Raw genomic sequence first — 144,179 nt, 5'->3', positions numbered from 1 at the left:
GGCGGGCGCCAGCCTACGCAGTGTCCTTGTTTCCCCTACGGTGCAAAGGGGGCAAGCACAGGCCAAGTCATCGGGCAACGGTTACCGTTTCGGTGCAACAAGACCAAGACCAGCGGAACGGCATGATGGAGGTCACCGTGGAGCCCAGGACGGCGTCACCGTCAGAGTCTTTGGCAGTCGAAGACCAACTTTGGTAAAGATAAGTGTACTAGATGTTCCCCTTCAAAACGGCCAATTGTTGGCGCCCTTCCCGCTCATTATTTGGGAAGAGGACTAGGGCCTCTATAAATAGGACTAGCCACCATCGTGGGAAAGGGTGGACCGGACCCAGAACCAACAGAGATGGAGCAATTCCTGTCCAAGCTCACCACCACAAGAGCTCCTCCGCTCGCAAGCCAGTTCTTCCTTTGTATCGTTCATCATCATCAGCCCTCGAGGCAATCCACACACCACAAACTAGAGTAGGGTATTACACCACAACGCTGGCCCGAACTAGTATAAACCTCGCGTCCCTTGTGTTGTTCATCTGGCTTGCCTAGATTGCTTGCGAGGCTTCGAGACGTGAGTTGGTAGGGGAGAGATCTTCGCGCGCACCCCAGAGTTCGAACCTCAAGGGTTTTCCGGAACCCGAAATCCAACATTTGGCACGCCAGGTAGGGGTGCGCTAGAGCTCTTCCTTCCGTCGACCCGTTTCCCGCCGACACCGCGCTTTGCCCTCATGGCGGCCAGTGCACCGCCCCCTCCCGCCATCGGCGCCGGTGCGGAGACCAGGGGGCTCCAAGCCCTGGTCCCTGCCTTACGACAGGTGCAGTGGCTGCACAAGTTCAAGCCGGACATGCCGCCGCGCTACGACGGCATGGCCGACCCACATGCCTTCCTGCTGGCGTATGAAGAAGCCGTCCTCAAGGCCGGGGGCGACAACAAGGTCATGGCGAATTGGCTGCCCATGGCTCTCATTAGCGTCTCGCACCTGGGGCTGCTTCACCTGCCAGCGGCTTCTGTGGCCTCTTGGGAGGAGTTGCGCGACCTCTTCCTTGCCCATCACGCTGCGCCGGCACCCCCGGTTGTCGCGGCCATCCTGGGCGGATCGCAGGCACCACCTTCGAGCCGCCACGTCAAGCCGTTCGCCCGCCAGATCAGCGCCGCCCTCAAGCGCCGAGAAGCACCCCCGGGCTGGGTGGCACCCAAGGCCGATCTGACCTTCAGCTCGGATGATCACCCCTCCAACCCCGCCTGTTCGGGCGCTCTCCCGATGCTATGCACCCCCACCATCTGCCCAGTGGCCATCACCAGGACCCTCATTGACGATGGTGCCAGCCTCATAGTGCTCTCGGTGGAGGCCTTCAGCCTCCTCCATGTAACACTGGAACGACTTCAGCCCAGCAGGCCCTTCTCGGTCGTAGAAGGCAGTTCCACCGGCTCCTTGGGGCAAATCCGCCTCCCGGTGACCTTCGGCACTCACGGCAACTTTTGCACGGAGCTGATCGACTTTGACATCGCCCCCATCGGCCTCCCGTACAACGCCATCCTCGGCCACCCAGCCTTGGCCCAGTTCATGGCAGCGACCCACCCGGCGTACAACCTCATGAATTTGCCCGGGAGCAAAGGCTTTCTCACCGTGTCCGGAGACACAGGGGATGCGTTGCAGGTGCTCAAGCTTGCTTTCAAGATGGCCGCGGTGGCACAGCCCGCCAGCACAGATGTACTCGAGCCTAAGGGGGCTGCGCCAGCTAAGAAGAAACAGCTATTCAGCCGAGACAAGGCGGAGACCAAGCAGGTACCGGTCGACAAGGATGGATCTGCTGGCGCCGCCTTCACCATAGGCGCCAACCTCGAGCCTGCGCAGGAGGAGGCCTTGGTCAGGTTCCTGCGCACTAACAAGGAGGTGTTTGTGCGGGAGCCTGATCAGCTGGCAGGGGTCCCAAGGGATGTGATTCAAAACCATCTCAATGTGTGCCCAAACGTGCGCCTCGTGAAGCAGAAGGCAAGGCGGCAGTCCACTGAGAAGCAAGCTTTCATCGTCCAAGAGACCCACAAATTAGAGCCAGCAGGGGTTATTCACGAGGTTCGCTACCCAGATTGGTTGGCCAACCCGGTTGTCGTGCCAAAAAAAGGGGGGAAAGGAATGCATGTGTGTCGACTTCACCAACCTTAACAAGGCCTGCCCGCAAGATCGATTTCCGCTTGCTCGCATCGACCAGATCGTCGACTCTACCGCTGAGTGTGACCTATTATGCTTCCTGGATGCCTTCTCGGGCTATCACCAGATCAAGATGGCAGTAGAAGACGTGGAGAAAACGGCTTTCCTGACCCCACGCGGAGTGTACTGTTACACCTGCATGCCATTTGGGCTACGCAACACAGGAGCGACCTTTCAGCGGCTGATGCACATTGCTTTGGGTCGGCAGCTCGGGAGAAACGCTGAAGCTTATATCGATGACATTGTGGTGAAGTCTCGGGAGGCGAAAACCCTGATACAGGACCTGGAAGAAACCTTCGCGAGGCTCCGTGAGGTAGATCTGCGGCTCAATCCAGAGAAGTGCGTATTTGGGGTCCCTTCGGGCAAGCTCTTGGGCTTCCTGGTGTCCCACAGGGGCATCAAAGCCAACCTGGAGAAGGTCAAGGAAGTTGAAGACATGAGCCCGCCGAAGAACCCTCAGGGAAATGCAGAAGCTCGCCGGGCGCGTAACCGCGCTAGGACGCTTCATCTCCAGGTTGGGGGAGCGAGAACTGCCTTTCTTCAAGCTGATGAAGAACAAGGGCCCGTTCGAGTGGACTGAAGAGGCCGACAGGGCATTCCAAGATCTCAAGAAGTACCTTACCAGCCCTCCGGTGATGGTGGCTCCGCGGCCTCGGGAGCCCCTGGTGCTTTACCTTGCAGCCACTTCCTATTCCGCCAGCGCAGCCCCTGTGGCGGTTAGAGAGGAGCGTCGGGCCAAGGCCGCAGCCGTCGTCCCATCCAAAGCAGAGCAAGGCCAGGAAGGTCTCGCGGAGACCATGACCTCGACCGAAAGGAATCAACCTCAGCAGGGGAGCGCGCTCAGAGCGGAAGAGGACTCTCCGGGTGACCAAGCGCTGGGGGCTCCGTTGCCTCAGAAGGCAACCCAACCCCCGAAGGATGGGGGCGGCGCCAGCACCCTCAACCCCGTCGAGCACCCTGTGTACTTTATCAGCATGGTGCTACGGAACGCAAGGGCATGGTACCCCATGCCCCAAAATCTCCTCCTCCCGCTGTTAGTGGCCTCGCGCAAACTGCGGCACTACTTTCAGGGCCATCCGATCAAGGTCGTCTCAGCATACCCCTTGGAAAGTGTACTCAGGAGCCCCAACTCAGCTGGGAGGGTCGCTGAATGGAACATCGAACTACAAGCGTTTCAGCTAGAATTCAGCACGACCAGGGTCATCAAGGGAGCCGCACTTGCGGATTTCGTGGCAGAGTGGACAGAGGCACCAGGGCTCAAAATGGGCGAGGACCGGTCGCTCTCCCTAGGAAGTGAAGCGCCAGACGGCTGGGTCATCTACTTCGATGGAGCATTCTCACAACAGGGCGTAGGGGTTGGCGCAGTGCTCATATCCCCCACTCAGGACAAGCTCTACTATGTTGTGCAGCTCTGCTTCCAGCATGGAGAGAAGGTCTCCAACAACATAGCGAAGTACGAAGGCCTGATAGCGGGCTTCAAAGTTGTGGTCGCCTTGGGAGTAAAGCGCCTCATCATCAAGGGCGATTCACAACTCCTCGTCAACTTTTCCAACAAAGTATACGAGCCAAAGGATGAGCACATGGAAGCATATCTCGCTGAGGTCTGTAGGATGGAGAAACAGTTTTGGGGGTTGGAGTTGCAACACGTGCCTCGCGGAACCAATCAAGAGGCTGATGACATTGCCAAGAGGGCGTCCAGGCGGCTGCCTCAGGAGCCTGGTGTCTTTGAGGAGTGAATCTTCAAACCCTCAGCGGCGCCATCACTATCAAGCACGGCACAGCCTAGGGAGGAGCTCCCTCAACCGCCTGCCTCGGGAGCCCCGGCCTATGGCCCAACCTCTGGGGCACGCTTGCTTCTGGCGCTGGAACCTCAGGAGGGATGTTGGACCACAGAGTTCCATGACTACTTGATGCAAGGGACCCTGCCGGAGAAAGAGGAGGATGCGAAGCGTGTGGCGCGGCAGGCCACGGCCTACTGCATCCAACATGGAGAGCTCTACCGGAAGTGACCAAATGACATGTCCCTGCATTGCATGTCCAGGGAGCAGGGGAAGGAGCTGTTGGCAGACATACATGATGGAGACTGTGGGCACCACTCATCATCACGGACTCTCATTGGCAAGGAGTTCCGTAGCGGGTTCTATTGGCCCACAGCACTCAATGACGTTGTCGAGCTGGTGAAGGCTTGTGAAGCCTGCCAATTGCACACCAAGCAGATCCATCAGCCGACGCAGGGCCTGCAGACCATACCCCTCTCATGACCATTTGCGGTTTGGGGGCTGGACATTCTGGGCCCGTTCCCTCGGGCGCCAGGAGGCTATCGCTACCTCTACGTTATCGTGGACAAGTTCACCAAGTGGGCTGAGGTGGAAGCCGTCCATACCATTCCAGTGGGCTCTGCAGTCAAGTTCATCAGGGGCCTCGTGAGCTGATTGGGGGTGCCCAACCGCATCATTACCGACAATGGTTTGCAATTCACCAGCAATATCTTCAAAACATACTGTGCTAACCTTGGAACGCAGATATGCTATGCTCCGGTAGCGCACCCTCGGAGCAATGGCCAGGCTGAGCGAGCCAACGCGGAGGTCCTGAGGGGCCTCAAAACTAGGACCTTCAAGAAGAAGCTGGAGGCCTGCGGCAGGGGCTGGTACGAGGATCTCCAGTCCGTGTTGTGGTCTATCCGCACGACCGCGGCCAAGTCGACTGGTGAAACCCTGTTCTTCCTCGTCTACGGAGCTGAGGCCGTCCTCCCTCACGAAGTTAGGCGTCGTTCCGTGCTGGTCCTGGCGTTCGACGAGGCACAGCAGGGCGCCATGCGGGGGACGAATCTCGTGCTGGGGGAGGAACACCGTCGAGAGGCCACGCCGCAGGCGGCAAGATATCAACAGGCGCTGTGACGATACCATTGCCGCAACATCCTCCCCAGTACTCTCGAGGTAGGGGCCCTCGTTCTCCGACGGGTCCTCTCCGGGGAGGGGCTGCACAAGCTCTCTCCCATGTGGGAGGGCCCATTCAATGTTGTTCATGTTTCCAGGCCCAGCTCCGCGCGCTTGGAGACCCAGGAGGGGGTGCCCATTCCAAACGCGTGGAACATTCAACACCTCTAGAGGTTCTAACCATGAGCGAGGCCCTGTGCCTATGGAAAAGGCCCGGAGCCTGTGAAGAAGGCCAATGCCTGTGAAGCTTGTCGCTTTGGAAAAGACCCGCAGCCTATGAAGAAGGCCAATGCCTGTGAAGCTTGCCGCTTTGGGAAAGGCCCGGTGCCTGTGAAGAAGGCCAATGCCTGTGAAGCTTGCCGCTTTGGAAAAGGCTCGGTGCCTGTGAAGAAGGCCAATGCCTGTGAAGCTCACTCCCCCCCCCCCCTTTAAGAAAAGGTCTGGTGCCTGTGAAGAAGGCCAATGCCTGTGAAGCTCGCCGCCCGTGACACTCTCACGTAATAATGAGTGGGGCTGTACACGCCCCAAAGTCTCCGGAGTGCCGCCCCTCGGCCTCAGGGGCTCCCGCCCACGCCCAATGGCAGCACTTAGCTCCGCGCTGGTGAGAAGACATCGAAGACTAGATTAGTTGCCGGACGCGGCTTTTCATTTGCTTTCTGCAATTGATTAGTTCTTCCTTGTTTGAAGCTTTAGTTGGAGTTGCTTTCAGTGTCATGTGGCGCCCAACCCATGTTTTCCGTCTATGCCTTTCGCTCGAACTTGCTTTCCTTTCGCAACCCTCGCGAGGGAGGCTGCGCAGGCACCCTCGCGAGTGTCGCCTGGTTCGATTTCGTGAGGTTCCTCGACCTAGGTTCTCTATGGGAGCACTCCTCCCAGTCAATGCCCCACGGGCATCACGATGCAGACGCCGGGCTCAAGCTGGTCACCCCCGCAACTGGGGGCTGAGACCTAACCCTCCAGCAAGTTTCTTCTTACAGGCCTCGAAGACCCATGTCCAGGCCTCCGGCCGAAGCCTCCTGAGGCTGGCACCGCAGCGAATCTCTCCTACTGAGCTAAGTTGTTCCTACGTGCAAGCACACAACACCATAGCATGGCATGAAGATAGCAGGAACAACATGATAATTAAAAGCAATAAGTGTAGCACGCCCCCGCAGGGCTCCATACTTCTCTCTATGCAGGTGAAACAAAATAGGCGTGGCTCGACCGTCTATAGCACGAAGAGGAAGGGCTGTGTCATCTTCCAGAGCTCAAGCGGTCTCCTCTTCACGCTTGACCTAAGCGCGGCGGTGGGACGATCCACCTCCCCCCTCGAAGCGAGCGCGGAAGCGTGGTGGCTAATCACGGCCGCCGCTGGAGGAGCTACCGTCGAAAGGGGAGTCGCCAAGGCTTGAAGAACTGCGGGCGCCACCGGGCGCATGCCTGACCTCGTCTTCGCTGCCGCCGTCACCTTCGGGGCAGCACCCAACGCGACGGCCATCTCCTCTGGACACCCTCACAAAGATGGTGGCGTCGCCATCGAACTTGAAGTGGAGGGTGAACCGCTGGCCAAGACCACGCGCACGGGCAAACGTCTGCCAGCCGCGAGTCAATGCCACGTTCTTGGCCACGGACACTTCCACCGCCGCCCAAGAGGCCCTGCTGCAGCAACCGTCTGCCTGGAGCCAGAGCCCGCTCGTGGCACAAGCTGGCAGGTCGCTGGTGAAGAAGCGTGGGAGCTGAAGCCAAGTATCGGTCGGATCCTCCGACCAGACGACAAACTCCGGCAGCACCTCTGCAGAGTGGAATCGAGGGCAGGGCGGCCGTGCGGCCGCAGCGCGTCTCCCCCCACCAATCAAGTGGCCTTCACCGAGGCCTCGGGCAGTCTCCCTGGGATTCACGGGATGCTTGCAGGGGCGGCCCCCGCCATGCTTGGCTGGGGGAGAGTCAGGCCCATCCCGGCAGGCCTTCCCCTTCTCCACGGCCGAAAACCTCTTCGTCAGCACCATCGGCGTACGGTGGATCAAGGGCGAGGAAGAAGAAGAAAGGGAGTAGCAGGAAGGGATGGGCAACGGGGGCTCTCGCCCGCCCGTACTTATAATTCGGAGGAGGCCAACCGTCGGCCGCCATGATCTCAGGTAATCATGACCCGTTTCTACATGTAGGGACTTGTCAAGTCGTGTAGTTGCCAAGGCGTCGTGGGGAAGCGGAGATGCCCACGTCCAATCAATCGCCACGCGGCGCCCAAGGCCACAGGCTATTGGGGCCTGCGGCGCTTTGCACTTGCCCCTTCGCTTGTCTGCTGAGCCAAGTCCGGGCGTGCCTTGGGCCCGGGGGCTACTGTCGGCGTTCTGGGAACGGGGGTCCCGAGACTTGCGTGCCTGCGGCCTGCGGCGTGGCTCAAGCGCCCAGTGCAGCCCACCTTCATCATCTCAAGCTCAAGACCCTCGCGAGGGGCCAAGCCTCGCAGGGCGGACGACAGGAAGCTTCCTCAGGAGCAGCCTCGTCAGGCGGGCTCGTGAGGACGCGGAGAGATCAAGGCAGGGTACCTCGCGAGGTGCCCGTGACGCAAGCTATGACGATCGAGACCAGGCGAGCGCCGGCCTGTGCAGTGTCCTTGTTTCCCCTACGGTGCAAAGGGGGCAAGCGCAGGCCAAGGCATCGGGTAAAGGTTGCCGTTTTGGTGCAACAAGATCAAGACCAGCGGGACGGCAGGATGGAGGTCACCATGGAGCCCAGGACGATGTCACCGTCAGAGTCTTTGGCAGTTGAAGACCAAGTTTGGTCAGGATAAGTGTACTTGATGTTCCCCTTCAAAACGATCAATTGTTGGCGCCCTTCCCGCTCATTATTTGGGAAGAGGCCCAGGGCCTCTATAAATAGGACTAGCCACCACAGTGGGAAAGGGTGGACCGGACCGAGAACCAACAAAGACGGAGCAATTCCTCTCCAAGCTCACCACCACAAGAGCTCCTCCCCTCGCGAGGCAGTTCTTCCTTTGTATCGTTCATCATCATCAGCCCCCGAGGCAATCCACACACCACAAACTAGAGTAGGGTATTACACCACAACGATGGTCGGAACTAGTATAAAACTCGCGTCCCCTGTGTTGTTCATCTGGCTCGCCTAGATTCCTTGCGAGGCTTCGCGACGTGAGTTGGTAGGGGAGAGATCTTCGCGCGCACCCCAGAGTTCGAACCTCAAGGGTCTGCCGGAACCCGAAATCCAACAGTATACTCCCTCTGTTTTTATTTACTCTGCATAAAATGGAGGGAGTGGTGGTATAATAAATGACGTGGGCGGGGGCGGGGGAGGGACGTCGGTTTGCTCTCAACTGCAGTCCCACAAGCGAGCGAATATGCAAGACGAAGCGCGTTCCATTCGGTGAGCGACATTGTCAGGACCCCGACTCGATGTCACATCGATCTAGCTGGTAACACCTCATATCACTTTGCGGCCTCACGCACGGTATTCCCACGGGTGTCGCCTTACCTTTGCCCGGGACCGTTTGCGCCTTTTGGCTCACGTATATGATAATGTCGCTAGCATCCATATGATAAAGAGCCCGGGCTGACATGACTAGTCGTAAACCCAAAGTGGCACAGACTTACAGGGACAGGCATCCATGACCCAGCTCCGAACGTGTCGGTCATCAGCAAATGGGTCCGGGCTGTAGCACTGGGCTAGCAGGACTCCGGTAAACCGGGCTGTAGCGGGCTAACAGGACTCCGATACTCAAAGCGTGACATTTCCCCGAAGGGACAGACACAGGAACGAAGAAGGACACATGCCGGCCAGCCTAAGTGTTCCAGAGCAGTAGCAAGCTACCATGGCTCAGCGGTAACACTAGGAGACATTTCCCGGTAAGAGAGGCTACTAAAGATAAACAACTAGATAGTCAGATCCCACACATACCAAGCATTTCAATCATACACACAATATGCTCGATATGTGCAAATACAACGAAGCATCACAACATGACTCTACGACACAAGTACTTTATTTAAGGCTCAGGGAGCCATACATAACATACACAAAGGTACGGGTCTCACGACCCAACATACAAGTCATACAGTCATACAAACCAGCAGCGGAAGTACATTGTCTGGGTACAGACAACTAGTAAAATAAAAGAGGCTTGGAAAGCCTAGCTATACTATGTGGTCCATCACAAGCTCAGGGTCACCACCTGGGTCTTTAGCCTACTCGTTGATGTCAACGTCTACATAGAACCCATCAGAAGGGGTTGCAGCGTCTTCTGTAAAAATGTAGATTATAGCAACATGAGTACAAAGGTACTCAGCAAGACTTACATCAGATCCTACATATATGCATATTATCAAGAAGGGTTGGTGGAGTTATTGCAGCAAGCCAGCTTTGACTCTTGGCTAGGCTATCCTACGATACTCCAACTTGAAATGTTTTGCGCACACGAGTCCACTACTCACCACTTCAATACACTACCGAGGATCCACCTCCGTCTTCCTACGGAAGAGCCATCCTCGGCACTCACACTTATCTTGAGGCTTTTAGTAGTTTCCATTTACTTGTCTATGAACTGTATAGGCAACCAAGTAGTCCTTTACCGCGGACACGGCTATTCGAATAGATCATGATAACCCTGCAGGGGTGTACTTCTTCATACACGCTCTCACCACTTACCGTCGTTTACACGACATGTACTCGGCAACCTTCAAGCGGAAGCCCAACGTGGGTGTCGGCCACGACCTACCTAATCACCTAAGCCTCCAGTCCAGGTTTATCGCCTATCCAGGTTCCATCCGCAGGGAGTCCGGCCGAGGTTTCCCATACGGCCCCGAACGATGTGAACAGGGTTCCCGAGATACCTAACGGGTATTCGGTACACCCGGCCACGTACCTACCGCATCACAGCCCACCCCTACGGTCAGCGCTGTCCACGGCCTCCAGTAGGCTACAAACACCAGAAACTACTTGCAACTCCTGGACGGAGAACTAGGGTGAATAAGAAGCCGAGAGGGTCCATTGGTTTCGGGCCCAATGCATGGTAGTAGCTGATTCTTAAATCACACATACAGATCTCAGTGCTTAAGGTCGGCTTCAATGAAACAACCCACCATGTACTCCTACATGGCCTCTCATCGATACCTTTACCAAATCGTGTTCACCACACCACTCTCCTTACCGACATAATCATTTCACTCTAGCCCATCACCCCGATGAACCAGACCTGACACGACTCTAAGCATAGCAGGCATAGCAAGGTAGGAACAACACATACATATGGCTCAAGCAACTCCTACACATGCTAGTGGGTTTCATCTAGTTACTGTGGCAATGACAGGTCATGCAGAGGAAATGGGTTCAACTACCGTAGCACACAGCAGTTTGAAACGCGTTGTCTTAATGCAGTAAAAGAGAGCAGGAGCGAGAACATGGGATTGTATCGATATGATCAAATGGTTGGTTGCTTGCCTGATGGTTCGATGCACTGATACGGTTCTTCGTTAGGGTAATCACGGTACTCCTCGGGGACAGATCCTGTCGCAAAGGACATCGATACACAAGCATCACCGAACAATGTGCAACAATATGATGCATGCATGAAACATGGCAATATGAGTGTGTTGGGCTAATGCAACTAAAACCAGAAGTGTTTGAACAAATTTGAATCAAGGATTCAAATTTCAAATTCAAATATGGCCTTTTAAAGTGCCTTTTCTTGTTCTGCTTAAAACATCAATTTAACTTGTTTGATCATGCATGAAAATAGTACAGATGGATAGATTGGATTTTTCTGATCATTTTTCATATATAATTTGTCCAATTTGGAGTTACAGAATAAAAGTTATGAATTTTTGAAGTTTAAATAATATTCCGGAATTTCCTGATTTAAATTAAATCCAGAAATTATAATTATTGCGCCAGCATGACGTCAGCATGACGTCAGTGGTCAACTGCGGCAGTCTGGAGTCAAACCTGACGTGTGGGGGCCACACGTCAGTGACAGGGGTGTTTAACAGGGTTAATTTAATCCTAATTAGTAATTAGTGGCGCTGGGGCCCACTGGTCAGTGTCAGGGGTTAACTAACAGTGGTTAGCACTAATCCTAATTAGCTACCGGGCTGGGCCCACCTGTCAGGGACTCAGGGGGTGTCCTGCCGTGGTCAAAGTGGGTCAAACCCACCGGCGACGTGACGCCGGCGAGGCCCGAGACGGCGGCGCGACGCGGGATCGCGCTACAGGGCACGGGCGAGGCCGTGCTTGGGCTCGTTGGAAAGCTCTTGCTCCCGCGCGTCGAACGGTGGCCGTGGCTGGGCCTGGGGTGGCCGGAGTCGACGGCGGCGAGCTCAGCTGCGGCCGCCGGAGTTCGGGTGCGGTCGGAATCGGCGTTGCAGGGGGTTTGGGGAGGCGTTGGTGTGTGCTACGTGCTCCTGGTGAGGTGTGGAGCACGATGGTGTGCTCGGTTGGGTGCTACGGTGACCGTGGCCACGACGGCGACATCGCCGGCGGCGTGGAGCTCTCGGCCAAGGTGGGGCTAGGGCCTAGAGGTCGGGAGAGACCAGGGGAGAAGGGGGAAACGACCCGGGGGCTCACCGCGGTTGCAGTGGGCGTCGAAGCGGGCTCGGGGACGCGCTGGGGACGGCGAATTCGACGGCGATGATGGTCGGAGCCCGAAGAGGGGAACGGCGACGTGGCGGCGATGCAGGGCTTCCGGGGAGCTGTGGAGCGGTGGGGAGGAAGAGGGGGTCGTGGCGGAGCTTCTGAGCTAGTCGGGGGAGCGAGGGGTGGCCGGAGATGGCTGCTATGGCGAACGGCGGCGACGGTGGTGTTCGGCCGTGTGAGAGAGAGAGCGAGGGAGAGGAGGGAAGAGCCGGGGGAGAGTGAGAGAGAGCAGGGGGGAGGTGTGGCGTCGTCCAGGGCATCGAGGCGAGGAGAGGGAGGGCAGGCAGGCAGGGAGAGAGGTGGCGTGGCGCGGTGGCGCGCGCGCGCACCGGCCACACTCCCCTCCCTCTGTCGGGACGAAGACGACAGAGGAGGGAGGTGGGCTGGGCCGGCTGCTGGCTGGGCCAGCCAGCTGGCTGGGCCGCACAGTGGAGGAGCCCAGGTAAGCTCCTCCTGATATTTATTTTTCTGTTTTCTAATTTCTGACATTTGTTTTGATTTAAATAATATATTAAATCATTTATTTAACTTATGCCAATTTTTGCAGGAGCTATATATATTATTCCAGAGCTCTTTTATAAATGGCATAATATTCGGACATATATTAATATATATAATTAATATATTTCCAATGCAAATAATTATGCATTAATTCCAAATGCCCAAAATAAATACCTATGAGCTCTTAAAAATATTGGTTTGATTTTTATCTCTGTCCAATATTTTCAGAGAGCAACATGAGCATTTTCTTGGACCCTTTTGGAGAAATTTTTATTTGGATCATTTTCAAAAATGATTCTGAGGGTTTCACAGATCCCCATTTCAAGTTTCTGATGAAAGAGTAAACATGATGCAACACTCTAATGCATGACTAGCTAGGGTGTGACAGACATGGAGTGTCCAGCGTGCCGGGCTGCAACGCGAATGCGACAGGAGTGATGTACAGTAAAAACCGATTGACTGGTCGTCACCAGAACGACTATTCACACCAGAACCTTCGCTGCTCGGCCAACGCCAGCCACTTCCCTAAAACCACACCAAATCTCCAGCCCATTCCCCCATGTTTCGATCCCCTAGCCCGCATCAAGCGTCCCCTAGTTCGCCGGAAGGCCATGGTGCGCCGCAAGATCACTTACTACAAGATGCTGACGCCAGAGCGTCGCGTAGAAATTGCGGCGGCGGTCGGCGCCACAGACCTTCATTCCCAAGCTCGCTTTGCTGCGGGCCAATCCCCGAGTTCTTTGGAGGCAAGCTACGAGGAGGAGGAAGCTGATCCAATGTTCATGGCGGAGGTCGCGGCGCAGAAGGCCCCTGATGGGTATGAGATGACGGACGTCGACTTCGTGCCGGCGTCCGAGTCCCCCATGGTGCAGGCGAACTAGCCGTTCAACATGGTGATACTAAAGGAGGACCGGGAGGCAGAGGCTCAACTCGACGCGGAGCGAGCACATGCCGCTGCCATCGAGGCTCTCCTGCAGGAGGAACCGGATGTCGTGGATGTGAATCGGGCGGCAGAGGCTCAACTTGAGGCGGAGCGCGCGGATGCCGCTGTCATCGAGGCCCTCCTGCAAGCGGAACCGGACGTCTTGGACATGAACCGGGCGGCAGAGGCTCGACTCGACGCAGAGCGCGCAGATGCCGCTCTCATCGACGCCCTCCTGCAGGCGGAACCGGACGTCCTGGACTTGAACCGGGCGGCGGAGGCTCGACTCGACGCGGAGCACGCGGATGCCGCTGCCATCGAGGCCCTCCTGCCGGTGGAACCGGACGTCCTCGACTTGAACCGGGTTGTGCTCTCATCCGTGCAGAGCGCCCGCATGCTCCGCTTGAACGAGTAGCTGGAGGCCGAGGACAACCACGGTGCGGAGACACACGTCGGCATCGACGACTGGTTCGCGCCGGCAGCCAAAGATGACGAGGCCGTCTCTTTTTGTTAGGAGTGATAGTTTTTGTTTATATTGTTGTTTTATGGATCTTTTGCTGTGTAAAAACATATATTTGTTATGCAAGTCGCCTGAGTTGGGTCAGTCTACCATTTCAGGCAGTTGGATGAATATCCTTCGTCTCCTAACCCTTCTTTCCTTCTTCCTCACCTCTTCTTCTTCCCCAAGTGACCACCGCACGGGCCATACAGATACTCCCCAACATGCGGTTGGATAAACATACTCTATGAACAAAAATTATGTGTCAGCGATAGGATGGCTGAGTTTGGTTTGTTCACATGCGACAACACATGTTAGTGAGGGTGCGTTCCCTTGGTTGGGTTTGCGGCGTGCAGGAGCGACTGTTTGAGGGTGCGGTGCGACCGCTGCGTTCAGGAGAGACCATGTGAGGGTGCGGTGCGACCGCGACAGCCGTGCGCTAGTGTACCTCCTTCTCATTTTGAAAACTTTAGGCAAACTTGGCAAAAATGTGTGGCGAAGTTTGGCAATGCAAGGCCTAGACCCAAACAGGATAAGTATGTACGTACTAGGAGTACTAGTGTTAAAAAAGAAAGGCAGGGTTTTTCCTTTGTGCGATTTAATCGATACAAATCCTCGTTTCTAGTGTCAATTAATGCGTATTTTTTTCTCCAAAGACCAAAGAGCTAACCATCTCACTCCTCATCGCTTGATTAATGCAGTGCCATGCAAACCAACCTTCTCACTTCTGCATGCATGCAGGGGATATTAATGTCCTTGGTTGCTAACCCCATCAATTTTGCCTCGATTAGTGTTAGTGGCCCTTTGAAAATTATAATTTTGATATACTGGCCTTGTGTACAAAAAAATGGAGGTAGTAACTATATTTGACTTCCTTCCCCATTGCGGTGACCTCGACGATATCTTTTCTTGTGTGGTTTGGCGAAGTGCGTTTGACGGAGAACACCATTGAGGGAGACCACGGTAAGTCGTTCACAAGTGCCGCCTACAAGCCGAGACAACCGCCTTATTTGCATCCAGGAAGTCCTTTACTAGTACTACTAGGAGTACTAGTGCGGTGAGATGGTTTCTCGAAGAAGACAATGGAGAAGCGGAGTCAGCGAAGAGTGAAATGATGGTTGCTCCGTCCGTGCTTTTGTGATTTGACGCCTCACTGCTTTGTGATTTGTGATAGAAGGGACAGGGGAGTAGACTCTATGCTCTATACTATACTACATGCGTCCAAGCATGGGAGAAGGAGGAGAGACGTTGCATTTTTCTATTCCTTCAATCAATCAATCAATCAATCAGGGATCTTCGATTCCATCTTTTTGGCTTTGGCAACACCGTCCACAATGGTTCCAATGATGCCAAAAGCTATTTTCACATTTGGCTACACATTGTGGATGCCCTTAACCATACCACTTGGTTTTGCTCCTATGTGCTATCTATACAAATCTCAATTGTATTGATCTAAAAAATTATAGAATCAAGATTAGTAAAAAGGAGGTGATTTTGCCGCGCGGATGGCGGGGAGGTTTCTTATTTGAGCAATGCTACATTTAGGTAATGGTTTACGTAAAGTTACGAACTGACGTGATGTGGGACTATTTGATTGGATTAAAGGAAAGGATTAGGCCCACCCCACCTGAAAATCAGGGGGCATATATAGATTAGATGGAAAGTATACGTAGCAGGTACGTAGCCCTTTGTAAGTCTAGGATTAGGCTTCTTATTTTCGTAGGACGTTATCCTGGCGGTTTGCTAACATGCGGGCCCACGTGTCAGTGCTTTACCAAGCTGATCCGCGTCCCGCATGAGGCAGAACAACGGAAGAAGCAACACGTGGTTAAGTTGAAGAAGATGAGGGAGAAGCGGATTCACCAACGAGTGAAATGATGGTTGCTTCGTCCCTCCAACTTCTTTTTTAGCATTATTACTTCGTCCCTCCAACTTAACTGCGGGAAAGGTGCAGCTTTGTGATTTGACGCCTCATTTATCATTACTACGTGGGTGCCATGAATGGGGTGCTTCTCCCCGGCTGATCTGCGCTGTATTCCGGTATGGCACGTGGACCCGGTAGCTTGATGTCCCACATGTCAGCAAAAGGGACTAGAAGATTTATGAAAGCGAGCGCTCCACTCTTACGATGGAGGAGTACACGACACGATGGCCCAGTGAACTGTCACGTGTACTGTATAGTACTATAGTTTTGCTGTTTCGCACAATCCATCGATAGAAACCCGATTAAACAGGAAAGGGCGGGATTTTTCCCGCGCGGTAGATGATACTGGCCATACATTTCAAAGGCAATTTTAATGTATGCAAACTGAATAATTATAAGTAACAATATGATATCTAGTAAAACTAAAAACACATATGATTTATTGTGTTACAGTGTACTAGTAGTGCTGCATTGCATAGTTGTTAGATGTACCATGCGAGAACGTGTAGATATGTAGTTTTGGAGGGCCTATAGAGAGAAAAGCGTAATACGGTCACCAAATTTCAGAATAAGCTGATTACGGTCACTATATACGTTTTGCGATGATTTTAGAGTCACTTGCTCACAGTTCAGCATCAGATTGCACTCTGTTGACCGGCCAAATAGTCTGTGTGGCGCCATGTTGACTAGTTAAATTGACCACGTTCCTTGTGGGTCCCACCTGTCAGTTCGCATAGGGAAAAGGTCAGATAAACACAAATTTACGCAGGCACGACAAGGCTCCAACCCGTGTGCGGGAATCACCTAGTTGTGTATGTGTCTGTCAGGGCCTGATGTGTGTGCATGCACGTGTAGGTTGAGCACTTGAGCGTGAGAGTGTGTGTTGGTCGTGTGTTGTACTGGTGTGTGCATGCATGCGTGCGTGTGAGTATTGCGTGCCTGCGTGGCTGCGTGTGTATGTGTGAGTGTTGCGTGCGTGCGTGGGTGCATGTGTTTGTGTGAGTGTTGAGTGGATGCACTTCGTGTGCATGCGTGCGTGTGTGTATAATCACCACACCAGCTCCTGTGTGTTAAAACAGACGGCTCAGCATACCAATACAAGGCCACCTTGTCCGATGTGCCCGCCGCCATGACTTCGAACCACCGTCCAAATATTTTGTTGTTGTTTGTTTTCATTCATACTAGCAAGATGCCCGTGCGTTGCACGTAACATCAAGATGCATTTGTATGACTTGTTTATCTTGTGAGAGAAAAGGATGAACGAGGGAAGGCCTTATTTGCAAATGTGGAGAGGTGTGTGGGTACCTTTTTGCAAAATTGCCATAGTTTCTTTCCTATCCGTCAGATATAAATCGGACGGCCTATATTGCAGGATGGCAGGCACACCAACATCACCAACTCTATTTTTTATAAGAGTGTATTTTATGTATTTTATAAGAGTGTAGATGTAGAGCAGATACAAGTCGACAGGTGGGCACGATGGTAGTGAGATAATGTGATGCAACACTAGAGGTGCCACGTGGAGCGTTTAACTAGTCAACTAGTCATGTCATGAGCAAATACAGAGTTGTACGGTGAGCCCGTGACTGTATAATAACCACTAAACGTAAATGGTGACCGTAATGAGTGGATTCTGAAGTCCAATGTACGTATCGTGCTTTCACTTCAAATACAATGATCGTCATTGCATATATCGCGAGAGAAAGGTGAAACATGCGTGAATTTTCTGGGGGCTTACTTTTAGAGGACCTGGAGATAGTTTTATGTGCATACGTGAAAGGGGCGTACAGGGGGGGTATGCGATGAAGAGAGAGATGCTCTTCATATCTCTTTATTATGACTAACTTTGTATATAGTATAAAAATATACAAATTCACAATGCGGAATAAATATCATTGTGGGCACCATGCAATGCAACTTAGCGTTCGTACTCCTCCATATAACTTTGTAATGTTGTATATATGTAGAAACTCTAAAATAATATTTTGGCCACACTTTATTCAAAAGGAATGTTGTATGCGAAATAAACGTGAAGAGAGAGATTTTTAGATCAATGGGGTGCGTGATGTAACATGTGTGAATGTGTAGTTGATGCATTTGGCGGGGCCTAGAGAGGTATGTGTGTGTATTACGTATTCGAGAGAGGCATGGATAGAGGGGCCGACGGGGGGGGGCGTGGGAGAGATAGCACGAGAAATGAGAGTGGTCTAGAGAGAGAGACGAATATGACGTCATGACCAGAGATTCCATTCCCTTGAGTGTGTATATGCAAGGGTGTGAGAAGATAATGAGACGTGGGGGCAGAGGGTGTGTCACCGCGTGAGGTCCGGTGGGTCGAGGTGAGGCCCTTCATTCGGTTCCGTCCTGCGCCACATTGGTCGGCCCGTGACGCATTTAGGAAGACCCATGGATGACTAGTCGTACAAGAAAAAGATAGCAGAATTGTGAAGGACTCTGTGTCCACTGACAAAGTCGGCTAGGATTTGTAACCCTAGGTTCTTGGACTAGGGTAACCCCTTTATCTCTGATATTACTATTCATCCAACCTAACTTTAAGGGGCATCCTACAGAATGCTCTGCTAGAATCATAATCGTCGATTAGGAAGATAGGTGTGAGACAATGCGTGAGAGACAGGCGTAAAGATAATGTGCGTACATGAGACATGTAGGCAGGTCCATGTATATAGAAAGGGTCGATGAGGATTGTGCGTGTGTATGTTTGTGAGAGGATGAGTGCTTGTGATAAAGGTTAGTGAAAACAGTTGTAAATGGTTACGAGAGGGAGGGAGGGTTTTATCTAGAGCATGTGTGCGAGAAAGACAGAGAGAGTGTGTGAGCATGTGTGAGAGACCACCGATGGAGAGTGAAACTACACATAAAAGACTGCTCTACACATTGATTAAAGATATAAATTGTATCCAAATATTAGGATGGGATCATGATATTTGCAATTCGCGTAAGGAGCGGTCATTGACCCTACAGACATCTAGATTCTATCGAATTTGAGCATGTCTATGTTATTATTTGACACAATTGATCCACATAGTTAGTATTTTAAACTCCAGACAATGCATCGTTTTAGCAATCGAATATAAACGTGAGTATAGTTCATGTTGTGTGTGTAAAGCACATTATACATACGAAAGTTACAAAATGGACATTATAAATAGCTACCTATGAACTAGCATACATTTGAATTCAACTTAAGGTGGTTTAAAAAAATCGAATTCAACATGAAGTCCATTCAATTATTTGAATTTGATATCATGGCATTTGTAAACCATATCTAAATTATGGGGGCACCAATCTTTGCTCTGATTTTGTACATAATAGCATATGTAGTCGTGTACAAAATAGATTCAAATTTAGCTCCTCCATTCCAAAATAATCATAGTTATAGGATTTTCAAGTGTCAAAATTTCAAAAAGAAGCGGATAATTTAATGAGGTTTTCAAACATACAATGTCAAATACAACGTTGTCTATTTAGGTCAATCCTCATAGTTCAAGAGTACTCTCAATGTGAATGCTTGTGTTTCAAAATTTTGAACGAAGCGCCAAAAGAGCCTCTACTCGCCTGAAACCGCGTGAGACCAATGTTTGGTAGTACAAGGAAATTAATTTTCTAATAACTTCGACCTGTGAAACCTACCGGCCCGACGTCCAAAGGTCTAAACTGGGGTAGGTTTTAGCTTCATCTAGACGCCACGCAATCGCCTCCAAAAACATTCGTACACAATGGCCGCCTAAGCACACATGCGCGCGGCCGAAATCGCTCCCACCCACTATTTGGGACACCTGGGATTACCATCCTACCCCCGACCCACAGTAGGCCTGAAATTTAAGAGGGGGGGCAAAGTTTGTACTTTCCCCAAATTTCAAACAAGCGCGTCCCATCTTCTGTTAAAAAAAGCCAAAATAAGCGCGTCCCAGACCGAAGCATGGTTCCCCCCACCTGTCTAATTCCCCATTCGTACTCCGTGGGCGCCAAAACTACCTCTCCACTAGACGTGAAACCCCGGTGTCCTCCATCACGCCGGAGCTGATACCCCGACGTCGTCGTCCATCGCAACATCAACCGCAATGCCCTCCATGGCTTGTAGTTGAAGCCGAGGCCGAGCCGTCCATACCCGAGCCAGTTCAACCACGCCGTCCTGCGCCTCACCGCTGCCGCTCCAACTTCACCACCCTCCACAGCACCAGAGCTGTTCCTGCTACGCCGTCCTTTGCCGCCTCAGATCTGCTTCCCCTCCGCCGACATACGGCCACGGCAACACAGTCAACAATTTGGCCATGGGTTTGTCCAAGCCTGCACCCTCTAGAACATCAGTTTCCCCAGTAAAAAGAAGAAGATCGGCGCAACATATGGAGGTGACCACACTGGCAACCGAAAAAGGTACTCCTCTTCCCTTATTCGTGCAAATCTTACGTCTCTGCTTACACGGTATTCATCGCACAGAAGACACTAGTTGACCGCTTCTTATTGATACTAGATGTTCCTAGTAACTCGCGATGCACAATGTTTCTCCTCATATACTATTTCACCTTAGCTAGAGGTCCGCCGCCCTCTGAATTTCAATTTCTGTCCAGTTGATTACCAATTACCGGAAGCATTCCCCAGCGTAATAGGCGCTAGTACGCCTATTTCGCCGGGGAAGCAACGCATTGGTGTTTATCTTAGGGGCGTGTGCGGCCTAGAGCTACTGGCGCCTGATCTGGAGGTCGGCCGGGATTAAAGGGATGGCCTAGGGGCGCTGCCAAGCACGGAGGTGGTGTGAGGTTGATGGGAGGGCAGGACGGCGGAGGCAAGGGTCTGGGCCGGTGGACGCTGGCGGTTTGAGAAAGATCGTCAATAGTGACTGGCGGGAGGTAGACAAATGCCATCTACCCGTTCCTTATAGATCGGACGGTTCATTAAAAAATCGACTGACCTATTTATTTTTAGTCGACTGTTATCTTAGATATGACCACATGTGGTGGTGTGCTGGAGGAGTTCCTGCATTTCCTGTGCTCATATATTACAAAATCATACGGAGTAGAATCTAATTTTGTTTGACATGCAATGTTGTAGAGCTATCATATGTCTCATGTCATTTATTTTTCAACCACCTGCTATCTGCTACTTTTACAGTGCACTAGTTCTGCACACACTTCACCCATACTCTCACTATTGTGTTTTTATGCAAGGGTATTTCAGACTCTGCCTGGAGAGAAGCAAAAAAGAAAAGAGAGAAGTCGCTCCAGCTTCGTATGCGGGTAGGCGAGACACGTTACAGCACTATAAATGGTGCAGTGTCAGCAGATGGAGACAGTAAACGTAGCTCTGGAGTTGATGACCTCGCTCGCAATGAACCACCATCCCAGGTGCTTGCTTTAACTTCGTGGTGTCATATGTGGTTGCATGTTCCATATGGTGTCTAGCTTGTATTCGAAAGGCCGAAGTCGGTAAGATAAGGAAAGATATTTTTTTACATGAACCACCATCCCGTGAACACCAGAAGACAAATAGCTAGTCAGGGCACTGGCCGAGCCAGTGACAAGCCCAGCAAAGATAGGCATCACCTGGAAGCCAACTAAAAAGCTGCGATGGTGGCGAAGCAGCCCGCCTCCCACAAGGCTCTCAGGTCCTAGATGATCATGCTCACCACTCCAGCTGGATGTCTAGCTTGTATTGCTTCCAATTTTGTTAAATTACATCTGCTTAGCTTACACATTATACCTTTGAATATGCCATGCCTTTCTGTTTTTGGTACATACTAGTACATCTGTGTATTAACCATGTTCTTACATCAAACTAATGTTCTTGTGTATCCCTCATCAATCACTTATGATGAGGCAGGCAGGCAAGGGGACTACTCCTCATTTAAAGAATGCAGCGTCAGCCTCCCGACATGATTTTCAAGAAATAGAAATGCTAGATGAAGATAGTGAGCGTAACTCTGTAGTTGATTACAACATTTCCCCTACACTAGCATCACAGGTGCTTGCTCTAACTTGGTGGCGTGATATGTGGTTGCATGTTTAATATGGTGTCTAGATTGTAATTCTTCCAATCTGGTTAAACTGCATGTGCTAGTCTGCTTAGCTTATACATTATACCTGTTAATGTGACATGCCTTCCTGTATTTAGTACATAGTACACTTGTCTATTAAGCATGTCCTTACATAAAACTATTGGGTTTTTTTGTATCCCGCATCAATCAATATCACAAGACACCTTTAGTATATGCAGTGCGATATTAGTTGCATCTTTCATATGATTTATAGCATGCGCTGCATCTAATTTGTTGAAATTCCATTTATGATGGGACGCTTTTAACTTGGCAGAGTCATATTGGTTGCATCTTTCATGTGGTGTCTAGCTTGCATTGCTTCTTATTTGCTGGAATGGTTTCTGCTTAGTTTACACAAATAGTTGTGAACATGCCATGTCGTCCTGTTTTTCGTACATATTCCATCCTGGTATCATGTGTTTGTCTTACATCAAAGTAGTGATTGTCAGTATCATGCATGAATGAGTTCTGAAGAGAGAATTTTATTGCTTTTTCTTGTCGGTTTTACTTGACAATTCAAAATCAATAAAGCGGAAGGAAGTTAGCAAGGCAGCGGATAAAGGTGCTCCTTCCGAACGGAGGGCCTCTACAGTTTCTACTCCTCCACACCCCCAAGATGATTTCCAAGACAACACATGCATAGACACTCAAAAAAGTTGTGTTTATGATGAGCGCGTCTCCCCTAGTGCAGCATCACCGGTGCTCCCTCTAACTTGGCATTGCTATATGTGGTTGCATGTTATGTGTGATGTCTAGCTTGTATTGCTTCTAATTTTGTTGAATTCCATCTGCTTACTTTACACATTATACTTGAATAAGACACATGTTCCTATTTCTAGAACATACAATATATGTCTATCACACCATGTTCTTACATCAAATTACTACTGTTGTGTAACCTGCAACAATCACTTATCGTAAGACACATTTGACTTCGGAGTGTGATATAGGTTACATCTCACATTCTTTTCTAGCTTGTACTACTAATTTGTTGAAATGGCACTTATGACGAGACAATTTTAACTTGGTAGAGTGATATTCATTGCATCTTTCATATGGTGTCTAGCTTTCATTGCTTCTAATTTGTTGAAATGCCTTCTCCTTAGTTTACACATCATAAGCTATGAATATGCAATGCTGTGAATATGCAATGGCACTAATGACAAGAGACCTCTAACATGGTAGTGTGATGTTGTTTACATCTTGCATATGATTTATTTCTTGTACTGCTTCACATTTGTTTAAACTCCATTTATGATGAGACACTGTTAACTTGGCAGAACGTTATTTGTAGCATCTTTCATATGGTGTCTACCTTCCATTGCATTGCTTCTAATTTGGTGAAATGTCTTCTTCTTAGTTTACACATCATAGTTCTGGTTATATCTTCCGTCCTATTTTTCATACATATTACATCCTCCTATCATGTGGTTGTCTAACATCAAAGTTCAGTTCGTCTGCATCACGCATCAATTTGTTCTGAAGAACTAAATGGTTATTCATTTTTCTTGTCTGCTTGACTTAACATGGCACCGAGAAAGAGGAAGAAACACAAAATGGCAGGGAATGAGAAGCGGATGAATCCTGCAGATTCTGCTGGTACTGATGGTGCAATAGAAGGTCAAAGTCCAGCGGAAAATTCTACAAACACGGCATCCCATGCTACACGAGTTGCAAAAAAAAATCCAAACAGAAACAAATAGCTGCCACCAAACAAGCAGAGACAGCCCTAGTTCTTGTAACACCTACCACAGTACTACCAGCTGCATGACTTACTCGTGCGTCAACTGAGCTAGTAGCATGTTCCCAAGCTACCTTGCCACCTGACACTACTTCCCAAGCACTCTTGACACAAGACGAGTTGGCAATATCGAATGAACCTTGTAAGCTTCAACAGCAAGAAGGTAGTTGCTGGAGTCAAGTTACAGTTGCATGCTTCTTTATATGTAGTCTCACAATATGATGTACACTAACACTTCCTATGTTCGTTGTTGGACTAGCACCTAGGCGCAAGAGGAAACAAACATCAGGGATAATGCTCGATAGGTTAACTAAATCTAGAGGAGGAAGAATGGAGATCTGTTTTGAGGCAGGTTTAAAAAGGCCACGTGATGCTACAGAGTCAGCCAAGTTAGTATCAGAGGCAGCGGTTGCCGTTAGGTGTCATGTACATATCCTCCCAACATGGATTCAGTACAAGAATGACAATGACGAAACCCAGTTAAACACCTTCCTCGACCATTTATCTGTAAGTATGGTTATGTATGGAAACTAGTAATATCGTGTTGCTCTGTCCCATACTTTCTAGGTTGCTGATAATGAGACTCCCATAATTTTCAACATATGAGGTTCAAGTTGGATAGCCAAGATGATGCAACCAGACAAGCTTGCACCCATGTTTTCAAGTCTTCTCTGTGACAGTATCGGTATAACTTGAGGAAAACTCACTTTGAAGGCAAGGCTAACAGTGAACTTTCCCAAACATCTCCAGTGGAAAATATATTGGACGAAGACTAGAGGGGCCTTGTTAAACAATGGTCTGATCCGAAGTATCAGGTACATTATATATGTGATCAGATCACATGTTGAAGTCCTATTTACGCATGTGCCACACAAATCTATCTTCTTGTAGGTGAACTGTTCAAAGAACAAGGCCAACCGTACGAAAGTGAAATTCCAACAGACGACAGGATCTCGTAGCTATATTGCATACTACGAGGCTCTTGTAATTAGCTGCTATTTCACTCTTTTCGTTGTGCCATATTATCAGATCTATATTGACTTGTTCGAAATGTAGAGGAAAGCCCGCAAGGACCAAAAAGTACCTGAACCAAATGCTGTGGAAATCTTCAAGGACTATCACACCAGCAAGAAGAAGGGCATGACTACACCAGTCAAAGCCGCTGTTGTAAGTCCTTAATCCTCATGCCTTTTAACTACTACTTACTCTGACTTGTGCCTTGAACTGCATGGTTTGTAGCCAATGTCTATTACTCTTTTCAATTTTATACACAATTGTCTTAGCGTATCATTGCACCTTACAAGGTTTAAAAGAGAGGAGTGATGTTCCTTTGATCTTGACCCGTAATCTAGTTCCGTGCTGGACTTGCCCACACAACGTTACAATTGCCTGTTTGTCTGTTCTCAGTTGTTTTGTGATATGAATGATGTCATACTATGCTTACCGTATTATAAACTTCGTCTCTTTATCCTTAGCCCTCAATACAATGTGAAGAAATAGACAATACATTAGCGATGGTACATGGTCATATGTTTGGAACCTGGTTTTATTATGTACTTTGCAATAAAATACAACTAATATTTTACATGGGTTCACCAGAATAAGTTCTGTATATAGACCAAAGCTATTTTGTTTGGTTTTGCTGCCTCCTTAATATCTTCTGTTCTGGTACTACTAATGTAAAACCTCAACTTTTCAGCGAGCTATGGAAAAAATGGTGGAACCGCCACCTTCTGAAGGTGGCGAGGCAACTATAACCGCAATGTCAGCTCTTGCTGCAGTGGGTCAGTACCTGTCCACTAACAGTGCCAAAAGCACGTTCCTGCGTAATACTGGGTTGGTTGTTAAGGCAATATCATCCAAACTGCCTCATGATCAAGATATGCAAGCTCAAAGCAATGTTGTATCTACGCTCCAGACACAAGTCCATTCCCTAATAGAGAACCTTTGTGAAACAAGGAGAAACATTCCTCAATGTTGTCAAGATATGCATGGTTTTGAAACCAGACTATTAGACATTTGCTGTGTGGTTCAGGAGCCTAGGGGAAATGAAGGCGAGTGTTATGGTGCTACATCGGACAATACAACATGAAAATGTAACAGTCAGGTCAAATGAACTGAGCTTCTGAACTTCTGGTGGTGCATTTATCTGCTAGACTGTTAAGTTTTATGCGAACCTTCCTTTTATTATATAGTTGTAATTTGTTTTGGTGCGATACAAAATTTATTCGTAACGTGCAGCCATCGGCTGAAGAAAACAACAATCCATTTTTGTATAGTGTAGGGTGTTCCCTATATTTGCACTGGTGGCGATCTTTGATGCCGAGTGGATGTAATCTGTGCAATCGCCTTAATAGCCTAGCATTAGTTTCGGCCTTATTTATTTCCTAGTCTTCTTTTTCCCTCGTTTGCTAGTGGCTGCAACTACCATGGGCCATAGACGGGCCGTAGGATCCATGGGTCTCCTATGGGCCATCGATAAATGGGCCTGTAGTCAGTGGGCCTCGGGCCGTCAAAAAATGGGCTTGTAATTGGTGGGCCTCGGGCCGTCGGATAAATGGGTCTACATGGGCCATAATCTGGCGTAATTGGTATCGGCCCAGCACGGTAACGGGACGTTAACTGGCCGTAGGACAGCAACGGCTTAATTCTGTCATAGGCATAACGGGTCGTTAATGGGCCAGAATGTAGGACGGGCTGGAAATGGCGCAATGGGTTAACATGCCAAAAACGGGCCGACTCTTGCCATGTGCCGAATTTGGACCATTAGGGTAACAGGCCAGTAACGGGCCGACTCTTTCCATGGGCCAAATTTGGCCCATTAGGGGAACATGCCAGTAACGGGCCGGAAGTAATCGAGGGCCGAAAAGGAGCCCAAGAACGTATGGGCCGTCAATAGGCCGAAAGCTAACACGGGCTGGAAACGACCCATGTAAATCACGGGCCATTAACGAGTACAAAGAAAATTACTGTTCATTATGGGCTAGAGTCACCGTGGGCCTGTAAAGGGCCGAAAGATACGAAGGCCTCATATGGGCCGAAAGACGTCGTGGGCCATACATGGGCCGAAAGTGAAATGGGCTGGTGTTATATTCAACGGCCCACATGACGTTGTTGGGCCGATTTCCTTTAGGGCCTAACGGGCCGTGAGTTAACGGGCCGTAAAATTGGCTATTTGCGAAGAAACCGTTAACAGGCTTTTCATGGGCCAGCCCGTTAACTTTTGACCAAGACAAATGGGCCGGCTTTCTAAGCTAAATGGGACGGTGGTGGGATGTGGCACGTGTCGACATATCATAGGCGCCTATCTGACCCACTGACGAGCTGACACATGTTTTGTCCGGCCAATAAGAATTATACACATGGAAATTTCCCATTGGTCAGGGCTGTTAACGGGTTATCGGATCCAAAACCCGACCCGATAGCTTAACGGTGTTCCGTTACGGTGGATGCCACGTGTCGGTCACCCTTGACGAAAGCACTTCTATGACGCGCAATTTATTGTCATGGAAGTGGACACTTCCGTGATGATAATTTTGGTAATGTCATGGAACACTTCTACGACAGCACAGGTATGACTATCTTGATTCTGTCATAAAATCGTCATGGATGTACATGCATGACAAAAACACGACCTACTGTGACAAACACGTATCATCACAGAAGTGTATTTTTTTGTAGTGGGAGTCTGGTTCGGTTGAACAATCCAAGAAATCCCAAGGTAGTTCCAAACCCTTTGACTGAAGTTGCAAGCAAAGAAGAGATGTGCATGATACGTCTCCAACGTATCTATAATTTTTTATTGTTCCACGCTATTATATTACCCGTTTTGGATGTTTATGGGCTTTACTATACACTTTTATATCATTTTTGGGACTAACCTATTAACCGGAGGCCCAACCCAAATTGTTGAATTTTGCCTATTTCGGTGTTTCGCAGAAAAGGAATATCAAACGGAGTCCAAACGGAATGAAACCTTCGGCAGAGTTACTTTTGGAACAAACGCACTACAGGGGACTTGGAGTGGACATCAAGAAGTAAACGAGGCGGCCACGAGTATCCAGGGCGCGCCCTAGGGGGTGGGTGCCCCCACCCTCGTTGGCCCCTCGTGGCTCCCCTTACCGTCTTCCCTTCACCTATATTTATCTACGTACCCCGAAAACATCCAGGAGCACCACGAAACCCTATTTCCACCGCCGCAACCTTCTGTACCCGTGAGATCCCATCTTGGAGCCTTTTTTGGTGCTCCATCGGAGGGGAAATCGATCACGGAAGGCTTCTACATCAACACAATAGCCTCCCCGATGAGTTGTGAGTAGTTTACCACAGACCTTCGGGTCCATAGTTATTAGCAAGATGGCGTCTTTTCTCTCTTTGAATCTCAATACAATGTTTTCCTTGATCTTCTTGGAGATCTATTCAATGTAACTCTTTTTGCGGTGTGTTTATTGAGATCCAATGAATTGTGGGTTTGTGATCAAGTTTATCTATGAGAAATATTTGAATCTCCTCTGAATTCTTTTATGTATGATTGGTTATCTTTGCAAGTCTCTTCGAATTATTAGTTTCGTTTGGCCTACTAGATTGATCTTTGTTGCAATGGGAGAAGTGCTTAGTTTTGGGTTCAATCTTACGGTGTCCTTTCCCAGTGACAGCAGGGGCAGCAACGCACGTGTTGTATTGTTGCCATCGAGGATAAAAAGATGGGGTTTATATCATATTGCTTGAGTTTATCCCTCTACATCATGTCATCTTGCCTAATGCGTTACTGTGTTCTTATGAACTTAATACTCTAGATGCATGCTGGATAGCGGTCGATGTGTGGAGTAATAGTAGTAGATGCAGGCAGGAGTCGGTCTACTTATCGCGGACGTGATGCCTATATACATGATCATGCCTAGATATTCTCATAACTATGCACTTTTCTATCAATTGCTCGACAGTAATTTGTTCACCCACCGTAATACTTATGCTATCTTGAGAGAAGCCACTAGTGAAACCTATGGCCACCGGGTCTATTTTCCATCATATAAGTTTCTAATCTACTTTATTTTGCAATCTTTACTTTCCAATCTATATCATAAAAACACCAAAAATATTTATCTTATCTTATTATCTCTATCAGATCTCACTTTCGCAAGTGGTCGTGAAGGGATTGAGAACCCCTTTGTTGCGTTGGTTGCGAGGTTCTTGTTTGTTTGTGTAGGTACGAGGGACTTGCATGAAGCCTCCTACTGGATTGATACTTTGGTTCTCAAAAACTAAGGGAAATACTTACGCTACTTTGCTGCATCACCGTTTCCTCTTCATGGGAAAACCAACGCAGTGCTCAAGAGGTAGTAGTGCACGATCTTCATGAGTAGCAGAGTGGCATAGAACACCATATTGATTATGATGCAGTGCCAACACTAGATCATACAGGATGACACGTGTGTTCTATGCCACTCTGCTACTCATGAAGATCGTGCACTACTACCTCTTGAGCACTGCGTTGGTTTTCCCTTGAAGAGGACAGGGTGATGCAGCAAAGTAGCGTAAGTATTTCCCTCAGTTTTTTAGAACCAAGGTATCAATCCAGTAGGAGGCTTCATGCAAGTCCCTCGTACCTACACAAACAAACAAGAACCTCGCAACCAACGCAATAAAGGGGTTGTCAATCCTTTCACGGCCACTTGCGAAAGTGAGATCTGATAGAGATAATAAGATAAGATAAATATTTTTGGTATTTTTATGATATAGATTGCAATGTAAAGATTGCAAAATAAAGCAGATTAGAAACTTATATGATGGAAAATAGACCAAGGGGCCATAGGTTTCACTAGTGGCTTCTCTCAAGATAGCATAAGTATTACGGTGGGTGAACAAATTACTGTCGAGAAATTGATAGAAAAGTGCATAGTTATGAGAATATCTAGGCATGATCATGTATATAGGCATCACGTCCGCGATAAGTAGACCGACTCCTGCCTGCATCTACTACTATTACTCCACACATCGACCGCTATCCAGCATGCATCTAGAGTATTAAGTTCATAAGAACACAGTAACGCATTAGGCAAGATGACATGATGTAGAGGGATAAACTCAAGCAATATGATATAAACCCCATCTTTTTATCCTCAATAGCAACAATACAACACGTGCGTTGCTGCCCCTGCTGTCACTGGGAAAGGACACTGCAAGATTGAACCCAAAGCTAAGCACTTCTCCCATTGCAAGAAAGATCAATCTAGTAGGCCAAACCAAACTAATAATTCGAAGAGACTTGCAAGGATAAACAATCATACATAAAAGAATTCAGAGGAGATTCAAATATTTCTCATAGATAAACTTGATCATAAACCCACAATTCATTGGATCTCGACAAACACACTGCAAAAAGAGTTACATCGAATAGATCTCCAAGAAGATCGAGGAGAACATTGTATTGAGATTCAAAGAGAGAAAAGACGCCATCTTGCTAATAACTATGGACCCGAAGGTCTATGGTAAACTACTCACAACTCATCGGAGAGGCCTTGGCGATGATATAGAAGCCCTCTGTGATCGATTCCCCCTCCGGCGGAGCACCGAAAAAGGCTCCAAGATGGGATCTTACGGGTATAGAAGGTTGCGGCAGTGGAAATAGGGTTTCGTGGTGCTCTTGGATGTTTTTAGGGTACGTAGATATATATTGGTGAAGGAGGTCGGTCAGGGGAGCCACGAGGGGCCCACGAGGATGGGGGGCGCGCCCTCCTGCCTCGTGGCCGGCTCGGCTTCTTCTTGACGTCCACTCCAAGTCTCTTGGATTGCGTTTGTTCCAATAAGATCGCTCCCGAATGTTTCATTCCGTTTGAACTCCTTTTGATATTCCTTTTCTTCGAAACACTGAAATAGGCAAACAAACAGCAATTTGGGTTGGGCCTCTGGTTAATAGGTTAGTCCCAAAAATGATATAAAAGTGTATAGTAAAGCCCATAAACATCCAAAACAGGTAATATAATAGAATGGAACAATCAAAAATTATAGATACGTTGGAGACGTATCAAGCATCGCCAAGCTTAATTCCTGCTTGTCCTCGAGTAGGTAAATGATACAAATAGAATTTTTGATGTGGAATGCTACCTAGCATATTTCTCAATGTAATTTTCTTTATTGTGGCATGAATGTTCAGATCCAAATGATTCAAGATAAAAGTTCATATTGACATGAAAACAATAATACTTCAAGCATACTAACAAAGCAATCATGTCTTCTCAAAATAACATGGCTAAAGAAAGCTATCCCTACAAAATAATATAGTCTGGCTATGCTATATCTTCATCACAGAAAATATTTAAATCATGCACAACCCCGATGACAAGCAAAGCAATTGTTTCATACTTTGATGTTCTCAAACTTTTTCAACTTTCACGCAATATATGAGCGTGAGCCATGGACATAGAACTATATGTGGAATAGAATGGTGGTTGTGGAGAAGACAAAGAGGAGAAGATAGTCTCACATCAACTAGGCGTATCAACAGGCTATGGAGATGCCCATTAATAGATATCAATGTGAGTGAGTAGGGATTGCCATGCAACGGATGCACTAGAGATATAAGTGTATGAAAGCTCAACAAAAGAAACTAAGTGGGCGTGCATCCAACTTGCTTGCTCACGAAGACCTAGGGCATTTTGAGGAAGCCCATCATTGTAATATACAAGCCAAGTTCTATAATGAAAAATTCCCACTAGCATATGAAAGTGAAAACATAGGAAACTCTCTATCATGAAGATCATGGTGCTACTTTGAAGCACAAGTGTGGAAAAGGATAGTAGCATTATACCTTCTCTCATTTTCTCTCCTTTTATTGTTATTTTGGTAGGCTTCTTTGGCCTCTTTTTTTATTTGGGCTTCTTTGGCCTCTTTTATTTTTCATAAAGTCCGAAGTCTCATCCCGACTTGTGGAGGAATCATAGTCTCTGCATTCCTTTCCTCACTTTGGACAATGCTCTAATAATGAAGATCATCACACTTTTATTTACTTACAACTCAAGATTACAACTCAATATTTAGAACAAAATATGACTCTATGTGAATGCCTCCGATGGTGTACTGGGATATGCAATGAATCAATAGTGACATGTATGAAATAATTATCAAGGTGGCTTTGCCACAAATACGATGTCAACTACATGATCATGCAAAAGCAATATGACAATGATGGAGCGTGTCATAAATAACAAAACGGTGGAAAGTTGCATGGCAATATATCTCGGAATGGCTATGGAAATGCCATAATAGGTAGGTATTGTGGCTGTTTTGAGGAAGGTATATGGTGGGTTTTTGGTACCAGCGAAAGTTGCGCGGCACAAGAGAGGCTAGCAATGGTGGAAGGGTGAGAGTGCATATAATCCATGGACTCAACATTAGTCATAAAGAACTCATATACTTATTGCAAAAATCTACAAGTTATCAAAACGAAGTACTACGCGCATGCTCCTATGGGGATAGATTGGTAGGAAAAGACCATCGCTCGTCCCCGACCGCCACTCATAAGGAAGACAATCAATAAATAAATCATGCTCCAACTTCATCACATAATGGTTCACCATACGTGCATGCTACGGGAATCACAAACTTCAACACAAGTATTCCTCAAATTCACAACTACTCCACTATCATGACTCTAATATTACCATCCTCATATCTCAAAACAATCATCAAGTATCAAATTGATCATGGCGTTCAATGCACTTTCTATGGTTGTTTTTATTATACCCAATTTGGATGCCCATCATTCTAGGACCAATTTTAAAACCATAGCAAATACCATGCTGTTCTAAAATACTCTCAAAATAATATAAGTGAAGCATGAGAGATCAATAATTTCTACAAAATAAAACCACCGCCGTGCTCTAAAAAGATATAAGTGAAGCACTAGAGCAAAATTGTCTAGCTCAAAAAATATAAGTGAAGCACATAGAGTATTCTAATAAATTCCGAATCATGTGTGTCTCTCCCAAAAGGTGTGTACAGCAAGGATTATTGTGGTAAACTAAAAATCAAAGACTCATATCATACAAGACGCTCCAAGCAAAACACATATCATGTCGTGAATAAAAATATAGCTCCAAGTAAAGTTACCGATAGACAAAGACGAAAGAGGGGATGCCTCCCGGGGCATCCCCAAGCTTAGGCTTTTGGTTGTCCTTGAATTACCTTGGGGTGCCATGGGCATCCCCAAGCTTAGGCTCTTGCCACTCCTTATTCCATAGCCCATCAAATCTTTACCAAAAACATGAAATCTTCACAACACAAAACTCAACAGGAAATCTCGTGAGCTCCGTTAGTGCAAGAAAGAAAACCACTACTTAAGGTATTGTAATGAACTCATTATTTATTTATATTTGTGTTAAACCTACTGTATTCCAACTTCTCTATGGTTCATACCCCCCGATACTAGCCACAAATGCATCAAAATAAGCAAACAACACACGGAAAACAGAATCTGTCAAAAACAGAACAATCTGTAGTGATCTGTAACTTTTGAATACTTCTGGAACTCTAAAAATCCAACCAAAATAGGAAGTCCTAGGAAATTTGTCTATTGATCTACTGCAACAATAATCAACTAAAAATCACGTTTATGTGATTTATTAAACTTATTCTCGTGCGTGCAAAAGTTTCTATTTTTCAGCAAAATCAAATTAACTATCACTGTAGGTTATCCTGTAGGTTCTACTTGGCACAAACACTAATTAAAACATAAAGACACATCTAAACAGAAACTAGATGATGTATTTATTACTAAACAGATGCAAAAAGCAAGGAACAAAACTAAAATTGGTTTCCTCCCAATAAGTGCTATCGTTTAACGGCCCTAGCTAGGCATAAAAGCGAGAATAGATCTAAGTATTGCCATCTTTGGTATTGGGAAGGAAAAGAGAAAAATTCTTATCTATAGCATTTATCCTTGTATTTTAGGAAAGCACATTGCCATTAGTGGAGGAAGAAAGATTAAGCACGTTATGGAATTTTGCATCTAAGCTAGCCTTCATCTCTTTGATAATTTTGTTTTGATAAAAGCATAAGAGGGTGGTGGATTCAAATTTATCATTCATGGGGTGCCCAAATATAGTTTTTATTTTTTCATAGGTATCTATAGCATCCCCCTCAAGAAAACCTTCTTCAAAAATAGAATCTAAAACTTGCTTAAACGAAGAGGTTAAGCCAACATAAAAGCTTTTTAGGTATATCTCCATTTGATATTGTGGCACATAGCAAGCTCAAACCCTTAATAGCCTATCCCGAGCATCATGTAAAGTCTCATCATGTAAATAACGAAAAATTCCGGAGTCATCTTCATTGAAATTATTCAAACTTTTATTGATAACCCCAATAGGTCTTTCCATAGCATCATTTTTTCTGAGCTTAGAGAGGACAGAGGGACAATCAAAAGTAAAACCCTGGAGAGAACCCTTAGCTCTTTTTGATTCGGCCATCGTAAAGGGAAGGCAAACGGTAAAAAGAGGGCGAATAAAATGCCAAGGGTGAAGTGGGGAGAGGAATACAAGAGGCAAATTGCAAATAATCTAATGCGAGGGAGATGAGTTTGTGATGGGTACTTGGTATGTCCTGACTTGTGCGAATAACTCCCTGACAACGGCGCCAGAAATCCTTCTTTCTACCTCTTGAGCACTGCGTTGGTTTTCCCTTGAAGAGGAAAGGGTGATGCAGCAAAGTAGGGTAAGTATTTCCCTTAGTTTTTGAGAACCAATGTATCAATCCAGTAGGAGGCTTCACACAAGTCCCTCGTACCTACACAAACAAACAAGAACCTCGCAACCAACAAGATAAAGGCACTGGTGGAAAAAGGGCCTTTGGTCGCGGTTCACAACTGCCATTAGTCGCGGTTGCGCAACCGCGACCGAACGGGCGCGACTAAAGGCCCCACCCTTTAGTCGTGGTTGCTTAAGAACCGCGACTAAAGGCCCGTCCACGTGGGCGCCAGGTGGCCGTCGGGGCGGAGGACCTTTAGTCGCGGTTCTTCTGGCCAACCGCGACTAAAGGCCGCCGCAGGTTTAGGGTTTTAGCCCCCCCCCCTTAAACCTGTTTTCTGTTTAATTTGTATTGTTTTATTTCTTTTGTGCTTTATTTTAATTTTGAAGGAGTTTCACATATTCTACGGTACTACATACATGCATATGAATGTACAATTTCAAACAAATTTGAAATTAGAACCAAAAAGAATTCAAGAGGAATATACAATATATATTCAATATCATCGGATGACCATATACAATTTTGAACAAGTTTCCATACATAATTTAATGCATATAAAGTTCTACGTCCTCGTAATGGTGTTCTCCTTTAGGATGGAGGACTTCCCTCCTGAACCATCCAGCTAGTTCCTCTTGAAGTGGTCGGAAGCGAGCTTCTGGACTAAGCATCATCCGGAGGTTATTCCTCTGAGCATTGGTATCACTCGGAACCCGCTCAGAGGTGTATCTCCGGATCATCTCACAGACATAGTATGCACATAGATTGGTCCCCGCTGGCTGAATATCCTCACCATTCTTAGCCTTTGCCCTTTTGAATTCTAGCTCTTTTTTGAATTCACCGACCTTTGTATCTACGAACCGTCTCCAAACCCTACGAGGCAAAGAAAATTAAATGAACAAGAGAGTTATTAGTTACTTGATATTAGGAAATGAACGAAATAGGCCGATCGATATAGAGCGCAAATGAATGAAAATAATTACTTCTGCAGCATTCTTCTCATGTCGACCCAAAGCTTTGGATCCTTATTCAGAGAGTCGTGGACGAGACATTCTGAGGTGTCAACTTTAATTACTAGCAGAATCCAGTGGAACCTGCGGACACGATACATGCACAGTACGTCATGCATAACTCATCGATTAGCCGGCCACATACCATGCATGGAGTAAACAAAAGAGAATGTGCTCAAGACAGAAACACTCACCCAAAATGGTAAGGAAATAGAATATCACTTTTGAGTTCCTGCTTTGTAAGAAACTGCCACAGGTCTGCCTCCATGTCGGCGGGGTGATGCTCCAACACATATCCATTAACGATGTGTGGGTCAATGAACCCAACATCATGGATGTTCCTTACTCTGCATTCCTTAATCTTCATTCTGCATGTATAATAGCGGACACAACAATATAGTTAGGACATATATATAGTGCAGGCAATATGAACGAGATGGGGTAGAAATAAATCACTTACAGAACGTAGCAACTGATGATAGATTTGTCGAGCTCGCGCAGATTGAAAAGCTGGAACAATTCACTCAGATGAATTTGTACATAGTAATGTTTGAAGTGATGCTCATATCTAACTTCCGCATAAATATATTCTTTGGCGTTTTTATTTTTTATGTAACCCTTGTACCATTTCAGCAGACCTTTCATTTGTGGAGGTAGATCCTGTTCCTGCGCAGGCTCGACGAGAGGCCCATTCTTCACATATGTAATTACTACCTCCTTCACTGGCGCCTCATCAAGGCCTAACAGTTCACGAAGAGTAATACCTAAGTTGGCCGCTTGTTCTCTGGCACTCGTTACAGTCAATCCATGTGCTGCCGCAGCTGCTATGATATCGGGGTCATCCGGACCGGCGGCTTTCACTATAAGCGGGGCAATCGATTGTTTACTTTGTTCCCCGAGCTGGGCAACTCGTTTCCCGCTTTTTTTACTTTCTAATTCCGTTTTCTCGGCCTCCTCCAAGGCTTTGTTCTCCTGGTTCTCCGCCCGCTCTTTCTTCTCCTTCAACATGAGTGCCTGCCTACGAAGTTCACGTGCATAGTCGTCAGGCAGATTCTTCGCGGCTTGGGACGGTGTGCTCAAAAATGACTTAGCCCACTTCTTTTGCTCATCAGAAAATACTGGCTTGGGCTCGGGCTCTCTTTTCTTCTTGCAGTCCGCCTTCCATTTCTCATGATCAGCAGCCGCGGCCGCGGCAGTTTCCTCGGCACTACGTTCCCAAGGCCTTGTGGGGAGAGGCTTCAATGATGGCTCCGGTACCTTTGTGGTCTTAGGTACATAAGGGTCCGGGTTAATAATCCAGGACTGCTTCTGCTTCTTTGCCGGAGGTGGATTGGGGGGCGGCGTCTGATCACCCGCCGGACGAGGACTGGGGGGCGGCGTCTGATCACCCGCCGGACGTTGTGGACTGGGGGGCGTCGGCTGACGTGACGGAGGTGTAGGTGAACCGCCACCACCGTAGGGGGGTGGACTTGTTGTCCTTGGCGCCTCGCCTGGAAACTTGATAAACTTCTTTTGCCATAGAATGAAATGGCGCTTGACATCTCCAAGTCTTTTCTCCCCTTCAGGTGTAGCAATGTCAATCTCCAGGTCCTCAAACCCTTGGACTATGTCCTCCACCGTGACACGAGCATAGCCATCTTGAATGGGGGTGTTGTGGTGGAGTGCTCCAGGTAAACATGGTAAAGCACTGCCGATGGCTACCTTCATGGACATGTTCCCGATAGGATAATACAGATGACATTCTTTCATCTCCTTTATATCGTCCACGGGGTAGCGAGGAGGCTCCGGTGCAGTAATTTCGACCACCAGAGGCTCCGGTGCAGTAATTTCGACCACCAGAGGCTCCGGTGCAGTAATTTCGATCGTCGGTGCATCTGCACCAGCCGGTGGGGCCTCCGTGGAAGCCACACTGCTTCTCCGCTGCTGGCTTCTGAGATCCGCTGGATGATCTTCATGCTGCGCCCGAGCTGCATCTCGTTCGGCTACTAGTACACTCACGGTTTTCTTCATCACATCCATTTCCGATGCCAACCGCGCCACAACATCTGCTTCCCGATCCATCTTTCTCTTCCGGCTTCTGTAACCGTACGGGTCATCGTTCTGGGGGAACCCTATTTTCCACGGAATGTGCCCCATGCCTCGTACACGTCCTCCGTGTTCAGGATTCCCGAGGGCTTTTGTCAGCGCGTCGTTCTCTCTGTTGAACTTGATCTTCCCCTCTTGAGCATCCCTCATTGCGTCAATAAGGGCTTGGGTGGGTTTAATTATTTTGCCCCGGTAAACACAGTCCCCTGTCTCCGGGTTCAGCGTTCCCCCATGCCCGTACCACCAGCTTTTGGCCCTTGGGTCCCATCCCTCCGTACCTGGACGGATTCCTCGCGCCCTCAGCTCGTTCTCCATCTTCTCCCACCTAGGCTCCCAAAGGCGATACCCTCCTGGCCCCATAATATGATTGTACTCCTTCTTAGCCGCATTTTCCTTATTTTTTTCGATATTTGAATGAACTGCTCCGATTTCTTTTGCTTCACAAATTCTGGCCAATCATGTTTCAGTTTCTCATATTGTCCTTTGAAATCCGGAGTCTTGTTCTGCTTGACAAAGTCATGGGCTAGATTTTGCTTGAATTTCCGGAATGCGTCGGCCATCTTATGAAGAGCGAACTGTTTGACTAGCCTCCTCCTCTCCTTGTTTTCCTCAATCTTGTTACCCTCCTCATCGAATTTGTTGTATTCCGGAGGTAGAACGAAATGTTCCATAAGCTTTTTGAAGCAATCTTTTTTTGTTCTCTTATCGACAAAAGTGAAACCAGCAATTCGTGCCTTCTTTGGCTTATTCCACTCCTGGACGGTGATCGAGACGTTGTCTCTAACAATGGCTCCGCATTGGTTGACAAACTTGGTGGCGTTCTTGCGGGGCTCCAGCGGCCTGCCGGTTGCACTGTCGACAACCTCGATGGTGCATGTTTCTCCTTGTTTCATCGTCTTGGTTGCGCCACGCTTTGACGACGTACTCGATTGTTTCGACGATCCGGCCGAGGGCTAAAATAAGAAAGAGAGTCGCGCGCGTTAGTCCACACATATTTATTCAAATCAGTTAGTTTGTATCACCAGAGGCTCAATGTATATATATATACCTCGGCGCCGGAGGTGGTTGCTACTTCCATTTGAAGATCGTCGTTTATCGACGTTTGTTCGGCATCATCTTGCTGACGGCGCCCTTCATCTTCACCGTCAAGGTTCAGATAAGAAGAGATATCATCTTCTTCTTGTCCGGTCGGCACATATAGAATATCGCCGTTTATGATGCCGAACATATGTGCTTCACCGTCCGGATCATAGTTGTCCATAATCGGGTCAGCTCTATCGTCCGCCATTATGTCAGTCCTGAAAACATGTAGTAAAAACAAATTAATTAAGTGAAGAAGGGGGGCGGTGGCGGTGGCGGTGGCGAAAGGGCGGTGGCAAAAGGAGGGGGCGAGGAAGGGGTGGGAGAGGGTGTCGCGGTAGAGCGCGAGAGCAGTCTTATGGTTTCAGACCATGAGCTGCAGTCATTTGCTAGAGAACTTGAGTCATTTGCTAGAGAACTTGAGTGTGACGCCCGGATACATTAACCTCTGCTAATGGTACCACATCACCACGATTACTGTGGTTAATCTCGTGATGATTCAAGTCCCGTTCGAATTTAAAAATTCAAAATCAAGTTAAAAAATTAAAAATTTCAAACATAAAAACTAAAATGTTCAAAGCGTGGCAAATAATCCCTTGATAATTGTCACGTTGAAAACCACATTTGTAAAGTATTTAAATGCGCTTTGGTGAATAAAACCGTGCCTTAAACAATAAATTAAATGCATTTTATAATTTATAAAATCTTAAACTTTTTTAATTAGGCATGAAACCTTTTGTGGCAGTGGTAAAACTAGTCACATTAAATTAGGTGCTTTTGTATGAATTTTGTAAAACAAAAATAAATGGGCATAAAGATAAAACACTAAAGCAAAATTACTAAAATAAAAAGTAAAGACAAAACAAAAGAACCCCCCCCCCCGGCTCCCCATGGGCCTCGGCCCATCCCACCCAACCGGACAGCCCACCCTGGCTGGCCCACCTCGCCCCTGCTTATCCCCCACCCCTGGAACCCTAACCCACGAGCCCGACTTTCCATACCGTGAAAAAAAAACAAGCCCCACTTTCCCCCATGACCCCCAAACCCTTCCTCCTCCCGATCTAGCGGCGCCCGCCCCTAACGCCGCCGGCACGGACCGTCGCCACCGTCCTTGTGCCATCGTCATCACCCTAGGACTGGCTGGGTCTCGCGCCTACACGTCCTTCGGCACCCGTTCCCTCCGTCTCGGACCTCTCCTGCACCGCGGCAGCCCCGTGCCGTCCTCTGCTCGTAGGAGAGCCATGGCGCCGCAGGCCTCCCCGAACGCTACCCCGAGCACCGCTGCCAGTTCCCTGCATCGCATGTGAGCATGCGTCCCTGCTCTATCCTCGTCCCTCACGTTCACCACTCCCCTGCACGCGCTCGCCACGTCGGATGCGCGCCCTACCGTCCGGCTCTGCTTGCTGTTGCCGCTGCGTTGCTGCTGCTACCGCACAGCCTCCCGCACCCGGCCGCTGGCGCCGTACGTGGGCGAGAGGGGGCGGCGGGCGACGGCGGGCGGCGTCGAGGGCGAGGGCGACGGCGGGCGGCGTCGAGGGCGAGGGCGACGGCGGGAGGCGTCGAGGGCGAGGGCGACGGCGGCAGGCCTTCGGCGCGGCAGAGAATCGGAGAAGACGAGAAATGGAGGCGACGGGCCCTTGTATTTATAGCCGCCCCCATTAGTCGCGGTTGGGGAGGCGACCCGCGACTAAAGGGTACCTTTAGTCGCGGTTGGGGAGGCGACCCGCGACTAAAGGGTAACCTTTAGTCGCGGTTGGGGAGGCGACCCGCGACTAAAGGCCTTTTTTGGCGGGTTTTTGTTCCCGCGACTAAAGGTATTCTTAAAATACTTTTTCTTTTTCAAAATGTTAAAAATACAAATAATATATCGAAAAATTCAGAAAAATAAAACTAATTCAATTCAATATGTTAAAAACACAAATATTATATCAAAAAATTCAGAAAAATAAAACTAATTCAATTCAAAATTCTAAAAATACAAATAATATATCAAAAAATTAAGAAAAATAAAACTAATTCAATTCAAAATGTTAAAAATACAAATAATATATCAAAAAATTCAGAAAAATAAAACTAATTCAATTCAATATGTTAAAAACACAAATAATATATCAAAAAATTCAGAAAAATAAAACTAATTCAATTCAATATGTTAAAAACACAAATATTATATCAAAAAATTCAGAAAAATAAAACTAATTCAATTCAAAATTCTAAAAATACAAATAATATATCAAAAAATTAAGAAAAATAAAACTAATTCAATTCAAAATGTTAAAAATACAAATAATATATCAAAAAATTCAGAAAAATAAAACTAATTCAATTCAAAATTTTATACGCCTAGGCAGGAGTATGACTAAATCACTCCAAATTTCATGTATCATCAGTGGTATCTCGAATCATTCGAAAATGGACACCAAACACATCACGGGTAATATAATTCACATGATCCATTCAACAAAGTTTGGTACAATAAATTATTACACATCATTTCTTCCCTTGTGTCCCTGCTTGCTTACGATTGTGCCGTATCCATGGAGCATCCTCATCATTTAACTTAATGCTTGGGTCGGTGTTCACTTTGAAGGGCGGAATTTCAGCAAACATATTATAATCTTCTGACATGTCTGTCTTGTCCTCCACTCCCACGATGTTTCTTTTCCCTGAAAGAACAATGTGGCGCTTTGGATCATCGCATGATGTACTGATCGTTTTCTTATCTTTCCGTTTCCTCGGTTTGCTACTCATGTCCTTCACATAGAAAACCTGAGCGACATCTTTCGCTAGGACGAATGGTTCGTCAAGGTAACCAAGATTGTTGAAATCCACCATTGTCATTCCGTATTGCTGGTCCACCTTTACCCCACCTCCTGTTAGCTTGAACCATTTGCACCGGAACAAAGGGACCTTAAAGGAGGGTCCATAGTCAAGTTCCCATATCTCCTCTATGTAACCATAATATGTGACCTTTTGCCCATTCTCGGTTGCTGCATCAAAGCGGACACCACTGTTTTGGTTGGTGCTCTTTTTATCTTGGGCGATCGTGTAAAATGTATTCCCATTTATCTCGTACCCTTGGAAAGTCGTTATAGTCGAAGATGGTGTCTTGGCCAACATGTACAGCTGATCTACAACATCATTGTCATTCATTAAATGTTTTCTCAACCAACTGCCGAAAGTCTCCATGTGGGCCTTCCTAATCCAGGATTCAGGCTTCCCCGGGTTGTCCGAGCGTAAAATATTCTTGTGTTTCTCAAAGTACGGAGCCACCAAGCTGGAATTGGTCAGTACAGTGTGGTGTGCTTCAGTCAGAGAATGGCCGTCCATACATGTCGTTGATTTCCTTCCGATCGTGCCTTTTCCACTTAGTCTCCCCTCGTGCCGCGATCGAGGAAGACCAATCGGCTTAAGGTCAGGAACAAAGTCAACACAAAACTCAATTACCTCCTCATTTCCATAGCCCTTGGCGATGCTTCCTTCTGGCCTAGCACGGTTACGAACATATTTCTTTAATACTCCCATGAACCTCTCGAAGGGGAACATATTGTGTAGAAATACAGGACCGAGAATGAAAATCTCTTCGACTAGGTGAACCAAGAGGTGCGTCATAATATTGAAGAAGGATGGCGGGAACACCAACTCGAAACTGACAAGACATTGGATCACATCGTTCTGTAACCGTGGTAGATCTTCTGGATTGATTACCTTCTGAGAGATTGCATTGAGGAATGCACATAGCTTCACAATGGCTACTCGAACATTTTCCGGCAGGAGCCCCCTCAAAGCAATCGGAAGCAATTGCGTCATAATCACGTGGCAGTCGTGAGACTTCAGGTTTTGGAACTTTTTCTCCGCCATGTTTATTATTCCCTTTATATTGGACGAGAATCCAGACGGGACCTTCATACTGCTCAGGCATTCAAAAAAGATGACCTTCTCTTCTTTGGTCAGAGCGTAGCTGGCACGACCTTGAAACCATTCCGGATGCCGGTCATCAGGGTCTTTCAAACGTTGCTGGTCCTGCCGTGCTTCCTTTGTATCATTTGTCTTCCCATACACGCCCAAGAAGCTTAGGAGGTTCACGCAAATATTCTTCGTAACGTGCATCACGTTCGATTGCAGAGCGGACTTCTAGGACTTTCCAATATTCTAGCTCCCAGAATATAGATTTCTTCTTCCACATGGCTGCGTGCCCGTCAGCTCCCTTCGGAACTGATTGTCCGCCAGGACCCTTTCCAAAGATGACTTTCAAATCCTTGACCATATCAAATACCTCAGCACCAGTGCGTTCCGCAGGCTTCGGCCGGTGATCTGCCTTGCCGTTGTAATGCTTGCCTTTCTTTCTTACTGGATGAATTTTCGGAAGAAATCGACGATGCCCAAGGTACACGTTCTTCTTACAATTTGGCAAATGTACACTTTCAGTCTCATGTAAGCAGTGCGTGCATGCATTGTATCCCTTATTTGACAGTCCCGAAAGGTTACTAAGAGCAGGCCAATCGTTGATGGTTACGAAAAGCAACGCTCGTAGGTTAAATTCCTCTTTTTTGTGCTCATCCCACACACGGACACCAGGTCTGCCCCACAGCTGTAAAAGTTCATCAACTAATGGCCTTAGGTACACATCGATGTCGTTGCCGGGTTGCTTCGGACCTTGGATGAGCACTGGCATCATAATGAACTTCCGCTTCATGCACAACCAAGGAGGAAGGTTGTAGATGCATAGAGTCACGGGCCAGGTGCTATGGCTGGAGCTCTGCTCGCCAAAAGGATTCATGCCATCTGTACTTAGACCAAATCTTATGTTCCTTGCGTCAGCTGCAAAATCTTTGAACTCTCTGTCGATCTTTCTCCATTGCGTTCCATCTGCGGTGTGTCTCAACTCCCCGTCCGACTTACGGTCCTCTTTGTGCCATCGCAACAACTTGGCATGCTCTTTGTTCCTGAACAGACGTTTCAACCGTGGTATTATAGGAGCATACCACATCACCTTGGCGGGAACCCTCTTCCTGGGTTTCCCGCCCTCAACATCGTCACCAGGGTCATCGCCTCTGATCTTATAACGCAATGCAGTGCATACCGGGCATTCATTCAAATTCTCGTATTCACCGCGGTAGAGGATGCAGTCGTTGATGCATGCATGTATCTTCAGAACCTCTAAACCTAGAGGGCAGACAACCTTCTTTGCTTCGTACGTACTGGCGGGCAACTCGTTATTCTTTGGAAACATATTCTTCAACATTTTCAGCAAGTTTTCAAATGCCGAGTCAGCTACACCTGCCTGTGCCTTCCATTTCAGCAAATCCAGTGTGCAGCCCAGCTTTTTCAGACCATCATCGCATCCAGGGTACAACGACTTTCTGTGATCCTCTAACATGCGATCCAAATTCTCCCTCTCCTTTTCAGTTTCGCAGCGTCTCCGTGCATCAGCAATGGTCCGACCAAGATCATCAACGGTCTCATCACGTGCCTCTTCTTCACCTTCACCTTCACCTTCCCCTTCACCTTCCCCTTCACCTGCCCCTTCACCTTCCCCTTCACCTTCAGCATCCTCCATGAAAGTATCACCGAAATGAGCAAGATAGCTTTCATCGATGAAATCATCCCCTTCTTCATCTTCTTCCATTATAACCCCTCTTTCTCCATGCTTGGTCCAACAATTATAGCTTGGCATGAAACCGTGCCGAAGCAGGTGCAGGTGAACTTCTCTTGAGGAAGAGTAACCCTTCTGATTCTTACAGTCAACACATGGACAGATAACAAAACCCTTCTGCTTGTTCGCATTAGCCACTACGAGGAAATCTTTCAAACCCGTAGTGAACTCGCGGGAGAGTCGGTTACCGTACATCCATTGCCGATTCATCTGCATTATTATAATATAAAATATATAATTAACCATCATGCATTTGTTAAAGTAACTAGCTATAAACAATAGAAATTAAACAATGAACAACACACATGCATATTTTATCAATGACACACATGCATGAAAGGTTCAAGTTGCTAACCGCGATCGAGGAGGAACCTCAAGTGTGGCTCCAACACTTCATATCATGTTTGTTTCACGCTGTTGGGCATTTCATCAAACACCTTGTGTGCATAAGAGGAACCAAAAGCAAACCTACACCCCCTTGTGAAGAGAAGTGGCACCAAATGGCTAAGTGAGTGCGCTGAACTGGTATATATACGGGAGGAGCTTTAGTCGCGGTTGGCCAGGCCAACCGCGACTAAAGGCCTTTGGGCACCTTTAGTCGCGGTTGGCCTGGCCAACCGCGACTAAAGCCCCTCACGTGCACCAGCTGGCCACCGAGCGCCCTGGCCCAAGCCTTTGGTCGCGGTTCGTCTGCCGAACCGCGACTAAAGACTTCATTAGTCGCGGTTCCTACAGTTTCGCGACTAATGGGGCTGGACGGAAGCCTCTTTTTCTACCAGTGAGGGGTTGTCAATCCCTTCACGACCACTTGTGAAAGTGAGATCTGATAGAGATAATAAGATAGGATAAATATTTTTGGTATTTTTATGATATAGATTGGAAAGTATTGCAAAATAAAGTAGATTGGAAACTTATATGATGGAAAATAGACCGGGGGCCATAGGTTTCACTAGTGGCTTCTCTCAAGATAGCATAAGTATTACGGTGGGTGAACAAATTACTATCGAGCAATTGATAGAAAAGTGCATAGTTATGAGAATATCTAGGCATGATCATGTATATATGCATCACGTCCGCGACAAGTAGACCGACTCCTGCCTGCATCTACTACTATTACTCCACACATCGACCACTATCGAGCACACATCTAGAGTATTAAGTTCATAAGAACAGAGTAACGCATTAGGCAAGATGACATGATGTAGAGGGATAAACACAAGCAATATGATATAAACCCCATCTTTTTATCCTCGATGGCAACAATACAATACGTGACTTGCTGCCCCTGCTGTCACTGGGATAGGACACTGCAAGATTGAACCCAAAGCTAAGCATTTCTCCCATTGCAAGAAAGATCAATCTAGTAGGCCGAACCAAACTGATAATTCGAAGAGACTTGCAAAGATAACCAATCATACATAAAAGAATTCAGAGGAGATTCAAATATTTCTCATAGATAAACTTGATCATAAACCCATAATTCATCGGATCTCGACAAACACACCACAAAAAGAGTTACATCAAATATATCTCCAAGAAGATCGAGGAGAAAATTGTATTGAGATTCAAAGAGAGAGAAGAAACCATCTAGCTAATAACTATGGACCCGAAGGTTTGTGGTAAACTACTCACAACTCATCGAAGAGGCCTTGGCGATGATGTAGAAGCCATCCGTGATCGATTCCCCCTCTGGCGGAGCGCCGGAATAGGCTCCAAGATGGGATCTCACGGGTACAGAAGGTTGCAGTGGTGGAAATAGGGTTTAGTGGTGCTCCTGGATGTTTTCAGGGTACGTAGATATATATAGGCGAAGGAGGTCGGTCAGGGGAGCCACGAGAGGCCCATGAGTGTGGGGCGCGTTCCCACCTCCCTAGGGCGCGCCCTCCTGCCTCATGACCGCCTCGGCTGCTTCTTGACGTCCACTCCAGGTCTCCTACATTGCGTTTGTTCCAAAAAGATCGCTCCCAAAGGTTTCATTCTATTTGGACTCCGTTTGATATTACTTTTCTTCGAAACACTGAAATAGGCAAAAAAAATAGCAATTTGAGCTGGGCCTCCAGTTAATAGGTTAGTCCCAAAAATGATATAAAAGTGTATACTAAAGTCTATAAACATCCAAAACGGGTAATATAATAGCATGGAGTAATCAAAAATTATAGATACATTGGAGTCTTATCAGTGATCAATATGCATACACTTTGTTTCTTGGAGACAGACCACAGAACAGCCACTTTCATCAATCTTTTGCTTAACAGCAAGTTGCCACGCTTTAGAATTAAGGCCACGTATGGTCCAACATAAAACCTTACAGTCTTTAAACCTGGACTTATTCATTACAAACCAAAAGAAAGTGCAGTAAAAGTAGATCACGCAATGAACTACACAGACCACCTAAGCAGAGCGATATGATAGAGTTCCATACATGAAAACACAAATAAAGATATATGACATTTAAGATGGTATGCCATGGGCCAGAAAGCTACTTGATGCAACTAATCATCAGAACTGTTGCTGCTGGTGGATTTAGCTGGATCATCCACAAGCTTATCCACGGTGATCTTCTCCGGAGCGATGCGCAGGCGAGTCCAAATATGATGAAGATCAGCAATAGCAGTTGGGGGCGGCACGGACGAGTTCTCATCACACTGAGTCGACATGGTATTGCGCTTATTCAAGGTGTGAGGAGACCTGATCTGGCCAGGGCCACTGCCTTGCACTTTACGATATCCATCAGGTAATGCACTGAGGCGTGCACTACGTCGAACCTCAGTGTCCACCAAAATTTTAGCAGTCCTCTGCTTCCGATCATGTTTCATGGACACTTTTTGGGGCAGCAGTGAACTCAAAGGATTCAGTGACAAGTTCAGAGAGGTCATCAAAGTAGAGATCCCTTGCAACTGGCCTCTTACCTGGAGATGTACGGCGAGTCCTGCCGCAAGAAGGGTTAGACACAGGTTGTAGAATGAAGCTAAGATCAGTACCATTGTAGCAGAAATCCCAGGATCGCTTAGCAAGCAAGAGGGACCCAATTTTAGACTTGAACACAAACTTTGGAATCTCAGCAGTGCATAGAGACGGCAATATCTTCTCAAAAGTGCGCTGCCACTGCATGGCAGGAGGCAAGACTGGCCCGAAGACAGTGAACACCTGCCCAATATGCAGAGGAGCTGTTGTGGTCCCATTGGGGGCTGGTAAACTACCACATACACAACTTAGGCACATTGTTAACTGAATCATCAGATACCTGCAGAATGATTGATTCCTGGGACTGAACTTGCTCAACTTGTTCCTGTTGAACAACATCATGCACTGGTGGGATATCTTCCTGTGGCTGCTCATTGACAGGTGGTGGCACATCGTTCCACCCAAGCTCTGGGAACTCTGGCATGACCCAGTTATGATTCTTGAACTGCATATTTCCATGCAGGGGATGGGGGTTGCCATTGAAAGGCATGGGATCCTCATCGGCAGGCAGTACATCAGCAAAATCAGCAGATAGTATGTAAACAGGGGCAGTCTATCGTGGAAATATCACGTCATATGTCCTTGTGAAAGGACTTAGTCATGGAGCCATCGCGACGGGTTAGCTTAAAGGGGTTAAACCGGACAAAGGACACGAGGGTTTTTATACTAGTTCGGCCCTTCTATGAAGGTGAAAGCCTACGTCTAGTTGTGTTGGGATTATTGGGGTTTCGATGACCAGGGAGCTAAACAAGCTATGCCTGGTTCTCGAGTTGTTGTTTCTTGTCCCTGAACCGTCGCCGGGTCGTCCCCTTATATACACGGGTTGACGTCCGGCCGGTTTACAGAGTTCCGAGGCCGGCTCATACAAGTGTCTGGCTCGGCCTCTCCTTTCCTATCTTATAATACAAGTTACCTAACCATGGCAGTTTACCACTATGGGCCCTAATCCGCCTTTGGGCTCCGGGCCTCTAAGCTTCATGAGTAAAGCGCCATCTTCTGGGTCTTCGTGGGCTTCAATATAGTTGAGGGTGAACCGGCCCCTCCTGGGCGGTTTACACTCAGTAGTTATATCCCCAACATTAGGCCCCAAATTGATTTGAACCTGTTCATGTCAATCTTCAGTACTTAGAAAAATCCTATGAACATCTTCCTTCATTTATCGTAAACCGCCATGATGTCTTCTCTTATAAACTTTGTTAAACCGCCGTGACGTCATCCTCTGGACACAGCAACGGATCATCATGACGTCATCTCTGTAAAAAATGATTAAAAAGATTCCCTTCATTAATGGTATCCCAAAAATCGAGGCATCAGCTGCGCCCACTTTTGCCGCTTCAGGCTCCTTGATTCTTGCGCCCGCCATTTATCCCTTTGCCTTATAAATAGGCTCGGGGGCCCTTTCTTTCTTCCCCTTCCGTGCCTCTTCTTCCTCCTCGCGACGCGCAAGCTCTGAAGCTCCGCCGTCGCCCTCAACCTTCGAGCACTGCTTCGACAAAGGCCGCTGCATCAACCTGATCATACCAGAAAACTGCGGCTCTCCTCTGCTAACTTTGCGCATCTAGTAAGCCTTCTCTTCTCAACCCTAGATCTGTACTTACGGTTTTTGCGTTCATCCGTGTTCATAGTGTTCATCTTTGCCCGCTGCCTTCGCGCTTACTGTTGAATCTAGATGAACTTATCATCCTCCTATGGAGGCCGAAGTTTGTTACTTTAGTTTGCCTCGCCATAGTACCTCCTCTTGCCTTGATAGTTCCCTTCTGGATCTATGGAGTTCTGTCGTCGCCATTTTAGGGCTCAGAATAATTTTCTTACTGAAGCACGGTAGATCCAAATTTATACTGTCATTTTGTGAAACCTGTTTCTGTCAACACTTAGCAGATTTTCAGCTCTGGCTCTTCCACCTAAGGGAAGTTTAACTTTAGTAGTTGACAATCCGCCATATACCATTAGCCCACACTTAAACTGCCATCTTGATTTGAATGGTAATTTCCGGTTTATCTCACATGTATGCTTTGATCAAATTCTCGGTTTAACACTGATTAGTGCACTTGAACCGTCAATCGTAAACCGGCCTTCATTTTTCCTTTACAGTTTGCTTTCCGAGATGACCAAAAAATTTTCTGCTTGTAACTGGGTTCCGTCCCGGATCATGGAAACAGAAATCAATGGATATGTTACCACTGGCACTTTAGCCTCAAAAAGGGTCCTTCATTGGCGGGTCCCGGGCTCTGAGTGCCCTCCTGAACCTCAAGATGGAGAGGTGATTGTATTTATGCAACACTTAGACCGGGGATTCATCCCGCCTGGATGAAAAAAGTTCTGGGATGTCCTTGCGAGCTTTCAACTCCATCCACAAGATATTGGACCAAATTCCGTGTCCAATATATGCAACTTTCAAGTGTTCTGTGAAGTTTACCTTCAAGAAGAACCATCTGTGGAGCTTTTTCGGGATTTTTTCCATTTAAACCATCGCACGGAGTTCTCTGATGGTCCCAACATGGAACTTGGTGGGGTATCAATCCAGAAGAGAAAAGAAGTTGATTTCCCTCATGCAAAACACCACAACCATCCCAAAGATTGGAACCAAACGTGGTTTTATTGCTGGAATACTGCCCCTGCTAGAGGAAACCCTTTGCCGGGTTACCGCCCTCACCGGCTTAGCAATGGCCACCCGTTACCTCTATGATTAACTGCTAAAGAGCAGAAAACTTTTGCACCTCAACTCGCCAAGCTCTGGGCTCTCCTGGCCAATGGTTTAACTGGTATTGATCTCGTCCGCTGCTGGGTTTCTTGGGGTATTCTACCTTTAAGTTGCCGCCCCGGATTAATGCATGAATATAGTGGCAACGTCAAGGATCCTCAATGATATCATGAAATAGAAATGGCAGACACTAAAGTTACTGAATCTGTGAAGAAGATACTTGACGAACCGATCGCCGCATGCAGCCAAATCGGGTTGCCACCTTTTTGCACCGCCAACAAACCGCCAGCGGTAAAGTTTAATTAAATGCTCACTGATTCGCCTCCGCTTTAACAATGTGCTAATACTCCTTTCTTTTTATTTCATAGGACAATAGTTCCTTCTGGAAGCGGAATAAACCGGCTAGGGCTCCTCGTGCAAAGAGCAAGGCCACCAAGAAAGCTGCCAAGAAGAAAACCACCGAGTCTTCTGATCCGCGAGAAGATGTTGACAAATCGGATCCAGAGGTAGAACTTGACTCACTTGGTTCCTTCTCCATACACCTTATTGACAATGACTATTCCCAGGATGATGCGGCGGCCAGACGTGCGGACCACGTTGAGGTAATCTCTTTTTCCTCCGATTCAGATCTTGTGCCGGTTCAAAGATTTCGCCGTGAAGTTCGGAAAGTAAAATACTCTCACCCTCTTGCTTATTTGGATCCAAAATTTTCTTTGAAGACACAACAAGCTGAAGAGCGTCGCACAACCTGGCACAATGGCTAGCAAATCACCTCTTCCGGTTTATCGGATATACCAACCCGGAAACATCGTCCAGAGGTTACTTGTTCTCCCGAAAAACTTTACCCTTTGAAGGGTTTCTTCCGACTCCCACTTAATCCGTCTGATCCGAATTACCAGGTGTCTTCCAATTCATATGGCGGTTCATGAACCACTCAGCTGCCTCCCCTTAAAACCGTCCATGGGTAAGTATATTGTCCTTCATATTTTTTCTTCATAGTTCGGTTTACCGTGCTAATCTTTATTTTGATGTCACAGTGCTAAAGCCCGTACGAGCAAGAAGGCTAAAACCAGTGCCCCTATCGGTGAAGTTGAACCGGAGAGGGCTCCTAAGGGTATCAGTAGAAATACTGATGTTATGGATGATTCCGACCCACAAGGCGAGAACACTGAAGCTAATCCACCGGAAGCTGACCTGGCCATTCATATTGATCCGTCGAGCCCTCATGCTACCCCTCCAAGCCCGGCTGCTGATCCCCCGAGCCCGGATGCTAATCCGCCAAGTCCAGCCAGGGGTACCATCAATCCGCCAGGTCCACCCAAAGGTGATGATGATGATGTTGTTATTACTGGCACGACTCACACCAGTCCTGGTAATTCGGTTGTCTTGGCCAAACATACTGCCAAGGAGGAATTCACTGCTATGGGCAAGGGAAAAGGGAAGATGGATTTATCCAACTTTGTCAACCTTAGCGCCGAGGAGCTTCATTCCGGCTTTTTAAACCGTCTTTACACCAGCCGTGACTTTGAAGCCGGTTTGGTGAACCTGATGAAGGAACATTATGAGGTAATCTTCAAGACCACTTTGAAATTTACTCTTCTGTATATCTCTTCCATTGTAGCCCCCAAGGGTCAGGTTATCTTTGAAAGATAAATCGGGACTTCGACATAAAGAATACTTCAACTGAGTAGCCCCCAAGGGCCAGTTTGTCTCTTGAAGACAAACCGGGACTGTCTGTCCTTGTTTTACTTATAACTGATCAATTGTGCATTAGCCCCCAAGTGCCAAGCTTAATACCTGGATTGAGTCTTGGGACTTGAAAAATACTCACTTTTAAAAAAGCAATCCACATTAGCCCCCAAGTGCCAAGTGTATAACTTGTTATGCACTTGGGACGTTAAGAGATATTAACCGCTTTATCATCTGACTTTGCAGGCTGATATAAAGACCAAAGAGTCCCAAATCATCGATCTTCAAGAAAGCATGAAGTCACAGCAAGAAGAGACCTCTAGAGCCAAAGAGGAGCTAAAGGGTGCTTTGACTGGCATGGAACAGCTGAAAGAGAGCTTCAAAACTGAACGCGCCAATTGGGAAACGGAAAGAGCTACTTTGTTGAAACGGGCTGAAGACGTCGAAGCAGCTCTTAAACTGGTGGAGGAAGAGCTGATGGGTTTGAAACATCAAGTGAATTCCATGACAGCTGCAGTTTTTGGTAAGTATTTTATAATGACTTACTTCTGCAGCACTATCAACCCCGCCGATTTAACATTGAATTCTTAAACCGTTGTAGGCAATCGCATTGCTCATCTTGGAGCGGATATGCGGATGAAGTTGAAGGCGGCTTATACGCTGATTGAACAACTGTATACTGGTGCACAATAAATTATCTCTGCAACTTCATATAACAAACCGGCACCTACCTTGATCAAGGATACCTTGGCCAGGCTCTCAATGACTCTTGCTTAGATAGAGGAGGTGAAGCGATCGGCTGCTAGGGCGGGCGCTCTGTTGGCACTTACTCGGGCCAAAGCATGGACATCTGACTTGGATCCAGTTGATATCGCCAAGGGATTTCCGTATGAACAAGCAGACGGGTCAGCTTTTGACAATGAAGCCCTCAAAGCTCTGACAAAGGAGATGCATTCACTATCAAGTCAACTGGCTAAAGAGGCTAACTTGACAGTTCATCGGTCCTTTTACGATGAAAGGAATCAGCGGGTTGATACGATTGTGATAGAAGCGCAAAACCTTATCCCGCTAATCCGTAAGCTCACTTACGCCCCTGATGTTGAACCGTCCAATCTGATAAGTGAAGAAGCTGTACTTCAGGCTCTAACGCGGATTTACTGGACCACCATTGACTTCCAGCCTCTGGGTGGAGAGGATGAGGTTGAACTGGTGCCGGAAGATCCATCAACTTCATGTCGTCCTGGCAATGAGTCTTAATCCGGCATTCGAGTTACTTTGACAGACTTTGTCATGCAAAAAACAATCAACATTTTGGGCCTTAAAGCGCCTTGTAACTGGGTTCCGTCCCGGATCATGGAAACAGAAATCAATGGATATGTTACCACTGGCACTTTAGCCTCAAAAAGGGTCCTTCATTGGCGGGTCCCGGGCTCTGAGTGCCCTCCTGAACCTCAAGATGGAGAGGTGATTGTATTTATGCAACACTTAGACCGGGGATTCATCCCGCCTGGATGAAAAAAGTTCTGGGATGTCCTTGCGAGCTTTCAACTCCATCCACAAGATATTGGACCAAATTCCGTGTCCAATATATGCAACTTTCAAGTGTTCTGTGAAGTTTACCTTCAAGAAGAACCATCTGTGGAGCTTTTTCGGGATTTTTTCCATTTAAACCATCGCACGGAGTTCTCTGATGGTCCCAACATGGAACTTGGTGGGGTATCAATCCAGAAGAGAAAAGAAGTTGATTTCCCTCATGCAAAACACCACAACCATCCCAAAGATTGGAACCAAACGTGGTTTTATTGCTGGAATACTGCCCCTGCTAGAGGAAACCCTTTGCCGGGTTACCGCCCTCACCGGCTTAGCAATGGCCACCCGTTACCTCTATGATTAACTGCTAAAGAGCAGAAAACTTTTGCACCTCAACTCGCCAAGCTCTGGGCTCTCCTGGCCAATGGTTTAACTGGTATTGATCTCGTCCGCTGCTGGGTTTCTTGGGGTATTCTACCTTTAAGTTGCCGCCCCGGATTAATGCATGAATATAGTGGCAACGTCAAGGATCCTCAATGATATCATGAAATAGAAATGGCAGACACTAAAGTTACTGAATCTGTGAAGAAGATACTTGACGAACCGATCGCCGCATGCAGCCAAATCGGGTTGCCACCTTTTTGCACCGCCAACAAACCGCCAGCGGTAAAGTTTAATTAAATGCTCACTGATTCGCCTCCGCTTTAACAATGTGCTAATACTCCTTTCTTTTTATTTCATAGGACAATAGTTCCTTCTGGAAGCGGAATAAACCGGCTAGGGCTCCTCGTGCAAAGAGCAAGGCCACCAAGAAAGCTGCCAAGAAGAAAACCACCGAGTCTTCTGATCCGCGAGAAGATGTTGACAAATCGGATCCAGAGGTAGAACTTGACTCACTTGGTTCCTTCTCCATACACCTTATTGACAATGACTATTCCCAGGATGATGCGGCGGCCAGACGTGCGGACCACGTTGAGGTAATCTCTTTTTCCTCCGATTCAGATCTTGTGCCGGTTCAAAGATTTCGCCGTGAAGTTCGGAAAGTAAAATACTCTCACCCTCTTGCTTATTTGGATCCAAAATTTTCTTTGAAGACACAACAAGCTGAAGAGCGTCGCACAACCTGGCACAATGGCTAGCAAATCACCTCTTCCGGTTTATCGGATATACCAACCCGGAAACATCGTCCAGAGGTTACTTGTTCTCCCGAAAAACTTTACCCTTTGAAGGGTTTCTTCCGACTCCCACTTAATCCGTCTGATCCGAATTACCAGGTGTCTTCCAATTCATATGGCGGTTCATGAACCACTCAGCTGCCTCCCCTTAAAACCGTCCATGGGTAAGTATATTGTCCTTCATATTTTTTCTTCATAGTTCGGTTTACCGTGCTAATCTTTATTTTGATGTCACAGTGCTAAAGCCCGTACGAGCAAGAAGGCTAAAACCAGTGCCCCTATCGGTGAAGTTGAACCGGAGAGGGCTCCTAAGGGTATCAGTAGAAATACTGATGTTATGGATGATTCCGACCCACAAGGCGAGAACACTGAAGCTAATCCACCGGAAGCTGACCTGGCCATTCATATTGATCCGTCGAGCCCTCATGCTACCCCTCCAAGCCCGGCTGCTGATCCCCCGAGCCCGGATGCTAATCCGCCAAGTCCAGCCAGGGGTACCATCAATCCGCCAGGTCCACCCAAAGGTGATGATGATGATGTTGTTATTACTGGCACGACTCACACCAGTCCTGGTAATTCGGTTGTCTTGGCCAAACATACTGCCAAGGAGGAATTCACTGCTATGGGCAAGGGAAAAGGGAAGATGGATTTATCCAACTTTGTCAACCTTAGCGCCGAGGAGCTTCATTCCGGCTTTTTAAACCGTCTTTACACCAGCCGTGACTTTGAAGCCGGTTTGGTGAACCTGATGAAGGAACATTATGAGGTAATCTTCAAGACCACTTTGAAATTTACTCTTCTGTATATCTCTTCCATTGTAGCCCCCAAGGGTCAGGTTATCTTTGAAAGATAAATCGGGACTTCGACATAAAGAATACTTCAACTGAGTAGCCCCCAAGGGCCAGTTTGTCTCTTGAAGACAAACCGGGACTGTCTGTCCTTGTTTTACTTATAACTGATCAATTGTGCATTAGCCCCCAAGTGCCAAGCTTAATACCTGGATTGAGTCTTGGGACTTGAAAAATACTCACTTTTAAAAAAGCAATCCACATTAGCCCCCAAGTGCCAAGTGTATAACTTGTTATGCACTTGGGACGTTAAGAGATATTAACCGCTTTATCATCTGACTTTGCAGGCTGATATAAAGACCAAAGAGTCCCAAATCATCGATCTTCAAGAAAGCATGAAGTCACAGCAAGAAGAGACCTCTAGAGCCAAAGAGGAGCTAAAGGGTGCTTTGACTGGCATGGAACAGCTGAAAGAGAGCTTCAAAACTGAACGCGCCAATTGGGAAACGGAAAGAGCTACTTTGTTGAAACGGGCTGAAGACGTCGAAGCAGCTCTTAAACTGGTGGAGGAAGAGCTGATGGGTTTGAAACATCAAGTGAATTCCATGACAGCTGCAGTTTTTGGTAAGTATTTTATAATGACTTACTTCTGCAGCACTATCAACCCCGCCGATTTAACATTGAATTCTTAAACCGTTGTAGGCAATCGCATTGCTCATCTTGGAGCGGATATGCGGATGAAGTTGAAGGCGGCTTATACGCTGATTGAACAACTGTATACTGGTGCACAATAAATTATCTCTGCAACTTCATATAACAAACCGGCACCTACCTTGATCAAGGATACCTTGGCCAGGCTCTCAATGACTCTTGCTTAGATAGAGGAGGTGAAGCGATCGGCTGCTAGGGCGGGCGCTCTGTTGGCACTTACTCGGGCCAAAGCATGGACATCTGACTTGGATCCAGTTGATATCGCCAAGGGATTTCCGTATGAACAAGCAGACGGGTCAGCTTTTGACAATGAAGCCCTCAAAGCTCTGACAAAGGAGATGCATTCACTATCAAGTCAACTGGCTAAAGAGGCTAACTTGACAGTTCATCGGTCCTTTTACGATGAAAGGAATCAGCGGGTTGATACGATTGTGATAGAAGCGCAAAACCTTATCCCGCTAATCCGTAAGCTCACTTACGCCCCTGATGTTGAACCGTCCAATCTGATAAGTGAAGAAGCTGTACTTCAGGCTCTAACGCGGATTTACTGGACCACCATTGACTTCCAGCCTCTGGGTGGAGAGGATGAGGTTGAACTGGTGCCGGAAGATCCATCAACTTCATGTCGTCCTGGCAATGAGTCTTAATCCGGCATTCGAGTTACTTTGACAGACTTTGTCATGCAAAAAACAATCAACATTTTGGGCCTTAAAGCGCCTTGTAATAGGCTAGTGCAAGTACTTTAATCTTTGGTATTGATACACAACTTTTGGTTGATCCATCATGTTATTTGCTGTGCATGGTTATACTTTGATATTTTTCATGCGATTCTGATATCTGCATAAAAAAGAATTGTCCTGGCGGTTTACCGCCGTACGGGTCATAATGCCCAAGATAAAGTCTGATTGATAATCAAACTTGAATAAAGATGAAATAATTCATACCTCTGATATGATATCTCGTAGTTGGTTTACCAACTTGGATTGTAGTAAGGGTGAAGACCCAAATTCTTGAGTTTCTATAACTCTCGTCATGCAGTGATGGTGTGAAATACTTCATGCCAGGTTACGATGAACACCAGATGATCAAACTGGCGACATATAGTCAAAGCCAGACCGGGTTAACAAACGCCGGTTTGATAATAAAGTCTGACAACTATTAGTTGACAGCCAAGCCGGGTTAACAAACACCGGGTTAATATGATGACTAAAGAGCCTGACCGGATCAAAAGAGACCGGTTCAACATAAAACATATCAAAAAAGAGAACTTGACAAAGGCAAAGAAAACCGTGTAGTTGAGGCTTTTCGAGGGCTGCCAGGCCCAAATTTGAGGCTTTTCGTGGGCTGCCAGGCCGCTGAGTTAAACCATTTGACAAAGCCTTTTCAGATGGGTCTCCAACTAACCAATCGTCGTTTTAACTTTGACAAGTTCAGGGTCTCAATGAGAGTAACTGTCAAACGTTCGGCGGGTCATGCCAGGATTACCTGGATAGGAGTGGCTTACTTGATGAAGGCATGTTAACCCGGGGTTTTAGGTAATTATACCAGGCTTCCATGCCGTGGGTCGATACCCGGCTACAAGGGGCCTTTCAAACTCTTTGTTACTTTACACAAAGAGCCCCCAAGTAACTTTGTGAGCTGTGCTCACTGGGTGCCTATGTTTGAGCTGTGCATAGCATCCAGACTCTCTTTGGCCCCCTGGGTGTGAAGCTCCCAAGCTGTATTGTGGCATGATAGACAGTTTAACAGGTAGCACTCCGCTTTGTCAGCTGAAGCCCCCAAGTAACTCAAATATTTTTGAGAAAAAACAGCAGAGGCCCTGCTTATAGCAAGGATGCTGGTCTATTTTATTGATCATAATATATACATTGTCGAAATATGTAAATAAGAGTAGCCTATGGCTCAAGTATAGTAAGTCCGAAGGAGAGCTATGTTCCACGGCTGCCGGGTCTCCTCCTCAGAACTCCATGAGTTGTCTCGAACGTCAATGAGGTAGTATGATCCGTTGTGCAGATTTTTGCTGAACACAAAGGGCCCTTCCCAAGGTGGGGATAACTTGTGCATATCGGTCTGATCCTGGATGAGCCGGAGCACTAAGTCGCCTTCTTGAAAGGTTCTTGTCTTAACCCGGCGGCTGTGATAACGCTACAGGTCTTGCTGATAAACCGCCGAACAAGCCAAAGCCATATCCCGTTTTTCATCTAACAGGTCCAACGCCTCCTGGCGTGCTTGCTCATTGTCCGCTTCAACATAATTGGCAACCCGGGGCGAATCATGACGAATATCACTTGGGAGGACCGCCTCTACCCCGTATACCATGCAGAAAGGTGTGTAACCCGTTGATCTATTGGGGGTGGTGTTGATGCTCCATAACACAGAAGGCAATTCCTCCACCCAACAACCCGGCATCCGCTTTAAAGGAACCATGAGCCGGGGTTTGATACCTTTCAAGATTTCTTGATTGGCTCTCTCCGCTTGACCATTGGACTGGGGGTGCGCCACGGATGCTAAGTCAAGCCGGATGTGCTCTCTCTGACAGAAATCCTCCATATCACCTTTAGAAAGGTTTGTGCCATTATCCGTGATGATGCTGTGTGGAAAGCCAAAGCGGAAGATAATCTTTTTGAGAAATTGAACCGTCGTAGCCGCATCACACTTGCTGACAGGCTCCGCTTCAACCCATTTAGTGAATTTATCAACCGCCACCAGCAGGTGGGTCTTCTTATCCTTGGAACGCTTAAAGGGTCCCACCATATCAAGCCCCCAAGTGGCAAACGGCCAAGTGATAGGAATCATCCTTAATTCTTGAGCCGAAACATGAGCTCGGCGTGAAAACTTCTGACAAGCGTCACACCGCTTTACCAGATCCTCCGCATCAGCATGAGCTGTCAACCAGTAGAACCCATGACGAAAAGCCTTAGCAACCAGGGACTTTGAACCGGCATGGTGACCACAATCCCCTTCATGAATTTCCCATAGGATCTCTTGGCCTTCTTCAAGAGAAACACAATGCTTAAATACGCCTGAAACGCTGCAGCGGTGTAACTCGCCATTGTGAATAACCATGGACTTGGATTGCCGGACTATCTGTCGGGCCAGAACTTCATCATCTGGTAACTCGCCCTGGTTCATATACGCCAGATATGGAACCGTCCAATCCAGCACAACATGTAAAGTGGCCACCAATTGGACCTCCGGATCAGGAACAGCTAAATCCTCCTTTGTAGGCAACTTAACAGACGGGTTATGCAAGATATCTAAAAAGGTGTTGGGAGGTACCGGTTTACGCTGAGATCCCAGCCGGCTCAAAGCGTCTGCCGCTTCATTTTTACGCTGATCAATATGCTCAACCTAATACCCTTTGAAGTGACCAGCCACAATATCCACTTCGCGTCTCTAAGCCGCCATGAGCGGGTCCTTAGAATCCCAAGTGCCAGAAACTTGCTGGGCCACCAGATCAGAATCTCCAAAGCATCGCACCCAGCTTAAATTCATCTCCTTGGCCACACGGAGCCCATGGAGTAAAGCCTCGTACTCAGCTGCATTGTTAGTATAGGGGAACATTAAACGGAGGACATAACGAATTTTATCACCTCGAGGGGAAGTAAGGACAACTCCAGTCCCCGAGCCCTCCAATTGCCTGGATCCATCAAAGTGAATAGTCCAGTATGTATTATCCGATTTGTCCTCTGGTGCTTGTAACTTGGTCCAATCATTGATAAAGTCAACAAGTGCTTGAGATTTGATGGCTGTTCGAGGCATATACTTCAAACCATGGGGACCAAGCTCAATTGCCCACTTTGCAACCAGGCCAGTTGCCTCCCTGTTCTGAATTATATCACCCAAGGGAGCGGAACTGACCATTGTAATGGGATGGCCTTGAAAGTATTGTTTGAGCTTTTGAATTTCCATAAAGACTCCATATACCAGCTTCTACCAATGCGGATATCGCTGCTTTGACTCGATGAGCACCTCACCGATATAGTAAACCGGCCGTTGAACCGGATATTCCTTGCCACACTGACAGCACGGGCATTAGCAGCCACGTACAATAACAAGGGCTCGTTGTCAACCAGCGTAGAAAGGACCGGCGGTTCAGCCAACTGCCGCTTCAAGTCTTCAAACGCCGCATTAGCCGCATCACTCCAGACAAAGGTGTATGTTTTCTTCAACATCTGGTATAGAGGGATTGCCTTCTCTCCCAAGCGGCTAATAAACCGGCTTAGGGCTGCAATTCGGCATGCCAGACGCTGAACATCATTAATGCACGCCGGCTTAGCCAAAGATGTAATCGCTTTGATCTTCTCCGGATTAGCCTCAATGCCTCTGTTGGACACCAGAAAACCTAGGAGCTTGCCTACCGGAACACCGAAAACACACTTGTCCGGATTGAGCAGCATCTTGTAAACACGCAGATTGTCAAAGGTTTCCTTGAGATCCTCTATTAATGTCCCCTTCTTCCTGGACTTTACCACAATGTCATCAACATAGGCATGAACATTGCGCCCAATCTGAGTATGAAGACAATTTTGCACACAACGCTGATAAGTTGCCTGGGCACTCTTGAGCCCAAAGGGTATAGAAACATAGCAGAAGGCTCCAAAGGGAGTGATGAAGGCGGTCTTCTCCTGGTCCTTAACTGCCATTTTGATCTGATGATAGCATGAATAAGCATCCAAGAAACTCAAACGTTCACAACCCGCCGTCGGATCAATGATCTGATCAATACGCAGGATAGCAAAAGGATCGGCCAGACAAGCTTTGTTCAAATCAGTGTAGTCCACACACATGCGCCAAGTGTCGTTTTTCTTAAGAACAAGCACCGGATTAGCCAACCACTCAGGGTGAAACACTTCAATGATAAACCCAGCAGCCAACAGCCGGGCTACTTCCTCAACAATTGCCTTGCGTCTCTCCTTGTTAAAGCAGCAAAGAAACTGCTTGACTGGTTTAAACTTGGGATCAATATTTAGAGTGTGCTCAGCGAGTTCCCTCGGTACACCTGGCATGTCAGAAGGCTTCCATGCAAAAATGTTCCGATTCTCATGGATGAACTCGATGAGCGCGCTTTCCTATTTCGGATCCAGATTAGTGATGATGCTAAACTGTTTAGATGAATCGCCTGGAACAAAGTCAACAAGTTTAGTCTCATCAGCCGGTTTGAAATGCAGGCTTGGGTCATGCTCAGTGGTGGGCTTCTTCAGAGGGGTCATGTCTGCCAGATCAACATTGTCTTTATAGAACTTCAACTCCTCTGTAGCACAAACCGACTCAGCATAGGCCGCATCACCTTCCCCCGCAATCCAAAGCGATCTTACGACTTCCGTGAACCGTTATGGTCCCCTTGTGACCCGGCATCTTGAGTTGTAAATAAATATAACAGGGCCTTGCCATGAACTTTGCATAAGCCGGCTGTCCAAACAGTGTGTGGTACGGGCTCTGGATCCTCACCACCTCAAAGGTCAATGTTTCAGACCAGGAGTCATGCTCATCACCAAACACAACCTCCAAAGCAATCTTGCCAACAGTATATGCCGATTTACCTAGTACTACACCATGAAAAACAGTGTTTGACGGTTTAAGACTCTTGTTTGTCAACCCCATGCGACGGAAGGTCTCATAATACAGAATGTTGATAGTGCTCCCTCCATCCATGAGTACTTTGGTGAACTTATAACCTCCCACCTGAGGTGCCACCACCGAAGCCAGGTGACCCGGATTGTCAACCCGGGGCGGATTATCCTCTCTGCTCCACACAATGGGTTGCTTGGACCACCACAAGTAACGTGGTACTACCGGTTCAACAACATTAACTGCCCTCTTGTGAAGCTTCTGATCACGCTTGCACAAACTAGTGGTGAATACATGATACTGCCCACCATTCAACTGCTTTGGGTGACTCTGATAACCCGACTACTGCTGATTTCCTTGATTATTCTGTTGGCCATTACCACCTTGGTTGTTCTGGTTGCCCTGATTATTCTGAAATCCAGAGTTTGAACCGCCGCCACCATGGAAACCTGGACCTGAACCGCTCGATGGACCCTGATCATACCGGAAAAGATCAGAGTTTTTGAACTCCTTCATAATGTGACAATCCTTCCAAAGATGTCTTGCTGGAACCTCCTTGGTCCCATGCTTTGGGCAGGGCTGGTTTAATAAACGCTCCAGATTCATTCCGCCACCATGCTGGGGCGGTTTACCCTTATGACGCTGCACATTAGCGTTAGCCACAAAATCTGAATCCGCTTTACGCTTACCATTATTCCCATGGCTTCCTTGGTTGTGCTGCTATCCCTTTGCACCGCCGTTCTTCTTTCCCTTCTCCGGTTTCTCCTCATCAGAATCGGGATCCTTGGTATTATCAGAATTGGCATATTTGACCAAGGCGACCATAAGGGTGCCCATATAATTGCAGTGGCGCTTGAGCCGTCCCAACTTCATTTTCAGTGACTTAAACCGGCAATTACGTTCCAGTGTGATGATTGCTTAGCCGGCATTAATCCGGTCTGATGAATGCAAATCTTCTGAAACTCAGTGCACCCAATGAGTTGTTGACTCGTTATCCCCTTGAACACAGGCATCCAGATCAACAATGGACATAGGCTGTTTACATGTGTCCTTGAAATTAGCTATAAACCGGGCCTTCAGCTGGTCCCATGACTCGACGGAATTAGCTGGTAAGTTTTTCAACCACGTACGGGCTGTTCCCTCCAACATCATCATGAAGTACTTTGCACAAGCCGCTTCATCCACGTCTAGCATCTCCATTGCCATCTCATAACTTTCCACCCATGCCTTGGGTGGCTGATCAGCGGTATAATTAGGTACCTTACGTGGGCCCTTGAAGTCCTTAGGCAGTCGCACATTGCGGAGAGCCGGAATAAGACATGGCACTCCCCAAGAACTGAAAGCAAGCCTGGTGCCTCGGTCTACTGACACTACTGGCTAAACTGGGGCGGGTTGATAATGACCCGTATGCTATGCTGCTAAAGCGGCCTCCCTTCGCGCTCTGCCATTATCCACCACATCCTGAGCGTTTACCTCACCACGCGCCGGATTGGGTCCTTGAGGGACAATACAGCGCCGCGCACTACTGGACACCTCCGGTTCATCTATATGCCTGCTATAGCTTTTGCTCGGACGTGGGGTCGAGTGAACCATGTCTCGGCTATACGAGTAAGCTTGCTGCTGTGTCATAGCCGTTTGAAGAAGATCCCTGGCTCGTCGCGTCTCAACCGCTGCTGGCGATTCACCTCCTTTCGGAATAGCTGCCAGCCGGGATGCTGCTGCTATCATATTGTCCAAAGAGGTGGAGAAGTGACCCGGCGGGGGTGTGGTATACCGTGGCGGGTTGTCCGTTTATCGAGGTGGACCCATCACCTGAGGTTGATCCGGTGCTTCGGTCCTTGGCACCATAGTCCGGTTCACTGCTGCGGGATTGCTAGTCCCTGCTCCTGGCGTATCAAAGAGGTTCATCGCATTGTAATCCACCGGCAAGCGAGATTGATGTCTCCTCTTGAATACTTGATTTGAAGCGTTTTGATCCATCAAAAGTCGATAATTTTCGGCTTGAATCCTCTATGCTCGGGCATCTAAAGCGGCCCTTTCTTCAGCCATCCTAGCGTCCTCAGCTGTCAGGTCCTCCTGAGCCTGTGCTATCTGATCCTTTAGCTTCGCAACATCCGCATTGTGCTGATCCTGTGTCGCTGGGGTAACTGTCGTGGTCAACAAGGTCGCCCAGGCATCCATCAAACCGGAGAGAACTTGAGCCGGCCGGCGCGCGGAGCCTCCTGCCCCTGCTACCGGTCCGGATGCCGCCGCTGTGGAATTTTGCAAAGTTGGTTGTGTTCCGGCCATGAAGATTCCGACTCAGTTCGGCGGTTCAAGAAATTCTGGAATACTGGTGCCATCGGAATACCCTTCGAACACACCATCATGAACTTGGTACAGGGATTCGGTTTCACCAGCAGATGATTTTCCATCGGAATAAGCGACCGTCTCCCCTTCAGACACCGGTTCAGATCCGATCCTGTGGACACATCCCATGAACGCACACTTCATGGCAGGCTGAATCCGAGCGGGGCTTGCACACTGAGCCGTCTCGACGAGGTCAGTGCAGATGTCCGGCTCAGGGCCCGGTTCATCGATCTTGCCAATGAAAACGTGAATTCCACCAAAGGGGACCCGGTACCCGTACTTAATTGAGCCGGCCTCGGGGCCCCATCCTGCATCATCAATGTAGAGCTTGCCGCGACGACTCTTGGTCTTCTGGCCAACCGCGTACCCTTTGAGTCCTTCAAAGTTGCCCTTTAAGAACTCAAAACCATCATGCGATAGCCCCACGGTGGGTGCCAACTGTCATGGAAATATCACGTCAGATGTCCTCGTGAAAGGACTTAGTCGTGGAGCCATCACGACGGGTTAGCTTAAAGGGGTTAAATCGGACAAAGGACACGAGGGTTTTTATACTAGTTCGGCCCCTTCTATGAAGGTGAAAGCCTACGTCTAGTTGTGTTGGGATTATTGGGGTTTCGATGACCAAGGAGCTAAACAAGCTATGCCTGGTTCTCGAGTTGTTGTTTCTTGTCCCTGAACCGCTGTCGGGTCGTCCCCTTATATACACGGGTTGATGCCCGGCCGGTTTACAGAGTTCCGAGGCAGGCTCATACAAGTGTCTGGCTCGGTCTCTCCTTTCCTATCTTACAATACAAGTTACCTAACCATGGCGGTTTACCACTATGGGCCCTAATCCACATTTGGGCTCCGGGCCTCTAAGCTTCATCAGTAAAGCGCCATCTTCTGGGTCTTCGTGGGCTTCAATATAGTTGAGGGTGAACCAGCCCCTCCTGGGCGGTTTACACTCAGTAGTTATATTCCCAACACAGTCCAAGATATCCTAGCCCCACCAAAGTCTTCATATTTGCGGTGAACCACGTCCCTTGGCACAAGTGATGGAGCCAGAAACGACACATAGTCCAAAGTACGGGAGCGCATCGGATCATCTTGGTGCCAGTGATGAAAGCGGCCGAAAGTGCTAACGACATCAGCAATATACTGTGTGCGTCTGTAATCCAATGGCACACCTAACATCATGATCCATCCATGATGAAAACCCTGGGTGGCTCTGTAGTTTACACCCTCATCATGCGGAACAAATCGAATGACTCTATCATTGCCCAGATCATAGGGAGGGTGATCAACTAAAGCTTGTCTAGCCACAGCACTACGAAAGCAGAAGAGCCCAACCCCTTGAATCCATGCCTCCGCATCCAAAACCGCCCTCCCAAGAGTGTTAACAACAAAATCACTAACCATGTTACGGAAGATGGGAATCTCAGTAGGCAACGGAGCCGACTCGACGATGGAGATGGCGTAGTCCTCATGCTGCCGATCTGGAGCCACCGCCGGCAAGAAGAAAGTGCGGGGAAGGCAAAGTGGACCGCCCCTGATCACTTCAAAGCCCGGAGGATCAAGTTCCATAGGATCAAGTGGGAAGTTGGCCATTGATGGCGCCGAGTCTGCAGCAGAGTTGGATGTGAAGCTCAAATCTGCGGTGTGGCAATGGGGAGGTGTGCTTGGCGGTAGCGTGGTGGGCGGTGGAGGTGGAGTTTTGGGCGGTGGCTCTGTGGGCAATGGTGGAGGGGATGGGGTGGCAGACTTGACGGGACTGGGCAATGACCCAGTTTTACAGGCGAAGGTAGAAATCGAGGCGTCGGATATAGATATTCCTGCTAACCGACCTGGAGAGACCGCATTGACCCACGAGACCCACTTGTAAGTTGGAGAGGGGGTAGAATCCGAACAACCCTTGGCCCGGTGACCCAGCCGAAAGCATCTGCGGCATCTAACTCGACTAGTACATGAGTTGGTTAAATGCATCATAGATGAGCAATTCTGACACTTCCAAACTTTAAACACCATATCATCAATAAGATCATTTAACCAATCAGAATTAGTAGAGGAGTCTGTTACTAGATTATCTTGGAGAATTTCATTGCGTGAGACAACTGGAGACAAAATAATATCCGCATCATGCAATAAGTGTGGAGATTGGGTTTTGCTTGAAATAGCATGGGCCGTGTCAACTACCTGGGCTGGAGTTCCAGGCCCATATGAGTCAATGCTGACATTGGCCCCATGCGCATGCAGATTCACATCCAAACTAGTTGGAGCGGCCACTAAAACCCGGCCGGAGATGTAGCACGAACATTAACCGTACCAAAAATGATGGGTGGCGACGCCACCGTCCATTGGAACTCGGTCACTGGCGGCGAGGGAAGAATGACTCTCTCACGAGCATTAAAGGAATAACCAACATCAACAAGTGTATCAACACAGTGCTACATAGCTGGTTATCTATCACCCTTGCAAACATCATATTCTTGGAAGGTGGCAAAAGAAAGTTTCTTCTTTGTCGATGAACCAGAATGCAAAGAAGAGGAGGCTGATGCATGGCAATCATACCAAGGGAGGCACGCCTTTTGAAAGGACTTATTAAAATCCACTCTGCATCACATTCTTTCTTCCAAATGATAAACTCACGTTTCCAATTAGGGCCACCATTTCCCCACAGATGGAAATGACATTTGAATTGCAGGTAGGCAAACGAACGCAATTGAAGAATAAAAAGTCCAACTCGTTTGCAAGAAAGAATGAATTAAAATACCTTGTCTTTAATGAGCTAAACAGACAAATCAATTGCGGATCCACCAATAGTTGATTCTAACACCGCCGCCAAAGAATCTTCATCAAGACGGAAAATATGCCTGCTGAAAAACACTACCATAATGAATCGGCCTGTGTCATCCATTGGGTGGATGCATTTCCCACAAGATCTAAAAACCTCATCTGCAAAAGCCAGTCCTTTGGAGAAATCCAGATCCAAAGTTGATCCACCATGAGAACCCATATGAGATGGGTATGGGAAGGTAGATTAGAGGACGCCGGAGGAGATGAGTGGAGAGAATCCAAGATTCACTTCCATATGCTCTTATTGCTGCTGCTAATCTAAAACTATCACTGGTAAAATGAAGCAATTCCCATGTAGAGGCATTGATAAATGCTTCTGTCCTGCTTTATTTTTTGGTATCCTGCTTTAGTTCCCATCAAGACAATCATGATGCTTCTATTTTTTTGTGTACATTTCATTAATTCTTATTGACAATTAAGATGCTGATGTTAATCTTGTTCCCCTGCTAAAACAAAGTAACGACACTACTTAAATATCATTTTTTATATTTTTGCAAACAGGGATGCGTATCTCCATACTCTGGCATGTCTTCCTCAATTTTAGTGGAACTGCACAAAATTAGATGGCTACTGTTGCTCAGCCTCACTGTCCTTTGCCAAGTGGTTCTTCCTTTCTTGAGCTTGATTACCGAGAAGAAACAAACCACAATGAGGATTATCAAACTTCATTGGTGCCTGACCCAAACTTGATGCCAAAATCAATGATGCATCACCATGATGACCTATCGATACTCATGATTGTCTCTCATGGTAGCATCGGCTGGTGAAGCTGATCGATGTTCAATGAAGAACGGGCTCTCTTCCATCAGAACTCTTTTCTTGTTACCACAAAGACAATATCCTTCATCAGTTCATCTTGGAGTAGTCGTTTAAGTTGGTGCAATTTTATCACACAATTGGATATGAACCAAATATTTCCTCGAAGAAGCATTGACGTTGGTACTAAGAGCAAAAGTTTTGTATTGGTTTATAAGCCTTCTCACAATTTTGTCTTTGACTACCATGTAATTTTATTTTTCTAGCTTTTAACTAAATATGTGGTTAAACTTTGATTAAAAATATGGTGTCGACTAAAAACCCGGATGGAGGTAGTAACCCTCCGTTTTTATGTAATCTGCATATTAGATTTGACTGAAGTCAAACTTTGTAAAGTTTGACAAAATTTAGGTCGAACACAACATACCAAGATTATTGAGAGAGGACAAACAATACATACCCTCACACCTTTCTGATAATTGAAACTAAATATCTTTATTTGTACACACTCTCACACCTATCCGATAATTTGGCGCGTGTGTGGTTGTTCACTTAACGGAGGGTAGTAACCACACGTGAACTACATGAAGTGCGACCAGGATGCGTGGATCATTAGTTGATCATAGTTTTCTTCACTGGTACAATATAAAGAGTTTCATTTCATACACAATTTAAAACGATCGTTTTAGAAAAAGAAAACCACTCCACTATATTAGTAGTATACATGAGTACTATATACACTGGAGCCTCAGCGCTTGTTCGCTAGGGTTTGAACTCTTCACACTCTCCTGCACTACATATATATATATATACACGCTGGAGGCTCAGCATTCCTTTGCTAGGGTTTGCTCTAGTCACAGTCTCTCAACCTCTTCACCAGATCTAAACAAGATTGCGTTGGCCTCTCTCTCTCTCTCCCCCTTACAACTGGTGAAGAAGTCGTCCGGATCCTGTCGCACCGGGAAGGGGAGGAGGTGCAGTGTTCAATCTATCGCCTTCGGTGAGGGAGGCAATCCACTACCGGCTGCGCTGTTCTCTTTCACCCAGTGCCTGTGCGGGAGGGCCTCCAACCCCTTCTTCCTTGTTATCGTATGTAGTGTAGGCAGATCTAGCCTCACGCCGCACGCCTAGCCACATCCCGACAACCCTAAGATATAACTCTCTTTGAAACCGTCATTGATCTAGCTTCATGTGGATCTTTTTTGATTCTGTAGTCGAATCTAGGTCTTGGTTCAAAGCTGAAAGAAGGGGGGGTGGGGTGGAGCATTAATCTAGGATGTGGTTTAATGAGGAAAGGAGGGAGGGAAAGGAAAGTAGTATAGACTGGCTATCAAGCCACTTTGTTGGTCGAAAAGGGAGAAAGGGTAACTCAGTACACACATGTGTAAGGAACCGACCTCTTTGTTGAAAAAGGAAATAAACTGGGGGCGGGTAGTTTGTGTAGGACTAGATTTTCTACCCTCACATCGGAAAAGGTACAAAGATAAAAAATATGGGACCAACGCAGATATGTTGCTTGGCAACATACTCTGCATCACCCATTTATACGTGTGGATGCAGATGGTGCTGGCATGTCCCACGTCCAATGTCCCATATAACTATTTTGCTGTTGTTAATATAAAAATGTCGCTGGAAAATTGAAGCAATGCCACTGTTAAAGTAAATTACATTTTTTATGAATGTTATTTTAATAGAATGTCTCTGTTAATATGAATCAATGCAGCCATTTTAGAAATGCTATTGTCCTACTTTGTTTTCCATCAAGACAAGGGAGATGCTTCTTTTTGTGGCCATACGATTCATCCACCTTTATTGGCTAGTAATTGTTTCTTTTTTTACCTCCAAAAACAAGGATATCTTTTCAAGCCATTGCTATTGCAACCTTTTGCCTCACTACGCAAAACACTTTTGTTTTAAGAGTGTTTTGTGTGGTTCAACTTAAATGTCACACCAGCAACTTTGCTTGATTTAGTTGAACTACACAAAACGAGATTGGATGTCCTATTCAGGTTGGCAGATTCATATTTGATCTTGTTTGCCTCATGAAGGGTCAGTACCGGCCTTCATCCACATAATTGTGCAGTGTGCTTTGAGATGTTGTGCTATTGTAGTGGTACTGTTTCAAATAAATGTTGAATTGAAGCTATTGTATTGCTGTCTTTTCCCATTAAGTGAACAAAAGTGGGACCAACCCAGACATGATTCTTGTTGCTTTGTTACAACAATCTCTGCGTCACCCCCTTTATAAGTAGATGGAAGGACATGGTGCTGTTGCGTCCACTCTCCCCTGGAACTATTTTTTATTTTTGTTAATCTAATGCCACCGGTAAAATTAGGCAATGCCACTCTTAGAATTAACTACTGAATCTTAGTTCAAAACTGCAACACTTGTTAGGGATCGGCGAGCGTACCATTTCTGTTAGGGATTGACGGGAGTACATGTTTAAGAAATGTATTGTTGAGATAACGTCTCTATTATTATATATCAGTTACAGTGTTTTACAAATGGTACTATCCTTCTTTGTAGTTCTTTCTACATGTTTAACCAAGGTATTGTTAATTTAATGTCTCTGTTAATATGAATCAGTTGCATTGTTTAAGTAATGGTGCTTTTCTTCTTTGTCATTATTTATACATGCTGAAACAAGGTATTGTTAAGATAATGTCTCACTTCATGTGAATGAATCACATTGTTTGAGAATTTCTACTGTCCTGCTTTGTTTCCCATTAAGATAAGGTAGATGTTTTTTCTTCTGGGAGCATAAGTCATCAACCAGTATTTCCCAGTAATTCATTCCATTATACCTATTGTTGCATACAGGGATATCAAAACTTCTACTCGGTTCTATTTTGACTTTGGTTTTAGTTGAACTGCACAAAAGGAGCCAATGTTTTTAACGCAAACTGTTGCATTATTGGGCCCAGTTGGTCTTTCCAGTTTGTAGAAAGAAGCAGTCACTGTTTGCGCTACATTACACAAGGAATGATCGCGAAGATTTACGGAGTATTAATAGATGCTGGCCACATGACTAGTCTGCAGAGAGCATGGGAAATTCATCAGCATGTGGAGTGCAAAATTCACTCCACAAGGAAAGGTGTGACCAAGTCAGTGGCCGACGCAGCTGTAATAAACAAGGTCAGTATCGACCTTCATCCACATGATTGTGCTTTGTTATGTTGTGCTACTTATATTGTTGTATTGTTTTGAATAAATGTTTAATTGAAGCTATTGTGTTGCTATCTTTTCCTGTTAAGATAATGAAGATGATTATAGTTGTGAGCGTATGTTTAATCAACTAGTACCACTATTATATTCATCACACTTTCTGTATTTATGCAGACAGGGATGCTCAGCTTGATTTCAGTGGAACTTCACAAAATGTTCAGATGGTTCATGTCCTCCATAATACTTCACCATGCACAATACATGAAATGGTTCTCTAATCATTCATCGTCGCCTTGAGCAACCGAACTATCTACTTGAATGGAGTTGCCAACGTCTTCAACACCTTGCAACATATAAATACGAAATCCACCATGCTACACAAGACATTGTTTGATTTCAGTGGAACTGCACAAAAAGATACACTGGTTAATCCGGCTCCATGTGCCATTTCAATGTGCAAACTGATGACAAACCCTGCCCGTTCCACAATCATAGACATTACATATTTTGAATGGGAAAAACTTGTCAAAGTTTAATCATAGATGTTAGCAAGAAGACATTCCTTAATATTTTGGAATTGGAAAACCTTGTCAAATTTTGCTCATTGATGTTAGCCAGAAGCCATGCATTTGATATTTTGGAATGGGACGCCCTTTGTTGTGAGCAGCATCGATCGTTTTTTCCTATTTGTGTGTTCAGTTCAGAAGTAAATATTTACTCTGATGAGATGCATAGTCACATGAATGTTGACTTATGTAAGGTATTTTATGAATTTGTTTTAAATGTTGTCTATGAAATGCCAGGCCTTGTGAGTTTGATTCCAAAGTTGAGCTTGGGATGTTGTGGCATGCGGCATCACAAGCTGTTCATTGTGCCTCTTTAGAATAATGCTTCATATTGTTTTGCATGTTGATCTAACACTCGTACAACGAGGTGCTATACAGACGGTTTTTAACCCCTTTCCGCGATGGTGTTTCAAACCGTCGCCAAGTGAGTGAGTGCGATAGGGGGTCCTTCCCACACGACCCAAAAACCGCCGGGGATAGGGAGCCTTGATGCATACAGTTGTCCCTACTAAACTGTTTCTGATATCTCGAATATCCGAAATGCTCCATCCTTGGAACCCGTTTGTGCTCGGATTGCCATCGTAGTCGGTATTCTATAGTGCTACATTTACGATGCATGACCCATCACAAACTGTTCATGATTATTGAAGCAGACAATCACACACATTTACTTTTCCTCGACTGTATGCGATTCAATGTAAGAGCGCACATAGTTGTAAAACTGTATGCGAAGCTTGAATACATCCCACACGATTCATCCACCGTACCCGTGTCAGATGATCAACCTATCGCATGTGTTCTTCTATGACCAAACGTTTGTGATGCGCACAACAACACAAACAGTCCATAATTGTGAAGTGTGTGTGATAAGGTGACTATCGCCACTTTTAATAAGAAAGAAATGTATGCGATGCTGTTATTAATCGTACACGCTTTTTCTTGGCTGATCGTGTGTGCAGTAGAGATTGATCGAACACGTAGTGGATCCTAGAAATGTGTCTGATCTCCACGTCTATCGTAGATGTTTCACTTTCACAAACCATGTGTAGTGTAATCCCTAATTAATCCATAATTAAAAATCACATGTTTTGAATTTGAAAGTAGGCAATCACATATTTCATATCCAACCATGTTTGTTACAAATATAGGTTCAATCACAAATGCATAATTCGACGCACAGGTACATATACTAAAGAACTACAGAAGCACCAAGTAAAGAATGATGAAACATAGTTGTACTAACGACTGTAAAGAGAGAGGCGAAAGACATTCTGGTTGTTGGAGAAGGTGAAGCGGAATGCCCATATTGTGCCCTCCTCCATGTGTAATGCGTGCACGACTCTAGGCCAACCTCTTGTGATTGATGCTCGTCCATCCTTCACTGTCTACATTAGGACTTCTCGATGCTCATTGTAGTCTGTATGAAATACTTTAACCTTCATTGTGTGTCCACCAATATGTACTTTGCGAAGTAATCTTGAGTGAACTGCTCCAGGAAGCACTACAAACGAAAAAGATTCAGACATTGTTGTCTAACAACTCATTATCGGCAGTAAAAAGAGAAGGCTGCAGAGTTTGTAGTTACCATCCTACAGCTCACTCTTGTGTTGGATAGAGCATAAACAAATAATTTTCTTGCCACCATTCATATCTTTTTGCTAATAATGCTTATCAGTTTCCCCACTTGATGCATGTTCATGAATTTCTCATTGCCCCATACCCAAAAAGGGTCAACGCGTGGATCCATGCCAAGGGCATATGTACCTACAAGCAACAAGTCAATATTATAAGCTAACAAGTGTCCAGGCCTGGATCTATATGCACTACATTACGGAACAACGGGGGAGTACAAGCCGAGGGATGAAACCAACCTCGGCGGAAAATGGTGGCCACTCCCGTTGTTGTCCTGCATAAGTAGTGGAAAGGCATGATAAGTACAGCAACCTTAACATCAAAAAAATATAGCAAAGGTAAACAACATCATCTCCAAATGATAGCCTAAATGTGTTGGTTTTAGCATGTTGTTAAAGAAGATATAAAATGGAAGTCAATGTTACCGAGAACAGGCTTAAAAACCATCAAATATTGCAATTCAAACTGGTATTGTTGAAAATGAATAGAACGTAGGTGATGCTTAACATCTCACTGGATAAATGTGTAAAACTTAAATAAAGGGCATGTGTTAACTACACTAGGCATAACTGGAACCAAATATAGCCGTTCAAACTTGTATTGATGCAATCGAGCGGAACAGTTTAGACTTGCACATAATGAACATCACATTGTGAATGACTGAAATAAACAAAGCATAAATGATCAGTATAACAACCAAACATAGCCATTGAAAACTAGACAGGGTCTCACTTCAACCAACCTAACAAGCAAATACAGATAAATAGGGCATATGCTTGAAAACTGGACAAATGCTCACTGCAACCAACCTAACAAGCAAATACCGATAAACAAGGCATCCGCTTGAAAACTAGACAAATGCTCACTGCAACCAACCTAACAACCAAATAGAGATAAACAAGGTATCTGCTTCATAACTGGACAAATGCTCACTTCAACCAACCTAAGAACCAAATACATGTAAACAAGGCGTGTTCTTGATAACTGGAAAAATGCTCACTTCAACCAACCAAACAACCAAATACAGATAAACACGACATCTACTCACTATAAACAACCAAATATAGGCATTCGTGAAACTAAAGTGGACAATTCATACTTAAACATCACATAGCCCTATTGAATAATACATTTTTGCATAACTGAAATAATTGAACACGACACAGTTAAAACACCGCACGGCAAATGCTACTACAACAAAAGGTATGGGTTGGCAAGCTAGAAAAGGTAAGATTTGCTCATAGGATGTTTCCTCACATGTCATTGATGGGATCCTTCTAGTTGGAAGAGCACAAGCCCATGGTGCGCTCTGTGATGTCACAAATGGGTTGTTTCACCTTGGAAGAACCTTTGTGGGTGCCCTCCTCATGATCGTGGTCGATGAGATCAGACTTGGCAATTGAGGATCCCAAGCCGACGCCATAGAAGTGTCCCTCATAAATGACAAAATGGGATCGATGGAGTACAAGGATCACAAATCCTTGACCGCGTGGCGGAGGAGATCAGCGGTAGGGCCATCAAAGAGATCGACGGCGGTTGAACCAGAGGGGTTGGGGATGGACCACTTAACCTGTGACATGGCCCGTATGAACTCATCGCTGTCGACGAGCTTGATGTTGTAGCCAGCTTTCCTGACATACAGTAATATGCTAGCCCGCTGGCATGAAGCCTTTGGCATGGCAACGTAGTTAACGTCTTCACCGGTTTCTGCGTCGCATGTTCTCTGAGATTGACAGGTCGGGGCGAATGGCAACCACCTCACAAACGTCTGCCGGAGAGGCTATGATAAACCTCTTCTTGGCCGAACACTCGCTGTGCTCCCCGGGATAGGTGGTCGAGCTTATGCTGCGACATTCTAGAGCAGGGGATCTGGATCTGGTGTGGAGGGACACTGCATGCCTCATCTAAAAACTCAAGGGAGTGGGACGACGGTATGGGAATCACTGGGTAACCTGAACTTTATTATCTAAGCTAGGAGGAACGGGCAGACCGGCAGGGGTTGGCGGTGGCGGCGAGCTAGGGTTTGAGGTGGGGAGGGGGCCGGGTGGGGGGACCATGGAGGGGGGTTGGTGTTTGAGGACATGCCGCGACTACTGAAAATTTTAGTAATGGTGGGTGGAGATGGTGGTGGACGAAGGAGGGCGATGGTTCAAATGCTCGGCTACTGTAATTTTACTATAAGGTCGGTGCCGGAGGAGTGTGGGCGACGGTTGAAGTATGGCGGCTCCTAAAATTTGGGTAAAGGAATTGATGCGGGGCGGGAGTACCAAAGATCGCGCACGGTCCAATAAGAATATGCGTGTATGATAATAAGGAAAAGTGGTGGGACCACCGATTTTTGCAACACTCAAGGCGGGTAATTTGTTTTTAGATTTCTAGCAAGTTGGTCTATTGTACACGGTTCATCCTAATTTTCAGATGCAGACGTGGAATTCAATCTAAATAACTACCCGCCTTTAGCATGTGTAGGTGGTGATTTTACAGCATACTTGCATCGCATACGGTTAAGCCAGTACCTCCACCTTTCCTCGCGCTTGCGCAGTCATGGTGATTTTACAGCGCACTTGCATCAGAGATGGTTGAGCCAGTACCTCCACCTTTGTTCACGCTTGCGCAGTCGTGGTGATTCACAGCACACTTGCATCACACACAGTTAAGACATTATACCCATGTCCTTTGAGCATCATTAGAGTCTATGCAGCAAAAAAAATGTTAGAGTGGGTCAGAAGACAGCCACACCAGCATGTGGCCCAAATATATATGAGCGAAAGGGTGGTCTGTGATGTTCAAAATTTCAATGCACAATTTTGACCGTGCGGGCCCATGGTTGGGCATGTCGTCGAAGATCGATGAGAGGGACCAGAAGTCAAGAACCACCTGAAAGTGGCCAAATATATGTAGGAATATAGGGTGTGATGTTTAAAACTTTAAATACACAATGCACACCCGAAAGCACCCTTGGATATATCTATAATGACATAATGTCATAGCTAGCTAGGGTGCTTGACCCACCTCCCACTTCGTGTAAGTGGGGCGGATGCACGTAATGATACTTTCGTAATACATCATGTCGCCATGATCTACCATAAGACGAACCAGTGAATCTATCATTTGGTCAAACAACAATTGTTGTTGTTGATAAACCGCTTGGGCCAATAGATTGAACCATCATAAAAAATCACACGAGAGGGACCACAAAACTAGTACCTCTTGTATGCGACCCAAAATGATGTACGTTGGAAGGGGTGATGTGTGTTTTTAATATAGAATAGTGTACAATTTAGATGTGGTGTCCGCGTCTCGATACAGACAATAACCATGAAGGCCGTGTAGTTAAGGATGAGATACGCAGGGTATGGTGTAGGTCGAACCCAGCAATCCGGGCATGTGGGAGGGAATCCTGACAACGCATGAGCTCGTGCTTTGGTTGAACGACATGTGACTATGACAGTCCCTAACATGAATTAGAAGGAATCCATTCATGGCCAACACATACCCCTCGTTGTCGATCAAAGGGATGATATATATACACTCGGGGAGCCCACAGATATGTGTGTCATCACAAAAAAAGCACACAAGGGAGACGTGGTCGATTAGAACACCCCGTATACACTGCATGCGGCCTGAAAATATGTATGTGTACGGTGGTGTGTGATGTGTTTAAATCCTGAATGCACAACTTCAATGGGCCACCTACTATATTACAAACTGAACACCGTACCCGACCCCAAGCCTAGTTCAATACGTACAATGTCGGTTTCCTAACTTCGAGGCGGAGGGGGGGGGGGGGGAATGTCATCCAACACATGCGCTCAAACTTTATTTTGTCTAACATGGCACACATAGCAATAGGAAACAATCATGGTCAAACCCTTCTCGTATGTTGGGTCAAAGGGATAGATTATGTGGGCCCCTCATTATCGGTCAAGGATAATATATATACCTCGGGGAGCCCACAGATATGTGTGGCATCTATGAACCGCACAAGGGAGACACGCTCGATCAGAACACCCGACCCCCTATACCCTGCATGTGACCTGAAAAAAATGTATGGATCTGGTGTGTGATTTGTTCAAATCCCGAAAGCACAAGCTCGATGGGGCCCTAACTACATCAGTAACATTACAAACTAAACATCGTACCACCTGTGGCCAGGTTAAACACGTACGATGTCGGGAACGGAACTTCGAGGCGGATGGGGGGGTAGGGGCGGGTGTCGTCCAATGCATGTGTTGAAACTTGATTTGCTCTAACATAGCTCACGGAGAAAACACTACAAAAAAAGACACATCCGTGACATTTTGGGCCGAACGAAATTTTTTTGTCATACATATGACACTTCTATGACGATAATTGTGAAAAACCCCAGTATCATCATAGATGTGGTGGGCTCCTACTTCTATGACAAAAAATCATGACAGAAAATGGGCTTTTCATCCTGGGCGGGCTGGATACGCAGTTGCATGACATTCTTTGGGCCGTCCATGACGGAAAAAACCATGGTAGAAGCAAGGGGGAGGAAAATTTCAGGGAGTTCCCGGTTACGGTGGGAGGTCGGGGGCCGAGCGATGCGCGTTTCTCTCGTACACGTACGTGCGTGTGTGCGAGACGTTGGCTCTAACTGAACCCGAGCGAGGCGTTGGGCTCTAACTGAACCCGAGCGATTGCACTATAGGCTACATGTTACTGAACCCGAGCGATCAATCGATGGCTGTTAACTGAACCCAATCGAGCGATTCCTTCGCTACTGCTGCTAACCGAAGCCGGTCGATTGGATGAACAGTGAGCGCTGTGGGGGGGGGGGGGTTGGATGAACAGTGAGCGGTGGCGTTGCCTCTGGATGAACAGGACCCGTGGTGTGGAGGGCTGGATGAACAGTAGACGGTGGAGGGGTGCCCGTGGAGGGGTGGTTGAACAGGACCCCGTGGTGTGGACGGCTGGATGAACAGTAGACGATGGAGGGTGCCCGTGGAGGGGTGCTTGAACAGTAGCCGGTGGAGTAGCGCGCGGTGGAGGCTGGATGAATAGGAGCCCGTGGAGGCTGGAGGAGGTCAACGGTAGCCCATGGAGGCTGGAGGAGGTCAATGATGGAGATGAACAGTATCCCATGGAGTCCCGTTTTGCGGTACGCCACACCCCTCCCGATGAACAGGACCCCCGTTTCGATCGTAGCGCTCCAACACAAGTCCTTTTCGTCTGTTTTGTGGTACACCACACCCCTCCCGATCAACAGGAGCCTGTTCCGAATGTAGGAGGTCTGTTTCCTCCGTTGCGGTACACCAGGCCTCGTTTCCATTGCCTGTTCCGTCTAGGCCCTCCCGATGAATATGACCACGCATTCTGTTCCGACCCAGCCGGTTGGCTCCCACGCGTTCTGTTGCCTCCCGATGAACACACATTCCTTTGCCTCCCCATGAACACGACAAGCCCTCGCCGTATGTATGCACGAGTAGGCGTTCGAGACCCTGCCTGTATGTAAACATACGTGGCCGTATTTTCTTTCTTGCACCCTGGCCGCTGTATGTATGTGTACATGCTACGTGCGCGCCTCTACTACGACACGTGTGCGCCTCTACATCCAGCAGTATATATGTACGTACACGTTCGCGACAAGAATGACAACGCTACATACGCTTCGACCAGGTGGGTCCTGACTATCAGGCACTTCCTTGCCTGCGAAGGTGTAGCTAGTGGGTCCCACCAGTCAGGGGGCAAATTGTTTTTTTGCCCGTACGCACTTCCTTGCATGCGAAGAGGTACTTGGTGGGTCCCAGCAGTCAGGGCGAAATGTTTTTTTTCGTAAAATACGGCGGCCCGTCTGGTGGGTCCCTGCTGTCAGGTGGAGGAATAATTATTTTGCACGTAATAAGGAGGCACTTCCTTGCTGCAGCCGTGGACCCAGCTGACAGCTTCTCCATGTACAGTCCACGTCCGATGGAAGTCGTTCCTTGACCATGTTGACCACGCTGTGCCGAGAGCACCAGGGCGATGGACGATGGCGAGGCCTAGCAAGGGGACGACGTGGAGCTGGGGAAGACGCGACAGTGGATGCCCACGCGTAGAGCAGTACGAGGGTTCACTAGTTCGCTGCGGTGTGAGGTTGTCGTCGCCGCAGAATAGCATGGTGTGTGGGTGAGTAGAGGGATGGTGTGGCCAGCGGTGGGAGTAGTAGTGGGCAGTGAGGCTTCCGCCGCATCGAAGCCAGCCACGGGAGGCAGGAGCACGAGGCACGACCGGCGCTGGTTTGGGCGGTTGGAGCAAGAAGACCAGAGGTTGAAGAAGCACTACGGCCGTTGGATGCACATCGTACGGTCACTGGAGCTAGAATTGTGCACATTGACTAAGTTGACAAAGCCCTCCCTCCCCGTCAACTTAGTAGGCCCACAAGTCAGCCTGCCACTATACTGGGTCCCAGCTAACAGGGGGAGTATTCATTTTTTTGTGCGTAATAAGGAGGCACTTCCTTGCGTGCGAAGATATAGTTGTTGGGTCCGAGCTGTCAGCGGCGGTAACGTTTTTTCGTGAAATACAGAGGCCCTTTCGGTGGGTCCGTGATGTCAGGTGGAGGAATCATTATTTTGCGTGTAATAAGGAGGCATTTCCTTGTGTGCGGCAGTGGACCCAGCTGTCGGCCTCTCCATGTAGAGTCCACTTCAGATGCATGTCGGTCGTTGACCACGTTGACCAGGCCGCGCCGAGAGCACCATGGCGGTGGGCGATGGCAAGGCCTAGGAAGGGAACGACACGGAGGCAGGGAAGACTCGTTAGTTGTTTCCCACGCTGAGGGGAGTACGGCTGTACGAGGGTTTACTGGTTCGTCTTCCGTCGCCGGAGAATAACAGCAGGTGTGGGTGAGTAGAGGGATGGCTAGGCCAACGCTGGAATTATGGTGGGGCGGTGAGGCCTGTGCAGCAGCACAGCCGGCCGCGGGGAGGAGGGAGCAGGCAGTCCCGCCGGCGCTTGTTTGAGCGGCTGGAGCAGGAAGAGCAGAGATTGAAGAAGCACGACGGCCGTTCGATGGACATCCAACATTCACTGCTTGTGCATCAACCTTTTTTTAGGAAAACCTCAAATCTGTGGAAAATAGCATACATCCCATCTGCCATTATTTCTAATAATTTACAGCCCATTTGCTAATTCTTAAGGTTTTTTTGGAGCCCATATTCTTTTTGTTAGCATTACAACCCATATTGTGGCCATGGTTAAAAAATTATACGAAATTTTGCATATTTCGGTGCGGTCCGAACTATTTTTAATCCCGAAATTTTGACTCATATTCAAACTGATTTTAAAAATAAATGTATATCAATATAAAATCCAACAAATTCTCCACGCATAAAAATTAATGTAATTTAAAATCTCGAAATGAAAAAAAGATATTTGAAAGTAATTGCCGGTTTGATGTGTATCGAAAATATACAGCCCACTTCTCATTACTGATAGGCCATTTTCTCGGCCAGCCAAATGAAACTCTCCTCCTCTTGAAAGATTTGCAGCCCAACAGGCCTGACAAAGCGACTTACTTGGCAAATCACAAAAAAACTGGGCTGTGGCCGTGGACCCAGGTGTCAGCCTCTCCATGTACAGTACTCTTTCGATGGAAGTCGGTCGTTAACCACATTGACCACGCCGCGCCGAGAGCACCAAGGCAGTGGACGACGGCGAGGCCTAGGAAGGGGACGACGCGGAGCCGGGGAAGACGCAGCAGTGGATGCCCACGCGGAGAGGATACCCTAGGCGTGAGGCTGTCGTCGCCGCAGAATAACAGGGGGTGCGGGTGAGTAGAGGGATACCCTGGGCCAACGGTGGGAGTAGTAGGGGGCGGTGACGCCCCCACGGCATCCCAGCCGGCCAGGAGAGGCAGGAGCATGCGGCACGACTGGCGCTGGTTTGGGCGGCTGGAGCAAGAAGACCAGAGGTTGAAGAAGCACTATGGCCGTTGGATGGACATCGTACGGTCACTGGACCTAGAATTGTTCATATTGACTAAGTTAACACAGCCCTCCGTCCTCGTCAACTTAGTAGGCCCACAAGTCAGCCACCCACTATGGTGGGCCCAGCTAGCAGGGGGTATTCATTTTTTGGTGCGTAATAAGGAGGCACTTCCTTGCGTGCGAAGATATAGCTGATGGGTCCGACCTGTCCATGGGGGTAAACGTTTTTTTCGCGAAATACAGAAGCCCTTCCCACGTACAGTGCACGTATAGTGCGTAATAAGGAGGAACTTTCCTTGCGTGCGACCGTGGACCTCGTGGGTCCCAGCCGTCAGGCTCTCCACATACAGTCCTCTTCCGATGACTCTCGTACGTTGACCACGCCACGCCGAGCGCACCGAGGCAGTGGACGACGGCGAAGCCCCAGACTGGAATGACCCGGAGATGGGAAGACGCGGCAGTGGAGTCACAGACGGAGAGGAGTGGGAAACTCGACTGGTTTGGGTGCGGGGTGGGCCTACACTCGGCAGAGAATAATAGGAGGTGCGGAGTGGAGGGATGGCTTGGCCGTCGGTGGGGTAGCGTTGCACTGAGGAGCGCAAAGCAACGCCGCTGGACGCCGAAGGCTGGAGCAGGTGGTTCCAGCAGCGCTAGGGGAAGAAGACGAGAGATTGAAAAAGAATGTTGGCCGTTGGATGTAAACACAACGCCTTCTTAGGCTTCGACCTACTGGCCCACATGTCAGCCAGTCCATTTGTTTTTTTAGTCCATTTGGTGGGCTGGGTGAAACAATGATGTAGCATCTATGTAGCCCGTTTAAATCCCATTTGCATTTTTCTCGAAATCTGTGGACTTGCTGGGCTGGGTGAAAATATCATGTTGGGCTAGACAGAGAAATGTTATAAAAACATAAACACATGATTGCACGTCAGTAAAATCTTTGCAAGGTTATGTACGCAATCACTAGGAGTTAACTTGCCAAGTTATATATAAACAATTATTATTATTATTCTGTAAGAAATTTTAACTTATGAAATAAAATATCATTTTAATTTGATGAGTTAATAGTACATGGGGTATTATTATTTTATATGCTAGACGTGGGACAGTTGAGTTGGTTCTAGAGGAAAGTACTGGGAGAAAACTCAGTTTACATTGAAAAAAGAAAGTGGGAGAAAATTTAGAGACCTGCTGGGTCCACCAGAGGATGGGAATATGTTGGGAGGAAGGAGATTCAAAGCACGGCAGCCGAGTGAACTAGTTTCTTTTACGGACAAGTGAACTAGTTTACATACATAAGCAAATAGCCACTAAAAAAGCAATCAGGTTAATGGGTTCTTAAAGGAAATATTTCAGACAAAATAGATAATTACGACACATAGGCTAATGCATGAAACACTCAGATGATAATGGTGCTTATAAACAGATAAAGTACAAAATCTAGACCTTCTTAGCACGCTTGATCATGACGCTGCGGTTGTCCGTGTACTCGTCGGTTATGGGAAGCAGACACGCCCTCGTGTCCAAGATCTGCATGTACATGTCGTAGCATGCGTATGCATCCTTGGCCGCGTAGGTTATGTAGGCTAGATTCAGAGGTACCTCCCACGTGTTCAGGTCATCTTCTTTCATGTTAGCGTATCAGGGGTCGATGATGGTCTCAGCAAGGTCAACCACGGAGTCCTTCTCCTGCACATTGCTGATGATCTTGTATTGCTTCTAGATGTCGACAATCTTGTTGCACCAGATGGCCAAATCATCACGTTCTTCCTTCTCTCCACCGTAGTGAAGGTGCAGTCGGCGCTTTCGATGAAACGGGCGAATGCTCCAGAACCTGGTGCAGCCATAGGACTGAGTCAAGGCAAAGCTTCACTGAGTCCGTATCGTTGGTGTACATCATATTCAGCTTGGTGCAGACATAGGACTGAATGGCGAACTCAAAGGGGAACTCCTCGCTGAAGTCCATATCCAGCAGGCTCACCCCTCAGATCGCCATTGGAGTCTATTCGAGTGAACGAGTGTGTAGGCGGCGGCAGCAGTTCCTTTTTCAGCTCTTGGGGAACTGGATTCAACAGTAAGCTCAGTGTGTACGGGCGACAATAGTTAGTACCCCTCCCTCGTCCGCTGCACTCCCGGCAGAAGATGCACCCTCAGCGCATTGAAACGCCTCCATGAAGAAACCTACTCCGACCACATGTCGGTTCACGAGCGGGTCTGTATTGGTACTGTAATAACAGGAGTTAGTGGTCACTTTACTTAAATTTAATTAGCTTTAATAGAACTTTATACTTAAAACAAGCAATGCATTCGCTTGTTCTATCAGTGCCACAGGATCAACATGCACAACAATTAGAATTATTATTCTCAGGAAGCACACGATCAGCACATTTGTCGCACTTTCACAAAGATAATACTACCAAGTTTGAACTATTCGTGATGGTTGTTATCCTCTGCATCATCATGCCGTGTTTCCCAGCTTGCAAGATTCAGAACCAACAAATAAGATCTAAATAATAAGTACAACAAAGATGCCTACACATCTCATTGATTCCCAGCTTGCAAGATTCAGAACCAACAAATAAGATTCAAATAATAAGTACAACAAAGATGCCTACACATCTCACTGATTCCCAGCTTGCAAGATTCAGAACCAACCCATTAGAGCCTTTTGATAAAGTGAATATCAGGATTAAATCCATCTTGGCTAGCCATGTCATACAATCGAAGAACTTGGCAAATGCTCTTGACCATCACAACATCTGTAGTTGAGTATTCCTGTTTGCACAACATGTTTGCACATCACAAACAAGGAGACAGGAGAGCATGATTTCTCTTTAATAGCGGCCTCCTTGAACTCAACCTCCAACTCTACTTGGATGAGGTCTGCCTGGAGTTCCATGATTCAATTCATGCGCCTTTTTCTACAGTTCACCTGAAATGAAGCAAAGATTACATCATTCAGCTAGCAAGAAGTACTTGCTCTTGTGAGCTGGCAGGTTCTTCTTTAGTAGTTGCACTAAAATTGAGGAACATTAAGGTTGGCTGTCCGGCTCATGTAAGGTGCAACTATAATTTTCTTATCCTTTTGTGCAGTTCCACTAAAAATAAAGTGCCATTGTGGTGACAGTGACGGCTCCATCTTGCAAAGGCTAATAAGATGTTGCACGAGATTACCGGCAGAACTTGACGGAGATTTTGGAAACTCCAATCACCATTTTGTGCAGTTCCACCAAAATTGTGAGATGTTGCCCACGTGACATTTTAGTTGAACTACACAAGACACTCATTCCAAAAAAGTGTTTTGTGCAGTTCACCAAAAGGTCACAATAGCAACAAGGTGAAATGGATATCCCTATCTGCACAAAAAGATAGAAAGTAAACAGTTGCTGGTCAATAAGAATATACGAAACATATACAAAATGAAAAGAAGCATCTTAATTATGTTCATGGCAATCACGCAAGGACAGTAGAAATTTTAAAACGTCAGCAATGCTTCATGTTACCAGAAGCATTACGATCAACAATGAGATTCCTCAAATATGGGATTACTTTAATGGTGGCATTGCTTGTTTACCAGACACAGTAAATCAATAGCAGCTAAAGAGTTGGTTTAAGGGCATGGAACCGTGGGGACACCAGGACACTCAGCAGCGTAAAGGAGCAACTTACTTATCATACTAGGGAAAACAGCAGGAGTGCCATTTGTAACACAGTTTAATTGCATCTTATCACTGGAGGCATTAGATTAACAATAACACTGGTTAGACATGTCCCTAAGGTAACAGTGTGATCGCTTTATTTTACATGCGCCCTTACATTAACAACAGCAAAAGGTTGGTATAAGGACATGCGACAGTGGATGCATCAGCACAATGTACCTACAAGGAGGCATAAAGTGGTAATGCCGAGTTTGTTCATGCTATCTGAGGGCAGCAAACCTAATCTTGGAGACCTTGTACTATGTGAGGGCAGCAAATCTAATCCTGAAGACCTTTTACTATGTGAGGGCAGCAAATCTAATCCTGGAGACCTTCTACTATGTGAGGGCAGCAAATCTAATCCTGGAGACCTTTTACTATGTGAGGGCAGCAAATCTAATCCTGAGACCTTTTACTATGTGAGGGCAGCAAATCTAATCCTGAGACCTTTTACTCTGTGAGGGCAGCAAATCTAATCCTGGAGACCTTTTACTATGTCATGGCAGCAAATCTAATCCTGGACATACTCTGTTGACTTGTCCACCAGCCGCCACTTTCTATCCTTTTTTCAACCAATAATAGATCTGTTCCTTATCCAGTTTGTACTGCGTTTTCCCATTATTTCCCTTTTCAACCAAGAGACGTGTTGGGTATCCGGTCTCTACTACTTTCACCATATTATTTCCTCTTTGAATCAAGTCCTAGATTCATGCTACAACTTTCCCCCCTTTCTTCATTGTTTGAACAAAGCCTTAGATTCGAATGCATGAAGTAGCTTTACCTCTAATAATACTAAAAATTTAGGTGGCTTTGGAAGAGCTGATGGGAGTAGAAAAAGATGCACATGCAGACACGTGGGGAGCTGGGGCAGTAGAGCAAGGCCGCTTTCAAAGAACTTATACCTGAGGGTCGCCGGGATGTCGGCGGCGGTAGGTCGGATCTGCAGACAATTCGGAAGGGAGGAAGAAGGGTCGGAGGACCTCCCAAGCTGGCGCTATGTCGGAGAGTACGGCACAGGCAGAGGATCAGGCCCCTCCGGCAGCTATGGGTTTCGTCCCTCGGCGGTGAGGACCGCGTGAACAATGCACCTTTTAGTCCTCTACACACACCGGCCGAAGGGATCCGGCCGGATCTATGACCAGCGGTGAGCAGAGAGAAAATGTCGCTACCGCTGTCTTGTTTATATCTGGAGAGGATGAGAGAATGAAGAGAGCAACGCTAGTAAAGCAAGTGCTCAGGCCCCTGTGTCCATATATAGTGGAGTGATTATCTTTTTTCTCTCCACAACAAGCGTTTCAACTTGTGTACGTGGCATTAAAGAAAAGAAACTCTCTATTTAAGGTGACTACTGTACGACTCCTACTTACTACTAGTAGTACTACAGTATTGTTCACTTGTGCTCCCCGCCCCTCCATTCATTGAACAACCCCACAGGTGAATAAACATATAGTAAGTACTGTATTTATATAGAACGAACAAGCTCGAACTATTTTCGCGTAGTTAAAAGTTGAGGGCGAGGCTTTTCCCGGGCAGTACGCGCGGCAGTTTTCGGGTAGGCGGTTTGACAGAGAGGCGAGGAGGGTGAGCGAGTGGGGTTGTGCGATTTGACGGCGTGTTACTGCTGGAAAGACTTGTGATATGACCACTCACTATATTCATGAATTACTGGCGCTTCGACCGGGGTGATACCCCCCTTCTGTTTCGTGCTCTAATCTGGTGCATGACACGTTGACCCGGATGCTGGCTCTCCCACATGTCGGAGTAGTAAGAAGGAGCAAAGAATGATGCAGTATATACTAGTACTATACTACTACTACTCAGGTCGGAGGAGTGCGAACCACGGCAGCCCAGTGAACGAACAGTGCGAACCACGGTAACCAGCGGTAGAAAACAATGTGGTGATATGGCCATAAAAAACAATGTGATACTTTCCACATTGTAGCAGGTAAAGTAACACTCCTCTTTGTTTGGATCCCTAAGTTAGAGCTAGTTTGGGTTGAAATAGCCTCAAATTATCGAAACAAGAGGGGTTAGTTTGAGCTAGTTTGCTCTAACCCAACTAAAAAAACTAGCCCGGTGGAGAGGTTCTAATTGGGTTAGTTATCCTCGGGCCCACTAAAAGAGAACTAAAAAAATCTCCCCTGCCCGCACCAGATCTATCCCCCCTCTCACATGACTCCTCTCTGTTTCCCATAGGGCCGCCCACCCAAGCACCGCTCGCCCTCTCTCTCCTCTGGCTGCCCTCTCCTTCTGGCCTCCGCCGCCCTACTCCGGCTGCCCTCTCCCTCTGGCCTTCGAAGGTCGCCCCGCTCCCCCTTCACCAGACGTTTTTCTCCCTCTGTCGTGCGCGGCAGATGTGCATCTACCAGGGAGGTCGCGAGAGGGGTGAGTTTGTTCGTTCCTTCTCTGTCTCACGACCATATCATTGATCTTGCTTGCTCTAGCGCCAATTCTAATTTGGGAAAGTAGATCTTGATCAAACTTGGTATAGATTTGTGGTGCATGCATGGAATTGTTTGATGCTACTTGAGGAGGTAATAAATCTTTCTAGAGGCCCAAAGATTCAGGTCACCTTTCTAGGTATTTCAATTTCAGACTTACATTATTTCTAGAGGCCCAAAGATTCAGTTCACCTTTCTAGGTATTTCAATTTCAGGCTTGCATTATTTCTGGAGACCCAAAGATTCAGTTCACCTTTCTAGGTATTTCAGTTTCAGGCTTGCATTATTTCTAGAGGCCCAAAGATTTAGTTAACCTTTCTAGGTATTTCAGTTTCAGGCTTGCATTATTTCTAGAGGCCCAAAGATCCAGTTCACCTTTCTAGGTATTTTAATTACAGGCTTGCATTATTTCTAGAGGCCCAAAGATTAAGTTCCCAGTCGGCGGCAAGCGGCCCTGCTACCCATGCCGGTGTCGACCTCAACTCGCAAGGGCCGGCGTCGGAGGGGTTCCCAGGGCTTGGGCTCTACAAAGCCTTCCTCAAGAGCGATGATGGCGAGCTCCTCCCTCGGTGCGTGAGGGGCTCCGGGCTCCCTCCCTATCGTGAGTGACTTCCGTGATGAGTTAGCTCATTCTTTGTTTCATGAAGTGTTTTTTTATTTTGTGAAGCTTGATTGACGACTTGTATGTTTAAGTGCGATATCTCATTTGTATGGACAAAGTAAAAATTACCATGTTTTGCATGCTTGATTGGTATAGATGGTTCGTTTATGTCAATTGTGAGCGGGAGGAGGCCACAGAAGAGCCGGCCACACCAAGAGGGTGCTTGGATCCAAGGGACTTATTTTAGTCTGACTAAAAATAGTCTCTTTAAGAGGCTAAAGTTCTAAGCACCTCTGACTAAAGAGGGGCTAAAACTAGTCTTGAGACTAAAAAAATTTAGTGAGGGGTACCCCTACTAAAATGTGGATTAGTCCTCTCTCTCCTCATTTAACTCCTCTCCTTTAACACAGGCGAGTTCTGGATTGGAGGGTTTGGAGGATAATAAATGCTCATTAACTTGATTTTAGTCTCTTTAGTATTTGGATCCAAGCATGGGTGAGGCTAGCAAGTTTTAGTCCCACTACTTTTAGTCATGGAACTAAAACGTATCCAAGCACCCTCCAAATCCGGCAGGAAATAGGGTCCAAAGTAGTCAAATGATTGAGATAGAGCATTTATTGTCAATCTAACCCTGCCATCCATACACCTCTTTGGTTTAGAGTTAGTTCAATGTTAGAATCTAACTCTAACCTCTAACTGAGTTAGAGTTCTCTTCGTATCGGTTCGTCGCCATCATACTTTCCCCATTCCAGTGTTTTCAGTATCCTGCGAATCAAAGACGCCCTTTTTTGCGGGGAAAATCAAAGAGGCCCTTAGACTGGTTTAGGTCCGGTCATTTTTTATAAACGTGTTATGTCCAAAATTTAATGAACGTGCTCCGGTTTCCATGAAATGAATCCGGTTTCATGTAGTAATTCATTCATTTATTTATTCTTCTGTGGGGGGTTTGCATGTAATTCATGAGGTCTGAAATGTAAAGTACCACGGCGTATGCTCCGAGTCGTGCATGCACTACGCCCGAGATGCTCTATGTCCCACATGTCAGCGAATGGGAGCACGTGGAAATAGCCTAGGAGTACATGTAGGAGGATAAATGCGTGAAAAAAATATGTACTGTGAAGCGTAGCCGCGGTTTGAAAAGGAGACCTAAAGTGATGACAGCTATAGGTCGCACGCACCCAACTAGTGGTACTAGACATACGACTAATTTTTCCCTCAAAAAAAAGAGGCACGAGTGCTCAGTACTCCTATTCTATAAACACGAGTCCCATCTGACAACAGCGTCCGTGCTACAGCTAGCTCTCCTCCCTCGTTTCTCTCTTCTAATTCTAAACTCGTCCTACGCCCGGTGGGCGGGGTGGGTTTGCTCAACTGCGGCCCCACCTCACAGTGAAAACGTTATGACTGGAATAAAAATGCCATATACTCCCTCCATTCATAAATATAAGCCTTTTTAGATACTATTTCAAATGGAATAGAGCATACAAATATATGTAGAGGAGGCGGATCCTCTAACTTAGAGAAGCAAAGTCATGGTGCTACAGTGTAATCATAGTGTAAAATGAAGAAGGAATGTTAGAGACGTTTAGCGGATTATTTACTATTGATATTTACTGTAGATATAAATAATCTATAATTAATTTTATTTCATCATCAAATTGTTTATATGTAACGATTATGAATTTACACATTAAATCTATAATTTGCATATTAATTTAAATTATTTTAGCCTTAATCATATGGATTGCAAGAAGGAAAGTTAGGGGATTGTAGCTTCTCTAATTTTTCTTCTTAATGTTAGAGGATCCGGTTCCGTATGTAGACATAGTTTAGAGTGTAGATTTACTAATTTTGCTCTGTATGTAGTAGTCACTTGCTGGAATCTTTAGAAATACTTATATTTGGGAACCGAGGGAGTATTATACTAATAAAACATTAAGGCCACGAGGCAATGCAGTGCTGGTTACAGGAGGCAAGAAGAAGAGATGCATCCATCGACGACGTCCACCTTCTTGACTCAGGGCGCCGGCCCACCGAACGGCGCCTAAGTAGTAGCGGCTTCCATGGCCAGGTCGACGTGCTTCTGAACAATGGCGTCCAAAGATTCCAGCCGCTGGAAGAAGGCCAACATCTTTCTGTCCTCGCTTGCCTTGTAGTGGCCTATGTAGACGATTTCCTCATAGACGTGGATGTGCAGGTCGATGGTTTCTTGCATGGCGAGGCACTGCGCAGCGAGCGCGGACTCGAGGTGCACATTCTTTGTCGCGACCTCCGGCACCTGCAGGGCCACCAGGGCTTGAAAGAGTTCGTCACCATGGAGGCCGATGAGGGTGGCAGGCAATGAGGAGCCTGGGCACGCGGTCTGGAGCAGTACGGCAAGGTCATCCGGGCACTTCTTGACGGCGGTGAACTTGCGGATGGAGTTGACCATCATGTCGTCCATGCGAGAGGTGGAGCCGGCGTCGGCGAGGGCTATGATGCCTACGGCCGCTAGCACCGTCTGGAAACGCTGTGCGATGCGGGCCCGCAGGCCGGCGCCTTGGATGATTTGGCACAACCAACTGCCGCTCGCGCCCATCGCCTCCATAGGTGCTTGTGGCTTCTGGTCACTTGGTCTTGGATTGGAGTAAGCAGTGTTGCGCAGAGACTTGCGAGTAGATGGATTGGACTGGTGGGGCGCCTTTATTATATGAGAGTCCAAACTCTGTTGCATTCACATCGTGCTGGCTCTATTCTTCTTCTCTAATTAATTCCCTCTGCATGTAATTGAGGATGCATCATTAACCATTCAACGTCTCGAGAACCGCTACCCTCTCCCTCCTTGGCATTCAAGCACCTATGGACCCGTCGACGACGAGGTGCCTATGGTGACTTCGTAAATTTCAAGATGATAGTGCCGTGTGTGTGTGCATTCATAGGGATGAGTGTATGCGCGTGTATATGAGCGCTTGCGTCTATACTGTGTAAAAAAACTAAATGCGTGTCAAAAAGAGACTAGTCAGTATACTCAATATTGTGCACCTCGGAGAGGAAAACAATAGAACTAGTACGCATTTATTTACGGTGTAGATTCACTCATTTTGCTCCATATGTACTCCATCTCGGTGTAGTCTAGTCACTTGTTGAAATCTCTAGAAGGGCAAATACTCATTTTTGGTTTACAGGGCTATTCTAGCAAGTAGTTGTACGTACTAGTACAATAGTGGGCTCACATAGCAATTTTGTCTCATGCAACGTTTGGTTTGCGCTTGGCTCTTCGCCTCTTCGAGAAGACGAACAATGATGTTACTAATACTGCTTCTACAGTGTCGAATCCACTGCTGCATGTCCGTCCACCGTGAGCGGGACGGTAAGCTTGTTGTAGAAGTACTACTAAGCAAAAGCCTGTCCTCGTTTGCGAGCAACCGCGCGCATGGGCGAGGGAGAAGGCGTGTTGTAAAATCAAGATTGTCCTTGTTGTACGAGTTGACGCGACACGTTGTAGCACTAGCCCCACATGCTTGCCTTTAAACTTGGCTGAAAGACCCGCAGTGTACAATATATTTGCTGCAACCTCTAACATTTACCCACCACAAATTAAAATATATGTGACCATATGCATCGTTCTGATGCAGAGGTCGGGGAGTGCCCCTTTTCGAAAAAAAAAACAAATTAAAATATATATTCCTGTCTTGACCAGATGAGCGTGCAAACTACAATCACCAGGGTGACAGGTAGGGCCAGAAGACTATTTTAATTTTTTTTTAAAACTTCGAGATGGCCACATAGCATGGAGCCGACCCGAACAATTTTAAGCTTACAGACACGGTACACGCTATCCTAGACTATTCTACACATGAAACTGCCACACGAGTGTCTGGACTGCACTTGGCTCTTCGCCTCTTCAGGAAGTCGAACAATGATGGAGTACTACTGCACTGGAGGAGTACTACAGTACGCTTCTGGCCATCTGACACCGATTGAATTGCTGCATGTCCACCACGTGCGGGAGGGAGAGCATGTAGCGAAAGCTTCTCCTAGTCTTGCCAGCCACCACGCTCATGGGCGAGGGAGGGACGCTCCTGCCTTTGCGTGTATGACATGTGGGCCCGACAGGTGGGTGGCCAACTTGTCATACAGCCAAAGGCGGGTGCAGTTAAGTCCGCGAGGGAGAGGATAATCAAACTTCTCGTTGATGTACGAGTCGACGCAACACATCAAAGCACTGCACTCGATATATTTCAATAATTTGCGGTTACTGATGCATTAATTACAACGCATGCATGCATGCCGTGACTCTCATTTTGATACTTGCATGTGTTGATTTAATGCACCTTGAAGTAGTACTCCCTCCGATTCCTTTTACTTTGCGTATAACTCTTTCTTTTTTCTCAGATTAGTCTGCGCATCCGCATTGGTTTTCATCTGTACCCATGCTCGATTAGTTCTGCCCCCATTAATTGCGCTAGTTTCCAAAGCAGAAAATGGCTACAGGCAAACGCATGCAGCGCCGGATGCGGCTTGACCGCCTGGGGAAGCCAACTCAAGCGAAAAGGAAGGAGGACCAGCCAACCATTGCATGCACATTTACTGTCGATATTTATGCAGCTTACTCATGCGCAGGGGGAAATTTGTCCAGAAAACTCAAACTACTGCCTTCCTTGGTATGCGGGAGGAGAGTTATGCGCAGAGTATAAAATATGTGATGGTAAAGCTTTGTAATGCCCTGGCCCAAGCGAGAGATGGTTGTGCACGAGGAGGGCGAGATCATGCAGATGGAATAAGAACCGACGAGGGAGCTCACTAAGGTCTCGATGGACCTCACCGTGCTCCACTGCCCCTTGTGCCTCCACCCCTTGACGCCTCCAGTGTATGAGGTTCGAGTACACCTCGTCCACTCGGCTGATTGACCAAGGTGCGGGTTTCTTGATTGATGTAATGTTCGATTGATTTCTATAGTGCAAGGGATGGCACCTGGCCTGCGCGGACTGCCGTGTCGAGCGCCCTGGGAACCAGCGGCAGTGCTAGAAGTGCGAGCGCGGCGGTGGCTTCGACATGCGGAACATGGCGGTGGACGCCATCGTTTCGTCGCTGAGGGTGGAGTGCCCGCACAAAGGCTGTGGGCTCTACGTCACTTACCACAAGCTCACCGGTCACCAGAGCGTGTGTCCACTCGCGCCCTGCAAATGCCTCGTGCCCGTCTGCGGCTACGAAGCCCCGCCGCCGGCGCTCTACCACCACATCAGCAACGCACATCCCATGCCCGTGCACAGGATCCAGTATGGCAAGGTGCTCCAACTGCAAGTGCCACTGTCGGAGCCACGGCTCTTGCTGTTCACGGAGGAGGACGGCCGCGCGTTTTTCTTGGTCAGCGGCGTGCTCGACATTGGCGCGCCTATCACCGTGTCGGTGGTCTGCATCAGAGCGGGGGCGTCCCCACTGCCGCACTACGTGGCCAAGCTGTGAGCGAACGGCCCGCCGGGGGAGCACAAAGGCACGACCGATGCCGTCAAGGTGGAAATGGAGGTGACAAGCAGCAAGGATCCCGGCGACGTCGACGTGCAGGAGCTGACCTTCTTCATAGTTCCGCCCAAGCTGCTGGCCGGGGTTAAGCTGGTGTTCCTCCACATTCAGATTGACAAGCTCACGTCCTAAATGTTTCTACAGTGCCTTCTGTTTATCTTAGTAATATGCTAATATAGGGATTACCTCGGTCTACTTTAGCTTAAGAATTGGTGGGTTTTGGTGGCGATGCAGCAATTACTTCGACATTAGATCAGTAATTTCCAACAGTCGAACGGATATTTTTTGTCTGTTGGATATAAAGTTCCTTTGGGTAAGAAGTACTAGATAAAAGGAGATGTATGTAGACGTATTTTAGTTTTAGATATGTCCCTTTTTATCCATTTTGATGACAAGCACTCCCTCCGTTCCACAATACATGCCTTCCATTTGTCAAAATATAGATATATCTAGACATGTTTTACTATATAGGTACATACATGATAGAGCCAGCCAGATGGTTGAGAACACTGCAATTCGTAGCTACAGATGCGTGTGTGACTCCCAGATGCAGAAGCCGGGGGTCATCATCCTCCTTTTCTAGAAAAAAAAGACGCGTGTGTGAGAGGACGAGTGCATGTGTGCACCTCTTCTCTTCCTGTATAACGTACTAAACTAAGAGTACAAGTTTTTTGTGGGTGGCACGATGGTGCGTGGGAGAAGTCCCGCGAGATAGGTTTAATGCGTCTAAAAAAAAGACTAGCCTATACCTCGCCACGCGGCTATCCTGTCGAACGCCCCCTTAACCGTAAGATATGTATACGTGCCAATTATTGCACGTACACAGTAGAAAAAGTACACCACGACTGAGAACACGTGCCCACGTAACGCCATCCGGGAATAGTGCCGCACTTTGAAACTAGAACCGTCAATAAATTTTGAGCTTGCGTCTCGTCACATTCCAAATTACTCCATGCTATATTGAATTGCAAACCTGTTCACACCGATCACAACCTAAACGGTTTCCCACTTAGGACCGTATTAGTACTCGGTTATAAATACTAGTATGCCAAGATGACTGCACATTCCTCCTCAACTCCTCATCCACAAAAACAAATAAGTCATTCATCATCCTTCCCTTGCGTCTGCCATGGCCAGCGTGAGTTCTGGGTTGAGAGATTGCCACCAGGGAGAGGCGAGTATGGATGCGTAAGCACGAGAGATGTCCCGCCTCGCTGCGAAAGCAGCCGACATGTCTCGCCACGCGGAAGTAGCAGCACAGAGGTCTCGCCGCGCCGCTGAAGCAGCACGCAGGTCCTGCCGCGCCGTCGATGCAGCAGACTGGTTCGGCCGCACCACGGAAGTAGCAGAGATGTCCCGCCGCACTGCGAATGTAGCAGAGATGTCCCGCCGTGCCGTGGCGGCCGGGGAAAATTTCTCGCGGGCAGGCGACGACTGTTACAGGCGCATGCATGTGATCGTCCATAGCCAGATGGATCAGATCTCCGGCTGGGCGACGTTGCAGGACGACATGAAAGCCTCGTTTGAATAGGCTACCGGCGTCATCCGGCAACTAAGGGAGGGCAATGAGAGGCTCCGGGCCGAGCGCGGCCTGCTGAGGGCGAAGATTGTCCGAAGTGCAGACCAGCAGGAGGAGACCAGTGCCTTGTTGTAGAGGACCGGCGTCATTGTCAAGAAACTTATGGACAAGAATGACATGCTCCGCATCGAGCGCCAAAGGCTAGTGGAGGAATCCGTGGATGTTCTCAAGGAGCGTCTTGAGGACACGAAAGAGCTCATCGCCGCTCGCCGCGGAGACTAGTTCCCGCGGCCTGCAGCAACGCATCAAGAAAGTAGAGATCAGCGAGCCAGATCCTTGCCTTCCTTCTTCTTTTGCCCTTGTGTATTTTGGGCATAGCTGCATGTGGCTTTTTTAATTATCTTTCTAATTATGTAAGACAATTAACCGCTCTTATATATTCATCAGTCTTGCTATAAGTCGCAGTAGATGCTATATAGGTCCGTCGGATCATACATCAAGATCCGTGCTTTCAGATTTTCGTTTTTCTCTCTTAAATCTCAGTCGAATGAGACATAGCCACGCCATTAAACAAAGTCTCGGGCACCATTAATGGAGACCTTGGGAGAGAGGTAGATGGCAGATGGAGGTCAAAGGGCTCTCCTCCCGATAAGCACGCGCAGGGGTCTGATCGCACGCCTCTCGTACTCAAATATCTACACTGCACGGCGCCTCCTAGCTAATAAAAAATGGGGACGCGTCGCGGCACGTAAATGGTAGTAAATAGAACGCCCACGGTTTCAATAATACTTGTGTTTCCGATTGTAACGTGACAACACTTGTTCCAAAATGACTTTGTTGATTGTTAATGTGTGCGCCTTCGCAAATCGGACATGGCACCAAGCCTAGTTACATTATTTTCATGCGTGTTTTGGATTTACAGGATGTCAGGACCCCGACTCGATGCCACATCGATCTAGCATGTAACACCTCATATCACTTTGCGACCTCACGCACGGTATTCCCACGGGTGTCGTCTTACCTTTGCCCAGGACCGTTTGCGCCTTTTGGCACACGTATATGATAGTGTCGCTAGCATCCATATGGTAAAAAGTCCGGGCTGACATGGCTAGTCGTAAACCCAAAGTGGCACAGACTTACAGGGACAGGCATCCATGACCCAGCATCGAACATGTCGGTCATCAGCAAGTGAATCCGGGCTGTAGCACTGGGCTAGCAGGACTCCGGTAAACCGGGCTGTAGCGGGCTAACAGGACTCCGGTATCCATCACGTGACATTTCCCCGAATGGAAGACACAGGAACGAAGAAGGACACATGCCGGCCAGCCTAAGTGTTCCGGAGCAGTAGGAAGCTACCAAGGCTCAGTGGAAACACTAGGAGGCATTTCCCGGTAAGAGAGGCTACTAAGAATAAACAACTAGATAGTCAAATCCCACACATACCAAGCATTTCAATCATACACACAATACGCTCGATATGTGCAAATACAACAAGGCATCACAACATGACTCTACAACACAAGTTCTTTATTTAAGGCTCAGAGAGCCATACATAGCATACACACAAGAATGGGTCACACGACCCAAATTCAAGTCATACAGACATACAAGCCAACAGCGGAAGTAACTTGTCTGAGTACAGACAACTAGCAAAATAGAGGAGGCTTGGGAAAGCCTGGCTATACTACGTGGTCCTTCACAAGCTCAGGGTCACCACCTGGGCCTCGGTCTACTCATCGATGTCAACGTCTATGAAAAACCCATCAGAAGGGGTTGCAGCGTCTTCTGAAAAATGTAAATTAAAGCAACATGAGTACAAAGGTACTCAGCAAGACTTACATCAGATCCTACATACATGCACATTATCAAGAAGGGCTGGTGGGGTTGTTGCAGCAAGCCAGCTTTGACTCTTGGCTAATCTATCCTATGATACACGAACTTGAAATGGTTTTGCGCACATGAGTCCACTACTCACCACTTCAATACACCACCGAGGATCCACCTCCGTCATCCTACAGAGGAGCCATCCTCGGCACTCACGCTTATCTTGAGATTTTTAGTAGTATCCATTTACTTGTCTATGAACTGTATAGGCAACCAAGTAGTCCTTTACCGCGGACGCGGCTATTGGAATAGATCATGTTAACCCTGCAGGGGTGTACTTCTTCATACATGTTTCCACCACTTAGCGTCTGCACACGTCATGTGCTCGGCAGACTTCAAGCGAAAGCCGACGTGGGTGTAGACCACGACCTACCTAAACACCTAAGTCTCTAGTCCAGGTTTATCGCCTATCCAGGTTCCATCCGCAGGGAGTCCGGCCGAGGTTTCCCATACGGTCCCGAAGGATGTGTACAGGGTTCCGTGACACCTAACAGGTTCCCGGTATTCCCGGCCACGTACCTACCGCATCACAGCCCACCCCTACGGTTAGCGCTGTCCACGGCCTCCAGTAGGCTACAAACACCAGAAACTACTTGCAACTCCTGGACAGAGGACTAGGGTGAATAAGAAGTCGAGTGGGGTCATATTTCAGGGCCCAATGCATGGTAGTAGCTGAATCTTAAATCACACATACAGATCTCAGTGCTTAAGGTCGGCTTCAATTAAACAACCCACCATGTACTCCTACATGGCCTTTCATCGATACCTTTACCAAATCGTGTTCACCACATCACTCTCATTACCGGCACGATCATTTCACTCTAGCCCATCACCCAGATGAACCAGACCTGACACGACTCTAAGCATAGCAGGCATAGCAAGGTAGGAACAACACATACATATGGCTCAAACAACTCCTACACATGCTAGTGGGTTTCATCTAGTTACTGTGGCAATGACAGGTCATGCATAGGAAATGGGTTCAACTACCGTAGCACACAGCAGTTTGAAAGGCGTTGTCTTAATGTAGTAAAAGAGAGCAGGAGCGAGAACATGGGATTGTATCAATATGATCAAAAGGTTGGTTGCTTGCCTGATGGTTCGATGCACTGATATGGTTCTTCGTTGGGGTAGTCACGATACTCCTCAGGGGCAGGACCTGCCGCAGAGAGCACCGATACACAAACATCACCAAACGATATGCAACAATATGATGCATGCATGAAACATGGCAATATGAGTGTGTTGGGCTAATGCAACTAAAACCAGATGGGTTTGAACCATTTTGAATCAAAGATTCAAGTTTCAAACTCATACATGGCCCTTATAAGTGCTTTATCTAGTTCTGCTCTGAACATCAGGTTAGCTTGCTTAAACATGCATGAAACCAGTATAGATGGATAGATTGGATTTTTCTGATCATTTTTCATATATAAAACTTTGCATTTGGAGTTACAGATGATTTACTATGAATTTTTGAAGTTTGGATCATTTTCTGAAATTTATAAATCATTCTAGATTTATTTTAATTCCAGAAAGGATTATTGCGTCAGCATGATGTCATGCTGACCTCAGGAAGTCAACAGGCCGGTCCAGGTCAAACTGACCAGCGGGTCCTGCATGTCAGTAGTTAATTATACTAACTTAATTTGGTTTAAACTGATCTGGGTTAATTAGCAGAGGGGGCCCCACTTGTCATAGACTCAGGGGAGTCAACCTGGATCCACCCTGGTCAAGGTCAAAGTCAAACACGCCGGCGTCTGGCTGACGGCGAGGCCGAACGCGGCGGTAGAAGTGCTTTTGTGCATTCCGGCGACCAAAAGGGCGGCGGAGGGCATCTACAGGTAGCTGGGACCGAGCCGCAGCTCTTGGTGGCGGTGGTTGAGCTCGGGGTGGCCGGAGACGTCGCCGGCGACGACTTTGGCGGTCGCTGGAGTCAGGTGAAGATGGATCCGACGCTACGGGGCACGGCGAGGCCCGTGGTGAGGTGCGTTGGGCCCCTGGGGACGCGGTGAGTGTGTTAGACAAGGTGGGGTGGCCGGTGGTTAGCCGGAGACACGTCGGCGACGAGCTCCACGGTGGCGCGTGCGGGTGAGCTACGTGTGCTCGCGGTGGTGCATGAGAGCGAGAAAGGGAAGGGGAGAGGGTAGCCAGGCTCACAGCGGTCTTAGGAAAGCAGACGACGCGGTCGGAGATGAGCTGGTGCGGCGGCGACGGCGAAGGGGATCTCCGGCGATGGTGGTTCGGTCGAGGTCAGTGCGGTGGCGTCGGGGCACGCGAGCGCTCAGGGCTCGGCTAGCTCGAAGGAGTAGAAGAGTAGAGGGTGGCGAAGCTCTTGGACACGGTGGCGCAGCGCGAGGTTGACGGAGAGCGCGACTACGGCGAGGGTGCGGCGGCGGTGGCGGTGGCCATGGCGTGGGAGAGCCAGGGAGAGGAGCTGGGGCTGAGTGAGAGTGTCTAGGGGGTTCGGTGCACGACGTGGAGCTCATCCAAGGTCACAGGGGGGCGAGAGGGGGAAGCAGGGCGACGGGCAGCTGCGTGGCGCATGTTACGGCCGTCGTCGAGCACCTGCCTGCCTGCTTGGCCAAGCTAAGCAGCTCGCTGGAGCGGTGGCTGGGCTGGGCCGGCAGGTGGGCCTCTGGGTGGCGCCAGGTAAGTCTTTCCCCCTTTTCTGTTTCTGTTTATACTGTAAGTTTGTTGAATTTCTAAAAATACCTAGGCAACTCCAAAATTCATCAAAGTGCACCTGGTCCTTAGTTGGAATATTTCCAGCAAGGAACATTTTAGTTTGGGTTTATTTGAGCATTAAAATATGTTTATAAATTTTAAATGCCCAAACCCAAATACTTATGATTTAATTCAAAGACCTTAGGATCACCTAGAAAGTTGTGCATCACTTTTGGCAGAGGTTCTGAACCAAGACAAAAATGATGGACATTTTAGAAGGCCATTTCAGGTTCATTGAAAATGTTTTTAGTAAACCCTAGTTGGTTTCAGAGGGGGCTGGGGGTTCTGTCATCCCCATTTCAAGTTTCTGTTGAGAAAAATAGACATGATGCAACACTCTAATGCATGAACTAGCTAGGGTGTGACAACTCACCCCCACTCAAAAGAATCTCATCCCGAGATTTAGGTTCCTCCGGAAAGAAGGCGGGTTACTCAAGTCGAAGACGATCCTCCCTTTCCCAAGTTGCTTCCTTCTCAGAATGGTGCGACCATTGAACCTTGAGAAACTTGATATTACGACGTCGAGTGGTACGCTCGACTTGATCGAGGATACGAACGGGGTACTCTCGATACGTGAGGTTATCTCGAAGATCAAGCGTTTCGTGGTCCACTCCACGGATAGGATCCGAGAAGCAACGCCTGAGTTGAGAAACGTGGAAGACGTCGTGGACTCTAGAGAGATGCGGAGGTAGTTCCAATTGGTAGGCAACTTCTCCTCGTTTAGCGAGAATGCTAAAGGGTCCAATATAGCGAGGAGCCAATTTGCCTTTGATACCGAAACGATGGGTTCCCTTCAGAGGAGTAACCCAAAGGTAAGCCTTGTCGTCAACCTCAAAAGTAATATCCTTATGTTTTCGGTCGTATTGACTCTTTTGACGAGATTGGGCTGTTTTCAACTTTTCACGAACAATGCGAACTTGCTCTTCTGCTTCCTGGATCATGTCTGGGCCAAAGAATTGTCTTTCCCCGGTTTCTGACCAGTTAAGAGGCGTTCGACACCTTCGTCCATAGAGAACTTCAAAAGGGGCTTTACCCAAGCTAGATTGATAGCTGTTGTTATAAGCAAATTCGGCAAATGGAAGACATTTCTCCCAATCCATTCCGAATGAGATAACAGAAGCTCGAAGCATGTCTTCTAGAATCTGGTTGACACGTTCTACTTGACCACTTGATTGAGGGTGAAAAGCAGTGCTAAAGGAAAGGCGGGTTCCCATAGCATTTTGGAAACTTTCCCAAAATCGAGAGGTAAAGAGACTTCCTCGATCCGAGTTAATTTCCAATGGAACACCATGGAGAGACACTATTCGGGAGATGTACAAGTCTGCTAATTGACTAGCGGTTATACTCTCGCGAACAGGTAAGAAATGGGCTACTTTGGAAAGACGGTCGACAACGACAAAGATAGCGTTATTCCCTCTCTTGGTCCTGGGAAAACCGGTAATGAAATCCATACCAATTTTTATCCCATTTCCATTCAGGAATAGCTAAGGGTTGAAGGGTGCCAGCAGGCCGTTGATGCTCTGCTTTTACACGACGACAGACGTCGCAGCTAGCAACAAACTGGGCAATGTCTCTCTTCATCCTAGTCCACCAGAACCTCTGGCGTAGGTCCTGATACATCTTAGTACTACCGGGATGAATGGTGAGAGGAGATTCATGAGCCTCCTTAAGGATCAACTGCCGTAGATGCTAGTTCTTGGGAACCACTAAACGGTTCTCAAAGTACACAACACCATGATCATTTGTGGAGAAACACCTAGCACCTCCGCTAGCAATGTTCTCCTTGATCCTAGATATTCCTTTATCTCGCTTTTGGGCAGCGATAATTTGATCCGTAAGAGTAAGTTTCGCCACCAAGGTGGAAAGAAAGCCTTGAGGAACAATGTGAAGGTTAAGCTTCCGAAATTCCTCATGGAGAAGCGGTTGACTTTGTTGTAACATCAGATTGTTACAATAAGATTTACGACTTAGTGCATCAGCCATGACGTTGGCTTTTCCTGGGGTGTAAGTTATCCCTAAGTCGAAATCTGTAATCAACTCAACCCAACGTCTTTGCCTGAGATTCAAATCCGGTTGGGTGAAGATGTACTTCAGACTTTGGTGATCGGTGAATATTTCGCAACGATTACCGAGGAGGTAATGTCGCCAGGTTTTAAGTGCATAGACTACAGCTGCAAGCTCTAGATCATGAGTAGGATAATTCTCCTCATGTGGGTGCAATTGCCGTGAAGCATAAGCAATTACGTGATGATCTTGCATGAGAATGCAACCTAGTCCTTGTCGCGAGGCGTCGCAATAGATAACAAAGTCCTTAGAGAAATCTGGTGGTACCAATACGGGAGCAGATGTCAGGCGTCTTTTCAGTTCCTGAAAGCTGTGCTCACATTGTGGAGTCCACTCGAACTTTTTATCTTTCTTGAGGAGTTCAGTTAGAGGTTTGGCAACTTTGGAGAAGTTCTCGACAAAACGGCGACAATAGCTCGCTAAGCCAAGGAAACTCCAAACTTGCTTGACCGATTCAGGTGGAGTCCAATTAAGGACGGCTTGAACTCGCTCGGGATTAACAGCAATACCTTTACCAGAAATTACATGCCCTAGATAGGTCACTTCTGGCAACCAAAATTCGCATTTGGAGAACTTGGCATAAAGACGATGCTCTCGAAGTTTCATCAACACTAGCCTTAGATGTTCGGCATGTTCTTCCTCGTTCTTGGAGTAGATGAGTATATCATCGAGGTAAACCACGACAAATTTATCCAAATACTCCATGAAGATTGAGTTCATTAAGCGAGAGAAAGTGGCTGGAGCGTTGGTTAAACCAAAGGACATGACGGTGTACTCATATTGGCCATAACGAGTAACAAAGGCCGTTTTAGGAATGTCCCCGTTCCGGATTTTGATTTGATGGTAGCCCAACCTCAAATCCATTTTAGAGAAGACTGAGGATCCAGCGAGCTGATCATACAGGTCGTTGATCCTGGGGAGCGGATACTTGTTCTTGATTGTGACCAAGTTGACGGGTCAATAATCTACAACCATCCGGTCCGTGCCATCCTTCTTCTTGACGAAAAGGACGGGGCAAGCCCATGGAGACGAACTAGGACGGATGAAACCCTTTTTCAAGGACTCATCGAGTTGTTTCTTAAGTTCAGCTAGTTCAAAAGGTGCCATCTTATAGGGTCTTCTAGAAATTGGGACAGTTCCTGGAATGTGATCTATCACGAACTCAACATCTCAGTCAGGGGGAACACCTGGCAATTCCTCTAGGAAGACATCCGGAAAGTCACGGACTACCGGAACGTCTTTGAGGTCTGGCAACGGACTGGCGTTAAGAGAATATAGTTGTCGCTTACCTACTCGGGTCAAGACATTGACTATCTTTCCCGAAGGGTGTGTGAGTTGAACAGTCCTAGAGAAACAATCAATTTTGGCATGATGGGCTGACATCCAGTCCATGCCCAAGATGATATTAATATCCGAAGATTTGAGGGCTATCAAAGATGCGAGAAAAACAAGTCTGTCGACTTGAATTTCATTTCCATGGCTTACTCTAGAGGTTTGCCATCTAGAACCAGGAGTAGAAATTTCCATAGTGGACGGCATATCACAGAATGCGGTGTTATGCAAACGAGCATAATTTTCAGATATGAAAGAATGAGATGCTCCAGTATCGAAAAGAATAGATGTCGGATGGCAATTAACAAGGAGCATACCAAGAACGACGTTGGGATCCTCTTGAGCTTCTTCAGCAGAGATACAGTTGACATGGCCACGTGCAGCGGTGGCCGGCTTGGCGTAGAACACTTTTCCTGTCGACTTGCCACGGCCAACAGCTTTTCCAGATTCGTTGGGGTTGGTCTGGGGACACTCGCGCAGGTAGTGGCCCAATTCCCCACACTTAAAGCAAGTCACAGAGCTGGTACATGGAGGAGCATTGTTGGTTGGACCACCATAGGGCTTGGCTGGTGCCAACTATTGAGCGGGGCGAGGCACCTGAAAGGATGGCCTTGGTGTGAACCTGGGTGGCAGGGCAGTGTTAGGCACCCACACGTGGCGCTTATGAGGACCAGCACCGGATGAGGAACCCATGTCACGGCCATGCTTGCGTGTTGCTTCATAATCGGTCTGACCAGACTCAGCACTGATGGCTTTGTTAACAAGCTTCTGAAAAGATGTGCACTCATGCAGACGGAGGTCACGGCGAAGCTCAGGGCTAAGTCCCTTGCGGAACCTTGCTTGCTTCTTTGCATCAGTAGAGACTTCCTCAGTTGCATACCGTGCAAGGTTACCGAACTCCCTGCTGTAAGCATCCACAGAGAGTCGACCTTGAGTGAAACTGCAGAACTCCTCACGTTTACGGTCCATGAGACCCTCCGGAATGTGATGTTCACGGAAAGCCTCGCTGAATTCAGCCCAAGTAGTGACATGGCCCGCTGGGCGCATAGCTCCATAGTTCTCCCACCATAGACTGGCGGGGCTTTCAAGATGATATGCAGCAAAGGTGACCTTATCAGCCTTAGCTACTAGCGCGGAATGCAGTTTTTGAGTAATATTGCGAAGCCAGTCATCGGCGTCGAGAGGCTCGACGGAGTGGTGGAAGGTGAGTGGATGTAACTTGATGAAATCACTGAGTGACACCAAGTTATTCCTCTGATGGTGTGCTGTGTTTTGCTCGATGCGCTCCAACAAACGGTTAGTCTCCCGCTTGTTTCTCTCGGCTTCCAGCATAACTTCGTCCAGAGAGGGAGGGTGAGGCAGGTTTGTTCCCCCAACTCTGCTGCCTTCGGCCTGCTCTGGGGGAGCAGGGTTGGTGCGGGTGTTAACCATCCTAGGAAAACAAAGCAATGGTTTAGTCCAGGATGATAGGATTCTGACATAGAAATGTAGAATGTAATGGATAACTTGGAATGTAAGATGAGCATCCGTGTGACATGGTAGATACAGAAACTGCTTCTTTTATTCCATCGTCATACACACCATACAAGGTTTAGTACAGAACCAAACAAGGTACTACTGCGGTGAAAAGAGGATTGCATCTCATCAGAGGCATTCCGAGCTCCTATACATTATTTTTCTACACCTCCGGAAGGCGGTACAAGCTAAGTCACATCCCACGAGTCACGCAGGACGGTGGACGATACAGCTAGTACAATACTAGTGATACTACTACTAACTCAGACAGCTCCGTAGTAGTCTTCATAGAAGTCACCTCCATAGCCTGGAAGCTCAACATGATCATCCGGAAACAGTCGGTCCCGCGGATCTTGTGGACCATAGGGGCTAGGATGAGGTCTTGGACCAATAAACGGTGGCCTATGGGGACCACGAGGTGGGGTGATGCCTCCTACATCACGCCAATCCATCACGTCTGGCAGCGCAGATCTCACAGGATAGAGATCTCGCATATCCATATATCCAGCTTGCACAGCCGGTGCAAACCGAGTCAAAGTGGCCCAATGATCAGCACGGGTATTGAAAAGCTCTAGCCTCAAGGCCCGATTTTCACGGTCCTTGTCCTCAAGCAACTGTGCAGTGGTGCGGGTCCGTGAATCCTCCTGAGTGGAGTCAGCATAGATAGCCTGGAGATACCCTTGTGCCCCCGGGAGTGACGCTGGCATATACCGGAAGTCAGAGTCCCGAAATAGGCCAGTCCTGACTCGCATGATGGTCATCATAGAGTAGGCAGCATCCTGCACAGCCATCTCAATAGTAACCCCGAGTCCATAGGAGCAGTGGAGGGGCTCGGTAGATCCAGGATAAGATGGAAATATCCTGACAGTGCAAAAATATTGACTTTGATTAAAGTCTCGGAATTGCTCTTCGACCGTGTACTCAGGATACCAACGGTATCTAGCCTCAGTCATTACCCTGACCAACATGGCAGTATGGCCGGGTACATATAGACATCGAGTCAAACGAACCACTTGATTCTGAGGACGGGTCGCCATCTGGAACATGATAAACACAAGACATTAAGATTCCTAGCAGAAATTGGACAGCATAACGGCTGTAAATGCTCAAAAAGGATTTTGAGGCATTTGACAATGAATTGCATAGACACTCAACAACATCATATCAAGGTTCTGGGTCCATCTTAGCAACATAATGGGGTAGTAGAACTGAACTAGGCTTGTATCCATGAAACCTATAAGGTACTACTGATTAGTAACACGTGAACCTGATAGAGAGAAGAGATCCTAATTCCTTAACCCCCGGTGGAAGAATAGACTGTCTCAGATCAGAATGTCATGAGATAGAGGAGTAAAAAGAGCCTTACGTTCCATCCCACAATCAATTCCCCTACATATAACTAAAGAATTTCTAGACTCAACATCGACCAGTTTGGCTTGGAGAACCTACAGGCAGTCCGGCTCTGATGCCAACGCTGTCAGGACCCCGACTCGATGCCACATCGATCTAGCATGTAACACCTCATATCACTTTGCGGCCTCACACACGGTATTCCCACGGGTGTCGTCTTACCTTTTCCCAGGACCGTTTGCGCCTTTTGGCACACGTATATGATAGTGTAGCTAGCATCCATATGGTAAAAAGTCCGGGCTGACATGGCTAGTCGTAAACCCAAAGTGGCACAGACTTATAGGGGCAGGCATCCATGACCCAGCATCGAACGTGTCGGTCATCAGCAACTGAATTCAGGCTGTAGCACTGGGCTAGCAGGACTCCGGTAAACCGGGCTGTAGCGGGCTAACAGGACTCCGGTATCCATCGCGTGACATTTCCCCGAAGGGACAGACACAGGAACAAAGAAGGACACATGCCGGCCAGCCTAAGTGTTCCGAAGCAGTAGCAAGCTACCAAGGCTCAGTGGAAACACTAGGAGGCATTTCCCGGTAAGAGAGCCTACTAAGAATAAACAACTAGATAGTCAGATCCCACACATACCAAGCATTTCAATCATACACATAATACGCTCGATATGTGCAAATACAACAAGGCATCACAACATGACTCTACAACACAAGTACTTTATTTAAGGCTCAGAGAGCCATACATAGCATACACACAAGAACGGGTCACACGGCCCAAATTCAATTCATACAGACATACAAGCCAACAGCGGAAGTAACTTTTCTGAGTACAGACAACTAGTAAAATAAAGGAGGCTTGGGAAAGCCTGGCTATACTACATGGTCCTTCACAAGCTCAGGGTCACCACCCGGGCCTCGGTCTACTCATCGATGTCAACGTCTACGAAGAACCCATCAGAAGGTGTTGCAGCGTCTTCTGAAAAATGTAAATTAAAGCAACATGAGTACAAAGGTACTCAGCAAGACTTACATCAGATCCTACATACATGCACCTTATCAAGAAGGGTTGGTGGGGTTGTTGCAGCAAGCCATCTTTGACTCTTGGCTAAGCTATCCTACGATACACCAACTTGAAATGGTTTTGCGCACACGAGTCCACTACTCACCACTTCAATACACCACCGAGGATCCACCTCCGTCATCCTACGGAGGAGCCATCCTCGGCACTCACGCTTATCTTGAGATTTTTAGTAGTATCCATTTACTTGTCTATGAATTGTATAGGCAACCAAGTAGTACTTTATCGCGGACGCAGCTATTGGAATAGATCATGTTAACCCTGCAGGGGTGTACTTCTTCATACATGTTTCCACCACTTAGCGTCTGCACACGTCATGTGCTCGGCAGACTTCAAGCAAAAGCCGACGTGGGTGTAGACCACGACCTACCTAAACACCTAAGTCTCTAGTCCAGGTTTATCGCCTATCCAGGTTCCATCCGCAGGGAGTCCGGCCGAGGTTTCCCATACGGCCCCGAAGGATGTGTACAGGGTTCCGTGACACCTAATGGGTGCCCGGTATTCCCGGCCACGTACCTACCGCATCACAGCCCACCCCTACGGTCAGCGCTGTCCACGGCCTCCAGTAGGCTACAAACACCAGAAACTACTTGCAACTCCTGGACAGAGGAGTAGGGTGAATAAGAAGTCGAGCGGGGTCATATTTCAGGGCCCAATGCATGGTAGTAGCTGAATCTTAAATCACACATACAGATCTCAGTGCTTAAGGTCGGCTTCAATGAAACAACCCACCATGTACTCCTACATGGCCTTTCATCGATACCTTTACCAAATCGTGTTCACCACATCACTCTCATTACCGGCACGATCATTTCACTCTAGACCATCACCCAGATGAACCAGACCTGACACGACTCTAAGCATAGCAGGCATAGCAAGGTAGGAACAACACATACATATGGCTCAAACAACTCCTACACATGCTAGTGGGTTTCATCTAGTTACTGTGGCAATGACAGGTCATGCAGAGGAAATGGGTTCAACTACCGTAGCACACAGCAGTTTGAAAGGCGTTGTCTTAATGTAGTAAAAGAGAGTAGGAGCGAGAACATGGGATTGTATCAATATGATCAAAAGGTTGGTTGCTTGCCTGATGGTTCGATGCACTGATATGGTTCTTCGTTGGGGTAGTCACGATACTCCTCAGGGGCAGGACCTGCTGCAGAGAGCACCGATACACAAACATCACCAAACGATATGCAACAATATGATGCATGCATGAAACATGGCAATATGAGTGTGTTGGGCTAATGCAACTAAAACCAGATGGGTTTGAACCATTTTGAATCAAAGATTCAAGTTTCAAACTCATACATGGCCCTTATAAGTGCTTTATCTAGTTCTGCTATGAACATCAGGTTAGCTTGCTTAAACATGCATGAAACCAGTACAGATGGATAGATTGGATTTTTCTGATCATTTTTCATATATAAAACTTTGCATTTGGAGTTACAGATGATTTACTATGAATTTTTGAAGTTTGGATCATTTTTTGAAATTTATAAATCATTCTAGATTTATTTTAATTCTAGAAAGGATTACTGCGTCAGCATGATGTCATGCTGACCTCAGCAAGTCAACAGGCCGGTCCAGGTCAAACTAACCAGCGGGTCCCGCATGTCAGTAGTTAATTATACTAACTTAATTTGGTTTAAACTGATCTGGGTTAATTAGCAGAGTGGGCCCCACTTGTCATAGACTCAGGGGAGTCAACCTGGATCCACCCTGGTCAAGGTCAAAGTCAAACACGCCGGCGTCTGGCCGACGGCGAGGCCGAACGCGGCGGCGGAAGTGATTTTGTGCATTCCGGCGACCAAAAGGGCGGCGGAGGGCATCTACAGGTAGCTGGGACCGAGCCGCAGCTCTTGGTGGCGGTGGTTGAGCTTGGGGTGGCCGGAGACGTCGCCGGCGACGACTTTGGCGGTCGCCGGAGTTGGGTGAAGATGGATCCGACGCTACGGGGCACGGAGAGGCCTGTGGTGAGGTGCGTTGGGCCCCTGGGGACGCGGTGAGTGTGTTAGACAAGGTGGGGTGGCCGGTGGTTAGCCGGAGACACGTCGGCGACGAGCTCCGCGACGGCGTGTGCGGGTGAGCTACGTTTGCTCGCGGTGGTGCACGAGAGCGAGAAAGGGAAGGGGGAGAGGGTAGCCAGGCTCACAGCGGTCTTAGGAAAGCAGACGACGCGGTCGGAGATGAGCTGGTGCGGCGGCGACGGCGAAGGGGATCTCCGGCGATGGTGGTTCGGTCGAGGTCAGTGCGGTGGCGTCCGGGCACGCGAGCGCTCGGGGCTCGGCTAGCTCGAAGGAGTAAAGGGTGGCGAAGCTCCTGGACACGGTGGCGCAGCGCGAGGTTGATGGAGAGCGCGACTACGGCGAGGGTGCGGCGGCGGTGGCGTCGGCCATGGCGTGGGAGAGCGAGGGAGAGGAGCTGGGGCTGAGTGAGAGTCTCTAGGGGGTTCGGTGCATGACGTGGAGCTCATCCAAGGTCATAGGGGGGCGAGAGGGGGAAGCAGGGCGACGGGCAGCTGCGTGCGCACGCTGCGGCCGCCGTCGAGCACATGCCTGCCTGCCTGGCCAAGCCAAGCAGCTCGCTGGAGCGGTGGCTGGGCTGGGCCGGCAGGTGGGCCTCTGGGTGGCGCCAGGTAAGTCTTTCCCCTTTTTTTCTGTTTATGTTTATATTGTAAGTTTGTTGAATTTCTAAAAATACCTAGGCAACTCCAAAATTCACCAAACTGCACCTGGTCCTTAGTTGGAATATTTCCAGCAAGGAACATTTTAGTTTGGGTTTATTTGAGCATTAAAATATTTTTATAAATTTTAAATACCCAAATCCAAATACTTATGATTTAATTCAAAGACCTTAGGATGACCTAGAAATTTGTGCATCACTTTTGGCAGAGGTTCTGAACCAAGATAAAAATGATGGACATTTTAGAAGGCCATTTCAGGTTCATTGAAAATGTTTTTAGTAAACCCTAGTTGGTTTCAGAGGGGGCTGGGGGTTCTGTCATCCCCATTTCAAGTTTCTGTTGAGAAAAATAGACATGATGCAACACTCTAATGCATGAACTAGCTAGGGTGTGACACAAGAATTAAAAAACTAAGTTTCTCAATGTTTCCAGCCCAGCCACGACGCCCAGAATTTTGAATTTCATTCCCGTTTCTTGCATGGAACCTAGAAATTTACCCGAGGACACACATGTGATTTTTCAACCAACTTTGGTGCACTGGAACATGTGTATGTATTTCAAATTTGAATTATGCACAAAAAGGTGACACTTTCCCTCTCAGAACCACGAGCCTTCTTGAGAGAAGCTCCGATTTGCAAGAAGCTTATACCCAAATATGTTCCTATTCGGCCAATTTTTTTACCACGGCGTGGTACTACCATGACATGACACCATGCCAAGTATCATGATTTTAAAACCAAGTTTCTCAATGTTCTCGACCGAGCCACGATGCCCAGATGTTTGAATTTTATTCTCATTTTTTGCATAGGACCTAGAAATTCACCCGAGGACACAAATGTGATTTTTCAACTAACTTTAGTGCACGGGAGCATGTGCTTGTAGTTCAAATTTGAATTATGCACATTAAATGACAAAAAACTCAATTAATGTGTAAAAAAGACCAAACGAAGCCGGAATGATTTCCAAAATTTAACATGGCACTCATGTAGTTCTATGTTGCCTTTTTAAATAAATTCAAGGGGGACAACGTATATCGTCTCGCACTCAAAGGTGGCACGTTCCCTCTCAGAACCACGACCCTTCTTGAGAGAAGCTTCAGTTTGCAAGAAACTTATACCAAAATCTGTTCCTATTCGGCCAATTCTTTTACCACAGCATGGTAGTACCATGACATGACACCCATGCCAAGTTTCATGATTTTCAGACGTGTTTTGGATATACAAGAATTTAAAAACCAAGTTTCTCAATGTTCTCGGCCGAGCCACGATGCCCAGATATTTGAATTTTATTCTCATTTCTTGCATGGGACCTAGAAATTCACCCGTGGACCTAGAAATTCACCACGATGCTTAGTTTAGACATCATATGCACAATATTGAATTCTATCTGCTTAGTTTAGAGATCATACATGCGAGTGCCAGCTACTTAGTATATGAATCAATTATGTCAATTATATCATGCCATCCTGTATACTTAGACAACATGTATGTGAATTATTTCATCCCAACCTATTTTAGAAAGACATCATATAGTTTTGTCATGTCATCCTGTTTAGGTACTCATCATATGTTGAATTATGCCATTATATCATGTTAAGTTATCCATCATATATCTGAAAGTGTGTCATGCTATCCTGTTTAGTTAGGCATCATATATGTGAAATTGTGTCATGCTCTCATGTTTGGTTAGACAACATATATGTGAATTACCACATCTGTCTATCATACAATGTCTGTATGTTCAATTTCTTTTCTTGTTTACCAGCCATTTGAATTGGAGGGGGTGATGGCAATATCTAAGGGAGCAAAAACCCGTTCTTCACAAAAGACAGTGCTACCCATTGATGCAGATAGAACCATGGTTGTACTGGCCCACAAACTAGCCCCACCACACATAATCGAGACTCTTCCAGATTGCACACTTACACCGTTGGGCAGAGAACCAGCTACAGCCCATCTAACCGCAACCCCAGCGGATAGTAACCCACTTATAGTTGACAAAGCACCATGTCCACCACAGAGTACCCCCACACGAGCAGTTTGTAAAGCTACTGCAGTGCCCAAAGCACGAAGACCACCACAGCTAACCCAAACTCCACGTTTAAAGCAGAAGAGCAACTGTTCTCAGGTCAGATTCCATAGCTATGGTCCATACTCCTTTGTTGTTGCATCACTGTATTTACTCATACCAACTACTTTCGAATTTGAAGGATCCAATTGAAACTCCAATGGTGCAACATGTATGTTTTAAACCTATTTCTTTAACTCGATCGTTGTTCTAACTTCTTGCTCTATGTTGATTTCAGTTTAAGTTGTATAAACAGTTATGTTCTCATGTTATGCACATTACAAGTGCTGCCAATGCTGTGTAGTTTCTCACACTTATATTCTATCTATGTTGTTGTGTCTTAAAAATATATGAGTTGAACTATGTCTCTATCTTGATTAGGGAACACAAACTAGAATGATATGGACAATACAGTGACCATAGTAGATAGATATATGTTTGTTTCATGCTGTTATCCTCTCCACCTTACTACTGAACCGGTTTACCAGAATGAGTTTCGTATACTACAAGCTAAACATGTGATGTGTCTGCTTGTTTCCCTTGTAGTATGCAAACAGAATATTGGATAAGAGCACCCCACTATGCAATGGTAGAGAAAGTAATGCAGATAAGGTTCAAGATAGTGAGAAACCCTGTTGGTCTCCAAGAAAGGTGATAAAAATGATCTTGTAGACAGTGAGTAAACCCCACAATCCTGCGTTGATGTAGTGTTCGAGTTACTGGCCAGTACCGCTGACACAAGCTCTTCGAACTCGCTGCCTGAATCACTTTGGCTTCTTCAGTCTCAGCTACAAGCTGAAAGGCATCAGTCAGTTGAGCTGCGGCAAGAAGCCAAAGGACTGAGGAAGTCCCTGGAGAATTCAGATGCGTACTTTCTTGTGCAACAACAAGTGCTGGAGGATTTAAGCGCCAAAGAAGAGAAAGTTAATAAGCTTGCTAAGCATCTTGACAACATTATGGGTACCCAGGATATTGTTTCTTGAACTCTTCTGAAGTGGTTTCAGTTCTAGACTTGTTTTGCTGCGGCATTTATATGCTGCTTTGTTCCCTATATTTGCACTGGAGGCGAACTTTGATGCCCAGTGGATGTAATATGTGTACTAGTCGTGATAGCCTAGCATAAGTTGCTTGCTTATTTATTTCCTTGTTGTCTTGTTTATTTGTTTGCTTGTAGTCAGTGCAGTTATTTTTCCGCGGTTTGCTAGTGGCTGCAATAACCTATTTTTTAAAACTAGGCCACAATAACCATGGGCTAATATTTACTGTAGTGACACTGGGCCTCCTACGGGCCGTAGAAATAGTGGGCCTTCTACGGGCCATAGAAAAAGTAGGCCTTCTGCGGGCCGTAGACACAATGGGCCTTTTATGGGCCGTAGAAACAATGTGTCTTCTACAGGCCATATCATCAATGGGCCTTATACGGGCCGTATGATCGATTGGCTAATCATGGTCCAATAACAGGCCGCATTATAGTCATAAACGGGCTAGAGTTGGAATCGTCCGTTCATGGGCCGACCATAACGGGCCATCGTTAATAGGACATATTTGATGACACTATGAAAACAGCCCATCGTATTAACGGACCACAAACGGGCAGACTGTAACCACGGGCTGAATTTGGCCCACAAGCAGAAAATGACAGTAACGGCCGTAAGTAAACGAATGCTGGAAATAAGCCCAAGAATAAATGGGCTCTGAGAAGGCTGAAAGATAACATGGGCTGGAAATGGCCCAACGGAATAATGGGTCGTTAATGGGTATAAAGTGATACACTGTTCATTACGGGCCAGTTTCACCACAGGCCGTTAATGGGTGTAAAGTGATACACTGTTCATTACGGGCTAGTTTCACCACGGGCTGTTAATAGGCCAAGAGTTACATAGGGCCTCATATGGGCCGAAAGACGTCATGGGCCATACATGGGCCAGAAGTTAAAGCGGGCTGGAATCATATTGGATGGCCCAGATGATGCTACTGGGCCTAATTCGGATAGGGTGTAACGGGCCTTGGGTTAGCGGGTTGTAAATGGGCTATATGCGAGCATGCCGTTAAGATGATTTCCATGGGCCGGCCCGCCACCTTTTGACCAAGTCAAACGGGCTGGCCTTTTCACAAGAATGGGCCTCTGTTGGGCTATGCCACGTGTCGACGTATCATAGGCGACTTCTGTCTAATGAGTGGATGACATCCGTCCCAACGATGACATGACACGTGTTTCCTCCAGCCAATGATGATTTTACATGTGGAAAATCCCCATTGGTCGGGGCTGTTAACAGGTTATCGGATCCAAAACCCGACCCGATAGCTTAACGGCGTTCTGTTACGGTGGATGCCATGTGTCAGTCACCCTTGACGAAAGAACTTTTGTGACGCGTGATTTATCGTCATGGAAGTGGACACTTCCGTGATGATAATTTTGGTAATGTCATGGAACACTTCTACGACAGCACAGGTATGACTATCTTGATTCTGTCATAAAACCGTCATGGATGTACATGCATGACAGAAAACCCGACCTACTGTGACAAACACGTATCATCATGGAAGTGTATTTTTTTAGTGAAAGAGTAAACCCTTCTCATGCGTTGAGTCAAAGGGATAATTTGTGTGGGCCTACAGATGTCGATCATTCTATGATTGTTGAGAACAAAAAATAACCAATAAAGACATAGTCTACAAATTAGCAAAACAAGGATCCCAAGGTTTATATAATCGCCATGACATGTCAATATAGAGTCGATCATTCTTTGATTTTTACAACAAAAAATAACCAATAAAAACATAGTCTACAAATGAGCAAAACAAGGATCCCAAGGTTTATATAATCTCCATGACAGGTCACTATAGAGACATTTATATCTATAATGACCATGTCATAGCGTCTACATGAAGCTTGAGATATGCAACTTCCCACCGGGACACCCATCCGTAGACAACTCCAGCCCGAGCACGCTTAACTTCTGCATTCTATTCGACTAGGCTAGCAGATAGGAAGCCGCCCCGAGCTGATAGGAATTGCCACCTTGCCTTTAAAGAATTTCATGCTGGTCACCCTATGGGACCTACTCCCTCCTAGCATGCACATTTGTGCTTTCAGAAATTGTGTGTGCTATTTACATGGCCGGTGTGTCGCCGCCTAGCCTTTAATGAGCACTCACACTGGCAGTGGGAAGACAATGGGAGAAGAGGCGGGTGTCGGTGTCAAAACCGGTGGATCTCGGGTAGGGGGTCCCGAACTGTGCGTCTAAGGATAATGGTAATAGGAGACAGGGGACACGATGTTTTACCCAGGTTCGGGCCCTCTCGATGGAGGTAATACCCTACTTCTTGCTTGGTTGATCTTGATGATATGAGTATTACAAGAGGTGATCTACCACGAGATCAGAGAGGCTAAACCCTAGAAGCTAGCCCATGGTATGATTGTTGTTGTCCTACGGACTAAGCCCTCCAGTTTATATAGACACCGGAGGGGGCTAGGGTTACATGGAGTCGGTTACAGAGAAGGAGATCTATCATCCGAATCGCAAAGCTTGCCTTCCACGCCAAGGAGAGTGCCATCCAGACACGGGATGAAGTCTTCAATCTTGTATCTTCATAGTCCAACAGTCCAGCCAAAGTACATAGTCCGGCTGTCCGGATACCCCCCTATCCAGGAATCCCTCAGTAGCCCCTGAACCAGGCTTCAATGATGATGAGTCCGGCGCGCAGATTGTCTTCGGCATTGCAAGGCGGGTTCCATCTCCGAATACTCCAAGATAAATTCTGAACATGAGGACCGTGTCCGGCTCTACAAGACAAATTTCACTTACCACCATAGAGAGAACAATTGTCGGTGTCAAAACTGGCGGATCTCGGGTAGGGGGTCCCAAACTGTGCATCTAGGTGGATGGTAACAGGAGACAAGGGACACGATGTTTTACCCAACTTCGGGCCCTCTTGATGGAGGTAAAACCCTACGTCCTGCTTGATTAATATTGATGATGTGTGTTACAAGAGTGGATCTACCACGAGATCAAGGAGGCTAAACCCTAGAAGCTAGCCTATGGTATGATTGTTGTTCGTCCTAAGGACTAAAGCCATCCGGTTTATATAGACACCAGAGAGGGCTAGGGTTACACAAAGTCGGTTACAATGGTAGGATATCTACATATCCGTATCGCCAAGCTTGCCTTCCACGCCAAGGAAAGTCCCATCCGGACACGAGACGAAGTCTTCAATCTTCTATCTTCATAGTCTTGGAGTCCGGCCGATGATGATAGTTCGGCTATCCGGACACCCCCTAGTTCGGAACTCCCTCAGTAGCCTCCGAACCGGGCTTCAGCGACGACGAGTCCGGCGCGTATATTGTCTTCGGTGTTGCAAGGCGGGCTCTCCTTCAAACTTCATGTTCCTGTCGAATAGTGTCCGGCTTCCTTATAAATGTTGCGCTCCTTGGCTTCTACGCCCAATAATGGCCTTTTTCCACGTGTCGTATGAATGCGAAAAGCTAGGGTATTTTTACATTTTACCCCCTAGCCGTGCGAACGAGCCGCCTATAAGAGAGGCGAGGATCTAGATCCAGCTCACACCATCCTCCATCTGCAAGTCCTCATCGAAGCGCCTCTGATAAAAACCCATTCCATCATGGATAGTCGACGCGGCTCCTCCTCTCGCGCTCCCAGCCCTAAGCCAGGAGATTGGGGGAGATGCTCCGTTCCACACAGCGAGCTAGTGGCGCTCCAAACCGAAGGATATCTTCCCCCATCTTTCATGGTTCCGGTTCGAGCCGGACTGGCGACCTTCAAGGGCGGAAAGCAGGCGGAGAGCATCCCCAACCCTTCCAAAGGAGAGCGGGTATGCTTCGTCCCTTATCTAATAAGGGGACTCGGATTTCCCATACACCCGTTTCTCCGGGGGCTCCTGGAGTTCTACGGACTCCAGCTTCACCACCTCACACCTGCCTCCATTTTGCACACCGCGCGCTTTGTAGCTCTTTGTGAGCTGTTCCTGGGCATCGAGCCCCATTTTGCGCTGTGGAAGAGATTATTTTGCCTCGTACCCCGTTCCTATGAGGTGTCGATATATCAAGTGGGCGGAGCCGAAATATGGCGCATCGTTGGGACCGGATATCTATCCGGCACCCCGAAGAAGGCGTCCGAAGACTGGCCTTCGGAATGGTTCTACATGGAGGACGCCCCTTTGCCGGATCCAGTTCGGATTGGCCTCCCAGAGTTCAGCAATGCTCCCTTGAAGAAACGCCTGAGTTGGCGCCCGCAGAGCCCTCAACGGGAGGAGGATGGGAACGTCCATTATCTGATGGGCCGGATTAGGTTACTGGCCCACTCCGGATTGACCATGATTGGAATCATGGCCACGTGCATTATGCGAGGGGTGCAGCCACTCCAATATAGGGGCCACCCTATGTGGGATTTCAACGGGAAAGATGACACCACCCGTCATGGCCGCAAAGGGCCGAGCTCGGGAGCCGATCTGGCAAAGATCCTGTCCGGCTTGTACAAGGGGGAGGAGGAGGACTTTCTCCGCACGAATCCATTGAACGGATTCTCCATGAACAACCCTCGGAGTTGGGTAAGCGGACGTTTATCTACCCGATCCATACTTCGAAAGTCAAGTATTTTACTTTGTGATTTCGACGCAGGAGCTGCGTCGGGACGTGGAGGGCATACGAAGCCTAACTCCACATCCAGAGGATCCGGAATGATCCCTTGATCCGACCTCCGAAGAGGACCCGGACATAAAGGTGGAGCTGATTGACGGGGTGTCCACCAACTTAGCATGGACAATGCTCTAGTCGCCATTACTACTGACTACCCCGGTTTGTTTCCGGCCTCCTAGGTGACTACGACCGAGGTTTTGACACCATCATTTGATCCGTGCTCAATTCTGACCATCCTATACTGATGGTGCATCGCAGGAGGTGCCTTTAAGGCGGGAAGCCGAACCTGCGGCGGCTGACCAGCAAGGGTCAGTTCGGCCCAGCAGGCGGAAGAGTGCAACGCGAATCGAAACATCGCTGCAACGGTACGGTGCACCGTTGTTTTTAAGGGAAGGATCCCTATATTAATGCTCATAACTTTTTCCAGGAGAAAGAGCGCTCGCCGGACAGTGTCCGGAGAGGTTGCCAATCAAGCCTCTGCCAGCCATGCTCCATCGCGTGGTCCGGAAGTGGAGGCGAACACAAGGCAAGAGTCGGATGCTCCTCAGACGGAGGATGCCGACAGGCTGTCCGCCACCCGGTCTGAGGTGGAGAGCTCCATGAATCACAGGCGTCGCTGGACAATTCTTCGTGACGCGTGTTTCTCCCCGGAGGCGTTGAATGCCTTTGATGTGGGAAACGCGCACCTCCATGCTGCTCAAGATAGTTTAACCAGAGCTACGGAGCAGTATGTGAAGGACATACGGGTAAGTAATTTTAATAGTTTTATATGCTAGTAGCCCCCGAGACTTAAAATAGTTAAAATAAGTGATTTAAGGATCATTTATTATGCAGGATCTTACGGAGAAGAATACCCACCTGTCCAAGGAGCTCCAAGAGTGCAAGGCCCAACTTGAGGCCGCACTAGCCACCACAGGGGGAGCCACAGAGACCCCCGCTGGTAATACGTACTTCGAAAAGATAAGTAGTTAACAAAGTGTGGCGTGTGCGTAAATCTGACAATAATATTGAAGAGGGCGCCGGACTAGATCCGGACAAGCAACAGCTACTGCGTCAGCTAAAGGCCGGCGAGAGGGTGCTTATGAAGGTGCAGCAAGAGAGAAACAAGCTCCAAGATGCCCACACCCAGCTAGGAGAAGAGCTGAAAGGTGTTCGGGCCCGGCTGTCTGGCTCCGTGAAGGAGAATCAGCGGCTTCGTCGCGACATTTATAGTAAGTGCTTGAGCAAATTCCTTTGAAAAGAAGAATTCAGCGAGGAAGTCGATTGACAGAAATGTGTCTTTAGTGTGCTCACAGGTCGCCCTGCGGAGGAAATGCCTGGTTCAATGGGTGACCAACTTCCCGAGCTGGTGCAACTGCTCGAACGTGTTCGGCAGGCGATGAGTGGCGTCGTTCAGGCTTTATGGCCATCCGTCTCCCTACCCGAGGGCCTTGGTGGGCTTGCTGAGAAGCTTCAGGGAGCACGGCGACGCCTCCGTCTGTGGAAGATATCGGCCTGCCGTCCGGGCGCCAGGGAGGCCTGGGCCATGGTGAAGACGCGGTACCTGAAGGCTGACCCAAACCACATGGCCGAGGTCGGACCTGCGGGGCCTGATGGGAAGGAGATCCCCGTGAGCTTGATGTACGGCCAAGTAGAACTGGCCAGGAAATATTCCCAACAGGACTGTAAATTAGACAGCCTGTTAGATGGGATTGAAGAGGAGTACAACCAGTCAGTTTGACGATGTAATTTGAAATGACATGTAAAATGCCTTCTAGCCGGATTGTAGATCGTTTGTCTTTGCGGACCTTTTCGCTTCAACCTCCGGACCCAACAGTCCGGAGTGTGTTCGAATACCCTTACGGTTATAGAAGAACCGGGGCATGCGTGGAGACAAGGTGTCTGGGTCATAATTGCTTTATCAGACAAGTGCCCAACTAGCTATGTTGTATTACATGGTTAGTAAGAAACATCTTCTAGGGAGAATAGTTCCGTTAAGGGTTCCTTTCCCTGGGAGGCATGCCCTAAAGTGCATGTTCGGACTGCGAAAATAGCAGAAAAAGCATCTGGGGGCAAATAAATAAGTAAGTAATAAATCATCTTTCAAGTCACCGACCGAATATTCTCTTAAGAACGCTAGCTTTCGGCTTCACCCAGTCTGAGGTACACATCCGGCTGACCCGGCAGTAACAATCGCAGAGGTGCTCCCTTTACCTCCTAGCCGAACAATCGGGAACGTAGGGGTAAGCACAGGAGCTAGGCAACCCAGCCTGGCCAAAACTTAAGTCATATCGATGCATATAATGGTGAATAAAAGGTACATGCGGAAGTATGACACATGTGTTGGGCATGAAGCCCATATAAATAAGCTTCTGTTAAAGAAGGCCCCAGGTATAACGAGTGCTAGGAGCACATCGAGTGTGTGCGAACAATGCGCAAATCAGCCTATCAAAGGTATTGAGAAAAAAAAAGTGGGAAGAAGGAGGAGGACAAGAGATAGTGAAAATGTAAAAAGGTGGACGGGGGAGTGAGACAAACTCTGAGTCCGGCGTTAGGCATAGAATCTTCGGAGATGGGCTGCGTTCCATGGGTTCGGCTCGAGTCGGTTGTCAGATGCGTTACGTAGACGGTATGCTCCGCCGGTCAGGACTTGGTCGATGATGAAGGGACCTTCCCACTTGGGCTTAAGTTTGTCCTTTTTCTTATCCGGCAGGCGTAGAACAAGTTCGCCAACATTGTAAGCTTTGGCCCGTACTTCTCTGCTTTGATATCTTCGAGCCTGTTGTTGATAAAATGTGGAACGAGCTTTTGCCACGTCCCGCTCCTCCTCTAAGGCGTCCAAACTGTCCTGCCAATCCAGCTCGACTTCTCTTTCTTTGTACATGCGCACGCGAGGTGAGTCATGAATTATATCGCACGGCAGAACTGCCTCTGCGCCGTACACCATAAAAACTGGTGTGAATCCGGTAGTTTGGTTTGGCGTGGTCCGCAGCCCCCAGAGTACGGAGTCGAGCTCCTCTACCCAGTGCGTGTTAGATTCCTTGAGGGACCGCACTACTCTGGGTTTGATGCCGCTCATGATTAGACCATTTGCTCGCTCGACTTGACCGTTAGTTTGAGGGTGATAGACTGAAGCGTAGTCGAGCTTGATGCTCATGTTTTTGCACCAGAGTTTAACCTCGTCGTCCGTGAAATTCGTGTCGTTATCAGTGATGATGCTGTGGGGGACGCCGAAATGGTGTACTACCCCGGATATGAAGTCTATCACAGGTCCAGATTCTGCCATTTTAACCGGCTTGGCTTCAATCCATTTGGTGAATTTGTCCACCATGACCATAAGTATTTGCGCTTGTGTTTTCCCCCTTTAAGGGGGTCAACCATGTCAAGCCCCCAGACCGCGAACGGCCAGGTGATGGGTATAGTTTTGAGGGTGGTGGGTGGCATGTGGCTCTGATTAGCAAAGAGCTGGCAACCGACGCATCGTCGGACTAAGTCCTGAGCATCTGCCTGGTCTGTTGGCCAATAAAATCCTGTACGGAAGGCCTTGCCTACAAGGGCCCGGGCTGCGGCGTGGTGCCCGCCGAGTCCGGCGTGAATTTCAGCCAGGAGATTTCGCCCCTCCTCTTCGGAGATACACCTTTGAAGCACTCCGGTTGTGCTTTTCTTATAAATTTCTCCCCCATGGACCTTGTAGGCTTTAGATCGCCGAACTATGCAGCAGGCCTCGTTTTCGTCTTTGGGAAGTTCCTGCCTAATTAAGTAGGCTAGGAATGGTTCCGTCCACGGGGCAATTACTGCCATTATTTCGTGGGCTGAAGGTGTTATTTCATTGGCTGAGCCGCCGATCGTGTCAAAATTGTCTGTGTTAGGTGATGCAGCTGGCTCCGGATTGTTATTTCCGGACTCCTCTTCCCATAATACGGATGGCTTAAAGAGCCGTTCCAGGAAGATGTTTGGAGGGACGGCGTCACGTTTTGCGCCGATGCGTGCTAACACATCTGCTGCCTGGTTATTATCCCGGGCTACATGATGGAATTCGAGTCCTTCGAACCGAGCTGACATTTTTAGGACGGCGTTGCGGTAAGCTGCCATTTTCGGATCTTTGGCGTCAAAGTCTCCATTTACTTGGGATATTGCGAGGTTTGAATCCCCGCGCACCTCTAGGCATTGAATGCCCATGGAGATTGCCATCCGGAGGCCGTGTAGAAGGGCCTCGTATTCGGCTGCGTTGTTGGAGTCCATGTACATAATTTGAAGTACGTATTGGACTGTGTCTCCAATTGGGGACGTCAAGACGATGCCAGTCCCCAAGCCAGCCAACATTTTGGATCCGTCGAAATGCCTGATCCAATTGGAGTACGTGCCATACTCTTTAGGTAGTTCGGCTTCGGTCCATTCGGCGACGAAGTCAGCCAGGACTTGCGACTTTATAGCTCGCCGAGGTTTGTAGGTTATGTCAAATGGTAAGAGCTCAATGGCCCATTTTGCAATCCTGCCCGTTGCGTCGCGATTGTTTATAATATCGTTGAGAGGTACTTCGGAGGCCACCGTTATGGAACACTCTTGAAAGTAGTGTCGCAGTTTCCGGGATGCCATGAACACCGCATACGCTATCTTTTGATAATGTGGGTACCGGGACTTGCATGGAGTTAAGACAGTGGATATGTAGTACACTGGATTTTGAAGAGGGAATCTGTGCCCTTCAGTTTCTCGTTCGACGACGAGTACCGCGCTGACAACTTGATGTGTTGCTGCGATATATAATAACATAGGTTCGCCCAGGTTGGGCGCGGCCAGGACTGGATTTTTTGCCAGTATGGCCTTGATTTCTTGGAGTCCGGCCGTGGCGGCATCCGTCCATTCGAAGTGTTCGGTGCGCCGGAGGAGGTGATAGAGGGGCAGAGCCTTTTCTCCCAAACAGGAGATGAAGCGGCTTAGAGCCGCTACGCACCCAGTTAGTTTTTGTATTTGCTTGAGGTCTTTTGGGATATCCAATTGTGACAGAGCTCGGATCTTGGCTGGGTTTGCTTCAATTCCTCTACCGGATACAATGAAGCCCAAAAGCTTTCCGGCTGGTACTCCGAAGACACACTTTTCTGGGTTGAGCTTAATGTCATATGCTCGGAGGTTGTCAAATGTCACCCTCAAGTCGTCTACTAGAGTTTCGACGTGTTTGGTCTTGACGACCACATCGTCTATGTATGCCTCTACTGTTTTGCCTATCTAGGTAGCCAGACATGTCTGAATCATGCGCTGATATGTTGCGCCGGTGTTTTTGAGTCCGAAGGGCATTGTGTTGAAGCAGAATGGCCCATATGGAGTAATGAATGTCATTGCGGCCTGGTCTTTTTCCGCCATCTTGATTTGATGGTATCCGGAGTATGCGTCGAGGAAGCACAATGAATCGTGCCTTGCGGTAGCATCGATGATTTGGTCGATGCGAGGGAGAGGGAAAGGGTCCTTTGGACAGGCATTGTTAAGGTCTTTGAAATCGACGCAGAGGCACCATGATTTGTCATTTTTTGGTACCATTACTAGGTTGGCTAGCCAGTCCGAATGTTTGATATCTCTGATGAATCCGGCTTCTAAGAGCTTGGCTAGCTCCTCTCCCATTGCCTGTCTTTTGGGTTCAGAAAATCGCCGAAGAGCTTGTTTGACTGGCTTGAATCCTTTTAGGATATTTAGGCTGTGCTCTGCCAGCTTGCGTGGGATTCCTGGCATGTCTGAAGGGTGCCAGGCAAAAATGTCCCAATTTTCCCGGAGGAATTCTCGTAGTGCGGCTTCTACATCAGGTTTTAATTGTGCCCCAATGGATGCCGTCTTTGTGGGGTCCGTTGGATGGACCTAAAATTTGACTATTTCGTCTGCTGGTTTGAAAGAGGTGGACTTGGACCTCTTGTCGAGTATCACGTCGTCCCTATCCACCGTTGAGCGCAGCGTAGTTAGTTCCTCTGCCTCTGGGGCTTCGAATAATGCCTCTAGGGCCAGTGCGGCTGTCTTATTTTCAGCGTGCAGTGTTGTATCTGGATCACTGGCGAGAGTGATTATTCCATTGGGTCCGGGCATTTTGAGCTTCATGTACCCGTAATGGGGTATAGCTTGGAAGATTGTGAATGCCTCTTGCCCTAACAAAGCGTGATATCCGCTGCCGAATGGGGCCACTTGGAACATGACCTCTTCGGACCTGTAATTGTCCGGCGAGCCGAACACTACATCTAGTGTTATTTTTCCTGTGCAGCGTACTTCTCGACTAGGGATTATTCCCCTGAAGGTTGTGCTGCTCCGCTCGATGCGGCTCCAGTCAATTTCCATTTTTTGAAGAGTTTCTTCGTAGATGAGGTTTAATCCACTACCGCCATCCATGAGTACCTTGGTAAGACGAAAGCCGTCCTCTATCGGACTGAGGACCAATGCGACTGGTGCTCTAGCTGTTCGGAATTTAGGTTCGTCGCTGGCATTGAAGGTGATAGCCGTGTCACTCCATGGATTCGTTGTTGCTACTTGGTAGACTTCGGCGAGGCTGCGGATTGTTCGTTTCCGCATGTTATTTGATGTGAAAGTCTCGAAGACTGTCAATACCGTACTGGTGCTGCCGGGCTGGTTGCCCGGGGCTAAAAAGCCTTCGCCACTTTTGGCCACCTACCGTAATATCCAACATGCTCGAAGGCTACGTGTTGGAGTGGCGCCCTCCGTACTGTGGATTTTGCAGGGTCCGTTGAGCCATCCCTCCAGTACGGTTCCGTAACCTTTAGGGGTTTTTTGCTTTTTGGTTTCTAACCCAGGTGCTTGAGTATGATGCACCCTTTTATTTCGGACAGGGGTTGCATTCAGGGCCGGATTGTCCCAAAACCTAGTTTCGGTTTTCCAGGCACTCTCCATCGCGCAGTATTTTTGTACAATGGTCACAAGGTCGACGAAGCGTCTCACTTCGCGACGACTGATGGCGTTTATGATTCCCTTGTCCGTGCAATTGTTGCAGAAGATTGAAATCGCGCTTTCTTCACGACAGTCCTTTGTCCTGTTCATAACCAGGAGGAATCTGGCCTAGTAATGATGTACTGTTTCATTGGGCTCTTGCCGTATTTGAGATAGATCGCTTATGTTTGGGTGGGTGGGTGGAATCAAGTTCGGAACCCCGCCCGATTTGAGGCTCAAAGGCCAAGAAGCTTCCGGATTCGGAAGCTTGGTTTGCTGGACGCTTTCCAACAAATCTGGTCCGATGCCTGACTTTAGGTTCAGTATTTGATTAGCGTCCGTCCCTCCGTGGAAATCCGGCATGGAGGGATCGGGAATCCGGACATAGTTGGTTTTTAACATAGAAGAAGAGTCGCCACATTGTTCCTCTACCACAACAACGTGGTGGGTAACCTAGGGAGAGTTAATTTCTCTCAAATCGGTTTTAAGCCCAATCTGATCATAGTCGGTAGCGACTCCCAGGGCGGCGATGCGATCCAAGAGCTCGTTTACGGAGGAGAGCTCAATCGGATCTAGCTGCTCGGTGAATTCCGAGCTGACGTGAAGATCGCTTTTAATGACCTGAGAGGTCATTGTCGGAGCGGTGGCCGAACAGGCGGTTATAAGAAAACCGCCTAGCCGGATAGTTTGGCCAGCGGCCAAAGCTCCCTTGGCGATGGTGTTGTCTTTAAAGACGGAAAAGGCATCCTTCCTGATGGTGACGGCACAGAGGAACTCTCAATGAAAGCACCAATGTCGGTGTCAAAACCGGCGGATCTCGGGTAGGGGGTCCCGAACTGTGCGTCTAGGCGGATGGTAACAGGAGACAAGGGACACGATGTTTTACCCAGGTTCGGGCCCTCTAGATGGAGGTAAAACCCTACGTCCTTCTTGATTAATATTGATGATGTGTGTTACAAGAGTGTATCTACCACGAGATCAAGGAGGCTAAACCCTAGAAGCTAGCCTATGGTATGATTGTTGTTCGTCCTAAGGACTAAAGCCATCCGGTTTATATAGACACCGAAGAGGGCTAGGGTTACACAAAGTCGGTTACAATGGTAGGAGATCTACATATCCATATCGCCAAGCTTGCCTTCCACGCCAAGGAAAGTCCCATCTGGACACGGGACGAAGTATTCAATCTTCTATCTTCATAGTCTTGGAGTCCGGCCGATGATGATAGTTCAGCTATCCGGACACCCCCTAGTCCGGAACTCCCACAACAATAAACCATGAATCTAATATGCTGACAACTCTTTGTAGCGTGATATCACGCCACGGCCCGACTTTTATTCGAGCCGTTTTTTATAACCAGATATCGCACATATTGCGAGGCGGTTCCTTTGGCACGTCTTGTCGAAGCAGATATCGTGTCCCTATTATCGCGGGATTCTCATCAATACGGGTATGGGTAACTCCACCACGCCTGTTGGCGTGACTCTGTGTTTTTAGGCAAGTCCCAAACGTTCACGTTGGGGATGCTTGATATTCTCCCCCCTTTATAAAGGGGTCAAGGCTTATCCCTTTCTTACCACACTTGTGTCTTTCCGTCTCTCGAGTTCCAACACCCAAAGCTCAAGCTTAGGTACTTCGGATCTTCAATCATGTCCGGATACAACCTTCAAGGTCGGTGGATGGCAGAGGAGGACATTGTGAAGCTCAGGGAAGCCAGATATCTGACAGCCGATGTCAAGCACAGGCTTCCCGCCCCTGAGCAGATCATCCCCTCTCCCGAGCCCAACGATAGTTTCGTATTTGTTTCTCACTTCCTCCGAGACTTGGGCTTGACTCTTGATCCCTTCGTGAGAGGGCTCATGTTTTACTATGGGCAAGATTTTCACGATCTAGCTCCGGATTCCATCCTCCACATCTCGTCGTTTATCGTCGTGTGTGAAGCCTTCCTCCACATCACCCCACACTTCGGCTTATGGCTCAAGACCTTCAATGTGAAGCCGAAGGTGATTGAGGGGCGACACGCGGAGTGCGGAGGCGCCGTAATAAGCAAAAATGTTGATGTTCCATGGCCAGAAGGTGCCTTCTCGGAGGTGTCGGATCTGTGGCAACGAAGGTGGTTCTATAGCACAGCTCCCCAGGGCACAACGTGGGCGGATGCCCCTGCCTTCTGCTCGGGTCCTCCGCCTCAACTGGCATCGTGGACCAATGTGGGACTGGACTGCGGGCCTGCTAATGACGTACCAACATTGCAGAGCCGTATTCGGGAGCTTCTTGAGAGGGATATCGATCTTGTCAGAATTATTCAGGTAATGCTGGTTTGGCGGATCCTGCCGTGCAAGTGTCGGCCTCTCCGGATGTGGGAGTTCAATCCGGAAGGTCCGCGGATCATTCAGCACTTCTTCAGCATCATGCTCGAAGGGATGTATAAGTTATTCTTTGGACCACAAGTGAGGTGTCCGGACACCACCAAGGATGCGGGCCTGAGCTTCCACCGCCCAGATACCCAAGTAAGTAACCCTATAACCGAACACTTCACATATGTCTAATACAACATTATTTTGAAAACTTTTCCGCGACCAGGATTGGCTCTGCAAGGTGGAGAGAATCAGGTGTCCGACCCCACTTCCCGAAGGCTCGCCTAGTCCTGTAATAGCAAGGATGATTAGGCATGCATTGAGCCAAGTGCCTTAAGGGAAAGGGGAAGAGAGGAATAGAGGAGCCGAACTCCATGCGCTGCACATCCAAACCGGGCGAATTACTGTCTCCATGAAGGAGGATACTCGGGGAGGTTTTTCCAAGATTCCCTCCCCTCGCGGGAAGAAAAGGGCTGCCTCTGAAGATTTGGAGACGAAGGTGCCCAAGCAGGGGAAGAAAGCTTCACCAGTGGGCCCTCCCACGGAGGGCGTCCTCACCATATCATACCCGCAAATGGGCCAGCCCTCCACCAAGCTGTAAGTTAATGGTGAACAAGAAGCTATTGCTTTTTCCTCTGAGAACAATAACCAGGATCTGTTTTTTGCTGTCCAGCTAGGAGCTCTCGTCTCAACAGTGTTCGTCTTCGGGGGATCTTCTTCCAGAGATGATGGAGAGTGAAACCCCACCTGCCTCTCCGCCCCGTGGGGCAAGCGACCCTGAGGTGTCGTCATGGAGTAGCCCAGATCCGCTGAGGCCGGAAGCTGATACTTCGGCCGCCCTGAGCCCGCTGCGTACGGCTGCCTTGGAGGGTGATGAGAAGGGTCCGGAACAGTCCGGCGCCCGGCCGAACATGCTATCGGGCCTCCTGGAACAAGTGCTCTTTCAGAGGGTCACCGTACGCTAATGGGTACGGTGTTGGAGAAGATTTCATCCGCCAAAAGCGGGTTAAATGAAGCTTTTGGAAGTTTGCTCAAAGGCTCCGAGTTATGCAATAGAATATGTAATTTTTTATTGTTCCTCACACGCTAGTTGTGCTCCATATAGATAGTAGCACCTGAGACTCTGGTTGCCAGCCCTAGGAGGCAAATGGAGGATCACACTCTCAGGTAATGATTGTATTGCGTTTATACGGAGGTGGCTAAGAGTCCGGTGATAGACCGGAATTCTGAACTTGCCGAACTAAGGTGACAAATTGATGTGGTGGATACCGATGTCATGCTTATAAATAAGCGGATTGAAAAGTCATAGAGTATGCACTCGTTTTTTCCTTATTTTCTTTAGGAAATATGAAGAGGATTGAAATATTAATATAAGATGATGTGGCTACAGGTGGAGCTGCTGCCATTGAGGGCCTGAGGGCAGAACTTGCCCTAGCCAAGGAACAAGCCCGGGTTAGCAATGTGGCTGCCCTAAAGGCAGCCGGAGATTTGAGAGCCGAACAGGCTGCTCATCGCCAAAGCAAAGAAAAGATAGCCGAGATGGCTATGGAGCTGAGGGACGCGGCCGGCCGGTATGAGCTTCTTGAGAAGGAGAATCAGGCAAAGGCGGCTGATCTGAAGAAGGCACTGGATTCGGCTAAGGAGACGCGCTCTCAAATTAGAGACGCGCGGGAGGAATTGCAACAAGCCGGGGAAATCGCAGCTGGGAATTCCTATTTGTTGCGAATGAAGTTCTTAGATAGATCCAAAGTATGCTCCTTTGGATAAACTTTGGAGCGCTGTAGATGAGTATGTGGACTTGGCGAAAAGTACGGCTGATGCGACCAAGCTATTCAAGGATCATAAAGATAATGAAATAGAAAGGTTATTCTGGTCGCAATTTAGCGCTCCAACGCGCTTATTGCCATTAAGTGAGAAGATGGACGCTATAGCCGAGCTCCATAGGTTGTCCGGTCTTGCAATGAGGTCTGTAATAGACCATCTATGGCCGAAGGGACTGAGGCCGGACAGTTACTTTGGTTTAGTGCAACAACTGTTGGCGCCAGATTGCGGATCGATGCCGTGAAGAGGTCGGCATGCATAGAGGGTGCACGGATGTCTCTTGCTCGTGTTAAGACATATTGGGCAGATATGAAGGCCACCAGCATTGCAAGTCAGGGTCCGGCAGGAAGCCAAGACCCAGCCGAGCACTCTTTTGAGCAGGTCATAGAAGGTGCCCGTAGAATAGAGGCTCAGTGCTCGAAGAATGTCATGTTCGGGTGACAAATCACTTAATTGTAAACAATTATGTGTTAAATATAGAGGCTGTGTTTATACTTTTGCCTGAAAGTGTTGTAATACCTCCTGTGCGGCCGTTTATGTATTCATATAACTTGCAAGTTAGCAGTCATTGGCTTTAGCCCCCACGCATATAATGCGGGGGTGTTTGAAAAATATATGCGTAATCACACTTGATCCAACGTCTTGGTCCATTAAGGAGGTGATCGCACGTCGAACCAGGCAACCGGACTATATAGTTGTAACACTTTCACTTGTCCATGGGAGTTTAATGGTGGGCTACTAAGTAGCCCCTATTACATCTGCGTGCATCCGTATAGGGGCGCGTATGTACGTGACTGGGGAACGGTCCTTCTTTAATGCAGAGGAATCCTATAGATTCCGATGAGTTTTCGAGTGGTTGACCAGTCTCTCGCTGTATCATGACAGTCAGTTTTTAGCTTTCTCTACTGAGGTGCTCATCCGGAATAACCAGGGCACAATCGCAGTAGTTCTCCTTTGGCCGCCTTAGCCGATAGAATGGAACGTAAGGCAGTAAACCCAGGAGCCGGGCAAACCCAACATTTGACCAAAGACGTGATTCAAAGCTGATGCATATAAGGCCTAACTCGTGATGCCGAACACTCCCGAAGGTATTTGGACTTTATAACATATACTGGGCAAAGCAACGCCCTTGATTATGAACCCTATATTTCCAGGTACGTGCATTGATCTGTCGTGGCGAAATGCCTATGACGCCAGTATCCACTATGGGTGTATTGAATACCCATAGGATGTCAAGCAAGAAAAGACAGTAAAGAAGGTTTACACAAGGGCTTAATCTAAAGAGAAACCTTTGAGCGGGGCCCTACTGCATGTCTGCGCCTTTGTCTCTATTGTGCTGTATCCTGGAAGGGTGTCGCACGAATAGTGTCTGTAAAAACGAAAACTCATGTAAAAGAGTAAGCGTGCGAAAAGTTGGTTATTCTCGATGGATGTTAGAAATACGAGATATTTTCCTATTAATGAGGCAAGCCGAATTGTGGGCTTTATTAAATGTTTACAGCCCCTGGTATCATTTATGGGGATACATGTATAGCACCTAGCTCAGGTTTATCCGGGCTATTGTGAAAAATGGTGGACTGGACTTTGGTATCATTTATGGGGATACATGTATAGCACCTAGTTCAGGTTTAACCGGGCTATTGTGAAAAATGGTGGACTGGACTCGTCTAACCGTATCTGTGGTCTTGACGACCGATCATGCTTCTAGTAGGAGAGGTCGCTCAATGTCCGGCTATCAGAGCCGCCGCATACTACTCTGTGTTTCCGCTAACGATTATGACGCCACGTGGACCGGGCATCTTAAGTTTAAGGCAGGCGTAGTTCGGTATTGCGTTAAAGCAAGCGAAGGTCGTTCTTCCGAGTAATGCATGATAACCGCTGCTGAAGGGAGCGATGTTGAAGAGTAGTTCCTCGCTTCTGAAGTTGTCGGGAGAACCGATTATCACTTCTAATACGAGGGAGCCCCAGCAGTGGGCCTCAATGCCTGGTATCACTCCGTTGAAGGTGGTGCTATTTTGGCTTATTCTGGATGGGTCTATCCCCATCTTGCAGATGGTGTCTTGATATATCAGATTAAGACTACTTCCGCCATCCATTAGGACTCGAGTGAGATGGTATCCATCAATTATTGGGTCGAGCAGCAAGGAAGCCGATCCTCCGTGCTAGATACTGGCCAGGTGGTCCCTGTGATCAAAAGTGATCGGGCAGGCCGCCCAGGGGTTGAATTTGGGGGCAACGAACTCCGTGTGAGTTGTGTGGACCATGTTTACCGTTTTGACTTCTGGTGGAAATTTTTTCTGGCCCCCCGTGTTCGGCTGGCGAGGCTCATCCTCGTCTTCACTTGGTGTTTCACTTCCCTTGTGTTCGGCATTTAATTTGCCGGCCTGCTTGAAGACCCAACATTCTCTGTGAGTATGATTTGCACGTTTTTCAAAGGTGCCATGGATTTGGCACAATCTGTCCAAGACTTTATTCAGGCCGAACGGTCCCTCTTTACTGCCCTTAAATGGCTTCTTTCCTTGACCAGGTCGAGAGCCCCTGAATCCGGCGTTGACCGCCGTGTTGTCTGGACTATCTTCATTCCAACGCTTGTTCTTAGAGCGCCGTGGCTTCCCGTTGCCATCTCGAATTTCGGATGTGCCTGGGTCACTGGTGCCTCTACGGGCCAACCAACTGTCTTCGCCTGCACAAAAGCGGGTCATAAGGCTTGTTAAGGCTGACATCGTCCTTAGCTTTTCTTGGCCGAGGTGTCTGGCGAGCCACTCGTCTCGGATACTATGTTTGAAGGCCGCTAAGGCTTCGGCATCCGGACAGTAAACAATTTGATTCTTCTTAGTGAGGAATCTGTTCCAAAGCTTACGGGCTGACTCTCCGGGCTGCTGTATTATGTGACTTAAATCGTCTGCATCCGAAGGTTGGACATAGGTCCCTTGAAAATTGGCCCTAAAAGCACCCTCAAGTTCCTCCCAACTTCCAATTGAGTTTTTGGGGAGGCTCTTCAACCAGTGCCGAGCTGGTCCTTTCAACTTGAGGGGAAGGTATTTCATGGCGTGGAGGTCATCCCCACGAGCCATGTGTATGTGAAGGATAAAATCTTCAATCCAGACCCCAGGGTCTGCGGTTCCGTCATATGCCTCTATGTTCACGGGTTTGAATCCCTATGGAAATTCATGATCCAACACCTCATCGGTGAAGCACAGAGGGTGCACAGCCCCTCTATATCTGGACGTGTCACGGCATGTCGTCGGCTATTGTTGCGTTCGGTGTTGGTTCCGAACCGGTATTCGATCAGCATGATCGTTGCGGTGACCACAGTCCCGCGTCGGAGCATGTCCTCTAGATCCATAGATGGACCTGGCCGCACCAGCCTTTTTGTCCAGGAGCTAACATAAATCGTGCGTGGTATCAGTGGCTGCTCTATCGCGGCCATGAGGTGGTTGGTCCGGCCGAGTGGCTGCGTTGTTTTTTGGCGGAATGGGCGTTGCGGCCTCGTCGTCAAATTCGGGCAGCAGCTTGCGTTTTGGGTAGCTCTTTGTGTGGCAATCATCGCCACATTTTCCTTTGGTGTCTAGCACCTTGTTCCATCTTTGGTTGAGCGTATCCTGCACGGCTTTAAGCCTTTGCTTCTGCTTTTTATGCTCCTCACCGTGGCCAGAAGCTTTCTGCCGAGGTTATCTTGCTTCAAAAGTTTTTCCGGGATGATGAATGCATCGTCAACCGGACTGTCCTCCCCTCCGTGGGTAGTTTGATGAGTTCAGCGCTCGGGATCGTTGTGATTGGGCGTTTGTTTGGCGTGGCCTGGCACTTCTTGCTCTGTTGCTAGGTTCAAATTGTCGCCTTTAGAGTCAACTGGAGTGTTGTTTTTTCTCGCGCTGTTATCGCTATTTGTAGTGTGACTGGACTTAGAGCGGCGCTTGCACCGTCGTTTTTGTTTTTGTCTGGGGGATTTATCCTCCGTTGTGTCCTTCTTGTCACCGTTGTCTTCCTTAGGCGTGTCCACCATGTAGATGTCATATGATGAAGTGGCGGTCCAGCGCCCTATGGGCGGTGGGTCCAGATCGTCTCCTGCGTCGACGTCCATACCGTCGATGTCGTCGGAGTCGAAATCAAGCCTGTCTGTTAAGTCATCGATAGTGGCTATGAAGTGGGTGGTGGGTGGGAGGCGATTTTCTTTGTCATCCGTGTCCCACTCGGGCCGGACATATTTCAGCCAAGAGTCTTCCATCAAGGAGAGAGACTTTAATGAATTAAGTGCTTCGCCCAAGGGGGAGTGCTGAAAGATGTCCGCGGCGGTGAACTCCATTACTAGAGCCGAATCGGACTCGATGGGTCTGGGCGCGCGCGGTTCGGAACCTACATCCGGACACAAGACCGGGGGTCTGATGACGTTGGTCTCCTTAACGGTGGAGTCTGTGGTCGGCTCTACCGCCGAAGAGTATGCGGCCTCCGTGGCGGGGTCCATCCACCCGTCCTTGGACGACGTGATATGCCTTGGATTTAGGTCCGGAGCCGCAGCAGGGGCGATATCCCGAATACAGTCTGACAGCAGATTTAAGTCGTGCTCGTCGTGACTGTCTGGCGCTCCTGACAAGGGTCCGAATCCATCGAAGATCGAGTCTCCGTGGATATCGGCCGTGTAATTCAAGTTCTCAAACCTAACCTGATGGCCAGGGCCGTAGCTATCGATCTGCTCCATATGGCCAAGCGAGTTGGCCCGCAATGCGAAGCCGCCGAACACGAAGATTTGTCCTGGGAGAAAAGTCTCACCCTGGACTGCACTGTTGAAGGTTGGGGGAGCCATCGAGCCTTATAGCGATGACACAGAGGAACTCTCAAAGAAAGCACCAATGTCCGTGTCAAAACCGGCGGATCTCGGGTAGGGGGTCTGAAACTCTGCGTCTAAGGCTAATGGTAACTGGAGACTGGGGACACGATGTTTTACCCAGGTTCGGGCCCTCTCGATGGAGGTAATACCCTACTTCCTGCTTGATTGATCTTGATGATATGAGTATTACAAGAGTTGATCTACCACGAGATCGGAGAGGCTAAACCCTAGAAGCTAGCCTATGGTATGATTGTTGTTGTCCTACGGACTAATCCCTCCTGTTTATATAGACACCGGAGGGGGCTAGGGTTACACGGAGTCGGTTACAGAGAAGGAGATCTATCATCCGAATCACCAAGCTTTCCTTCCACGCCAAGTAGAGTCCCATCTGGACACGGGACGAAGTCTTCAATCTTGTATCTTCATAGTCCAACAGTCCGGCCAAAGTACATAGTCCGGATGTCCGGATACCCCCCTATCCAGGAATCCCTCAGCGGGAAACCGATGAGAGGAGTGGAGGGAAAAGTAGCGTGTTTGGATATATAACAACATACAAAACTTAGTAGAGAAGGAAGTGTGAGCTAGCACAACGCATGCGCATAGTGCTAACCCATATACTGCATGTGTTGTTGAAAGGGATGAGGATTGCCGTTCGATCTGGGAGCATCCAATAGTGTAGACGTACGATCCATGGGGTTTGGGTTCTGGCCAATCAGGACGCACGACTCAGATCACGTGTGCAGCAGGGGGCATCGGCCACGGTTTGGTAGGCACACGGCATTCGGGAGTGAAACGTATGCTATTTGAAAACATTTCGTGAGAAGAATCTCAGTTTTTAAATCCCCGTAAATCTAAAACTCACCCAAAACTCGTGAAACTTGGCATGGTGTCACGACATGGCACATATATGTCGATGATTTTTTTGGTCCATTTTGGTGCAAGTTTCATTACAACCCTCTTCTAAACTGGAGCTTCTCTCAAAGAAGCTGTCGGATTTCGGGTTTCAGCAGACCCTTGAGGTTCGAACTCTGGGGTGTGCGCGAAGATCTCTCCTCTACCAACTCACGTCTCGTCGCCTCGCAAAGGATCTAGGCTACACGATGAGCAACACAAGGAATGCAAGGCTTATACTAGTTCAGGCCACCATTGTGGTGTAATACCCTAGTCTAGTGTGTGGTGTGGTGGATTGCCTCTGGGGCTGATGATGAACAATACAAGGGAAGAACAGCCTCGCGAGGGATGTTCTTGCGAAGGTGTTGCCTCTTGGGAAGGATTGGATCCGGATCCCTTTCTACTGGGGTGGCTAGACCTATTTATACAGCGAGGCCCTGGTCCTCTCCCCAAATATTGAGCGGGAAGGGCGCCAACAATTGGCCATTTTGAAGGGGAACATCTAGTACACTTATCCTGACTAAAGTTGGTCCTCGCCTGCTAAAGACTCTGACGATGACGCCGTCCTGGGCTCCACGATGACCTCCATCCTGCCGTTCTGCTGGTCTTGGTCTTGTTGCACCGAAATGGTAGCCTTTGCCTGGTACCTTGGCCTGTGCTTGCTCCCTTTGCACCAAAGGGGAAACAAGGACATTGTGCAGGCCGGCGCCCGCCTGGCGCCCGCCAGGCCTCGATCGTCATGGCTTGTGTCACGGGCACCTCAGGAGGTACCCCCGCCTTGATCTCTCTGCCTCCTCGCGAGCCTTCTTGACGAGGCTGCGCCTGAGGAAGCTGCCTGTTGTCCACCCTGCGAGGCTTGGCCCCTCGCAAGGGTCTTGAGCTTGTGTTGATGAAGATGGGCTGTACTGGGCCACTGCTTGAGTCACGCTATAGGCCGCACGCAGGCAAGTCTGGGTACCCCCCTTCCCAGAATGCCGACAGTAGCCCCCGGGCCCAAGGCGCGCCCGGACTTGGCTTAGCAGAAAAGCGAAGGGGCAAGTGCGAAGGGTTGCGGGCCCCAACATCCTGCGGCCTTGGGCGCCGCGTGGCGGTTGATTGGGTGTGGGCGTCTCCGCTTCCCCATGATGCCTCGGTAACCGTCCGTCTGACAAAAAGGAGGGTCTCGGGCCAGGCTTACTTTCTTCGCCTTCATCAGTCATTGCTCCAGATCCCCTTTCTTGCTCTCCTCCTCCTTGCTTCCGAAATCCCCCAGATCTGCCTCAGTCCCTCACCTTCGGCCTGCCATGGCGCCTCGCAAGACTCCGGCTGGGGCCTCGTACTCACCGGCTTTGGATCCCCCGAATGTGTCAGAGAAGAACCTCGCCCTCTCGCGCCAGATGATGGTGGCGCTGGGCAACGAGGGGAAGGTTGCGTTCAGGATTGGCTCCGACCAGCCTGAGGACAAGGGGAGCACCTTCTATCCCCTCTTCGTGAGCGCCATCATCGTCGGTCTGGTGCCCCCCTTTTCTGAGTTCTTCCTTGTTGTTCTTCGCCAATACAACCTACAAGCCCTTCATCTCCACCCCAACTATGTCCTTCTTCTAGCGATTTTTGCCTACTACTTTGAGGCTCATGTTGGAGTGATGCCCTCAGTGGGTCTGTTGCGCCATTACTTTTACCTCTGGGTTTCTGGTGCCCACATCTCCGCCTGCGCGAGTTTCATTGCATACTCCAACTCCAACGCCATATCGAAGCCCGGGAAGCGGATCGAGGGCTTTCAGAGCAAGTGGGTCATGGTGGACGCTGGGCGCGTCCACCCTTGGCTGGTGCTGCCCACAGGTCAGCCCAAGGCTGTTGACGCGTGGTCCCGCGTGGAGCTTGTCGACTCCTGCGCGAGGGAGGTGCTGAAGAGGATGAACACGGACTTGAGGCCAGGCAACCTGGTGATGGCGAAGCTAACCGGGGCCACGCTCCTGAGGGAGCTCCTGGAGCACCGGGTAGCTCCGCTTTGGGAGTACTCGCTCCTGTTGTGGAGGCTCGGGGAAGCAGACGCCGCCCTCCGCCCGAGCTCCGCGGCCCTGTCCGACAAAGATCTGGCCACGGCCCTCCACTCCCTTGTCGGAGGAGATGTGGCGAGAATGGAGGGTGCTCCTATCCCCCTGTTCCTTCATGATGACTGGGAGCAGGTGGTGAACTCCATGCCCACCTTCAACAGGGAGGGCCTAGTGCCTGTGGAAGTTCCTGAGGACCTGGCGGCGCTGGCGATGGTGAACGTGTCTTTCGATGACTCCAGCTGGGAGGAGGAAGAAGAGGGGGAGGAAGAAGAGTCCAACTTTGAGGCGACCGATGGAGAGTCGGGGGAGTCCTTCGCTCGGTGCAGGACCCGCGCCCTCCGCCTCATGCTGGATGACGACGAGGCTGGCGACAAGCGAGGCGGGGAGAGCTCGCCCTTGGTCCCGAGGAAGGACAGGACGGGGCTGGTTCCCCGCGGGTCTTCTCTGGCTCCAAGGTGGCCTGAAGCCAGCTCCAACCCTTCTGACGCACCCTCTGCCTCCGGGTCTCCTGAGGCTGACCCCAGCAGCAGGCTCTCGGGCTTCAAGTTGGGCCGGAGGCTGCTTGAGTCCGTGAATGACGGCCAGTAAGTGTCTGATTCTTGTTTAGCTTCCTGTTTCCGTCGTCAACACCTGACGTCTGCATCCTTTGGCTAGGCTGGTGCCCGTAGAGAAAAGCTTGAAAGGGGCCTCAGTAGCGCTGCTTGGAGCAAGCTTGCCCGCCGGGGTTACGTCTTCATCTGCGGGAAGAGGAGGCAGCCGAGCTCGTGCCTCCCCTGCCCGGTCATCCTTGCGAGGCCAGGAGGTGCGTACTGGCGTGGATCCAGCCCCCGTGGCCCAAACGACTCCAAAGGCGTCCGCGCTTGATGTTGTCATTGAGGCCGCCGAGGCTCAGAAGGCCCCAATGCCTGACGCTGTGATCACGCTGCCGTTTTCTCCTCCTACTCCACCGTCTGCCATTTCTCCGACTCCTTCCACCGTCTTGGATCGTGCTGCTTCCGAGCTGGACCGGCTGCGAGAAGATCTCCAGGGCACCGACCCCCGCCTGGTGGCCGGGCGCCTGGAGTTGGCCTCTAGCTGGGTCTGTTCTGACGCCTCCATCCGTGCGGCGCTGAGCCAGGCCACGACGACCTGTGACGAGGAGAAGCAGGCCACCTCCCAAGCCAAGGCTGCTCACGACGCCGCCTTGGTTGATGTTGTGGATGTCCGGGGCCGCTGCAAGGCGCTGGAGAATGAGCTACGAGGCCTGAGCGACAAGCTTGCCAAGGAGATCTGCGACTGCCAGGAGAAGGAGGAGGAGATGAAGACTCGAGAAGCTGCCGTCAGGGACCGGGATGTCAAGCTTGATGAGCGTCGTGGCTGGTTGGAGACGCTGGAGCAGGTGTTGAAGGCGGAGAGGATCAAGATGGACTGCAAGGCGAAGGTTCTGGCCGAGGACAGAGTGGCCTTCGCGAAGCTGGAGGAGAAGGCTCACGCCGCGCTGAAGACACTTTTTGACGGCGGCCTGGAGAAGCCGCTGGCTGGCGCCGAGGATGGCCCCGCCAAGTTGCTTCCCTTCCTGGTCCGCACACTTGAAGATGTCGCAGATGGCCTTGGCCCTATGGCCGAGGCTGAAGCGCGTGTCCTTTCTTCTGCGGCGCTGATGTGTGTCCTCAGTCACGTCTATCTTCGCGACCCCAATGTCGACCTTGACAGCCTGCTGGAACCTGTGAGCAGCGAGCTTGCTGCTACCGCTGCTGAGGCTGTGAGGGGCCGAGCTGAGGCCTTGCTGGCGAGGTTCCACGCCTTCAGCACCAGGCCCGGGCAAGGTGCTGCCAGCTCTGCTGCCTCGGGAGGTGGAGCCGCCCAGCGCGACCCCGCCATCACTGATGGCGCCACCGGGAAGTGATCCTTCCGTGGCTTGGGTCCTGTTTTAATTCCTGCAACATGCATCATGCCTCGTGGAGGCGTTTAAACTTGTGTTTGGCATTGTGAAAACTAGCTATGGCTTGTAATATTTGCTTTTGAATTCCTTAGGATTTGCTTTTTTCCTTCCTAGTTGCTCTTGTTCTACGTCGGCAGAGCACGGTCCCACGCATACCTCAGCCGCCGTTCGCCCCGACCGGAAACCAGGACAGGACCAAGGAGTGAGGGGCTACGTGACCAGTTAGGCTCCTGAGTCGCGATGCTCAGGAGCCCCCCTTGACACGCGAACAACAAGTAGGAAAGGGAAATATAGGAGTGGATTCGTCGTTCTACGTCGGCAGGGCCCGGCCCCGCGCATACCTCAGCCGCCGTTAGCCCCGACCGGAAACTAGGACGGGACCAAGGAGTGAGGGGCTACGTGACCAGTTAGGCTCTTGAGTCGTGATGCTCAGGAGTCCCCCTTGACGCTCAAACGGTCTTCGTACCTTGGCTCCGCTCGAGGAGTGGCACGCGGTGAACCAGGCCCGAGGGGCCTGGCTGGGTGGCGTGCGCCCGGGCGTGACCCGGACGTAGCCCCCGTGTCCAGCCCCCTCGCGTGGCGCTCCCGGGGGGGAGGCGTTATGGTAGGGCCGGACACTGAGCTCTAGGCTCCCTGAGGTTGATGCGGCCATGGGCCACCCTCAGTTGTTTATCACCAGTGCGGAGCATAGCGCTTCCGTATGTGTACGGGCATAGCCGCTCCTCGGCAGTGTCGTCAGCCAACGCTCTATGTTCTCAGGTCCCGCCCCTCGAGCTAGCTCAGCCGTCGCTGGTATGCCAGGTCGCGATGCCGTGGACAAGGCCAGGAGGTGAGGGCTGGAGAGCCAGTAAGAGCCGGTGAGTCGGGATGCTCAGGTGCCCCCCTTTTAGCGTGCAAGCGGTTAGCATGAAGGAAAAGGGGCACCGTTGGAGGCATTAGATAACAATCATGGCGGGCCAAATACACGACCTGGATAGATGCTGGAGCGATACACGCCGCTGGGTCAAGCCCGAGCGGCTTGCGGATGATGCAGCCCGTGGGGTGCCCCCAACAAGGTAACCTAAAGACATGGACAAAAGGGATACACGGCGCAGGGACGGACCCACGCGGCCTGGGAATGATATAGCCCTGGGGGCGCTCCCAGCTGAAATGGAACTTGAAAGGTGTCACCTGATACCGTTGGAGATGAAGGAATGTTGAGGTAGTGGACGGAGCGTGGTGTGGAAGCCGGTCCTCATGAGCCCCCAGGGCCCAGCGCCTCAGGAGGCTCTGGGGGCGCAGGCGGCTCTTCAAGGACCATCTCCATCTCTGCCAGGACTACGCAATGCCTGACCTCCTGAGCCTCCGGAATGCTCCTCAATAGGTGCTGATGAGCGGCGACCGCGTTCGGCAGGCCGAGAGGCATGCGAACGTAGCTGTGGGGTGGACCCTCGCAACGTCCCACGCGCGAGGGCCAGAGGCACTCCTAAGATGCGGCTCAGTTGAGCCCTTGTATGTCGATGCAGATGCGCAGCCCACCATCCTTGCCTGGATGGGGAGCTACGGCGGGTAAGTGGCGGCTGCCGCGCATGATCCTTAACTCTTGCAGCTCCTCAGTGTTCCTTGCAATGAACTTCTGAGGGTTTGGCCCTCCTTGCCTCACGCCATCCTGAGGGAAACGTGCTTTGAAACACGCCTCCAAGTGGTGCCCGAGCGCCTCCCTCATGACCTTGGCAAAGTCGATGGCCCTCCAGGAGAGAGCCCCCGAGCCTTGCCCGGGGAGGGCGCCGGGCACGCCTTCCTATGCAACATAGGGAGGTGCCCCTTGGACGGGCGCAGATCCTGGCGCGGCGCCCCTGGAGTTGCTCGCCTCCTGATGGTTTGGACCAGGTGATGTCTTCTTCTTCTTAGGAACTGCCTTGGGAAGGCCCCCGCTCCTGTGATCTGGGTCTTCGATTGCCGCAGCCTGGAATGCACGCTCGAGAGAACACACTGCATCCTTCTCCTCACAGGGGACTGTGATGACCCCACCGCTTCCTGGCATCTTGAGGACATTTTAGCCATGGTGAGTCACCGCCATAAATTTGGCCAGGGCCGGATACCCAAGGATGGCGTTCTAGGGCAGGCGAATGTGGGCGATGTCGAAGTCGATGAGCTCAGTGCGGTAGTTTTTGCGCTGTCCGAAGGTGACAGGGAGGCAGACCTACCCTATCGGGGTGGTTGAATCATCAGTGACTCTTGAGAAGGGCTTGGTTGGCTGAAGCTGGTCATATGGCACTTGGAGATTGTTGAAAGTTTCGACAGACATAACGTTGAGTCCTGCTCCACCATCGATGAGGGTCCTGGTGACCTGCACATTGCTGATGACAGGAGAGCAGAGCATCGGGAGGACCCCAGTTGTTGCTGCGCACTTGAGTTGATCCGCCGAACTGAACATGATGGCACATGTGGACCACCTGAGAGGGCGCGAGGCTTCGGTTTTTGGGAAGACTGCATTCACCTCGCGAGCAAACTGCTTGAAGATGCGTTGAGAGGCCGAGGCTTGAGCTCCACCTAGGATGCAAGTAATTGCATGCGGCTCCTGGAAGCCCGCAGCCCCCTCGTCCTGATGCTGGTCTTCATTCCTCCTCGGCGGTGGTGGCAGCGGAGGGAGGCCTGCATTGCCTAGTGGGCGATCCTCGCGAGGCTGATACCTCCAACCTCCCTTGCGAGGTTGGTCCTGCCAGCGGTCCTCGCGAGGTCGGTCATGCCACCCTTGGCGAGAGCCACGGTCTTCCCATTGTCCTCCACCTCTTCCTCCTCCTCGGCCATAGCCCCGATCGTTGCACTTTGGGCGTCGGCCAATACGCTCATCTCACACAGCCCTAAGCTCCTGGCATTCGTTGGTGTTGTAGGTGTGGAGGTCGTGGTACACATAGTACCAGCTACCCTTGGACGACTCCGGCTGATCCCTGCCTTGCTTGGTATCCGGCTCAGCTACGAGCACAACTGCTCCTTTGCGCTTCACGTCCTTGGCCTTGGGCTTCTTCTCCTCCGGATCAGCAGCTGGAAGCTCGAGAAGGGAGAGGCATCCTTCTTTGGCCCTGGCGCACTTGGTTGCCAGGTTGAACAGCTCCAGAGAGGTGCACAGGTCCTTGTGGATTGCTAGCTCTTCCTTCATCTTGATGTCTCGAACGCCATCGGAGAAGGCTGAGATGATGGCCTCCTCAGTCACCCTGGGGATCTTGAGGCGGGCATTGTTGAAGCGCTGGATGTACTTTTGCAGGGTCTCTCCTGGTTGTTGCTTGATGCGGCGCAAGTCACTCATGGCCGGGGGCGGGTCACGAGTGCCTTGGAAGTTGGCGATGAAGCGAGTGCGCATCTCGTGCCAAGAAGAGATCGTGCTGGGAGGCAGGTTGAGGAGCCATGTACGGGCGCCATCCTTGAGCGCCATGGGAAACCAGTTTTCCATGACCTTTTTGTCTCTGTTGGCCGCCTCAATGCCCAACTCGTAGAGCTGGAGGAACTCCATAGGGTCTGCAGTGTCGTCGTAGCGTGGAGGCAGATCTGGCTTGAACTTGCCCGACCAGGCCATGCTACGCAGCTTGGCGGTGAAGGCACGGCAGCTTGCGGTGGCCATAGGGGGCCTTTGGTGACGAAGGGCTTGATCCTGGAGGTCTCCGCACGCTGCCGGCAGGAGCAGCGCGGGGTCTTGGCATGCTGGAGCAGGAGCGCGGTCATGACGTGCCGGTGCAGGGAGCACACGAGCACCTTCCTGAGGGCGAGGGATCTCTTGGCAGCTCTTCTCTTGTTGCACGGGTGTTGGACGCGACGGGTCCTGTCCAGGGGCCACGCACCTTTTGGCTAGGGCGCCTTCTTGAGGGGGAGGCGGAGGAGGCGCCTTCGGAGCTGCGTTGCCTTCACAGGACGGAGGGCGGTGCAGTGAGAGGGACGGCGCAGGGGAGCCCCCTGCGGCACTGACAAGCTCGGTGATGCGGGCAAGCCACGCGTCGTAGAGGTTGTCGACGGGGCGGTAGTGCAGAAGCTCACGTTCCAGCAGACCCTTGAGGTTCGAACTCTGGGGTGTGCGCGAAGATCTCTCCTCTACCAACTCACGTCTCGTCGCCTTGCAAAGGATCTAGGCTACACGATGAGCAACACAAGGGACGCAAGGTTTATACTGTTTCAGGCCACCATTGTGGTGTAATACCCTACTCCAGTGTGTGGTGTGGTGGATTGCCTCTGGGGCTGATGATGAACAAGACAAGGGAAGAACAGCTTCGCGAGGGATATTCTTGTGTAGGTGTTGCCTCTTGGGAAGGAATGGATCTTGATCCCTTTCTACTGTGGTGGCTAGCCCTATTTATAGAGCGAGGCCCTGGTCCTCTCCCCAAATATTGAGCGGGAAGGGCGCCAACAATTGGCCATTTTGAAGGGTAACATCTAGTACACTTATCCTAACTAAAGTTGGTCCTCGCCTGCTAAATACTCTGATGATGACGCCGTCCTGGGCTCCACGATGACCTCCATCCTGCTGTTCTGCTGGTCTTGGTCTTGTTGCACCGAAATGGTAGCCTTTGCCTGGTACCTTGGCATGTGATTGCTCCCTTTGCACCAAAAGGGAAACAAGGACACTGCGCAGGCCAGCCCCCGCCTGGCGCCCGCTTGGCCTCGATCGTCTTGGCTTGCGTCACGGGCACCTCAGGAGGTACCCCCGCCTTGATCTCTCCGCCTCCTCGCGAGCCTTCCTGACGAGGCTGCGATTGAGGAAGCTGCCTGTCATCCGCCCTGCGAGGCTTGGCCCCTCGCGAGGGTCTTGAGCTTGTGTTGATGAAGATCGGTCGTACTGGGCCACTGCTTGAGCCACACTGCAGGCCGCAGGCAGGCAAGTCTGGGTACCCCCGTCCCCAGAACGCCGATAGAAGCCTCGTGGTTCCAATGGGGAAACGTGTCCCCCTTGTGGGAGAAACAACAATCACTGCCTCTTTTCGCCTTGTATTTTCTTCTATGGACTATTGTTTTATGTCGACAAAATATCCAACCCAGATATTAATTTTTCAAGGTGAAAACGGCTAGCCTAGATATACTTTTTTTGCAGAATACCCAACCCAGGTCAACTTGTTATTCTCTGCCCTGCTGGGCTGCAAATCTTTCCTAGGAGGGATATATTAGGCCTAACAAGAAAATGGGGTTTAAGAAATAATAAATAGGATGTAATTATAAAAACCGGGCTGTAAATATACAAAAACGCACCAAACATGTAATTAGTTTCAAAAGTATTATTTTTTTGGTTTCAAAATTTTAATTTCATTACTTGTTGCACGCACAATATTTTGTTAGATTTTTACCTAATATAAAATTATTTTGAAATTATATTTAATCTGACCCGAAATTTTGGGGTAAAAATATTTAGGATCCCATCAAAATGTGGGATTTTTTGTTGAATTCTGTTTTGAGCAGTTGGTTGAAATTATTAATTGTTGTTCTGGCTAGAAAATGGGCTGTAATTTTAACAAACTGTAAAAGAATTAAAAAATGGGTTGTACATTATTACAAATCGCAAATGGGCCATATGTTCTCTGCCACATATGTGATGCTCACTTGTGGGACTACTAAGTTGACGTGTACGGAAGGCTTTGTCAACTTATAGTCAACACACGATTCTAGCAGCAGTGGCCGTTGGATGTCCATCCAACGGTAGAAGTGCTTCTTCAATCTGGGATATTCTTGCTTCAGCCGCCCAAACCACCGCCAGCGGTACCGCCTGCTACCACCTCCCGTGGCCGGCTGTGCTGCCGCGCAGGCTTCACCGGCCCACCCTACTCCCAAATGCAGTCCAGGCTATTCCTCTACTCACCAGCACCGCATGTTCTTATCCGGCGACAGTAGACTCACACCGCAGCCAAACCAGCGAACCCTCGTACTCCCCTTCGCATGGGCATCCATTGTTGTGTCTTTGCTGGCTCCGGATTGTTCCCTTCCATGACTCGCCATCATTCACCGCGTTGCTTCTCTCGGTGCAGCGTGGTCAACTTTGTCAATAAACTACAGCCATCGGAAGAAGAATGTATGTGGAGTGGCTGACAGTAGGGACCCACATGGCCCATGGTCGCACGCAGCATGTGCCCCCTTATTATGCGAAAACAAATGATTTCTCCCCCTGATAGGTTTGACGCACCAACTACATCTTCGCACGCAAGGAAGTGCATCCTTTATTACGCGAAAATAAAAAGTTTCCTCTCCTGACAGCTAGGACGACCAGCTTTATTATGATCCATTTTGTGAAAATATAGATTGTACCGAAGATGCTAAATTGTTTTCTTTTTATTCTAACATGAAAAAGAAGAAATAAAAAAACTCAGAAAACATCTTCGCATGCAAGGAAGTGCCACCTTATTACACGCAAAAAATGATTCTCCCCTGCTAGCTGGGACCCACCAGATTTGGACGCTGACTTGTGGGCCTACTAAGTTAATGCATACATAGGGCTTTGTCAACTTAGTCAATAAACGATTCTAGCTGCAGTGACCGTTGGATGTTAATCCAACAGTCGAGTTACGTCTTCAACCTCTGGTCTTCTTGCTCCAGCCGCCCAAACTTGCGTCAGCCGTACCACCTGCTCCAGCCTCCCGTTCCCGACTATGCTACCGCGCAGGCCTTACCGCCCAGCCATACTACTAGTGGCCAGGCTTTCCCTCTACTCACCCACATCCCCTGCTATTCTCCAGCGGCGGCAACCTTACAACACAGCCGAACCAGTGAACCCTCGTACTCCCCTCTGAATGGGCCTCCACCTGCCTCGTCTTCCCTGGCTCAGCATCGTTCCCTTCCTAGTCCTCACCATCATTCACTGCCTGGGTGATGTCCATGCAGCATGGTCAATATGGTCAACGAATGACAACCATCAGAAGAGTAGTGTATGTGGTGAGATTGGCAGATAGACCCACCATCTACATCTTCGCACGCAAGGAAGTGCATCCTTGTTACGTGCGCAAAAAAATGAATCCTGCCCCTGAC

The 144,179-nt window shown here is 48.3% G+C and overlaps 1 protein-coding gene across 1 annotated transcript; it reads right to left on the bottom strand.

Moving 5' to 3' along the window:
- Positions 1-40,849: 40,849 nt before the first annotated feature.
- LOC123161362 (uncharacterized) lies at positions 40,850-44,165 on the bottom strand (the record flags this gene model as incomplete). The annotated part of the gene is made up of 3 exons (XM_044579203.1): positions 42,401-44,165; positions 42,077-42,285; positions 40,850-41,824 (listed from the first exon to the last, which is right to left on the bottom strand). Coding segments are annotated over exons 1-3 (2,949 nt in total), but the record flags the coding sequence as incomplete, so codon positions are not given.
- Positions 44,166-144,179: the final 100,014 nt, after the last annotated feature.

This window comes from Triticum aestivum, chromosome 7B (genome assembly GCF_018294505.1).
Source record: "Triticum aestivum cultivar Chinese Spring chromosome 7B, IWGSC CS RefSeq v2.1, whole genome shotgun sequence".
Taxonomy (NCBI): Eukaryota; Viridiplantae; Streptophyta; class Magnoliopsida; order Poales; family Poaceae; genus Triticum; species Triticum aestivum.
The sequence above is the reverse complement of the archived record's forward strand: the minus strand, read 5'-3'. Positions and strand labels throughout refer to the sequence as shown.